Source organism: Larus michahellis, chromosome 1 (assembly GCF_964199755.1).
Source record: "Larus michahellis chromosome 1, bLarMic1.1, whole genome shotgun sequence".
In the NCBI taxonomy this organism is placed as follows: domain Eukaryota; kingdom Metazoa; phylum Chordata; class Aves; order Charadriiformes; family Laridae; genus Larus; species Larus michahellis.
This window is the reverse complement of record NC_133896.1, coordinates 64197855-64299006: the sequence shown is the minus strand read 5'-3', so window position 1 is coordinate 64299006 and position 101152 is coordinate 64197855. Positions and strand designations below refer to the sequence as shown.

The window sequence follows — 101152 nt, the reverse complement described above, 5'->3', positions numbered from 1 at the left end:
AAGGGGGCACAGGGTGATGCTGCTGCAGAATCCCGTGTTGTTCTTTCAGCTCAAAGCTCTGTTAGTCAAAGGTGAATGGTTCAAATGGAAAGAGAGGAAAGGCTTTCTGAAGAGCCTGAAACTGTGACCTTTCTGGCATATTCAGCTTGCAGGAGCTGGATGGCTGCCAGGAGAAAAGTTCCTTGCTCTGGGAAGCTGATGGAAGAAGCATTTCTTCCACAAGTCCTGCCCCGCCACCAGCAGCTCCAGAAGCTCTGAGCTCCTGGCAAATGAAAACCAGAGCTCAGGACCTAGCGACAAGCATACTGAATGTAAAAGAAAGGGAAGGTGGTGTCCATCTGGGAAGAGAAACCTGGAGGAGAGGAAACTATAGCTGATGACGAGTTGTAACCAATGCCGCTAATGGTTGTTCATCCAGTGACATAAAGGTTGGGCACATGGTTGTAAGAAAACTGCAAAGGATCTCTGGACCAAGATGGTTCCTGAGTGAATTCCTGTCTCCTGAAATACAGTGAGTCTGGTATAACTTAGGAGAAAGAGGAGCTCCTACAGCAGCTTCTGATTAAGAAATAGGGCTTGAAGACTACTGAAGAGAAACCTGGCTCTTATCTGCCATTTGGAAAGGTAACAACTGGCAAAAAAGCCAAGGAGAGAGATATTTTTCCAGCTGTAAGCTCAATTGCTGTTCCAGATGGTGGCAGAAGAAAGTCACGATATAATCAGAGAGTATTTGCACCCCTGAGTATTTTGATGATTAAATGCTACTTACAACTTGCTTCTTTCTGCAAAAACAAAAGGTGTCACAATCAAAGAGGCAAATAAGCTGAAACTTTGCTGTTACAAAAGCAGATTGCTTTCTGCAGATTTCACTTTTCATCATGTCACTGCTCCCCACCCTGCTCCTGTAACCCATAAAATATTATCTTTCTTCCTAAATATGCCAACAGTTATAATTGCACATAGGAGGGAACTAGACACCTGCATGAGAAAGTAACAAATCAGGAATGCCTCTCCAAATCTCTCCACTAAGGATTGTGTAAATGATATGAAAGGGTAAAGTAAGAAAAAGGCACTGTCCTGGTCTAGTGCCATCATCACGCAGTGAATGTCAGAATGACACCACCAGTGTAAAGATGTCCTGATCTGCTGCTGAACACTGACTTAGCAAACTTTCCAGCCACTAGGGGTTTGCATATTACATGGCAAAGATAGAAGCTCCCTTACCTTCGCTAACTCTGCAATGTGAGTTTTTAGACACAAACCAGTATTTTTATTTTAGGAATACAGCAGTCTCTTCCGCCGCCTGTTTACCAGGCAGATCCAGGCAGACAATGCAGAGGAGCAGGCCAACTGGAGCCATGGTATTAAAAGCTGTGAAGAAAAGAACATTATCATGTCTAATACAGTTATGGACAGATGGCCTGCTTGCAACACAGTAATCCTTCAATACAGTTTCAGTCTGTAAAGTAAGTCCTCTGCCTCAAAATAAAACATACCAAATAATGACTCAGGACCCTTTGCTTCCTTTCCGGGGGCAAGTCTCATTACAGAAATAAGTTTCCACTTTTCCTGGCTGCTTAAATCACCAGCTTTTCTTAGCTGCTTGTTGAATGTGACTCCCTCTACTCCCTTTTAGCTGCTTGCCCTCCTTCAATCGCAAGGTGTCTGTGAGAGCCCCTGCAGAAAGCAGTAGCTTGCAGCAAAGCCCCTACAGGAACAATTCCCCCATTCCCTCCCACCACCATTCCCCCAGCATCTGTGAAATCTCAGCAGTAAGGACTTGTCAGGCTGCACTACAGCTTTGCACAGCTCAGTCTGAAAGAAGCCAGACAAGGTGAAAAGGAGAGGAATTTTTTCCAGCTCCTCTGTTTTTTGACAAGGTGACGGTTTTATATGGGAAAAGATGAGAACACGATTTAAAAAATAATAATAATAAAAAAAGAATTAATAATTAGAGAGTATGAATGTGAGGGGGGTTAATCACGTGGTAGCTGAGAGGCAGTGAATCACTGCTGGCATGTGTCATGACAGCATCTTTGGACTGTGCTAAAATGCCTTGCATTAAAGAGCCCTGTCCGCCCCCCGTCCCCGTCCCCGTTCCCACCCCCATCTCTGAGTTGCTTGGTGGTGTGCTGGGCACACTGGCTGTTCTGAGGCAGGGCTGAGGGCAGCTTGAATGTTTTTAGAGTGCCTTTAAATCTCATTGGCTTCCTAGCAAGTGCATGCATCCACTAGAGTTTTAAATACGACCTTGGAAGGGCAAAGTGTGAGACACACTGTGGCAGGGTGCCCTCCCAGGCTGTCACAGCTCCAAGTTCCTCCATGCGCTCAAACCTAATCAGCCAGATACCAAATTCCCCGTCTTCCCTCCTCCGTCTCTACGATGATTAATAATAGCAGAAGCTTCTGTACCGTCTTTGCTTTTCTCACTCCTACAGTCTTGTATTTAGATTGTTGCTAATAGCTGTGGCTGCTGTTTCTCCAGGATCTTGGAAATCTTTGCAGTATCCAAAACTCACATTGCCCTTTCTATTCCTACTGCCAGATCCCTTTATTACTGCTTTTGTTGGCTGATATTGCACAGTGATTCAGTCATCTATTGCACGCCTACACTGGTATGGACTATAACATATCTCAGATGACCACTAAACCATCTAGCCTAGGTACTGGCAGCAATCTAGCTATTATAAACTGAGTAAATTAAACACAATAAATTAATCCATGCAGGAGGGCATCTGAAAAGCTGCATAATTCTGTGGCCAGTCCATGAGATACCATGACTAAAAGTGCCTCAGATATCCATACGATATCTGCAAAGTGCAAACTGAATACAACCATAGTTTACTGAGGAGCGCCATACACACACGTATTCGCTCCTTCCAATGGACCTTACACTGAAATGAAACAAATAGTCGGTACAGTGTTAGAGATGAAGAGCTAAAAGCATTAAATCAGAAACAGAAGATATTCATCCCTCAGCAAGTTGTGTTTGTCTATAAAGCAAAATATAGATTTTGTGTCCTGAAAAATATATGGGACTAAATTCTGTGCTGAAGTGACTCTCATTTTTCTCTTCCCACCACTTCCTGCCATGTTTTGAATTTGTGGCTGACTTCACACTGGTGTGGGGATTGTAATTGCAATGTCTTAATTTTGTGACTTCCACTCATTTAAATCCTCGTTTGTCAAGTTGCATGCAACTTCGCCACGAAAAGGTCCTCAAGTCAGAAACGCGGCCCTTGTACGCTGCCACTCAAAGCAGCCAAAGAGCAGGACGAGAGCAGCGTGAATGCAAAGCAATAGCAAAACAATAAGGACCAGCCCAGCCCTGTCAAACTGCCATGCTCGGTCAGGCTCCTGTTAACGGGGCTCTGAAAGGGCTGGCTGGAGCTGTGACTAGAAGGCAGTTCTGTCTCCTGATAAAGAAAGCAGGCATGCTATATTTCCTTGTAATCTGTGACGCTGGATTTCCCATCTTTCGCGATTCAATCAATTTTTTGTTGTAGAGAAGAGGGGGTGGAGAACAGGAGGGAAGAGCCCGGATAAAAACTCTTTCATTCTTCCCTTCTTTGGACAGTCTGGTTTGGTTTATTTTATCTTGACTGCAGGAAAGGATAAAAAAGCCTGCCTTAGGACTTGTGTAAACATTATTAGCAGAAAAGGTTTTGTTTGCTCTTCCCTTAGTGATTGAAAGCTACAAGCTATTAACATCAGCTGTCATTTTTAAAAACACAGAGTATCAACATTTCAGATACAGCTGTACCTAACAGTTGTCACTGTTCAAAAAGCCAGGCACCAATGTCAGCCTGGCAAAAGAAGTGTGTAAGAGTAACACTAAGCAGCAAATAAAATACTGCTGAGGTAACAGCACCCACACCACCCTCTTTCTTCCCTCCTCTCAGTCAGTGGAATTCACAGCGTTGCTGTCAAAACACAGACTTCCTGGTTTTGTTACTTTTAAAGTATTTGCAAAATTCACTTCTTAATGACACACAGCCTTATAACAGAAAAGTCCTACAGTACTTGCTGACCCAAATACGCTCGGCTTCTGCATGCCTGTTCTGTTCTCCTGGGCGTCATGAAGTGACGCCAGCATAAACCACCACAAAACTGGCCCACGCTGCAGCCTTCCACAGCTCTGCTGTCTTCCTCGTCCTTAACATGGCTCAGCGAGCGAGCTCTGACAGCGTTGGAGCCAGACGCTCTGCTGGTCCTGCACATGGAGCTCCTCTTCAAACCAAGTTCATTCGTGTACTTACGGCATCATGCGGCCTTCAGAGCTTGTCTGCTGCGACGGGAGCTGCCACCCCTTCTGCTCTGGCCCAGCTGGACCCAGGCTCATTTCTGTTCTCTCCCCAATAGCACTGAGTATCCTTTCCTCCCTAACAGATTCCCAATTCCTCTCCCTGCTGGGACCTCTGAGCTTCACTTTTAATTGCCGCTGTGTGCTCTTCCAGCAAGCGGGACACAGATCTGCTTGATGCCGCTCATGGTTGCTTGGCTGTGAATGACACCAGCTCTGTTTCTGCCCCCATGTCAAAATCACACGAACAGAGCTGGAAACAGAGATACAGCATTAGAATTAGAATAATCCCACTGATAGAGTATTTCTATCACTTTGATCCCAGAATATTTACTGTTTGACCAAAGCAGATTTTTCTGCAGTTGGTTTGTGCAGATGTAAACCTCTGCTCTGTTCGGGAATAGTTATTGCACAAATGCTTTTTGCTCAATAGCTATTCTTTCAATCACCCCCTGCTACCATGAGATAGAATAAAGAGAAGAAAATTCGCAGCATGAGGGAACTGTGGTCAGACCATTCCTAAGGGAAGCTGGACTAATGAAGAGGGCCTGCTCCAGTTTATGTTTTCTTTGCTACCCTTCAGAGAAAACTTCCAAATCAGAAAGTGTTTGCTGGATGGCTTTCATTGCCTTGCTGCCAGAGTAGTAACAGATTCTACCACCTCATTAGCTAATCTACTCCCAAATTAAATATGGACTGGATTCAACAGGCACATACGCAGGAAGGGGTAAAGTAGACGAGTGTAATGGAAGTGTAATTGGTTTTGATGTGATGTAATGTCAGTAAATGCTCCGCATTAATTAGCGTTCCAGGGCAATCCGTCTGGTCTCCTACCTAACTGCCCACAGAGGATGTTAGCTTACGGAGGCATATATACAGAGAAAGCTTTTTAGCTATTCCCTTGATGTAAAGGTCAGAATCAAATGACATTGGGATAAGAAAAGGACACTGAATAAAACAAAATGCCTAGGATGGCAGTGTGCTTTCTTTACTTGACTATAAGGTAAATTTGCCCTCACTTACCTAAGATTTTATAAGCACAATACAATGACTTGCAGTCATGTTTTTCACCTAACCTGTCTCAGTCCTCACTTGATTTTTCAGTAAAGATGTCAAGGAACAAGACTGTGTCAGAAGCAAAAATGGGTTGGGAGAAACCACGTTACCTGATGGCAAGTCCCACTGTGAATTCCTGGATGCCAGAAAAAATGCTGCCAGATCAGGGAGCACTGGAAGAGCCAAAAGCAAGCATGAAGGTGTCCCAGCCTTGATCAGTGACACTGCAAAGCGCTGCACCATGTGCCAGAACCCCTTTGGAAAAAAAAATAAAGGTCTTGTGCCTGCACAACAGGCACAGCCTGGCTGGCACCAAGACATCTGCTCTAGTTCACCTAGCAGATGATTTTTTTTTAAGTCTGTTCCTTGTGTGGAGGAGATGATGGTTTTGCTGGGAGAGCTGGTAGCCCTTGGGCTCCTTGCTGGACGCCTGGGAAATCACAGCAGAGCGACGTGGTGTCAGTGTGTTTGCAGAAGGAGGCCATCTCAAACAGCAGAGATGGCTAAATGCTGAAAATGGATTTTCATGGCTGTGGTAGTGAGAGGGGATAAATTCATGGAGTGCATTCTGCCTTGAAAATTGCATGACAAAGTAAAGAATGGGAGTAATGAAAAACAAAAAATCAGTAATGGTGTATTCAAGGCAGAAACAGGTGGAGTCCAAATGATTTCACTATAAGCTAGTGATGTGCCTTTTGATCAAATTCACTTCCATGATAGGCAAGCTATATTTTTTCAGCAACGACTGAAGAGAAATGCTTCAAGTTATTACTAGTCCCACTGAACCACCTGGATTTTTCCACTTTCCCGGAAAGCTCATGTTCTCTTCAGCAGTATATTGACACAGTAGTAAAATTTTACTGTTTGCTCATGAGGTCACAGTACATGCCAGCCCCTGTCAGCAATGGCTGGTTTGCATTCAGAGTATGCGCCACCACTTTATAAAATCAGCACAAGTTCAAATTGCAACTGCACTACGGGAAAAAAAAATTAGAAAAGCACATTCCCTAGGAAGAAAGTCAACTTTCCAGTTTCTATTTCAATTAAGTATACAGGGGTGTTCACCTGTTACTGAAACTTCCCAACTTACTAGAACTGAAATAAAGCATTTCATAACTGGTGAAAATGAGGGCATGATGGTTCAGTTCTGATTGTCAGGCTCCCAAGTAGCTCAGTGGAAATTTAGCCAAAAGCAAAAAGTCAGGGAGACTCAGAATAAACCGAAAACTCTTAGTGAATCCAGTGTAAAATGTCTTCCACAAATACTAATTCAGATTATAAATGGGTTCACTCCAAATGCACAGGTGCCCTTCTTATGTTTGCTTTCTGGAAAGAATCCAGCGCTGTGGTTTGCTGGCAAAAAATAGCTCATTTATGTCAATTTTTGAACCTGAAAATGTTAGTATTCCTCCCATTGAGGCAATTCTAATAGTTTTGCAGATTGACTTAGGGACAGAGATGCAGCCCATGCCATACTTTGTGTGTCCAGCTAAAAAACAACCAATGCAGCACAAGATTTCACGTAGCAAATCCCTGCAGGAAGGTGCTTGCAATTAGCTTCCAATAATGAATCCCTCCCACGTAGAACAGCATGTAGGATCTGTTCAAGAGCAACAGGGAATCAAAAGAAAAAATTAAGTGAGAATTATTTGCTCATTTAAAAAATATTAGTGAATGTGGGATATGTATGACAGCTTAAGAACAGTAACATAGGGCTGATAAGTGACATCTCAGGCTTTACCCAAGCTTGTGGCAAGGCTCTCCCTCGTGCCCAGAAGAGAGGAGGGCAGAAGACACGAAAGGGTGGCTGCAGCCCTCACCTTCATGCTCTGCAGCAGCAGGACACGCTGCCAGGCTCCCCAGGCACGTCTCTGGTGCAGGACCCTCTGGGCTGTCTGCTCTCTTTGCTCTCCTTGAGCTCTATTTCACTGTGCTCACTGACACCAGACTGCTGTAGCAGGAAAACAGGAGGAAAGCTTGTTTAATAAAGGTTGTTTAATAAAGGCTGCAGTAAGGGACACAATGGGCTTATAGTTAAACGTCAGAAACATGACAGAAAACATGAAGACAGACAACCAGGTAAGAGCCAAAGTCCAGCTAGCTCTGTGTGCTGCCTCCACACGGCCAAAATACTTTGTGCTCTCTTCCCTTTCTCTTCTTTTGGTTATTGCTCCTTGACACCTTTGGCTATTTTTTGCCTTTTTATTTTTCATGGTGGGGCTGAGTACTTTCAGAGGTCAAGCATCAGCCCAGCCCTAAGAGCTGTCAGTACAGACAGCGGCCAGTTGTACCAGGGGATAGAATAAGGTCAGGGCAAATAAAATAATCTCTCGACTCGCAATTCGCATCTACTGCCAATTCAACAGCTGCATCTTGAAGGCTTCCTAAATTACAGGTGGTAACTTTGCATTTATCAGTCCTGAATGGATTTTTCTTTCTTATGAATTTGTCCAATCACCCTTTGAACCTGTTTAAATTTTTAGCTAGCATAACAACCAGCCAGAAACACTTCCACAACTTATGCACGCACTAAGTTTTCAAGAGAGAACCCACAAAACGCACATATAGACTATGCAAAAACATATTCAGATATAGACTATGTGTCAAAATCTACGTATGTATATATGCCTTCTGTATATACATATTTATATGATTGTACATGTACATATGTAACCAAGTTGGTCTTAGACCATTTCAGTATGTCTCATGCAGTGCAAGTCATAGCACGTTGGCCAGCTTGTAGGACAGAAGACCCAGATGTCCTATGGCTCTCTTACTCCTCAAACATTAGTCTCTGTCCTGAATAAACCCTCTTCTTGCTGTTCCCCGTCTCACCGAGACTTTTATCTCCTGCTTCTATGTACACGAAAGCAGCGCTAATGATTCATGTTCCACTCCTCCATCGTGTTTTAGGTTTATCCCCTACAGGTACTCGACAGCTTCCGTGGTTGGAGCTACTGGATTATGTCTCCAGTTGGCCTCCTGGTCTAGGTGGCAGCTGCGTGTACCGGGCATTTTTGGAAACTAATAGCAGCATTCTACATTTTGTACATTAGGAAAAAAATACGGCCTGCATAAACATTACATAAAAGAGTTGTCTTCAGTGCATTCTCCACCTATGCCAGATAGCAAACGGACTCTGCAGGACACCATTAACATAAACCGTTGATAAAGAAATAAAGTAGGCTGAAAACCTCATCAGTATTTCTCTTCACTATGCCACTTCATTTCTTTACAGCCCACTCTTGGAGAGAAATGGAGAGAAAAGCTGTGCCAAATGGTGCTTGTAAACATGATGCCTCTTGCAGAGTGCCCTGCCCCTGGGATGCTACAGTTTGGTAAAGGAATATCCAGGATTAGGGCAAACCCACACATTCCCCAGAGGGCCAAGAGTCATTATGGCGGAAGCTATCTGAAGCAGGGCTCTTCCAGACCAGCTCTTTGGAAATGCAACTAGTGTTAGCTCTTCGTTCAGGGGCCATGTTTTCTCTCAGTTGCATGGAAAATGCAACTGAAAATTTTTTTTAATGCAGATTTCCTTCTAAAATTTTTCAACTTGCAAACAGCTAAAAAGGAGTATGGAAGGTTTTCATTTAAAGAAGTCACACAGGAAAAATCAAGGAGTAGAGAAAAGCCTTTAGCTTCGTCCCGTGACTGTTGAATATGTTTCATGGAGGAGGCTCTTCTGATGAGGTGAAGACTCGAAAGCAAGTAGTCTGAAGAGGCATAATGTGCTGTGACAGAGAGCAGAGTATCTGAGCAGAGGTCTCTCACCAAGGGACGGTGAGTTAAACTCCCTAAGCTCTTGGCATGGTATGAGCCTGGCCTGCTTAAGTCTTGCTGGATGTTTACAGGGACAAATGATGCTAAGGAAGTGGATTTTATTTCAGCTTTTTGTTCCCAGCCAAAAGGTATCTGTAATCCATTCTCTTCCCCATTAAAGTCTCTTGATGCGGATCTGTTAACTGTTTTGAGCAGTAGTCTGTCTAATTTTATGAGTGCTGTTTTGCAAACCTACCTGGCAGACTATGAAAACAAACTTCTCAGGAAAAGATGCTTTCTCTGGCAGGAGGCCAGGGCGTGCACTGCAAGCGCTAGATAAACGTAGGAAGAAACTGTATCCTGTCATCTCTACGATTTGCCAGGCAAAACCTCCTCGAAACTGCAGATGAGGCTTGCAAGTTTAGTTTTCTTTTGGCTCATTTTCTCTGTGTGCTTCACTGTGAATCTGTCACCTTTCTCGTCCACCATTTATTCAGAATTTATCATTTTGTCCTTTCCTCACATAATTCAAGATGGCTTTCTGGTGTAGAAAGTGGTTATCCCTTCTGTCACTGAGGTGGTATTACTGCAAATGACCAACTACATCTACAAATTGCTCAACTCTGTTACCACAACACGGATGAGGTTCAATGCCTTTTTTTGCAAATAGAAAGCTCTGACTTCTAAGAATGTCAGTTTAGTACTTCCAAAATTACATGGTGAATTATAAAAATTCAGATTTTTACACACATTCTTTTTCCATGTATACATCTAAAGTGTGTCTCAGGTTCAAAGGCAGTGTTAACTTCTGTTGTACCCATTTGTTGTGGGAATTGTTGTGGGAATTTGTGTGCAGTGTCTTTTTCCTATCCCTTTTTCCATCTCCCACGCCCATGAAAATCTGGACTGTCTGGTCCTGTCAAGAGATCCGTGGGACCTGGTGATTTCGTAGGTCAGAGGCAGGCCAGTTTTGCACTGCTTTCCAGGTGGAAGCCCCCCACTGAGAGAACAGTGACCCTATAAAGGAACTTCATTTGGTGTGTGCTAATCGTTAGGCCTGTAACCTCTGAGGAATGCAGCTCTGAAAGCCATGTTACTGTGGTGCTCCAGGTGCATTCTCTACACTTCGGATTGTGATGACAAAATTGCTTGAATAAATCAGTGTATGTAATTTGGTTTCCACTTTCCTGCTCACGTGTGCACAAAGTAAGCTCTATGCCTACCACTCCTGCTATTGCCTTTAAGGATGCAGCATGTTCCTCTCGTTTTGTCTCAGTTCTCTCCTATCACAGTTTGAAGGCTTCAGCTATGCTCACTAACAAACTTCTTCCATCACTGATTGAGCCAGACCAATTTACACAAGCTGAAAATTAGGTGCTTTTTCCAAAACACATCACTGCGATGGAAGACATGTTTGCTTTATGATTTCCCATTTCCTTTTGGCTTAACCTCTCCGTCTCACCTCCCATGTTTTATATTTCAATGAGGCATTTGCCTGCAGAATCTCCATTTCACAGTTTCTGTAAAGTCTCACCTGATTTCACTCGGAAAAATCTCTCCACAGGTGAAAGTGCTGTATCAGAAAAGCAAAAGCTGCACCAGCAGATATTATAGGAGTGCGTGAGAATTAGTGATAACGGGACTAGTAATTCACACCGGAGAATCAAAACCTTTTTACCTTAGCCCATTCCAAAGAAAGCTGACTTTAAAGGCATGAAGAAAAATGAAGGACACGCTATCAGAAGGTTTGCCAAATGCACAGACTTCCCCACCTCTCCTAACAGGTTGCATCTCCTGGAAACCACTGCTTGAGGTGGCTTGCTTTTGTCCTAGTCAGCCCTGATCTCCACATCAAATACCGTATCGTGCTTAATCAACTAACTACAGAGCTTAAATTCGTACTATTGAAAATATTATCTCTGTTCAGCTTCTTAAACACCACATCTGAGAAGTCTCAAGCACTTCTGGCACAAGTTGACAAGGCTCCTGGCAGCCAAAAGGCCTGATTCTCTCCAGCTTAGTTGTCAGATATCTGCAAAGTAAAAGGTTGGAGATGTTTGTGATGGAAGGGGGAGTTTGGTACCTTCAGTTTCATCCCATCCATAAAAAACACAAGTCTGGTCTGATTTACAGGTTTTGGCTTAGACCCTCAAAGGTTTTTTTAGGGATATAATTAAAGTCTTGCAATGTTCCAGCAGGTGATTCAGAAAAAAAGAAATATGGTTACTACAATCCTCACATCATTAGTGGAAGAAGCTAGATCTAGGAAACAGTAAACCCAGAAGTTTATCTGAGCTCCTCCCTGCTGGGAAGCTGCTGGCTGCTCAGGACTTTGTATTAAGGGTCCAGCTCATCTGGACTAGTTCCTTATTAAGGTCCCAGACCCTGAATTCCTGTTGCTTTGCTCTACACCTCCACAAGAGCCCAGACAGCAAGGAATACTGTTCTTGAGGACACAGGGAGAGTTAAGACTACCTGGACTAATCCTGGGTGCTTCAACGCACCTAGGGGATAGGGCCCTTAATTGAGCACATGCTTTAGCGCCAACAGCTGGAGGTTCAGTCCCTGGAGGCAGTAATTTTCACAGCCTGGCCTACTGTATCTGCTACAGAAAAGAATAGAAGATTAGGTTTATATTTGCCTAGATTGCTAAAACCATTCTTAAAAACTTATATTTAAAAGGAAGTTCAGCTTTTCTTCTCAGAGATGACATGATTTGGCTTTGAGGTGAAACCAGCACCAACTTGAAACGTGTTGGGAAGCGTACGGCAAATTCAGCACCCCTAACCCATGGCTTAACTCCGTTAAGACACTCTGTTCCCCGAGAGTGGCTGCCCCCCCTGGATCAACAGCACAGCCTGCCAGCCGCAGCCTCAGGTCCCCTTTCTTTGATGCACATACCTCCCACCTGGCACTGAAAGCACAGGTCTAAATATGCAGGTTTTGTCCTGGCGGAGGTTCCCGCCTGCCAGGCATTTGGCTTAGAGCTCTTGTCATTGCAGCCGCTGATATGGATGCAGGGGAAGGAGCGTCGGGCTGGCGAGAGCTCGCCTGTGCCAAACAGAGAGCATGCGAGGAACTGGGATGTGAATAAGAGGGGTCTGTGGGTACTATGATATTTTTTTTTAGGTTTACGTATCCCCTTTCAACTGAAGAATTTAGAGAGATTTTTTTGGCCAGATCAGCTTTTCACAGAGAAAAGTAGTTAAGATACCAGTTTTCTGTCGCTCAGGAGATGCTGAAAGCCTTGTGGGATGAAGTCCTAAATCTGTCAATGGGCAACGCTAGATAAGGAGTGGCCCTGCAGAGCTATTCCCAAACCATCCCCATTCTCGGCCCACGGCCCCTTCCTGTGCTCGCTTGTTTCCAGGAATTACTGGCCTGCTGTTGAGAAATGCGGCTTCGCTCTGGTTCCCAGCACGGCCATGAAAGAAGCGGAGGCATCCGCATCCACATGCGCATTCATCCGGGGAGAGGAGCTTCCCCTCACACCTGCTGCGTGGCACAAAGGACCCAGAGCCCGGCGGGGGGCACGGCCCCTCCACCGGCCTCCCTCCCTCTCTTCTTCCCTCCCTCAGCTGAGGCAAACAAGCGAACAAAAGCAGGGACTTTCTCTCCCCTCGGCCTCAATACCGACATCAGGTCCAAGGAGGAGGCAGCGAGCTCTCCTCTTCCACCTCTTTCCGGTCCCGCTCGGAGCCGTGCTACGTGGGCATTCCTCCCTCCCCTCCGACAAGAAAGATTTGTGCTGGGACTTCAGTTCTGATCGCTCACAGCCACAATCTATGGCCTTTTCCTTTTTTTGGCTCCTGTCATCAACGCTGTTAAGACCCCTTACTCTTAAAATTCCTAAGTATCTTTGAAGTGCTGGGTTTTATTGTTGCAGCTTGCTATCTTAACGGGAGGGCAAACTACCAGGCAAAACGCAGGTCAGCCTAATTCACTTCATTTCCCTAAGCTCCCTCCATAGCCAGCAAAGGGAGAGGCCCTTCATGACATCTTTCAGATTTGCTAAATTAGCCCTCCACTCTGAATCACCTTCTGAATAGACCTGTCATGCTCCATTGACTACAGAGGGAGCCTAAGGACAACCTCCGAGATTAACCTTCCACCTCACGCACGGGGATGGTGGGTATTTAGCATTGACAAATTGCATAAAAGTTTCTGAATCAAAGGTGTCATCTGAGAGTGTATTACTAAACTACAATACAATGCACAATAATGGCTGTTAAATTTTGTTGTCATTGCTAGTAATAACAACAGCAAATAATGTCTATTTCTGCTTTTAAGATTAGTGTGTTTTTCATCTCCCTCAATGAAATCCATCTACTTCAAGGGACCTGTAGCATAAATGCTGCAAAATAGGAAGGTGGCTGCCTTTTCCGTTGTTTTTATTTCCTCTAAGAGCTTGTCATTCTGCCTTTATTGTACCACTTTATTGTGACCCTTACGTTAAGGTTGCAGAGCACTTACACTTTTGGGTACACATGGCACCGAAAGAAAATTTACTGCTCTTTTTCTTCCCATGCTGGTAGACAGAGCAGTGGCTTATTTAGGCAGCTTTCCTGATAACACAGCAAGTAGGTAGCGCTGACGATACACAGGCCCAGTTCAAATTCAGCTACTTACAAAACCATCTTTATCAGAGAGAGCATATGTTTTGTCTTTGTGACACTCAGTTGTGCAGGCGGCTTGACGGACCCCTGTCATCAACAGAGGACAATAGCAAAGAGAACAAACGTTGTACTTCATTCCCAGCCAAGGATAAACGGAGACCTGGTCCTGCCACTCCGTGGGTTTTTGCACTGGGCAATGCCCTGTTGAAGACTATCTATCTGCAGCACACAAAGCACAGCGCTCATGTAAATTGTTACAGGACTGTGATACTATAGATTTTAGGCTCTTTATACATTATATCATGAGTATCAAGACATTTCTCCAGACTGAAAACGGGCTACTTCATGTTCAGAATATATCCCAAATCAGGTCCTGAATTCAATATAAATCTTTTTTAGTATATCTTGTCAGAAGACAAGAGAAGAAATCTCTGTTTTTCCTTGCAGCCAGTTCCATCAACTGCCCAGGTAATCCTATTTTTGGGATGGGGCCCTTCAGCACCTCAGTCTGGGCCCTTTTTTGTGTCTTTCTCTGGCACGTGTACCTAGTTTTTTGTTGTGTTGATCCTTACACTGGGGATTCTACTCCCACCTTCCAAAATCAGCTCTCCACCTCAACATTTCTTCCCAAAATTCCCAGCCCCAGAGAAGTTTGGAGACTATTTACAACAGTGACACATCCTTTACCAGGTAATCACTTACTCCCTGAGTTCTGGGTCAGCACTATGTGGCTTAAGCCCAAGTAGAGAGTGGAAGAAAGACAGAAAGAAAGAGAGCAAGGAAGAATGAAAAAGAAAAGGGGAAAGGCCAGTAGGGATAATATTGCCCTGTGTTACAGCTCTTTGCCCACTACCTCCACCATAAATGCATTGAGGAGAAAGTGGAAGTCAGTCCATACTTCCAGCTGGAGATTCCCTTTGCATCAAGCACATTCCCAGGCAGCCACTTTGTCCCACTGAGGCCCACTGTGCTCCCTGAAGTGACACCAACCGCACTTGACTGAGGTTGAGTACCCAAGTCCCATGTGCATCTCTAGTGCTATGTAATGAATAATAGAAAGACAAGAATTAATGTAATAAAAAATGCTAACATTTTTCAGACAGGAAAAAAATATAATAATTTGAGTGCAGAACTCTTTCATTACGAACAGCAGGTTTTTGAAGTTGTATATCAGGGTAAAAAAACCAAAACAACAGACCATATTTCAAAATGCAATAGTACACAAGTTAATCACTGTCGTAGAAAGCTCTTTTCCTTTCCTCCATCCCCAGCATATTACATTTTTCTTTTACTCTGCCTCTAGAACCTCCAGTAACAAACACTTAGCAACTGCTAAATAGCTAACAATTAACGGAAAACGTTTATCATTACATTTATTTATTTATTTGTTTATTTTTAAAGAAGGATTCTTTCTTGTGTTCTGCTCTTGAGAAGCTTTATCCTTAACACGACAAAAAATAGTTACTGACCTTTTCAGATCCAAGCTCTCATCTTTTGCTGCTGGGGTAGAAATGGGGGGATGCAGCAAATTAAAGGGTCTACAGCGTAACTAAGGAAGCAGAGGCTGAATAAATACAAATAAAAAATATTCTTTGCCAATGGACATAATAGTTTCAATGGAGATTGCATAGCAATCGAGCCTTCTATAACTCAAGGTACCTGAGTGGGATAGAGATATTTTTCTGTAAAAGACACACTGAGTGTGCGTGTACGTATTTATATTTAATGTCAAATCTCATTTTACCACAAGCCATGTGTAATGGTCTTTCTTAAGAAATGGTCTCAGTAAACAGTGAAGATTTTATAACAGACTTGTGTTTTTCTGTAAGATTACAGGGTTTTTTTATTCCATTTGGGTTTCTCTAGAGACGATTAGTATGAGCTAAGTAAAATAAAACGAGAGAGGATCTCTCTGTAGGTGACTTCCCACATCACCGTAAAAGATGACAACGGACAAAGAGCTGTATTATTACTTTATGGGAATGCTTCATCTTGAACATGAACAATTGGTTGTGCAAATTCTCTGTTCTCAGTGAAAATCAGGTGTTGCTCTGCCATCTACAAGGCAAGCGATGAAGTGAGTGTGTCTCTGTGCGTGTGCATGTTCAACTATCATCCACTGGAGCATTAATTACCATCCTACCCTGTGCAAGGCCAGAGGGATAATGAAGTACAAACAGGTTTTTAACTTCAGCATAGGTTGAGCTCTGGGGTCTTAGAGTTCTCAAAATGGCCTTTGCACTTTTGTGTGAATATCTTGTCCCACTCACCACTGGCAGTCCTCCTTGCATCCGTAGACGCACTTAATGAACCACCACTCCCAGAATTTTGGAGCACAAAGTGGTAGGAGAATGTGGGTCTCTTCTGCACGAAGTCCTCTCCATTCATATACTCCATATATAACAAAAGGAGGCTACGTAAAGACAGAGACGACCTTCTAAGACCCTATTCCATGAAGGCAACCCACCAGAAAAAAGCTGATCTTTGCCAGGCCTTGCTTAGTCAGCATCTGGGAACAGAGGTGAGGGCAGGAGAAACTGGAGACCTCTGTGCCCTGCATGATGGAGCTTTGTGAAGCTAAGCATGACTTGAGACAATCCTCAAGCGGCTCAGGCTCCCTGACGAGATCAGATATCTCCCATGGAAGAACAAGAGCATCTTAAAACTCATTACTCAGTAACCTAAAAATGTAACTAAATGCTAAGTAGCATATTAAAAAGGAATTAATTTTTTTTTCTTTTTGTAATTAAACAATAGTAAGTACTTGGTCTCCTTTTCAATGACAGGATTTAGGTTGTTGAGTCCATTAGTGGTTTGAAGAATGCTCTGTCACTTTTCATACCTTATAATGCTTTACTTTCTTCCAAACAATTTCAGAAGTCTGTATAAATCTCATAGTCTTGTAAACAGTGTGAAGCATCTCCCTCTTTTGGCAGTGAGTGATGGAATAGCTTGTATGTAATTAATTATTCTAACATTTTAACTAATAGTTGGACACAGAAACAAAGTCAGGAAAAGCAGTCGGAAAAGAAAGCAGACTTAGGTAAAAAAGATGATGAAAGAACAAAAAGAAAGGAGAAGAAATTAACATACAATGAGCGTTACCTGAATTTATGCATAATACTATTTAGTCCATTAACGTAATTTAACTTCTTTGCTCTATTCTTGTTGCTTAATCATCTCTCACCAAACACACACACTCATTGAAGTCACTGTTAAAGTAAAACAGCTGAGCATGACAGGGCTGGGAATAAGGTTTTCCCACTGCCTAGCTGATTGAGTAATTAAAAAAAAAAAAAAAATCAAACTCCTCATCTGTGTCAAAACCCATCATTGTGTCAATATTATACAGGTTGAAATAACTGTATACTAAACCAAGCTGCTTTACAGAACCAATAAGTGTCAGGAATTTGGGACTGACAGACTTCACTACACACAAACCAAAGAGCTGTTTCCTGCTAGAATCATTTTCTGGCATATTTCTTTCTACAGTCTAAAACCTCTTCTGAATTTACAAAGAAAAGTGTTTCTGTGACAAGCAACACCCATAGCTGATGGGAAATTGGTACAATAAAGAAAGACCACTAAGAATACTTGGAATTAATTTAAGAAATTTCAGAAGTCACCTACAGTTTCCGCAACCAAATGAGAACACCACTCTTCTGTGTATTAGTTTATTTAATTCTTTATCGCCACTAAGAGCAAGTAAATTATGTTGATACAATTGGTAAACATATACATTCGCTAGAGCCCCCCACAATCCCACAGAGCTAAGGGAAACATTAAGGGATGTTACAGGATTAATGCTTTCATTCTACAATACGGATATATGGCTTTCATACAAGTTTAAAAAAATCGAAAAGATAACACACTGCTAGCTTACAAAATCAATATACAAACTGAAAAAAAAAAAGGAAAAGGAACAGGAAAAAGAGAGTAACCCATGAGAAGATATCATATAGCACTGGTTTAATAGATATATACAGAATTAGAAATCCATTGAATGTGATATTCAGGTTTTAATTTGTTATTTTGACTTTCATTCTTTCTTTCCGTTTAACATCCAAACTACAAGTATCAAGATGATTTCTGTTTTGTTTTTTCCATCTTTTTTTTCCTGTTTTCCTCACTTTTTATTGGCAGAGAAAAAGCCTTTTTCTGCCTGGGTTTATATGTTCACACCTACCGGAAGCCGTTCATCCACCTTGCAGTTTTGAACAAAGCCCTTCCATGTACTTGGTGTGACAGAAGAGAACATCACTCTGATACTAAGTCCTATTGGCCATTTCATTGGCATGTGTTTTGCATTTTCCTTGGACACAGCTATCCTTAAATGATATGCTGGCGAGTGGCAAGAAACCTAGCTCGTCATCCTATATACTACTCTTGTATCCTCATGTAAATAACAACGCAGGACAAAAAGCTCTTTCACTTCTACTTTAGCTTGAAAACATGGCAGCACTAGTCATGAGACACATTTTGAGCTAAGGACACACTTTTAATAGAGTTTTGCTTCCCCATATATGGGGAGTTATGTATGCACGTATATTTAGAGAGCTGCTGTGCCTGATGCTGGCATCCTCATTAGGTGGTTTCTTGCCCCAAGCTGCAGCAGTACTAGCCTGTCTCTACTTCAGCTGCCCTCAGCAACCACAACACACTCTGGATTATCAGAGCCATTTCCTTCAGCTGTGAAAATCTAGATGAACTACATAATGATAATATGGGAAGTGTAATGAATGACCTAATGAGAAAAGTTAAATTATCTCTTGTTGCCAGGTAGATTAGGGTGAGGGAATTCAAACAGGGTAATTAATTGAATGAAATTGGTTATGGGTAAGACAGCACTGCAGATGCCATCCATTTCCCTAGCTTTACATCACAGAATTCAGGGCTAAAGCTTTTGTGCAGTCTTTAACTTTGAATGACCTTCTGAAATGGGAATACTTGGGAGCCTCTCTTTTATCTCATCAGTAAATTCATACATCAGACACATGCTTTTAGTTTTGTTGTGGGTTTTGTTTGTTACTGTGCTTTTTCTAAGAAAGGAATAAGAACTGTAGGTACAGTTTTCTCATAGGCAACTCTATGATTCTATGATAACTCCCTCAAAGCCGAGCAAGTCAAAGGCTAAGAGATACCTACTGAGTTTTTAGCCATCTGGGACGCCAAGACACTCCACATTTAAATGGCAAACTGCAAAAAGGCAAAAGGATTGCTCAGCCCCTCCAATGAGATAATGATAGCTGAATATAGTTGAATTCCCATGTTTTCCTTGAAATATCTCATTTCTGCTCAGGTCAGAGTGATGAGGCCACAAGGCAGACTGCCATTTTTGAAGAATAGCAGAGAGGGAACATAAGGAAAACAATTAGGCTTCAACATCATTTAGTTCTGGTCCAAAAGCACACGAAGTTTTCTGCTGCTATGAACAAGACTATCTAGACCTTCTTCAAATGCAAACACCCATGGGGTGGAAGAGGCTCTCTCCTTGCTCCGCTTTGCTCAGGCAAGTCTTCCACTATCCCTGAAGCTCTGTGCACCATGCCTCTTCCCTTTAATTTGGTGGTAAAAGAGGACACAGTGGGAAAGGATGCAGTTTCTTGCCACTGTTTATCTAGCTAAGGTGTTTTTCTGTTTGAAGGCAGACACTCTTTCATCACTGTCTCTAAGTTTCAATCAAATGTGATGCATTTCTGTCCCCTAGGAAGCCTTGCCCAGGCTGAGCTATGAAAAAAAGCCTTGCCTTTAGCAGCAAGCCACCTTCCCGCTGAATCCAAGGAATCTCTTTGCTCATTCTCATATTTCCTTGTTCATTGTCATCTTCTGATTAACAAGTTGCTACTATGTCTTTTAATCTTAGAAGGACACAATGAGAGGTACATGATGGTAGGGACTTGCTGGGGCTCTTTTGCAACAGTCCAGCACGAAATGGAGAATACAGAGAGAATCTTCAAGCATGAGGAAGTTTGGCTGTGAGGCCGAGTGCCTCAGCAGAATTGACAGAAAACCTACGAATACTACCACAATTAGGGATGAGTGGGGGAAGGCAGACAACAGGTATAATCTGTCCCCGCAAAGGAGAGAACACAAAAGTTCACAGAAGATGCTGTCCTAAAGAGTTTAAAAAGACCAAATATGAGGTACCTACCCCCACTAACATACTGCTTCCCCTTCCTATAAGAATTTGGGAGATGTGAAAGACTACTGTGTCATGTCAAAATGGTGTACCTCACCAGTATTTTGCTTTAGAAAAGTGGCAGGTTTGCATTGTTAATATTGTTGCAGTTCCTAGACTGAAGGAAAGTCAGGTTGGCTTTTGTCCCATCCTCACCATTCACTTTAAACTAAGGGAACTCAGATAAAGTTCATCATATGTTAAGGGATTCCATTAAACAAACAGGAATGCTATACAATATTTATCTTCAGATGCTCCCTGCTAGCAGCATGGTTAGTTTCAGGGGTTTTATAGGCCTGTTTCTATAAACAGTCTCCATAAGTATTCACTTCCCCTTGGTTCCTCATAATGCTCTGGTTTTTCACTTGAATTGTCCATTGCTACATACCAAGTGGTGAAGGATATACACCAAAGTTAAAGAAATACGTTACATTTTCTCCTATAAACATCATCATAACTTGCACTCCTAAACCAGAAAAAAAAGACATACTAGCGTCTCCTTTTGACATTGCCTCCTGTTGGACACGTTCTATTGAGGTTGGAGCAGGACTTTACTTCTCTGTAACATTCTACATTTGCTTAGTTTTCATTAAGGCACAAATCAAGCAAAGCATAAAAACAGATGTGCCAACCAGTAATCCTGCCTTACTTACTCAAGGAGCACACAAAAGAAGTTTGTATAAAATGCTCCTGACTTCATATCTGTCGCTTCTTGACAAAGTCTCCAACACTGTCGGTTGATATGTTTTATAATTATTATTAATTTCTCATAATTTTTCACCTTTGAAAAACAGTACAGTTCAGAATGTCATTATGAAATTAGATGATGAGAATCAGTAGGTTACAACTTAGTATCTACCTGCATGTACAACAAATGTTTTCCCTTCTTGGAGCCTTGCCCTATAGTTCTGCTGCACTTAATAGTCTGTTAAATATGCCAGGCTGACAAGCCATGATTCTCTTTCAATATGGACACTTCTGTCAGAAGACATGTCAAAGTCAGAAAATGCCCCAATCCACAAATACTGTTTTAAATCAAAATACAGACAGGCCTAATTGCTTAGAAGCATGGCTCAGCCTACTTGGAAGAAGGGAAGGGAGCTATACCCCAATTCCCCTAAGTTTAAACTTGCTTCTGGATGCAGATTCATCCTTAGCTGATGTTCAGCAACTCACTCCTCTCTTTTCTAAGAGATTTGAGCGCTCAGAAAAAGCTGTCACTGAGGGGATTTCTATCATCTCCCCGTAGTGTATTATAGATGTAGCAAAAGAAAATGGAAACCAGTTCTTGAGAGGGACATTCATGAAACAAGATTCAGTTGGTTAAACTAGCTAAGGAACACATCTATGCTAAGTCATTTTCCATTGTAACAGGATAGCACCAAGAGGGTAAAACACATATTTCATCTGAAGTAGCCACCCCCACAGCACTATCAGACAAGCTTGACCTCCCAAAGGAAGGAGGGTAAAAGGTCAGGAAGCAAATAAGGAGAAATTTCAGAATGACTCAAGTGGAAACTGAGCAAGATAGGGTGGGAAGAGGTTTTCTTCAGTTACTTGCCTCTTGCTTTCTTGATAATGTCACTAGTGAAGCAACTGCTCCTGTGAGGTACCAGGTACCTCCTCTCAGAGATGACCCAACTGACCTATTCTATTCAGTCTTCCTATGTGTTCTGACATGAATTGGTTTTATCATCTCCTTCACAACCAGAGTTTCCATAGAATGTTTTCTGCTGGTTTCTTGGAAATTTTCTTCGTTGTTTATAAACTATGAGATACACCTCCAAATACTGTCAACAATAAGATGCCAATACAGACCCAAACATATATGGCTAAGTAGTACAGAGGAAGTGTTCTCCTATTTCACACCCTTTGCTACCAGGACTGTTGCACTTTCTTCTGGTCCTAACATGGTATTTTTTTGTTTGTTTCTTTGTTTCCTGTAAACTCTCTCCATGGAGGCCCTACACCACCACAGGAACTTGACTGGCCTCCTTCAAAAACTATAAGGAATGTTCCTTTAACAAGCCAGATGGGCAGTAAATTATAAGGGCCATAAGGCGTCAGAGGAAACACAGGGGAATTATTTTCTTCTTACTCACAGAGGTGGAAATCAGAAGTCACATCTAAAGTTTGCTAAAGGATAGTCAAACTGTTGGTCTCAGCATCATTCCCAACCCCTGCCAGCTCCCTATGAAACATGGACTAAATTAACCAGTGTAAGACAATGGTGCAACAGTGTTTGCACTCAAAGCTGAACCACTTTAAGTGAACTGATGCAGCATTTAGACAGACAAACCTTTGGTGAGTGAAAAAGCTTCTTTCTCCCTTTGCTATCAGTCAGACCTACCAATCCATTAGTTTAAGTCTGAGGCACAAGCACAGGTAGACCCGATTAGACCATGAACACACCAAATAGCACCCAGAACCACCCAAATATGAGCCTTTATGATTTTGGATTTGGTCATTGCACATCCACCACATGTTGGGGACATTTTTAGCTATACCACCGGCTCAGGTATGTCTAACAGCATAGTCAAAATACCAAGGACATCAACACAGACTGCAAAACACACCCAAGAGGTCTGGAAAATAATTGTGTGGCTAGTCTACCTTGAGCTACATGCAGCCTTGGCTAGCTGGCTTCAAAAGGGTTTGGGAACGACTACAGAAGGACTTGTCTCACTGTGAGTTCAGATCAGCCATACCCTCCATGTGAGAAAAAAGAGGGTAAGCTCTGCAACTGTTACAATATTTTTTGCATAGAAAATGGGAGTGATGTTAGTCTGGAAAAAGACACTCTGCTTGTCTACAAGCTAATCCCAAGTGAGCAATGTGATTTACTCAGATGAACACACCCCGCTGCAGCTTTGCTGAAGTCAGTGGGTACCCGCAACAGTACAAGGGAGACTATTCCTCTTGAGCAGCAGGCAGGCCTGCAGCCTACACAAATGGCAAAGCTTATTTCTTGTTGTCGAATTTCAAGTTTTAGAATTTAAAAGCAATGATTTTGAAATTAATTTGGGCACTGAAATCCCTTATGTTTCCTCTAAGAAGTCTGGTCTGCCGGCTGTTTAGTTTGTTAAACAACCCTTTATCTGGGGACAGACCACCCCTTTGTCACATCTTTTTTCTACATTGTGACTTTTCTCAGGACTTGTTATCATTTAGAATAGGTAAAATTGAACAAACTGAAAAACAGCTGGTTATACATATTTTTTCCCCTGCAGACTATTTAAAAAAAAATTAAAAATCACAGAACTATTTTTATTTTGATTGAGCTTTTCCAAGGTCTTTCCGCTTATATAAAAATGGAAGAAAGCAAAAGGTACTGGTTTTATATTTCCCTACTGCTTTACTAACAGAGAAACAAAAATTAATTTCATTCCTATTGGTTTCAACTCCCACAAATTGTCCCTTTTTTGGTCAAAAACATGAACTATCTCAGGCAATTTCCAAACAGATTTCTTCTGTTACTTCCCACCAGACATACTATTTTTCAACCAGCTGTCATTAAAATCAACAGGAAGATTCCCAATGATACAAAAGGGAGTTGGATCAGGCTGAATCACAACAATTTCAGCTAGATTTTTCTGAAAAGGATATCCTCCCTTCTGGCAAAATAAACAAAAGAAAGCATTTTTCATCTTTTATAGGTAAAACAGAGGGTACTACCATCCACCAGCACTGATATGCTAAAAAATGAAAATTTTTGCTATCACTCCACTTGGAAAAATCATTGCTAGAAAATTGTGAAAAATTAGGACTCTTCTATGTCCAACTTTTGAAAGATCTCAGAATTTTTCCTGGCAACATACAAAATATGGCCAAGGATAAGAATGCTACTGGTTTTTACCTGGAGACGGTGGCATTTTGGAATGAACATTCACCACACATCCAAAAAAACTCTATCCCTGTAAATACGCAACAAAATGCCCTCATCCTTTCCTTAAACAAATAATTTCATACAGTTATCCAGATGTACTAAGAACTGAAGAAACAAGTCTGGCTTTTTTTTAAATATAAGATCCCAATCTTAAATATAATTGCATCCAGGGCACCACTGGCTTCAGCAGAGCTCCACACAGGTTCAGGTTCTGCTTGCATGGAGTAATTACCAGATTGAGACCTATGGCAAGACTTGAGAAAAAAATATTTTAAAAACCTCTACATTGTTCAATATACAATAGACATAATTTTCTAAATGAGTTTGGAGTCCTTTATTACAGGCCTCTAAAAATTGTTGTTAGGGTTATACATTAAAAATACTAAAGTAATAAAAAAAGGAATTTTTTTTTCTGTGTTTGCTTGTTTCCTTCTATGGTACCATTAAGCTATAAATAATTTTAGGATAAAATGCCTAGATATAAATGAAACTGTTAACTGATCGTGTTTGCTGATGTCCCTTTCTCACATTGCCCGAGTTGGCTCCATTAATCCAGCATCTTCTCTTGTTTCTTGCCTTCCTTTTTCTTCTTCTTGGACTCTGTGAAGATAACAATAACCATAAAAAAATCAGCATCTAGCAGTCATTGCAAGAAATTTAATTCAATACCCCTGAAAATTCCCCTTGTTTTCTCTATGCACATAAGAACTACTTTTGTTTCCTCATTCTGACCAAGGAAAGGCAAAACAGAAGGAAAAGAAGAAAAAAAAGGAACAGCCGAGGCGCTAGGGAAGATGGAAAGGGGGTGCATGTCTAGTTCAGAACCCTTCCTATCTGAGCGGCTGACCCTGTTTGGCATGCAAAGCATTGTCTCAGGAACTTGCTTCGAAAATAAGAAAACAGCAGGCAGCTCCTGGAGAAACCGGGTCATGGCTCAGTGGAGAGCTGGAAGAAAGCTTTGCACACACTACCCACACACAAACCCCTCCCTTGCTTCCTTTCTATTTCATTGTTAGACTTTGGCTTTCTCTGAATGTGAGAGCAACTCCAGAGCGTGGTGAGAAAGTGCGCTTGTTTCTTTAGCTTCTCCATTGCCAACCCTTCCCCCTTTGTCTGGGACAAACACCTACGCACACTTGAGAGGCAACTGAAGTTTGGCCTGGAGTCGTTAGAGCACGGTTTGTCCAGCCAGCTGGTACTGATAGGACAGGGAAGGGACGAGGGCGCATCTGCTTCCCTGATTCATTTGGGGTAAATAAAGGAATGACGTCAAGGTACAAGTGAAAGTTTATGTATGTATTATACTACCATCTGCGGGAACTTTCACTGTGCTATAGGGTAGTGGGGTGTTCTACAGGTAAAGGAAATTCACAGAGGGACCTAAAAAATGAATACGAATTGAGAGAATTAGGTACTCTTGTATCACATGTCACCTTGTAATGGGGGGAACAACAGCTCTCACTGGGAACGTGAATATATCCCTGTGGATACCACCACAAAACACAGCACAACAGGTACTACAGAGAGACAGAAACTGAGTTTCTGTGAATTTTCCCTCTGTGTCACTGAACCTCCTGGATTCTGTATTGACTGCGCTCTCTCTCGTGCTCTCTCTTCCCCTCCAGCACCACTTTCTCTGAAAGAAACAGCAGTATTTTATCAATCAGACTAGCACCTGACTGTAAAATCTATTTAGACCCTGCACAAGCAGAAAGGCACTCTGCAGAGTTCAACTAAATTTACTAAAAGCAACGAGACATAGGAATGCAGGCTGGCCATTAACAGGACTCTAGGAAGAGTATGTGCAGTTCACGGTAGGGGTGAAGTCACCACCAGGAGAAGCTTTTTGGTCTGGAGTCATGCGATCACATCAGGTCCCCATCCTCCATGACTACCTGCCTTGCACTCGACTTGAGGTACCAGATAACCCACTGTTTATTCATTTGCACTCGGACCCAGTGGGTTTATATCTGCTCCTGTTAGCAAACGCTCAGTCCTCCCTGTTGTCTACCTTGTGATACTCTGCGTATCACCCGAACTGCCAAACCCATCTACCTACAAAGACAAGTGATTCTGCTCCATGCCTCAGCAGAGTAAAGCCCTCGCGTGTGGGATGTAATTCCTCTCACATTATAGGTACTCACACCACCACAGCTTAATCTTTCAGACAGGTAAGCTGTATTGATGCAAAGCCTATTTGCTCTGTGAAATGACATGCACCCCCAGAGTTGTGGCAATATAAAAAGAGAAAAAAAGAAAACTGCTCAAATATTTCCCAGTCCTTAGGCTCTTTTAAAAATCCAACCACAGACACCAACACCCAAGTACTGACCCATGAAACTGTTGCTGTTCATACTCTCATGCTCAAGTCTGCTCACAGCTACCCTCTGCCTGTTGACTACCAGTCAGGCTACAGACTGCAGTATGTTCATGGCTAACAAAGTATAAAGTTCCTTTAAGATTTACTTTGTTCATGTTTTCTCATTGCTCAGACCTCCTCTTTGCATCTATGTTATTCAGGCTTTTATTGTCCTCATCTCTGTTCACCCTACACTACTATTTCAACTTCTATGACGTGCTATCAGGTCGGCTCACACAGCCACACTGGGATCCGTGTCACCCTCATCACTTGGTCTGCCAACACTTTCCTTTCGAGAGTAACCAGGCTTGACTGAAAGGGTCACCATGCCAGCACTGACACCACGCTCAGAAGCCCCGACCAGTTGAGAGTACAAAGCCAGTTACCTGAAAGCTCAGCAGTCCCGTGCCCCAGCGCCAGCTGTAGCCATCTACCAGTTAAGTGAGGAAAAGATCCCCTAGATACACTGTCAACAACAATCCCATTCAGATTCCTATTCAATACATGAAAATTATCAAAAATCAATTCATTTTAGCACACATTGGATGCAAGACCTTGAGTTCAGTCATTTCCTACCAGGTCTCTCTATGTGGTCCCAGCCTGCCACCAGAAATTATAGCAACCTGTCAAGCAGGGCCCACTGAAACAGCCTTTACCGTGCAGTGGAGGGAACGGATGAGGGTAGCTGTTTGCCTACCGCTCCAAATGCGCTCTGTGTGTTTGTGCCCCAGACAAACTGTCCTTCCACCTCTGGCGTGGCTCAACACACAGCCACACCAAGGAAAGTAGCATATACCTTCTCCACTCTGGACTGGGCTTCCTTCACCTCAAGGAAATACCTATCTTTACCACCCCTGTGCATCCTTGCAGCAAAACAAAAGTACCAGAAAAGCAAGCTATGTATGCTCCAGAACATTGATAAGGATGACAAAGCAGTCCTCAATTTTTGTGTCTGTTTTACAGCATACACTTTCCCCCTTCTCCCTTATCGCCCAGCAAGAGGCTGCCTAGCGGTGCCCTTGCTCAGATGGAGGACAGGATCCTGGAGGAGGGCACAGGCAAAGAGCAAATTCAGAATAACTTGCAGTCCCTGAAGAGCACAGCAACCAAATAGTGCGCAGCCATCCTGCTCCCAGAGCACTTCCAGCGAGATAAAAACACCCACATAGCGTTGTACGTACAGCCCTGCAAGAGCAAACTATGTCGATGCACACACATGGGATTATCTAATCATTCGTCACCTAAATAACCCTATGAATAGTCGAATGCCTAAGAATTATTCACAGGATTAAACGCTGTGTGGTCATGGATTAGCACTGGACCCACTTCTGTGGGTCCATGTCGATGGATAACAAAAATTTCAGCAGTGATCTTATCAAGTAAACAAATTAGCTTGATAAGCAGAATTTTCTCTATGTAATTTAGAATGGCAGCAGCCCTCTTTAAAAAGTCATCTTTATTCTGGAGCCTCATTCTTACTATGCAAGCAGGAAAGGAAAGTAATTATGTCGAACAGCAGCCACATACCATTTGAAGCCACTCTTAATGTGTAAGGCACGAAAGGGAGGTAATTAGATTTTAATGGAAGCCAAGATTTGTAAGCCAAGATTTTCAGGTACTTATTTTCATTTGTTGCGAAGAAGGTAACAATTTACTCATGGCACTGCTGAACTCCTACATATAAACGTCAAGCAGTGTCCCCAGAAGCAATCTAAATAATTCAAAATAGCAAAAGCTGTGCTGATGGAAGGTTAGGGTGAAGAATTTCAACACCAGGTGTTCAGGACACAGTTTTCCCAGGAACTAGCACTCAATACCACTGAGTACAGAGGAAGGCAGGCTTTCTAAAGGGCTCTCTACCTCTCAGTGGGGCAAATTTTCCAAACCACCCGGTTGCTATGGTGGTGCAGGGGTACTTCCAAATTTTGGGGATGAAATGTCAACCCATGTGGGAGGGAGCAGTCTTGGCTTTGACAAAGCCAAAGATTTCATCCCTCAGTGAAAAAAAAAAAAAATCACCTTAAAGAGGTTCACCGTGCTCTCTAGGAACAGAAACTGTACTATCTTGTGATTTCCATGACTGTAAAAACAAATCCCTTGATTTCTGAAATACCCTTTAAATATGGTATTTCTTCTGCTTCCAGAGAAAGAGAACATTTGATGGCCATCTAATTAGTTTTCCTCCTATTCTCCTGCCTTACACAAAGCATTTATGTATTCAAAATGAGTTTAAGAAAGAAAAACTACATTATGATAGCAATTTTGTTCTGAAATGAATTCTTCTGACAAGTCTCTTTGAGAAACACACAATTCTACTGGATGGAAAAAAAAAGCAATACTCCACTAACTAAACAGCAGTAGAAGGCAACTTTCCAATGAATCAAGGACATTGATATGACTTGATATGATACCTGGACTTGCACAAGGCATTTGACACTGTCCTGCATGACATCCTGGTCTCTAATTGAAAAGACGTGGATTTGACAGATGGACCACTCAGTGGATAAGGAATTGGCTGGATGCTTGCACTCAAAGAGTTGTGGTCAGTGGCTTGATGTCCAAGTGGTGAGCAGTAATGAGTGGCGTTCCTCAGGGGTCAGTATTGGGACTGGTGCTGTTTAACATCTTTGTTGGTGACATGGACAGTGGGACTGAGTGCACCCTCAGCAAGTTTGCTGAGGACGCCAAGCTCTGTGGTGCAGTCGATACACTTGAGGGAAAGGGTGCCATCCAGAGGGACCTGGACAGGCTTGAGAGTTGGGCCTGTGCAAACCTCATGAAATTCAACCAGGCCAAGTGCAAAGTCCTGCACATGGGTTGGGGCAATCCCAAGCACAAATAGAAGCTGGGTGGAGAATGGATTGAGAGCAGCCCTGAGGAGAAGGACTTGGGGATCTTGACTGATGAGAAGCTCAATTTGAGCTGGCAATGTGCTGCTCGCAGCCCAGAAGGCCAGCTGCATCCTGCGCTGCATCAAAAGAAGTGTGGTCAGCAGGTCAAGGGAGGTGATTTATCTCCACTCTCATGAGACCTCACCTGGAGTACTGCATCCAGCTCTGGAGCCCCCAGCATAAGGACACAGATCTGTTGGAACAAGTCCAGAGGAGGGCCATGAAAATGATCAGGGGGCTGGAGCACCTGTCCTATGAAGATAAGCTGAGAGAGTTGGGGTTGTTCAGCCTGGAAAAAAGAAGGCTCTGGGGAGACCTTACAGCAGCCTTCCAGTACCTGAAGGGGGCCTACAGAAAAGATGGGAAGGGTCTCTATCAGGGAATGTAGTGATAGGACAAGGGGTAACGGTTTTAAACTGAAACAGGGCAGATTTAGATTAGATGTTAGGAAGAAATTGTTTACTGTGAGGGTGGTGAGACACTGGAACAGGCTGCCCAGGAAAGCTGTGGATGCCCCATCCCTGGAGGTGCTCAAGGCCACGTTGGATGGCGCTTTGAGTAACCTGGTCTAGTGGGAGGTGTCCCTGGCCATGCCAGTGGAGTTGGAACTATATGATCTTTAAGGTCCTTTCCAACTCCAACCATTCTATGATTCTATGACTTTTATTTCATTAATATATTACGATTGATTATATCCCCTATACCTTAGCTCTGTTTTGTTTAATGACTTTCTCTAGTTGACTGTAAGTGTTTCTCAATTTCTCCACTCTTTCAGTCACTCCTCTCCAGCAGGTTTTTATTCTGCTTCTCACTTTGCTAAAATTCCGTTTTGTATAGACTTGGTTTGTTCCCAGTTGAACATAAGATGGACTCAATTCTAGCCTAAAGGGTGGATCTGCACCATATAAGCCAGGAAGGCAGGCTGCAATGTGTGTTATGAATGGGGAAGAGCTAGATTTATGCCTCTAAGGAACGCTAGTGTATCTGACAAAGAAATGGACCAGAGAGCCACTCATGGAGAAAGTTCCACTCATTTTCTTTCTCATTGGAATTGCAGGAAGAAATAGATGCTGGGGAAAAAAATGATCCAACTAATTCTAAAACCATCCACAAAGCTCTGAAAAGATCTTAAGACAGTCAGAAGCCGTTGCTCAAACCTGACTTTTGCATATAAGACCTAAAAAACATTTACTTTAACATTCTTACATAAAACTCATCAGGAATTACAGGAAGTGGGGGATTTTTTAGATGGTAATTTGTTGAAACCAAGAATTTTCATCAGAAAGGTTTAATTTAGGTGATTTTCTTCACTCAAAAATTTGGGAGAAAAAGTTTCAAAATTTCCTACACAGAGACACATGCATTTTCTGATTTTGCTAGATGGCGATTTGTCCAAAGACAAGGATCAGGAAAGTTTCATCTCATTTTCTTTAAGTCAGGGTCACACGTACCTAAAACATTAAGGTACCTAAGCCTTAAGAGTAAGTATTCGTAAGACTACAATGGACAAACATTTCAAGCAAAGCCTGTTTTGCAATTGGAGACTACTGAAGGAGTTCGGCTAACAGGAAAGTGATTTCCAGAAGCAGCTCACTTGTCTCTTCTTTTTGCTGCTTCTTCTCATCTGCCTCTGGTACATTTTTACTGCTGATTCTGCAGGGTATGGCCTTTCTTACTGTTCTTTGTCATGTTCTGTGCTCAGCACAAGAGGGACCCAGTCCCAGCTGGCACTTCAGCCCTCTGTCTATGCTGTACACAAGATCCCTCTTAATGCCAGCGAGACAGGTGCAGGCACAGACTGATACATTCAGAGTTTACTCTCTGCATTCACTTGCGTGCAGGAGACTGCCAAAACCAAAAAGTATTAGCAATCCATTTGGAGTTTGGCATATACCTATACAGCAAAAATCTCATACGTTGAGGCAGTTTATGTGTCAAAATGAGATCTCTATTATATATAAAAATATATCTATATTATACATAAACAGTTATTTAGCAGAAAGTTATTTGTGACATACTGTGAATAGAGATGCTATTTTATTTAGTTAGTTTTTGAAAACCAGGCACAGTATTTCTCAGTTCTGCAACTCAGCCTTCTGCATCTGCCCGAGACAGGATCTACCCTGAGGGCACAGGACACAGGCTTGGCTTTGATCAGCGCTCCACACTCCAAAAAGTCACCTGCGAAAGTTTCACGGTAAGCACAGACAGGAGAAAAGACAGAGAGATGACGACGTGGAAAATAAGATGGAGGGATAAAGAAGGGGTAAAAAAGAAAGCTTGAAAGGAAAGGAAGTGAAGAAGTAGAAACGGAAAGGAAAGTACAGAAAGGAAGGAACAGGGCTTTCTCTCTGTTTCACTGCTGGGAACAGTAACGAGTGTAAACATTTGCTGATGGCATATCTTTTATCACAGCAAATCCCACAGCTTCAGGCATTTTCACGGCTCAAGGGCACTGACTAATGCCAAGGAGTCTGGACTGCTCTTGCAAGCCAGGAAAGTGAGACAATGAGCATGTAACAGAATTGGCACACACAAGGCCATTTAAACTTTCACCCGCAAAGTTCTGTATTAAACCCTAAAAGAAACTCCTGCAGGCACAAGAGGGTTAAACAAGAACATTTGTCACATCCAGTTTTTCATCTTCTGGGGCAGCATAGAAAAAAAAATAATCTGAAATATAAACCAGGGCATATAAAACCATGGAGGTCTAGATTTCCCATGAAACTTCCCAACCTTTTTCTTTTCAAAAGTACCTGTAAAAGCTGCAGAACAACTACAAATTGAAAAAAACTTATTTAAAAAAAATATTTCTCTTTCTCCCTCTCCTACAAGCATTTCCTGCTCCCTGGAATCAGGGCTGTGTCAATCAGACTGATATGTTATGATCTGACAACGTATACAAATTATTTACCCGAACAGTATAATTTTTCAAAGGTACAAAAGCAGTCTCAAGGGTGACCACAGTGCAAAGCCTCCAAGAAACATAAGGCAATGGAAGCAGAAAAGCCACCATTAAAAGACATCCAAACTTTATTAGTTACGGGCTGCACTGGCAGCTTACTAGCAGCTTGAGTCTGGTCTACTCTGCAACCACCATTGTGTTTTATTTTTCTTATATAGCTTACTCTTGTTCACACTTAAATTGAGAAAAATTATATTTCCTCATCTCGTGGCAGCAAGGAGATACGTCTTGGAGACTGAAGTTTCCAGTGAATTTTACTTCATCTTGAAATAACAAGCCTTGTCCTCAGACTAGCAAGGGGGACAGGGAAACACAACCAAGCATTTAGTACCCAGTCTCACCCCTCCGGACCACTGCTTCTTCTCTTGGTTTTCACATTTCTCAGCTCCATAAGGCATAAATTATTCATGGCAAAACTGCCTCTCACAATGTTTATGCAGCGCTTAGTACAATGCCACTCTTTTTCAGCTGGGGCCTCTGGGCATTCATGCAATACAAATAATCACGATGATAGCAACAACAATAACAGCCAGCTAATGCTGTTCCCACCGCACATCCACTGCCAGCGTCCGCCCTGCAGAGCTCAGATCACTGTATTTCACTGCAGGCTCCTGGTCAGCACCAGAGGCCATTCTTCAATAAACCTGCCTCATCCTTTACAGCAAAAGAAAAACCTCCCAATTTTGCCTCTCAGTTTTTTGTTTAACTATCACAGCTGTTTCCTAATATGAAAAAATCCCTCATTTTTATATCTAATTAGTTTGAGCAGATCCTATTATTCTGCCTCCTGTAATACTAATTATTACGCTAGCTGCATGCCTGCACGACTAATGAGTTACATTAAAGATGGGGAATTCTGAAACCTACAGAGGGAGATACAGCACGAGTGTGATGCCAAAAAAGGAGACACCAGCATCTTTCAAATAAAAGAAAATCACAGTCCTAACAAGTAATTTCTCCCCCTTTGTCCCCTCCAGCTATTCTTTAAAAGCAGACATTTTTTTGCTGCCCAAAGGCAAAGTTGAGGGAGGGCACCCCAGAAAAAGCAGATTGTCCCAACTTGCAAAATGGAGCGGGCCACAGGTGATCGTTTTTGTCAGTGCAGCACCCCATTTGTCTGAGCAATGAATAGCTGCATTATCCGGAGAGCAATTAATTCAGACAATGTCACTGTCAGCTCCGTGCAACAACCTGCAGCGAAGTCATCCTGCCACAGCGCAGTCAGTCTGTCCTGGCACCGCGCTATGAGTAAGACGTCCTCGCTGCAGGTAGAAGTCAAGGCTGCCACGGTAGTGCTCAAAAACCACATGTTGTTTCCTGCTCTTGGCACCAAAGTAAGGATGGGGACACGCCTGCTCATTAACAGAAGGTCCAGCTGTATGTTTTGACACCAACCTCCCTAAGACGACACAAGGTAAATCAGTGTCAAACACTGTCTTAAATCCACTGAGATTACTAATGTCAAAACCAAAGACCCTAGTTAGTTCGGACACTGACCTTGAAGTAAACTGTCACATTCTGATAATTGTAATCGCAAACTAAGGGAAAAAAGGGAGCAGCAGCTACTAGTCAGATCACAGAGCCAAGAGTCAACAGCTCCTAGCTGAGTGCCTGGACCTGCCACTGATACTGTGCAAACCTGAAAAAATCACTTAGCCTTTCTGACTTTCAGTTATCACTTTTTCTTTAAATTGCGCTTCCTCATCGCCAAGGAGGATTAGCTAATTGCTACCTGTAAAGATTGCTAGATAAAAGAAACAACGTAGTGCAGATTATTTATACTGCACTAAACTCTTAAGTAAAGCTCTTCAAATGATATGAAATTATTAAATATACACAGAGCGCTGTCTTTCCTCTGCTGCAGCAGCACGCACACTGTGCCAAACACAGGGAACTGCACTGACACCTTCCTAGACTCTCAAATGCTACACCTGATCTGCATTAGAGGAAAGAGATTACAGCCATTAATGACTCGGGCAGGTCTTGCCTTCACATGAGAAACCTTTCCAAACACTACATGTGGGAAGTATTATTAATCATTGAAGACAACAGTGGTGTAAGCAGTGTTAATGTTTGCCAACCTTAGTTGGAATTGGTTTCCTACGTGGCAAGGACTGAGCTGAGCCAGGATAAAGTAACTCATAGATCAGATATATGGTAAATTGATAAAAAGTTGGGAAGGGAGATTTATTAAAAAGAACTAAATACAGCCAGGTGAAAAAGTTATCAGAAAGGAGCATAATTCAAAAAATGAAGGGTACATTGCAGAAAGAGCAGGCAGACTGCTTATTCTATTACATTTTATCTTAATCGGAAGAATAAATAGCTGAAAGTACAAGAGTTATGGGGGGGAGAGAGAGGAAGAATGAGAGTGACGGAAAGAGTGCAAAAAGACACGAAGCCTACCAGGCAACCCAGCTCAATAAAAATAAATTCCTCCTCTCTCAGCAGTTAAAGCAAAATGTTTCCTGCATCCTGACAATACCCCATTCTTTTACTTTCTGGCCGGCTGGAACCCGAAACAACCATCAATCAAGTTTGGGTGGCCGTGAAGTAGGCCAGATGGAGTATGTCGGAAGCGTTTTCTGCTCTTCAGTGCAAGTTGGCCATTAGAGCAGCCACTCGACAGAAGTGCCTGAGTCTTTCACATCTGTCAAGATAGTTTAGGGAGACCTTGAACATCCCCGGCCTTGCAGACGCTGATTAGAATATGCAATTGTGTGTGCTAGAGGAGAGGTGGCTGCCTCCGCTGGGATTTTGTGATAAAAATTATCCTTTCATCCTTTCCAGCCTTTGTGATGGGCTTTCTCATGACCTCATTTGTGTACTAAATACACAAACCATGGTGTCTGGGATATCACTGTCATGTTGCTGACAGTTTCTCTGTCCAAATGCACAATATTCAAGAACAAACAACTGTTTTCATCCTGTGTTAACTACACTTCAGCACAGCAGCCCAGGATCAAGCTATTGTCTTCCAATCTGAGAACACCTCAGCAAAGCTATGGAGAAAAGAGCTCGTCAGAAATCCAGATAAAATTCAAATTCCTGATTCATCCTCTGCTCTCCCACTTAAATCCAATATACAGTAGAGCTTCTCTAATAATTTTCCTCTTGGAAGAAGTGAGCTCCAAAATGTCCAAGTGTCGCAGACTACAATCTATACTTAGAGTCAGCTGCTAAGAAGAAAACAACACTAAGCAGAGCAGTTGCTAACAAGGAAAAAATACAGTATTTTTTTTAATTTTTTTAAGTTTCCAAAATAATGCATGTGCTTCAAAAATATTTTAATGCTTTTCCATTAATGCTGACTAATGATAAAACAAATCCATAAGAACACTCAGATCACTGGTTTATGAGGCAGGCGTTGATTCCCAAGGTTAATTAGTATCTCCTGGTTTAATTAAGCAGAAGTTTTGCCACAACTCATAGAAGTTCCTGGAAAATCAAAATATACTTTTATCAGCAAAATCTGAAAAATGATAACCCTTGGGATTTTTCTGCAGGTATAATTTTCTTTTCTGTTAAGCATAGATCAAACTCCTAAGAAATAGCAGTCATCTTTGAAATAGGTGAGAGGAGAGAGACAAAGGATCCATCCTACTGGCAAAGCTGCTGCATGTTCACGAGCTGGAAAGGTAGAATCACGGAATCTTCAGAGTTGGAAGGGACCTCTAGAGATCATCTAGTCCAACTCCCCTGCTAGAGCAGGATTGCCTAAAGCACATCCCTCAGGGCTGCATCCAGGCGGGTCTGGAAAATCTCCAGAGAAGGGGACTCCACAACCTCCCTGGGCAGCCTGTTCCAGTGCTCTGTCACCCTCACTGTAAAGAAGTTTTTCCGTGTATTTGAACGGAACTTCCTATGTTCTAGCTTGTGCCCATTGCCCCTTGTCCTGTCACCAGGAACCATTGAAAAGAGCCTGGCTCCGTCCTCCTTAAACCCACCCTTTAGATACTTGTAAACATTAATCAGGTCCCCCCTCAACCTCCTCTTCTCCAGGCTAAAGAGTCCCAGCTCTTTCAGCCTTTCCTCATAAGGGAGGTGCTCCAGTCCCATAATCATCTTGGTTGCCCTACGCTGGACTCGCTCCGGTAGTTCCCTGTCCCTCTTGAACTGGGGAGCCCAAAACTGGACACAGTACTCCAGTTGTGGCCTCACCAGTGCAGAGTAGAGGGGGAGAATGACCTCCCTCGACCTACTGGCCACACTCTTCCCTATGCAGCCCAGGATGCCATTGGCCTTCTTGGCGACAAGGGCACACTGCTGGCTCATGGATAATTTGCTGTCTACCAGGACCCCCAGGTCCTTCTCCTCAGAGCTGCTTCCCAGCATGTCCGCCCCTAACATATACTGGTGTTTGGCATTCTTCCTTCCCAGGTGCAGGACCCTACACTTGCTTTTGTTGAACCTCATTAGGTTCTTCTCTGCCCAGCTCTCCAGCCTGTCCAGGTCACGCTGGATGACAGCACGGCCCTCTGGAGTGAGAAAAGCAACAGAAGAGCAGCAGTTACAGATAACATGTTTATTTGCATTTTCCTCCAAGAACAGAGGTGGTGAGGAGGAACTTCAGACACCAAGCCACACTAAGGAAACGCATCAGGTGAAATCTGATACACAGTACTTCACTGGGTAAGCCTAGATGAAATAATCTGCCTTACTTCCTTGGGTTCTTAACTAACCACATTAATTAACTTTTTAAAAATATGTAAGAGTTAGGGAGAATTGGGAAGGGGTCTCAGATAAAGATATCAGTTCCACATGCAAGCAGTGATGAAAAGAAAAACATACTTAGATTTAGGCGGTGTAATGAACAATAAAGGAAGTATTACAATGACACTTTCTTTTTCAACAAAAATCTGTAGAGGACATGCTTGAAATAATGCGTACAGTCCAGTCTCTTCACCTCAAAAATGATTTTGCAACCACAGAATCATAGAATCATTTAGGTTGGAAAAGACCCTTGGGATCATCGAGTCCAACTATCACCTCCACTCTACAACGTTCTCCCTTACACCATATCCCTTAACACCACATCTAAACGAGCCTTAAACACATTCAGGGATGGTGACTCCACACCTCCCTGGGCAGCCTATTCCAGTGTCTGACCACTCTTTCCATGAAGAATTTTTTCCTAATGTCCTGCCTAAACCTACCCTGCTGCAGCTTGAATAATAGAAGGAATTTAGGTGAGTCCTGTAGAGAGCATTCTTATCGTGGATAAATTGTTATACAACAAAATAAATTTAAGTCTGAGGTTTTAGCTTTAAAAGATGGTAAGTGACAAAAAGTAACAGAAGATATATAAAACTACAATTGTTTGGAGAATCTACATAGGGGCTTTTACTCATCCCATTTACAATATGAAATCAAAAGGAAAAGTGATGTAATGGAGAGGTTAGAAACACAACCTCATAGAAGGAAAATTTAAGGGTGCAGGAAAGAGGGCTAGTCAGGAAAATCATGAAAACAACCCTTTTTCTGAAAATACTGGTATTTTTCTGTTACATATTCTCAGTCAGTTCACATCTGCTTTTGGTACTCCCAACCTATTGCTGTCAGAGCTGTATTCCGTGATGCAGCTCTTGAAGCAGACACCAGTCAGAAAGGTAACCGTTTAGCGGTAGAACAGGTTCCTGTAATCAATAAGTCCCTCACTTACTATTCTGCTGCCAGAGCTCCCAAATGCCAGAGAGTCACTGCCCTGCTACTCCAGGCAATCACAGTAGGAATATATAGCACTTGATCAGCATTTACAGGTCTAGCTGCGTATCGACACAGACCTCATCCCTCAGAAGAAAACTGCTGCTTCCAAATAATGTATCACACGCTTTTTCTCTTGCAGTCTTGAGCCATTGATGTGAAGCTATGGGCGAAAAGGGAGGCTAACATATCCATTCCAAGTGCTCAGACAACAATCCAGATCTTCCTTCTCGTCTCGGAAGAATTAGTCTAACTACAGATTGCATACAGTTTAATTTTTCCTTTATCTAGATGTGGGTAGGGACTTACCTCCAACCTGTAATTTCCTTCACCTCAGGAAGAACACAAATACTCTCATTCCAGCCAACGTGCCAGCACTCAGATTTTTAACTCAGAAATAAAGTTCAGTAGGGCACAATATGTCACACAGCACTCATCTGCTTGACCTAATTTCTTACTCTAGTTCCTCCTACTGCTGCCAAACACACTGTCCGGTGCAGCTCCCATGTAGTTATACCCACTGATCCGCAATATGGATTTCTTATCGTTAGCTCAGGGCCCAGGCAGGCTGCAAGCGTGACTTCACACATGCTGCTCCTACTAATGCCAACAGCAGATGAACGAGCAGGTGGCCTGCAGGAAGATGCCGTGAGATTTCTTACACAAATCAGGAGAGCAGAATTTCTGCCCACAGTTGTGATGATCACAAACCTACATTTGTATCTATTTCTCCTTTTGCGTTCTTTCAAATCAAATGAAGTTGTGTTTTCTAATTAAGTCAAACCACATCTTTGCTGCACTCAGTACCAATCTGAGTTTCAGTCTCAGCTGTAACTCACTCATACCTAGAATCCATTAAAGTTAACTCCAATCCAGCAATTTCAAAAGATCTGCTTTTTAATACCATAACTTAAAAACGACCCTGTACCACTCAACAGCACTGCTCCCACAAAACGGAGCTGCATCGATGCTCTGCTTTGTCTCCCTCTTCCCTCTTCTGACAGCCATTGATAGAATATACTGACTCAGCAGGAGCAGAACAAGGCACGGGGCTACTAGTGGCTCAAGCGGCAGCGGCCTTCTGGCCACACAATAGGAAGCTTCATTCAATAAACTCCCAAATGCCACTTGGGCATGGAAACTTACTCAAAAAAAAGCAATCAATCAAAAAAAAAAGTCCTCCCCCCCAAACTAATAAACAATAAAATCACACAGCTCAAAGCCCTTCCTGCATTCCACCCAGTCACTTCCACCCCCAAATGAAGATGTTTAATTGCTGCCAACTCAACCAAGTCAGCTGGGCTCCGACAATCTAGCTGTATCCTTTCTGCTTCATGGCTTGTCATTATCTACACAGGTTCTAGGCTCAGCGCTCAGCTGGCAACCTCACGGATGGCGTGCAGGAAGACCAGTTACAGCTGTACTGACCGCAAAGCGGATGGAGGCACGCACATGCGCAGAAAGGGTCTGCAACCTCGTCAGACGTGTCTCTGGTTGCAGAAGCAGAGCAGGCCACCTGCAGCTGCTCCTCAGATCAATGGTGCCCCACCATCCACAATTCGAAAATTGCTCGTCCCAGTTGCACCTGTCACTCCTAATCTCATTTATTTTTATAATTATCCAAGTATTCAGAGCCTGGAATGTGTTAAACCTAGCTGATTTTAAGCAAACAAATGCCAGGGTAGCATAGCTTGTATAATCCACTTAAAACACATTACTTCTGTATCTCAAACAAGATCTCACAGTTTTTGCTCCCACTATAAATCATCCTACACACATAACACCTGCTACTCCAACAAAAGAGTACATTAAAAGGCTTTAATGATTGGAAAGAAAATAAGTTTGTCTAAGGGACACCTGGAAACACAAAAGCAGGAATTATGCTATCACTTGCATTTAAATAAGACATATACATTCTGTACTTTCCCTCCTGCTATCTTTGAATAAAGAATACACAACCTCAACAGTGCAGAGCACCCACGTATTTCTGCATGCAGTGAGAAGAACATCCCTTCAATACTATCTGTTGTATCGGGTTTGCATGGCAAGGTTTTGGTAGCAGGGAGGCTACAGGGGTGGCTCCTGTGAGAAGCTGCTAGAAGCTTCCCCCACGTCCAACAGAGCCAATACCAGCCAGCTCCAAGACAGATCCGCCGGTGGCCAAGGCTGAGCCCATCAGCGATAGTGGTAGTGCCTCTGTGATAACATATTTAAGAAGGGGGAAAAAAACCCCTGTATGACAGTGCCAGAAGAGAGGGGGGAGAGTATGTGACAGTAACAACTTTGCAGATACCAAGCACAGTGAAGAAGGAGGGGGAGGAGGTGCTTCAGGCACTTCAGCCCCGTGGAGAAAGAGGAGCCCACACGGGAACTGGTTTGCTGGCAGGACTTGTGATCCTGTGGTGAACCCACCATGGAGCAGTCTGTTCCTGAAAGACTGCACCCTGTGGAAGGACTCATGTTGGAGAAGTCCATGGAGGACTGTCTCCCGTGGGAAGGACTCCACACTGGAGCCAGGGAAGAGTGTGAGGAGTCCTCCCCCTGAGGAGGAAGGAGTGGCAGAGACAACGTGTGATGAACTGACCACAACCGCCATTCCCCGTCCCCCTGTGCCGCTGTGGTGGTAGGAAGTAGAGAATCTGGGAGTAAAGTGAAGACTGGGAAGAAGGAAGGGATGAGGAGAAAGTGTTTTAAGATTTAATTTTTATTTCGCATCACCCTACTCTGATTGGACTGGTAATAAATTAAATTAATTTTCCCCAAGTCGAGTCTGTTTTGCCCATGACGGTAACCACTGAGTGATCTCCCTGTCCTTATCTCATGAACCTTTTGTTATATTTTCTCTCCCTCTGGCCGGCTGAGGAGGGGGAGTGATGGAGCAGCTTTGGTGGGCACCTGGCATCCAGCCAGGGTCAACCCATCACATCTACCCAGAAGGAAAGCAGTCCTTTTTTCAACTAGTCGTTATTCGATACCAAACAATGCCTATATAAAAGGTGTCTTTATCAAGAGACACTTTTGCATGCTATTATTGGTCTGTTCCCATGAACAGTTGAGTTATGAAAAGCGTCTGTACTCTGCCTAGTCTAGTCACATCAGGAAACTGGTAGCAGTACAGGTGGTCTAAGGTTAAAATTGGAGTTCTAATCTTCAGCTTACCTCTTGTGTGTGAGACTGCCTTGACTATACAACTCCGGAATATTGTCTGCCTGACCGCTGAGAGATAGGAGCGGTGCAGAACTGAGAAAAGGCTATGGAAGTACAATCTCCTGTACTACTGAGTTCCCCCTGAAGCATTTGGGGCATCACAAATGCAGTGATTCAAATGAACTAGTGTGCAGCTCCCAGCAAATGGAATTTACCTTGAGGTTTGGGTTTGGTAAGCTTCCCACAGGGCTTTGAGATTGTGACAGTCTTCTGGCAGTCAGCATTATGAAGGGCTCTCTTTAGGTTCCCGGTTCGAGTCTTCAAGGCAGTATTCAAGTCGCATTCTCCCCAGGCCTGGAACTGGTATTTGCACTCCGCTGCAACGAATGAACAAATGGCAATTTTTAAAACAGAATGATTGAGTGTGAAAACCAAAATGTTATGAGTCCAATAGAATACCGCGGACTGTCAGTGCTTGTAGACAAAAGGATCATGAAACTGAAGAAAGGAATCCCAACAAAATTTTAAGACAATTTGCAGTGATAATTGCAGTCTTCCCCCCCCCAAATATTTTAAAATTTAATCCTCTTGGTTTTGCATGGATATTACGTTATTCTCATATAAAGGAAAATATATTCAACTATGAAGATAAACAATAAATAAATTGAAAAAAAAAGAAAGAAACACCAGCAGTGGGAAATGTCACTCACTTCCTATATGGCTGTTCCTCCGTTTGTATGATGCGAAAGGTTACCAAACAAGGCTTTAATAGTTTCAAGAATGTATGTGCAACTATGAACTTGTCAAGTCTGAAACTACTGCACTGATTGCCTTGGTAAGGTCACAGTGATGTCAAAGCCATACAAGCTGTTTACTAGAAAAAAAGCCAAGTTTGCAGAAGTAATCAGATCTGAGTCCTGGACAGACATCTTGTTCACGGCAAATGTGACTATCCTTCTGAATTGTTACATATGAACCTCCTGAACTGAATAATAAAGATGAAATACATCGGTCTTCATTCACTCCTTTCAATAAACATGCTGGTAGCCACCCATGCTCCATGCTGCAAATCACACATCACAAGGTCACGTGAAGCCTGTGGTAACCATTGCAGAGATTCATAGCTGCGAGTGAACACACGACACATCGCTGCTTCAAATAGAGTTGTACACAGCAGATTTCACCATGCTGCTGGAAGACTGAGTTTACGGTAAGTAAGTTATATGGTCTCTCTGCAGAGGAGCTGCTTTGCTCTGAAGAAGCTGCCTTCTGATACCTTGTATGTTCTACCTCCTATGAACTTCAAATACAGGAGTAGCCCCTTCACCAAGACATTTGCAGACCTAAGCAGAAAATACAGGCTTCCTGCTCCATGCTTAAGTAAAAATCAAAGCAAATGCCTTAAGAGAGTGATACCTACCTCCAAATTGCTTCTTCCAGTTGCAGGGAATCTTACACTTCTGAGTCTTGGTGGTTTGTTTGCACTCGGCTCCAGTGCGAGTGCCCTCGCGCGTCCCCAGGCCACAGTCACCATTGGTGGGTACACAGACACTCCACTGCCATTCCCCACAGTCAGACTTCTTCGCTTTTTTCTCTGGATGAAGACACGGAACCAAACCCAAGCAAGAGAAGTGGTCAGTACCCAGAGCCTATGAAGAAGTTCCCTAAACTTTACTAAACAGTCACAGCACCTGAAAGGGTGAATACGGAAGACATCTGTAAAACAACTGCTTCAAAAGCAAAACATCTGGCATGTTCTTCACAGTGCTGCAGAGACAGGTCAGCCTCTTTGATTCCAAATCAGCGTGGATCATTCAAATTCAGACCCAATACCATGTCTACTAGTCCACTTAGATATTCTCAAGTGGATCCTCATCTTCATAATGGGGAATCATCTAGAAACCATCAGGGATCATTGACCAAAACATGCAAGAGGGCTCACTCAGAAAGGAAACTCCTCTGTCTCCAGTAGTTGATGGCATGCAAGTATTTTCAGCTCCAACGGAAGCACTACATGGTATTTGGATTAGAAATGTGTGTGTTGACATTGTGTATCAGAGGATTCGAGCACCTCCAGGAAACAGCTGTGGGATGCAAACTTTTCGTTTCGCATATCATGTCACATTTTATGTTAGAATATGACCAAAACTCCAAAGGCAAATCAAAAACTACATGGAGAAGTGTACTTGAAATTCTATTAATAGAGGTGAGTTCATTGCTCAGGGACAAAAGTAAGGATCATGATTTCATTTAAATCCTTAAACCCAAGTCTGACGAGAAAAGACAACAATGTTATCAAACCCAAGGGTTCAAAAACCCAATTAGTTAGGCCCCCAAAACATCACAACTTTAAATAACCTTACATAACATATCTTCCTTCTAACTCTTGTATATTTACGTTCACATTTTCTCATATTTCTATACAGCCACAATGGTTAGAAACAACTTTTTTTAATGGGAACACCAATCCTGACAGACTCACAGGTCACATTAACTGGTGTGTAAGTAGCCTGTTAACACTAAGACCTTAAGAAAAACACCAAAAGATGTGTTCCTTAAAAAGATGTCAAAACTGGGTTTGATAGATATGAATTTTCCTCCCCAGGCCTGTCTCTCCTATAATGAGGTCCGAGTTCATCACTGACAGAAAGCAATTACCGCTGGATGTCTTGCTGTCTATCTGCAGCAGCGAGTTAGTTCAATTCTTTGTCGGAGGATTTCCACATCACACAGCATTGGCGTAGCATTGTCACATACAACACTGAACGAGCGACATGATAACTGCTTTTTCATCACTCCTGTTTCGTTCTGCCTAAGTCAAGCATAAACCTATTCCCAGAGCAAATTTTAAACTGCCTTGCAATACCCACTCTGTGATAAAAAGAGGACTCCAGTCTCCGGGGCTGTCAAGCTGCCAGCTTTCATGGAAACTACTTTTTGTTTTCCTATTTAACACAGAAAAACATGTCACTGCCACAAATCCCTGGTCTATATGTCAAAAGGTTAACGAATGGCCTGAATTTCATAACAAAACCAGAAGCATTTGACATTCTCCCATACATACAATCTGTCTTGGGGATTAACTCTGAATGATGCTGGACCTTACCTGGTTTCTCTTTCTTGCCAGCCTCGGTGGTACCCACAGCTGCCAGAAGGAAAACAAGTGCCAGGAGGGCAGCTGTGAACATTCGACGTTGTTGTTGTTGTTGCTGTTGCATTCTGGGGATTAACAAGAGAGAGGAAAAAAAGGTTGGTTAGACTGTAAAAAGTGGGACCCCCTCTAAAGTGTTGCTACAGCATTTTCAGCAAGCTCTTCTTCAGGGCCACAAGACACAAGCAGGTCAAACATAATTAGCCATTGGCAGAATGGGTAATTATCTTCTTTCCAGAGAGAATACAAAGTTTTTTAACAATTATTTTTCAGCCTGTGTACCAAATCCCTGATCTATATCGCTGATGTTATGGATGAGTTTTGCCACAGGAAGTTTAGTAATTACTGCTCACCTTCTAGAAACCTGTCAGAGAATCAAGGCTCCTGATGGGCCTGGAACTCCTCTCTTCTTTCCTGACCTCTGGCTGTGATTTATTGTGTAAAACTAAGCAAAACATATACTTTGTGCTTCATCTTACCCTTCATATGAAGTATGGAATGCTACACTGTCCACCTTACAAGGGTTCAAGTCCTTATCAGGCTTAATTGACATCTGAAAAGACCTTCTTTCATGAAAGCTTATATAGAAAATATGTGATATATTATCTTAATTGTCATTGGCATGTTGCTACCTACCTTTTCCCTCCCCTTCAGTTACTGTCTCTTCCTAATATCAGTTAAGCTAATTGCATGAAATGCAAAATGGGTGCAGAGACAGGACTGTCACACACAGCTAACAGCTACCCATAGCATGCTAATGAACCCAAAATCTGGATTTGGGAAGCAAATATTCAAATATAACAAGGAATTAAAACCCTTAGTTGGTGGTGAAGCACCAGTTATTAGCCAACCGCCGCAAGTCATTCAGAGCTAGCTGATTTCAATGGTTTACACATATCTTTCCCTTTCACTTTGCTATAATTTGCATTGTCTCATTTTGGCATTGTTTAACCGAAAGCAGGGCCATAACAAATACATATGTTAAAAATGAGCAACTTCCCCAAAACCCAAAGACACGTCCTTAGTAGATAGCTGGGTACCAAGATGGTGGACAGGAGACTGCTTGAAAGCCCAGTCTTCTTTTTTTTTTTTTTTTTTTAAACTAGGGACCACAACATTCATGCTACGCCAGTCCTCCAAGGAAGCGTCAACAGCGCTAGCCACTAACATGATCTTAAAATCTCAAGTAAACTGATGTTACAGAGAGTTTAGAGGCAACCTGAGCTCATGAGCACAGCAACCCTAGGGAAGAAATAATTCTCACCATGAACAAAGAACAAAATGTTTTTGAAATTTAATTTGGCACTCCTCAGTATTCCCTGCTGGCTACCTCTTGTTCAAAAGCCAGATAATTGTAATTGACATGGAGAACAGGACAGGAATCCCAAACAGAGAGACTTTAAAGTATCCAGCTTCAATATCATGCTAGAAGCCAGATGAGAAAATGTAACAGTTCTCTTTAAATAAAGTTCATGTGACTATTGCAAGAGACTTGGCATTCAAATGTCTGAAAGAGCTGTCATTAGCACCAGTTTGATTTACTCCAAAAGAAAGTACGGGTTCCCACCATGAAGAAAAAGGACCACCAGCGCTTCCAGTGAACTCAAACAGCCCGGAGCAAGAGCGCACATGAGTCCTGCATGAGCTTGGGTTTGGTTTTCCCTTTCTTCTGCTACATGTTTCCACTTAGAGCCTCACATGTTTTACAGAAAATCAAATAAATAAATAAATAAAATAAGCAATAAAAAAAAAAAAATGCAATCTTCCTTTTTATTTAGCTTACTTCAAACTGGTTCTCCATAATCAAACACAGCTGCACCACTTTTAAGACACCAAACCTTCCCCCTTAGCACTTTTCCATTGGAGAAACTTCACCACCAGCAGCACTGCACCTCACATCCCATTTTCACAACGATTTATCTTCTCACTTCCTCTATTCTAAAGAACTCACCAGACTCCCTTGTTGAAGGAGTATTAATATCTTGGCTAGAAAGATATGGAAGAGACAAATACTTCCAAAAGTTGAAGACACTGTCCCAGCGTGCTGTCTGGGGGTGTCAGAAGCTGAAGTAAGGCAGCACCAGTGGGTTTGCTGCACAGGATGTTGCCTGCAGTGGGCTTGGGGGTCCCTTCTACATCCCTCATGCCCACCCCAGGGACCTTGGACATGGTCACACATACCCCAGGGGCAGCTGGCAGTCACCGAGAGCCATGGATAACTGTCTGTAGGGAAGCTGCCTTATATTAAGTTGAGAGAGACTCAAAATCAAATCTGATCAACATTATTTTCAGCAAAACGGGCCAGGAGAACAGTTGGGTTTTGGAGTCTGAAATGTTCCAGAAGCCCTATAAACAAAACCCCACGGAGCCTTAATATAGCATGTTTTCCTAAGACTCCAAGTCTCCCTACAGCCAAAACACTTGCCAAGTTGTCTAAGGCAAACACTAAACCTGCAGAGTTATATATATATCTCCCTCTGGCAGGGAGAGCCAGACTGCTTCCTGAAGTGCGTTCCTGTTAATTACCAACAAGTGAAAAGCCATGTTGTACAGATGGAGGCCTTGCCTCACACCACACCAACACCTCAAACTAGATGTAACCAGTATAACTACAGAAAATTGCATAATTTTTTTTGCAAATGATAGATCAGCAAGGGCAGGTGCTCCCACAAAATTACATATAGTACCCATTAAATATTATATATTTTTTTCAGAAGGCCAGAAAATCCCACCTATCGGTAATCTTTTGAGTTCAGTCTTCAGATTTCCTTGCAAATATTTCAGCTGGCCATTAAAAAGATGACCGAAGAGAAAAACTTGTCAGACTGGACTTGTTTATGAAAACAATATATTCTACTGAAAATAACTTTGTCTTTTTTGTTTGTTTTTTTTTTTTGAAATGCAAAGGTGACAATTTTTCCTTTTCATTAGATTCTGTGCTAATATTTCCAGTTCAACCTTTGATTTAAAGAACTGCCAAAACTGCTAATAGCAATGAAAAATCAAGTGTTTCACAATGTGCAAAACGGACTCTTCCTCAACATCTTGATTTTTGTAATAAGCCTTCTATCTACACCAATGGTAACAAGTGAATTGTGTGTTATGAAGGGAAAGTATTTCTAAAATCCTGTATGACAGCCCCTAAGCAGAGCAAGGCAGCAGCACTTAAACAAATGTCAGTGGTATTTACAGCCAACAGGAAGAGATTAAAATAAAAGTGAAGGAAGGGAAAGAGACATTTGGGGTGGGGGGAGCTCTAGGAAACTTCAGAAGAGAGAAAAGATAGAGAGAGAGTTTAGAACAGTTCAAATGATAAGCTGAAACAAGATCAGAAAAAGAGAGTGAGTAATCACGAAAAGAGCACTAAAACAGGAATGAGAGAAGAAATAAGGAGTTAAGTGATGGTTAAACGCTAAAATAGAGAGTGTTAGGAAAATATGAAGTGTGTAACGAGGTGAGAACCAAAGCCCAGCCGAGATGCACTGTAGCAAGTGACTTCTCCCAACAAAAATGAAGCACAGGAATTGCTTCAGTCTTACAGTTGATTTCACAGTCAATCTCTGTTTGGGAATAAAAAAATGAAGGGAAAATTAAAAAATGGGAGGCAAACAGAAAATTAATGAGTTCATCAACCATTTCAACTGGTTCAATTGCACGTTCAGCACCAGAAAGAGAGTCAGGAAGAAGTCACAGTATGGCTACAGTTTAAAGGACCTTCTGATTGGAGCTTGAGACTCCCACTCCAAATCCCTCAGTGCCCCCGACCTGATTTTACAATCGCACTCACCTCTCCTGAACCTGATTCATTAAATCATTCGTTTCCTGTGATGAGTACAGTCCACATGACTAAGTATACCAACTCTTTCAGGAAATACCTATCCTATGGACTGCAGCACACAAGGCCCAGCTCTACCAGAGACCCAAACCAGCATCGCCACATAGCGTTGCACATGGAGACACTTCCATTTGGGTCCAGAAGCGCTACACATGCTCTCATGCAGTGCCAGGCACTGCATGAACTGCATAACAGCCCAGGAGAAAATTTTTACTCTGTCCAACCCCAGACCCTGCAACTGTGGCTTGCTTCCTGCATACCCAAGTTGGCAGCCCAGGGTGGCCCAGGTGTTCTCATGCTGTGCTCCGTAGACCTTTGGATCTCTGTTAGTGCAAGTCAAGCTTGCTGGAGCAACTCTGTCTGCACTCAGGCAATTAATTCAGACACAGGTTCTCCATTTCTCACATCTGAACAAGTCTTCCCTGAACACAAGCCTCCAACAAACCAACTTCAGACAAAGCTCCGTCGGTGAGCAAGTGTTTATTTTTCTTAGCATTACTGAAGCTAGCATATGCAGCACATCCTAGGATCACATATGTCTTTTGCAGGTGGCTTTTTTGCTGTTAATAACTATTACCCACAAGCCCTTCCCTTCATCTGTTCTTCCCAAACCAACTGGCAGGGCCCCAGATTACAGAAGCAAGTATTTTATTATTAGTCCATATGAGTCTCATCTCCCACTCTCAACTATCAGGTTTTCTCACATGATTTAACCTGTCCATATCCAGTACAATACGCCAAACACCAGTTGTGTTGATAATGCTGTTATTCTGCAACCCTGCACGTACTGCAATACTGTATGTATTGCCATTGCTAATGACAGGCCACGGGCTTTGTAGTGAGTTTGCAAGGCCTCAGGACTGAGGCTTGTCAAGGCTTGCTCTGTCTGAGCTTTCCTTGGCCCGTCTGTAGCTTTGTCATATTTGGTTTGGCTGCAACAGCAATTTTTCTAATTGACCAGCTAGCTATGGCAAATTTAATTTACTTTTCTATGCCATTGTATGGAGCCACCAAGGTTTTATGACTCTATTATAATAATGTACTCTAGAGAAATACAGGACTGCTGTCTTAGCAAAGGCCTTGACAAGTGGAGAGAGGATGGAATGTAGAGGAGTACAGGTATGGGAGATATGAGATGGGGAATAAACTTGACAATGGAGATGCCCCAGCTATAAACAACTTACCCACGGTCAAATAAAGGAATGCAGACCTGGAGCTGGACTAAACTGGATATAGGAGTAAGAAAGAGAACACAGAAATAGTTTCCAACATACCTAAAAGGTGCCATATAATCTAAGTTTGGACATAACATGGAGCTGCAGACCAATGAAAAAAGGAAAAGGTAAAGGTGCTTTTGTATGTTAGCAAACATACAGAACCAACCCCCAAAGTGAGGAAGAAGAAACCACCCGGTTTCCTCCTGGCAAAAGACTCATGATGCTGACAAGTCACCATAACCATCCCTACCACCAACACTATACCAAAACTATCAACCTTGGGGCTGAGAGGGGCTGGGGAAGGGTCAGCATAACATTAGGAAAAGCAGCTGAACCTAAGTGTATGCATAACAATTTTAATTGTGGTGGTGGTGGTGTTATTATTATTACTATAACATCTGTATAGACATATCCCTTCTCCGTAACAATTACATCTACACTAATAATGATTCTTGGATTAGACTGTTAACATTTCAATTACGCTAACAATACATTTTTTACTTTATATAAATATATATATAAGGTATTAGTTCCTTTTTGCCCATAAACAATATTTTGAGTGTAACTATGATTTCCAGCATCGTCTTTTAGTACACTATCATTTTCATCCTATGATCATGAATAAATAAAATTCATCCCAAAAGCATACTTAAATTCCTACAGACCATTATTTCTCTTCACAACACTGCTCATTTTGAGTCCCCTTTAAGCTCCTTACCCACATTAGAACTACCTTTTGCATTAATCCCTCTATTTTTCCTGCTTGAATGAATAATTTCTCATCAAGTCCCACAACAAATACTTTAATAAATTACAGTTTGATTAGTCCCAGATTAGTCAGGTCTACAAAATCAGTTTTTAAGTGAGCCAGTTTGGGAGATCAGTCTCCTTTCAGTAAACACATGCTGTGTTTAATGAAACTTAGCATTTACCTCCACTTCTTAAATTATTCTCTTATTCAAAATGTGTTCTATTTTGAAGTCCACCGAGGGCAGATGAACATGTCTGCAGTTACCTAGATCTGTTTCTTTCCTGCTCCTTAAATATAAATATTATATTTGCTACGCTCCAGTTGTACAACAGCAGAAAGTATTTGATGCATGTTTTAACAGTTTTAATGAATCTGAAATGCCAAGTGCCATTTTCGCAGTACTCCAAGGTGGGAACACACAGTTTTCTCTGTAAAAGAGAAGCTAAGACTATTTGACTCTCAGGAGTTTGACCTCTGTAACAGCTGCAGAAACTTCTGCTTTTCCAGGTCTCTTTCTCATACATCGTTTGGCGCATGCTCCTATACCCTACCTGATCTCCCATACTGAAAACCAAGGCAAATGCATGGTTTCGGAGCCGGAGCTTTGTGAATTGTAGTCTTCCAACTGTAAAATGTTCCCCCTCCCCTTGCCCACATACACATTTTCTTTGTTGTCTTTTTTGCTGGACTAGGAAAAAAATTTTAGAAAATCTAGATTTGCTTTTAATTTCCCTTGCAAGATGTAAGTCAGCTTGTGAGTCTTGGTAATCTGACACTTCTGGACTGCCTTGAATGATCAGTAAAATTTTCTTAAATTTCTGCAAGCTCCTGACAGCGCTTTAGTGGGCTGCTCCCCAGGAAGGTTTCGAATTCCTCTCTACAAGCTTTTTTCCCCTCCCTTTTTTCGTGAGGAAACAAATTTCAATTTTTATTTTTATTTTTTTTTACTTTGATATAAAGAGATTTGAAACAATCCTTTTTTATAAATCTTGCATTGGTCCAACACACATCACTAGTTTAATTTATTTCTCAAAAATAAACTTCTAAAAATGAAAACCTTAATTAGATTTATGTTCATGATCCCGTGTGATATAAACTGAATCAGCTTGTTAACACTCGATACAAGTAGTTATTTTTAAGGATGAGCTTTAAGGATGAGCTGTAAGGTCATACTGAATTAAATTATAAAATAGCATCAACTTTTTATAGTTCTATGGTAAGTAGTGAAGAAATCACATCCACAAATAATTAGCCCCTATTATTATTAGCACCATTTACTTTCTAATCTAAATTTGGAAAGATAAACCCTGCTATAATGAGAGACCTCCTTATATTTTCTTCATGTATAACACTACAAGGTCTTCTAAATTCACATCCAACTTTGGGTTGACACAAAAACAGTAGATATTTTTGAATACTCCTCCAAAGTAGTTTTGAGTCATATGAATCCTATCTTATGCATACCAGTAGTTCCTATTTGTTTACACAGTGGCTCATTAATTTCCATTACAGCTATACCATTAGAGGTACCAACTTTTCATTAACAGCTTTCCACTCCCACTACTACAGTTTTCACCAGCAGTAATTTATTTCTTTGTCATGGCTACCCTGCCACTGTAATGTTCACAGACTCATAAAATCACCTGCACTGGAAGGGACCTTTCAGATCATCTAGTCCAACCATCAACCTAACTCTGACCAAAACCATTGCTAAACCATAGTTCTAAGCACTATGTCTACCCAGCTTTTAAATACCTCCAGGGATGGTGCCTCAACCACTTCCCTGGGCAGCCTGTTCCAATGCTTAATAACCCTTTCAGTGTAAAAATTTTTCCTAATATCCAGTCTAAACCTCCCTTGGCGCAACTTGAGGCTGTTTCCTCTTGTTTCTTTATCTAATGCTAAATCTTTATTCACCTTACTTTTTCCTTCCTGAGTACTGAAAGTAGACATAGACACCACATACATGCTTCCTTACTGGTAAAGATCCCCAAACTCTTCTCACAGCACAAAGCCTTGAGCCAACCCGCTGATCTTCATCATTTAGTTGCACCTTTATGGATCAAAGAAATGCCTTGTTCATTTCAATCAGAACTAGTACTATAGCCTTAGTGGTCTAAGCCTAAAAGTGAGCCAAGGTTTAAGGAAAGAAAGAACCTTTAATTATAACAACTGATTGCTCAACCAAATTATACTATGTCTGGCTGAAAAAACATCCCTTAATCTCATTTCTAACAATGGTTATGTTTCAGAGGATTTTCTTAAAGAAAATCTATTAGAATGAAACACCAAGTTTTCTTCTTTGGTCAAATTAAGCAATGAAGTATTTTACCCTTGGAGGGATAAGGGGGTAGGAGGGGGTGGGTGGCTTAATCAGTGTACCAAAACAAACCTCCCAGATTAATTCAGTGCCCTGCAACTACTGCAAACCTACCCAAAGCAAAAGCTGTGTGCTCGTTTCCCTTCCTCCTTTGACATTCCTGTAAAGGGAAATAGTGATATATTCATGAAATTTTGGGAGCTGCATCAGCAGCACCAAACAGTGGACGCCAGCGGTCTGAGCCTGTGTGCTAACAACTTAGTTCAAAGCGGTGTAGCAAACCCCAAACCCTACTGAAAAAAGCTCCCTGCATTTCATCCACAGGAGGACGGCTGTGTGGCAGGTCTGGCATCTCTGCATCAGTCTCCATGTCCCTGTTCCAACACACACAACACAGTGCAGCTGGCAGGTTGCTCTGTCTGGCAAAAGGGATAGAGAATCAGGGGGTTTCAACTAACAGGTGCGTCTCAGTTTTTCTTTTTTCTACTCCCTCCTTTGCTTCCATGGGGACGGTGGGGGAAGAGAAGAGCCACGCCACACGGAGGCAGCTCCAGTGATGCCAGGGGAAGCTGGCAAACAGCAGCTGGTAGGGAAGAGGCAACTGCTCCCCATGTGAGCCAGTACTGGAAGGAACTGGGTAAGTGGCAATTTATTCAGCAGCACAGTGGCAAATTTAAAAAAAAATAAATAATAATTGAGTATAACTATCTGTTTGTTGCTGCAGATCAGCAAGAGAGAAGTGAGAAAGCTCTAGAAGGCTGAAGTTATATTTGTGAATTTTATTTTTTTTTTAAACCAGCATTTATGCTCAGCTACAGCACAGGGTACCCATAATAACAAGCCAGAATCAAAGAGTAGCTAAAAAGGAAAAAAATCACAGCATGACCCTTCTGATAAGCTCAAGTCAAATACTTCACATCAAAACTTGCCGTGTGCAGTTTCGGGACTACATTTTTCAATATGTAATCAACTTCATGTTCTCTTTTATAAGTGGACATCATTAAGGGCCAGAAAAAATAAGCATTGAGACCAACAAATTATGCTAATGCCATAAAACCAAGCAGAGAACCAAGAGCTGCATGACTGAAGAGAATTATTAAAATGTAAACAACAAAAGTCAAAACCAATGATCAATTAACATTCCCCACCTAGCTTTGTTCAAGTAAAGAAGCTAAAGTAATCAGTTAAATTGTGGATAACAGTTTCCCTAGCCTTTGATATTTGCATAGTTGATTATATGTTTGTCTCTCACATCAGGCTAAGGCAAACACACACGCTGTGGATATTTTATACCTCTAGCTCCCCAGACATAAATTAAATAGTTCAAGTTGATAACAGATACACCCCTGGGTACGTGAATGCTGCCTTTTAGTGCTGAGCAGAATTTAGACTGATTCAAGACTCAGGGAAAGAGCTGGTCCAAACAAATACAGACAGAACACTTCTTCCATTTTTTCAAAATGTTTTGCCAAAATTAAAATGTTTCATGGGAGAACATAAATTTTGACAAGATGGCATTTTTTATGAATTAATTTTCTTTTTATTCTTTTTCACTAATATTAAACTGTATTCCCTTCCATTAAAAATACAATTTTACGTAAGCTCTACAAAGGATCCTACTGTTTCTCATGGGCAGAATCTCCAGATACTTCTGCAACATAACGTCAGACCTAGAAATCTGAACCTCCATTTGGACTTCTCCTTAGTCAGCTCTATCTCTCAGGGAGTGCCAAAAGCTGTGCAATTTCTTCATTGCAAGTTTTAAGCAAAATTTTGCCAACCCAGGACACTGTAAGCCTTTATCTGACCACAGAAGAAGGAATCAATTTTTTTGTGAAAGTTTAGCATTCACGCAGTAGTGTTGTGAACAAAAAAATGTAACGGTAACAAATAGTCTCTTCCTGAGAAGAGAAGTGTAGTAACTGGAAACACAAAGCTAAACAAATATAACACACAGTACAGATTGTTAGAAGGCCAGGGAACTAAAAATCTAATAGAGATGTCTAAAACCCTCCAAAGGGGATTAAAAATTTTGTGCTTCTCTCTTTCCAAATTTCCAACACAAGATTTTAGAAAAGTGATTTTACTTTCAAAAAGCCTAGGGAATACACCTAATATTTTTTAAATGTCATAATTGCAAAAAAACCCCCAAACATTCAGCATCTTAACATCATAAGCTGATGTTAAGAAATTAACTGTCAATAAAAGGGTGAAAAACACGCTGTCCTTTCCAGAGAGGCATTACATTTATTAAACATAAAGGGGTGGTTGCTATTTTCTCTGTTGGTCCCCAGCCAGCGTACAGAGATCATTTTCTTAGCCCTGGCCTTCAAAATTTCTCTTAGAAACTACATGGTTGAAATGAACATCGCTGTTGAAATCAGTTTTCTCTCCTTCTTCTCTCCCCCAGCTTTTATTTCACTCTCACCACAATGCACAAGTTTTCTTCCTCTCTTTTGCTCATGGTGGGCCTGAGTGAGTCAGGGCTCTCGAGCGATAACTAATACTGACTTCTGCAACTGCCTCTTCTATTAACCTTCCCCTCCCACAGCACTAGCTGAGACGCTGAAGAAAAAAAAACAAAAAACCCAAACCAAGGCTGATATTTCAGTTGGTTCTGCTGTATGTCCAGATCCTAACTGAAAAAGCCATTTTAAGGCAGTTCTGTTACTGTGGTTTTTTTCCCCTCCCTGCTCTTCCCTCAATGATCACAACTGCTGTGTCACTGTCTACGAAGTCACACTGTGGTTCTTTACACTTAATTTCTCCAAGACTAAAGATAAGATTAAACAGTCCTGGATTTGACCAGCCAACAAGTGACTAGGAAGACCATGGGAGACTCACCTCCATTCTCCCCAGTTATCTTCCTTTCAGTGAGAGGAAGGCCAAGCTGCTGACTCAACTCTCCTGTGCACCATCTGCATCAGTGTGTCTCTCCTAGATGGTGTGGGCATGAGTTTTCCCAGCCACTCAGGTTAATCCTCTCTCTCTCTCTATTGTCTTTTGACTCCAACTTCACCGCTCCCCCAATGTGCGAAAGATGTAATTACTTGATAATGGCAGAGGGACAAAGCATGCCAACCTGGGGGATAAAAAGCTCTTATTACAGTTATTCTCTCTGCCTCCTTTCCCACACCAAACTGCCTAGTGTCTTTGCTCTATCTAATGTTCCTCTGGTTGCCTGAGATTATCGAGACACAAAGTATTTTTTCATGGTTTTGCAATGCCTCTGACAAGTGTTTGGATCCCTACTACTCAGATACCATGACACTAGAGAACCAGAAAAGGGCAAATAAACACTGTAATACAGAGTCTTCTGGCATAAGGAGTACAGCTGACATCTATTTGGCTAGCTAATGTGTTTTCATCTACAGGAGATGAATTTTGGTACCTTCTGAAAGTGTTAGAGGAACAAGTGGCATATTCCCATCCACTTGCTAAACCGAGGGCAGCGAAGAGTCTTTCATTGTCCCTATCTGGCCTCAAGTAAATTTCCTTCACTATTGTAAATTCATTTATTGAAACAGAATAGATTTATGAAGCCTCATTTTCTTGACTGCAGCAGTTGCAACAATGTCACGGCCAGAAAAAACAGGAGCAATCAATGAATGTAACTATTTTTGTAATTAGGTCCACAGACAAAGATTATTATTACTACTACTGTGAGGAAAAAACCCGTGTGCAGATATACACTGACGTCACCACAGCCCCAATGGTCACACCATTATTGTGAATGCATCATGATTTGAGAGCCGTTTAAGCTGTGACATGATTTTCATAATGAACAGCTGTACTGTACAAGCCAGGCAGATGCCTCCACTGTAGTCTAATTTTGTTTTTCTCCCTCTGCCCCAATGAGGACATTTTCAGCTCAGTGGCAATAGGCAAATCACAGCATCTGTAACTGTTCTCACTTCTCCGTCTACGAAACAGGGATAATAGCACTTGCCTCCTTCAGAAACGCTGAGAAACCTATAATAATAATTATTACATGAAGGAGGGATAATTTTATTATCCAGCATCAGCTGCAGCTTGCTCTACATTCCTAGATCTCATGCCTCTCTAGTTCTAGGCTTTGGGCAGGGTGGACAGGCTCCCCCAAGCAGAAGAGACCAGCAGCAACACTGTGCAGCTTCCAGCAGCTCAGCATGTTGTTGAAGGAAAGCTGCAAGACACAGCAGAACCCCTTTGTCCTCGTTAACTACCTTTCCTTGAAAGTAATCAAATTTTGACAAATACTTAAGATTTTATTTGCCTGAGCTGACTATGAGGTTGGAAACTTTTTTTCCCCTCCAATCAGACCCTGGGAAATACTCTATGCTGCTAAAGAAAATGCCCCATTTTATTTCCTTTACTCATTATGACTCCATGTCACCTTTGCGGTCTGTCTATTCAGATGGCAGTCCAAAACATGCAATGCAGACAGAAACATATCTAAGCTGAAAGCAAAGGGCCTCTCACCTATGCCCCCTATTTATCTTTTCAAGGGACTACGTTTTTGGGTTTTTTTTCAGAGAAATTATCTCCTTGATTCAAGTGACAAATCTCAGGGCACTGGGACATGTATGCAAAAATGAGTGAGGAAAAAATTAATTCAGCCAAAACAAACGCAACGTGCAAATGAAATTTGTGTTTCAGCCACATCGTAACACAGGGCTAGAATGTATTTTTAAATCATTCTCCTCCAAAAGCAGTTAGTGAGAAGAGGGCAGCAGCTGTGCAGCATGTTATGCCCTGTTTGCCAGTCGGAAAGCAAACAGCACCTCCAAGGCACATATGCCCTCCAGTAAGATACCAGTCAGCAAAGAAAGAGAAGAGCCCAGACCTTATCTTCTGCAATTGACATCCATAGAATCATTTAGGCTGGAAGAGACCTTTAAGATCATCACGTCCAACCGTAAACCTAACACTGCCAAGTCCACCACTAAACCATGTCCCTCAGCGCCACATCTACACTTCTTTAAATACTTCCAGGGATGGTGACTCAACCACTTCCCTGGGCAGCCTGTTCCAATGCTTGACAACCCTTTCAGTGACGAAACACTTCCTAATATCCAACCTAAACCTCCCCTAGGCTTGAGGGAGGCTATTACTTGAGGCTATTTCTTCTTGTCCTGTCATCTGTTACTTGGGAGAAGAGACTGACACCAACCTCGCTATAACCTCCTTTCAGGTACTTCATAGCCCTTCCTACTCAGGTAGAGCCTAAAGAATTGCCTCTCTTGTTCCTGTGTAATTTAATAATCACTCAGGATGAACCCTACCTTGAATTCACAAAAAGACATTGACCATGGCAGTTAATGGTAGCAAAAAATGACTCAGGCTGCAGCTTCACTCCCTTTTCAGGTATGGGAACCTGGCCAACGTTCACCACAACCGCATTAGTGCTAGTAACGAGCAGCACCTTTCGATGGCTGTGGTGAAGCACTGTCAGGCACTGATGGTGAACAGCTGCATTCTGTGACAGCCTCTCAAAGTGGTGCCTCCATCTGTAGGAGAATGTCCTTGAAAGAAGTAAGGCAGGGGAGGAGAGGAAAGTGCAGAACAGAAACTGAGGTTTAGAGACATTAATCAACTTCCTTATAATTATCCAAAAAAGTGTGTGACAGAGAGAGAACTTTTTTTACAAAATTTTAGTCTTGCACCTTAACCAGAAAAACATCCTAGACAGAAAATCCAACTTTCAAATATGGCCAGGAAGACAGCATTGTCCCTGCTCCAGTTACTTACCTTAACCGCAGTAAGTTTCATATTTTTATCCAAGGTAAAAAATGTCAAAGGATACTGTAGCTATATCATTCGATGATGTTGTACAGTGTGCAAAACATAAGAGGTGAGAATTCAGAGCAGCCTTTTTGGCATTTAGACTGTTAAGCTCCTTTGCTATATTCCATAAAATCTTTCCATTTTGAAAGCCAATACAGAGCTGCATACTTGTGGAATTTTGGTAGCTACAGAATAAGCCTGCATGCTGCTGTAGGAGCACTATTCAAAGGACACTGTGCCGCAGCTACCTTCAAGCCATGCAAGAGGTCAAAATACATTCAATCTCGCCTGTTTTCATCTACCCAGGGAGGGCGGGAATGTGTTTTCATGATTGAATACCCTTCTCTGTTATCATCCTCATCTGCTGTAAGGTATTGGAAAAAATGAAGAAACTCCATTCAAATTAAAAATTCTTGTTATCAGAAATCCCAGCTGTAACTTCACCCTGTTCTTTCAATCACCCTTCCAAGTCTCATCTTCTCTAATTCCAGGTGATGTCTCCCCTTCTCTTCATTTCTTTATCCTTGTACACGCATTTTTAAAGAGAATCTCCTTATGAGTCATTCTGTACCTTATGGCTGCTTCAGGTCACAAAGTTCTCTTAAGACCACCAAAACAACTCTTTTTAAACAAAAAATAAAGTCCTCTCTCCAAACTGGAAGATAGCATTCATCAAACCACTGGAAGGTGAGAGTTCCTAAGGAAAGATACATCCTTCCAAAACCAGACACATATCCTATTCCACCTATGTTTCTGTAACAAAGAATAACTTCTAGCATTAGAAGAACATTAAGCAAGAAAAAAAAAAGGAAAAAAAAAATAAAAGGAGGAGTTATTTATACTAGTAAATATTTAACAGGCTCATTGGATGGGAAGATCATACACAGCAATAATGAAAGAACTGAAAATTCATTGAGTAACAGTAATGCAAAATTTGCAATGCAAAACTGAAACTCTTCTTAAAATGTGGGCAGACAAACATGTATTTCACACTGTTCCCATAGTCTTCATTTTGCATCTGCCAGAGATGTCTGTATTCATTGTGCAAGCAGGAGACAGAAATTCTCCGGGAGACAACTGGATATTTTGGCAGCTAACTAAGGGAGAATCGGACCCATTGTTATCCTGAGGGTCCAAACAGGAGAACTGGATACTCAAAGAGAAGAAAAAAAAAAGTATTAAACATGCTGGAACTTTAGACCATCATATTTGGTGTAGAGAGTTAATAAACAGCTGGGAATAACAAAATGATCCAAGGACTATTTTTCAGTTTATTCAATATTCAGATAAATAAAAATGCAACAGGTCACACATGAAGAGCTTTCCTCAGAGCTGTCTTTCCAAGCCAAATGGCTAAAAAGCTGGAGGTTTTTTATTCCTTTTTTTTAAATAAAGTCCAGATTCTGCACAGACTTGTGTGACAAGAGTCATACTTATGACATACTATATCATCACAGTATAAGCCAGTAGATGCCAGAAATATAAGACCACATTTAGGAAGGAAGAAGCTGGCATTTTTAACCTTCGAAGGGAGGCTACAGCCCTGGAAGAGGCTGGAAGGCAGGTTTTATTCAAATTGAATTCTTATTAACATATAAATAAGGTAATTTTTAAAAGCTATATTTGTACCACATATCCAAATATAATAATAACTAGAAGGAAAAAAAAAATGCAGGCTGAGAACAGCTCAGATTTGTTGTTGATCTACTGGTTGGTTGTTTCCAGGCAATACTTTTCCCACCTCTCTCCAAACTAGACTGTTTTTTATCTTTGGACCTTATATCAGAGCAACTAGGGTCTTGCCAAAGCTCTTTGAGAACCACCCCTTTGGGACTTTGAACAATCAGTTAGTCACACAAACTTGGTGCTAATTCCCTGGCAGAAATTAAAAGAAAAATTATTTATGATTATGCTTTTTTTGTTGAATTTTGTATTGAGTTCAAAATAAAAATGCTGAAAGTTTGGAAGATCCATCTTCAGATCCTGTCTGTGACCGATAGCTGAGGTTTTCATTACCATTTCCTACTCCTCAAGAGAGCCTTAGCTACATCTCAAAGATTTCTCAGGCAGGCATCTCAATCGCCCAAACAGATACTTCTAATGGCCTCAAAGGCATTTTTCTAGAAGGTAGGATTATTATGCCCTAGTGAATGTTTAAGTATTTCATACCACACGATTCGCTTCCACAGGTGATATGGAGAAACTACCACTATAAAGTGCCTTGTAGGACAGTGGTTACAGCATTCAGATATGTGAGTTTTTGGCTGAAAAGAAAAACTTTTCCAATCCAACAGAGATGCGATATGAATCAGGACTCCCTCACTAAATATCCTATCCAAAAGACTACAAGATAAGGGCAAGGCAGTATGATATAGAGCAGCCTCACTGCTCTCTTCTCCCTTGCAGGAGCAGCAGTTACTCCATAACTTTCTTAACTTAACCTGCAGTTTTGTACAGCTACATCTTATAACTGCATTTCTCAGTGAATAAAACATTTGCCAAGTGTGATTCAACAGAATTTTCTTGAGAACGTGTCTCTCAGCAGAGTTGCAAGACAGTCCTCTTTTTTTCACGTGTGAAAGAAACTGCTCATAAGCACTTCAACTATCATAAAGGCAGGATTTTTAGAACAAAGTTCCAAATTTTTTCTGTTCCCTGCACGCTGCACTCAGGGATACTTAGAGATTCAAGTGAGAGAACTCCATAGCCAAACCCATGTTTTTCAGACTATATTCCTAAAGTGGAAACCCAGGTGGTCTCTTTAGAACCTGGTGATGAGTGGAGCTCTAGGGATCACATTGTTTACACCGTTTGGGATGTACATTTTTTCTTTTCCTCATGCAAACCAACACTTCTCTTCCTCCCATTCTCCTGCACTGCTATTACGTGCAGAAATTCAGTACTGTATTTCCCCATATGAAGAAATTGGCAAGGAAAGACCGTGTGCTCTTGGCAGAAGTCTGTCCTGGGATTATGCCAATAAACAATCATTTTATGGTTGCCACAAGCATTCCATTATTTAAGTTCGGCCATTCAGTCCACTCCAGTTCAGCTCCGTTAGTGCTTCCTTAATAAACCCTTATTATCAGGGGCTTAGGCCTCAGTCATTTGAATTCATGCTCAGCTGGGACTCTGTATTCAGAGACCTAGTCTGAATGTCCTTAAAAAAAAAAAAAAATTAAAACATTTACTTTGCCACAGAGCAGAGACAATGGAATTTCACTGGCTGCAAGTTATATTTGCACTCTTAAGGACTTAAGAAAAGCTGGATTTTGAGGCTTGTTTTATAAACAACACTTGGAAGCTTTGGTTCTCGCTAGGAGAGAAATGTGACAGCAGTCTTTTGCCTTCATGCTTCTTTGCATGCATATGCCTGTTGTTTACAGCACAAATAGATTTTGTTTTCTCATCCATTTTTAATCACCTCTTTTGGGGCTAGATTTAGGGGGGTGGAGGGGACCCAAAACCCAAGAGCACCTTGAAGCTCCCACTGGGGTAGGTACCGAGCGGTGGCAGCACCTGAGACAGCTCCTCCTCCCACGCCACCACTGCCGGCCACTCCATTGACTTGGTGCCTACGGAGGAGGCAGCTCAAGCCCCTTCTCTCTACAGCATGGGCTTTACAGCTTTCATCCAAGGCACCTCAGTTCTCCTAGAAAGCACCAGGCAGCCTGTATGACTAAGGGCACCACACACACACACACACACACACACTGAATTAGCAAGGTGACCGGCTTCAGACTTTGAATTTTAAGCAACTGAAGTCAACTTCATTGCTGCACAGATCAATTAAGAAAAACAGTTTGCCCAGGGATTAGTTCTAAATCCTGGAGTGTAGGGTTTGCCACTGAAAAAGCTCACAGCCATCTCCTTCATGTACCCCACTGTCATAAATCCCTTTATATTTAACTTGTTCTTGATTTCCTATTCTTTACAAGAAAGGTGTAAAAGCCATTAATCACAGCAATTTACTGGCCCCAGGCTGGATGTCTTTATGCTTTGTAGAGAGACGTGTGCCTGTGCAGGGCAGAAGCAGTGGCATCTGTACCTCAGACACAGCAAGGATGTCATCCGCCTGCTCTTCTACAGCAAATTCTCTTTGTATGGGTTGGATTCTACTGTAGTTACGGTGACAGCCTCTGGAAATCAACATTTAAATGCAAAATGGTGTATCACCCACAGACCAAATTAGTAAGGCGTTACACTATATTTATGTTCCTTCCCTTCCAATGTATCATTCATCAATATCATGCCATCCTTACTGTCCTAGAGACAAGCACCAGTGAAACACATTCTCCTCCACTCGACCCTCTCCTCTCCTTTCCTCTCTGCAATTATATTGCAGATATGCAAACCACAGAAAATGGAGTATCTGCCTGGCATCCCAATAAGGGTGGCTGGTCCCTCAGAACAAACTGGCTTGCAAGATGTGGAAGTCACTGCTCACTTGTTTTAAAAGAACAGGAGAAAACCAAAAAAGTGTGATAAAAACACATAGTCACTTCTAAAGTGAAGTCTTTTTCCATTTGCTACTGCTAGTCACTCTGCAGGTTGCTACAGAGGGCAGGTCCAACATAGGAGGACAGGGAAAGTACAGAAGGTTTCTCAAAGAGGTGCTTCTACCCCAGACGAAATCCTTTTAGGAACACTTTTTGTCTCTGTTCCCATAAATCCAACTGAAACCTTTTACCATTATTGCTGACTGAGGAATTTTGAGAAAAGCAGGGTAAAAGCAGCTTTCCAGGGACTGCACTACCACTGTAAGGTGCCATAGTGGTAACAAAGGGGAGCTGGTATGTGGCTGAAAGACCAGTTTCACAGGCTCCTCTCTGGTCCCAGGGGCCCTTGTCAGAGCAATGAGATCTTGAAGGCTCTGGATTCTTCAGTTACACCAGAATTACACACAGATGATTTCTGAGACAACAAGAGTACAATCAATCTCAAATGAAATCAATGTCATATAAATCTGTGAGATTGCAGCTGTCTAAAAATCAAACTAGAGCACTAGACCTTGGAAGATCTCCACTGCTTTTTATACTCTTCATGAGGGAGTAGAGAGCTGAATATATTTGTAACTCTAAATGGTACTTCCCACTGGTCCTTTGTTTCAAATTTCTTCCCAGATGTTTAATGGACAGAAAAGTATTGTGGTACTTATGGTTATTACAATTTCTGTAAAACAGGAATTCAGTTTCAATGAGTCTCCCAAGAACATGGTCAATTTTAAGTACTGAGTTTTGTCATTTCTCATTTTTGTGAATTTGCAAGAAACAATGGTGGGGGAAAAAAAGCCTTAATAAAACTGCAACAGCTGAAGAAGTTAATCGGTGCGTACTGGGGGGGGGGGAGGAGAAAAGGAGAGGTGGGGGGTGTTAACTCTTGATAGTTTTGGTGGAAAGTTATGACAAGTCATGATAGTTTTGCTTCTGTGCAGCTCAAACTTGTAATGCAGTCAGTCCGTTCTTGTATCAGCAACGCACCTACCACCAACAGGAGTGATTTCCCCAGAAACACTCCAGGACTTTATTGCAAAACCCCAACTACCACAAGGTTTGTGTAATCTATCATGAATTAAATGCACAATTTCTGATTAGGGAAGATAATTCAAAGGTCCTCGAGGTAGACTCACTTGCAATATCTGTATAGGTGCAATACAGCATTGCCCTCTGCTGGATTTTAAGCTGCCTACTCGTGCAAAAATTGCCTCTGGCTGAGCTATAAAGGATGATTTTTAGACAAGCACTGTACTAATTATCATAAGGGAATATCTCGCCACCAAATAAGGAATGGAACAGTGAATTAATGCTTATTCCTAAGCCTTTCTTCTTTCACAGGACTAGCACTGCTTCAGACAGGGGCCAGTGTTGACTTATTTAGCCTTTGCCTGGTCCAGCAACAGTCACAGACTAATATGCATTCCCCAGAGTCCAAACACTGGAGAGAATCAGTGCACAATCAGATCTGCAACATCTAAATAGGCAGAAGCTGAATGTTAGGTGAACTGTGGCTAAAACCATGCCACGGTTCTGGTACCTAAAAGAGTGGTCCATCTTACATGACCGTCACATCCACATTTCCTAGCACACAGCGTTCCTGCTAGACAAAAGCCTGCTGCCACCAACTCCTTTGTCGGTACCTCCTCATGAGAAGTCAAGTGCTATTTCCAGTCAGTTCATAGGTATGAATACGGAAACCACCTCAGTGTGGACTGATGTTATGACGAGTATGAGAAGAACAAGGAAGGCCAAACTGATGCAGCACTACAATGTAAGGCAAATCTTTTTGTCTGTTCTTGCTGTTCAGCATCTCTCATTTGCTAACTCTTCCCTGGCTTATTGACATTTGGTATTACTAATCAAATGCACACACATACAGGTATGTGTGTGTACAGATACGTATAAAAACATATTTGAATACTGTTGCCTGTGATGGGTTAAATATAACCATATCATCTAGATAAAGACAAAAAATCCCATTTCTTTACTTCAGCTATTATTCTTGCCGTTCATGTAAAAGACGCAGCAGGGCATTTTGCATCCTGTAGCTTGATGCTGTGCAAAATGGGACCACATGCAGACAATCAGGACATCTGCTAATTCAGACTAATATATGGGAAACTGAGAGTTAGCAAAATACTCTTTCAGAAAAGAAGTGCAGAAAGAAAGCTCTTTTCCATTTATACTAATTTCCAACCCAGAGTCTACCCTTGCGCTTTTTAAATGGTCCTTTATTGGGTTTCTTTTAACTTTGCTTTTCTCACCATTTTTTCTCTCTTTCAGTCTCTACCTTATTCTCCCATTCCAGTTGCATTTTAGCGTTTTACTCATTTTCCCTCTTCCAACAAAAATACGTGCTGTATATTCTCTTCAAAATAGCTAGTCTGCAAAAGCAGCTGCTTATATCCCTAGTTTTCTTAGGATTCCAACTCTGTTATGTATCTGTTCTGCACTATTTGCTGTGGGAGCATCTCACTCTTCTCCATGGGTGGTGGTGTTAACAATAATAACAGCAGCAATAATAATAAACAACTCAGTTTCTAAAGATACTTTCTTGCTTTGTTGCTTGATGAGGATATCTGTACTCTAAACAGCTCTCTCTACTCTGCTTCTCCCTGCAAGGTATTCTGCAGTTCTCTGTGGGAGGCTTCTTCCTAAAAATAAATGTCACGATTTGTTTTCTCTTATGTTACAGCTAATTAAATTTTGCCACCATAACATTTCACCATTTCATTACGCTGCATTTCCAAAGTATCAAACAGCTCTTTGCCCTTTTCCTGCGTCTTTTTTCTCCCTGTACCGTCAAGCCAAGAGGAATGGCAGGGTTTTAACATGAAAATTACCAATGCCAGCCACGTGAAATGAAAATGAAAAACAAACCCCACATTGTTTGATCTCCAGAAATAAGTTAGCACCAGGAGTCAAGAAGATTTGATGATCTAGCAACTTCAGCTTACAAACTGTGGGAAGTAGGAAACTTAACTGTAATAAAAGGTCTGTGTCACTACCTATGAAAGCATTCAGACATGAAAATGTGAAGAATGTATTAAAAGGCTGACAGAGAGAAGATAAGAATTATATACATAGTAAAAAAAATAAAAAAGGTGATAAAGTTGGTATTATCCAGAACTCAATTCTTAAATACAAAGTCTACCTCGACATAAAACTAAGAGTTTTATGGACCAGGCAGGCATTAAAGAACACAATTTACAGCATCAGCTCAATTCTTCACTGCCTTGTGCTTTATTTAATTACATACACTTGTGCAAATGAGCAAGCAAAATGATCCATTAACATTTTATACTCACCTTGAACCAGTGACTGAACAACATGCAAAGCCATAAAATGGATCTTATAATGATGGCAGAAACCTAAACATGCAGTAATTCCAAAATAGTACCAATTACCAATTGTTTTGGAATTACCAGCCATTGCTATGCCCTGTGATGCGGACAATCTCTCCAGTTTAAGACTGGGAATAAGTCATAATGCAAATGGTTCATCAAAGCAGTCAGAGATGCAAGGGAACACAGATAATTCTCAACGTGTCACACTTAGGTACATTCCCTACTTTACATTCAAATGAAAAGAAACATTGCTATTTAAAATGTAAGTTGCAATGACAAACTTTACTTAAGACTATGTTCTGGAACTTTGGACACACTGTACATCATAACTGATTATATTATAGTGCATATTTTCTATGTTAGCTATTTGGGTTTTAAATTGGAAAATGCTTGGTGGTGATGATGATATATCATAATGTGAAAAATCTCCATGTGACCACTGTCCTGTCTGGAACCTATCTGCAGGTAAACATCCACAGGGAAAAAAAGGAAGAAAAAAAAAAAAAAAAAGACTTTGCAGGGCTACAGAAGGGACGGCCGCAAATAGAACAGTGACAATATATCCCTGATACTCCTTAATAGCAATGTCAGAAAGTCAATGCAAGAAAATTACCAAATTGCTCATCCTTCTTTTCTCTCCCAGGGTGTGGGTGTCCCAAAGGTCTTGGCACATTCCAAAGCGCTTTGCAGAGTCCCTGGAGGCCAGGACTGGAGTGGGAGGACTCACAACATGCAGCCTCCTTTCGAGTTAAATGTTGCCAGTGGGGTAAAGGGAAAAAATAGTTTCTTCCCTTTACAGCTATACCATACAACAGAATTTGGAAATTATTGCCAACAAGCAGGCAGAAAAATTCTAATGTGGATTTCAAAATATCTTGCCTGAAAGAAACAGTGGTATTTAAGCTTTTCCTGAGACTGTCTTTTAGTCCCTATCCAAGAAAATACCTATGATGATTTATTTCAAGTTTCAACTGCAGTAACACATGAGTAAGGTAGCACAGTCCAAGCTCTAACAGAAAAACCCTTTCATGGACTTACATGCACTCAGATCTTTTGGCACCACGACTCTTAAGGAAATTTGAAAAATGGAAGAGCAATGCTCACAGAAGGGCAAGGAACAACCTTCCACTGTTGAAACTTTCTGAAAATTATGCTATTTGTTATTGCTCGTTACATGCCAAGAGAAAGCAGAGCCAAAAGGTGCTTTGTGTACAAACAAACCCTAAAGTACTGGACAATTTCATGCACGTATATTCCCTTCACACCTCAATTTCTGCAAAAATAAAAATAATAATTAAAAAAAGCCAACAACCCAAAACAAACCCCAAAACACTCAATGGACCTGGTGTTGGATCTTCTCTCCCATACACAGCTACAGGTTCACGTGTTCATTTCTGTAAGGCTGCATGCTTTAGAAAGTAAAAACCCACATTAAGTAAACTTGCTGCCTTCAATGAAAGAGGGTAGAGATCCCACAGACTCCATGATTTTTCCTGGTAACCTGCTGTGATGACAGGTTTAACCAGGCAAGTGCTTGGATATTCAGTCCCAAGGGACTTAGGACCTTACTGGCATGCGAGATACCTAGATTCACAAAACACAGATCTTCTGCACCTCTGCTCAGTGCCCAGCTAGTGCTGACAATGTCTCAGATAGCAGTGCAGCTTAAATATAGCTAAATATAAATGTAGCTCAGCTTTATCCTGAATAGCTCGGATATTGGAAATCGCTGGCTTCATAGGGTTCATTATAAGCTAACGTAGCTTATTACCTTTTTGTATTACTGTAGCCACACAATCTTCGGCACCCAAGCTACCGCTCACTCAGCAGGCCTTTATGGATTTCAGTCAGATGCTCTTAATTCTCCCTGTACATCAATCTTAACGATTCCTGATTTCACTTCTAAACAATTAGCTCAACAAGGCTGAATGCACCTTCTGCAACGTGTGCCGGCAAGGGAGACAAGGGATCAAACACAAAATCCAGCCTAGTCATGTTAGCATTTTTCCCTCTGGAGAGTTTGCGATACACAGTGCATGCTGAAACCTGTTGGCTCTTTTCTATTTTCACTCTTCTCTACTTTTACTTTTTGCTAAGAAGAGAGAAGTTCAGCTTTTGGGTAAGACTGCCACCCTCTCTGATAAAGGGCAGCTGGCACGCAGGCATGCAGGAAGGCAGGGTTAAATTCAGACTTGCTTGAAGTTCCATTTCAAGAACTTCACTTCAATTAACTTCCTTCTCTACTGCCCCCTCCTTAGGTCACCGTATCACATTTACTTACAAGGAAATAAACGCACTGTATATCTGTTTGCCAGTTACTTTCACTTTTTTCTTCACCAACAGTAAAAAGTGCTGGCACAGAGCATACCTATATCTGTTCGCATAATGAGTGTATGTGTATGAGATTGCTTCTGAGAATATTTCTTTGTTCTAGCAATGGGAGAAACAAAACCACATAAAGCAGAACACAGAAGGAAGAAAGGTTGAGGAAAGAGGATATTTGATCCTGAAGCATTCCCCTGTCTCCATTTTGTTAATATTCCTATCTTCTTCCTTGATGGAAAGAAGGAAGAACAGCTTATATTGCCAAGGATCATAACACCAGCTTTCTCATGTGTGGGTTCAGGGAGGCAAGAGGGAGCATTCCTGCAGGTAATTAGCCTTGACTGCTAATCACATCAGCTGAAAGTGATGAGCAAATTAGAGCTTCGGTAGAGCAGCTAGTCTAATGCTCTTCCAAGATCCCTAGGGCAGCATTGCTGGTTAGCGTGACGCTCTGATGCACAGAGACCTGCAATACATCCTCACTACCATCCCAGGACTGGCCTTCACAGCAGTCTGCCCTTGAAAAGGATGGGAATAAAGACAGTGTGTCTTCTATAAGCACCTTGCTCCACTCCAAGGACCATGTTTCCTTATGGGTCAGGGCAGATATTCGACTTCTTGATTCACTCCATTGATCTGCCCTCATGCTGCAACAGTACAAACCAAAGAAGAGCAGAAATTATTTGCTTGATCTTCTCAGAGTCAATATTTGCCTGGTTTGCAGTTTTCCAGGTAAAGAGAAAAGTCATGATCCAGTCACAACAAACACAGTAAGTGGACAAGGACCTGGATTCAAATTTGTCTGTATCCCTTCTCTACCAATCCTTCTAAATTAAAAAAAAAAAAAAAGCAAAGACACTACATTTCCACATGACCTGTCACTTGAGGTCTTATTCACTCCTGAAGATACAAGGTAAAGTCTCAACACACACCTCACCTGCAATAAGGACACTTCTATTCAAAAGTTATAAATAGGAAAAAAAGCAAGCACGTAGACAGCACAGCACAGTTTACACCTACACCGTCTATACCTGGGACCTGAAAGAAGTGAGCATGCAAGCAGCCCCAGCAGCCTGTTTTTAGAGACCTCTTCCACATGTCATACGTGAAGTGTGAGGCTCAAGAGAGACTCAAGAGCATGAGACTCCAAAAGGCCTCCCAGAGCCAGCGCTGGATCTCACACAGGGCAGCTGTGATGCTCTGTAACCTTCCTCCCAGTCCTTGAGACCCCAGACCTGGACCCATTTCCCAGTGAACACTGCCTTGCTGGTGCTGACTGCACCTGGGTGCAAAGAAAGGCTCAGTTCAGCTGGGCATTGGACCCATCCTTCTTTCCCAGGGATACAATTCTAAGATGTAGCCTAGTGCCATATCCGTTACTTCATCTTGTGTCCCACATTTGCATTACTGCAGACATCTGCAGCAGAGGAAGAGCAATAGGGCCCCTGCTTCAGCAGCTTGCAGGGCCCATTCTACAGCCACCCCAAGGGAGTGAGCCAGCCCAAATGCTGCAAAGGATGCTGTCTGGTGACTCTCTACTACAGCTAGGAGGTTCCCAAGGGGAAAAAAAAAATAAAAAATAAGGCTCTACTCTTACCTCTACTTATACGGATGTTCCATATACATGTTATGTAGACATGTTACAAGACACAGTCTCCAAAAGCTGACAGGGATGCGACAAAAGCTGTATGTTCGATACACTGAACAGAGAAACAATCAGTCCCAACTCTGTCAACTCAAGGAAATGACTCTGAAAGCTTTCAGGGTAGAGGACTGTGTCACAGATGGCAAAGGCCTAAAACAGATGGGATGAAAAAGGACTTGGAAGAAGATGACAATCAGGAATGGAACAGGCCAGGAGACACAGCAACAAGCGGGCTGTGCATTGAGGAGGAAGATTGATACAGAAAGTATCTGAATATGAAGCTCAGCCCAACCAACTGTGCTGAAGACACCGGGCCTGAAGCAGTTGCTCAAACACCCTGAGAGCAGGCGACTAGTTTCTGTGTCCTGACATTTTTAGAAACTCAGCGAAGGAAGTGGAGAAAAATAAATCCTTCCAAAGATTCTCTTCTCAGTCCAAGATGATGATAGCTTAATTATGCTGCAACTTATTAAGGGCTAGACTTTAAAGAACAGCACCCTGTAAGATTTCAAAGGATGGAAACATAGAATTTAATAGATATTACTACTAAACCCTACAGAATTTAACTGAAAACAGTAACAGGTAGATGTCAGATCTCCAACCGCTAAAAGATCAGAGAAATTTGATTCCCCCTCGTATATATTTACATAAATCAGAGGCTGCTGAGGATTTAATGACGGGAGTTCTACGTCAGAAGAGTGGGATTGCCAGCACCTATTTCCAGATCTGTGATCCACGCTACCCCACCCCATTTCTTCCTCCGCCCCTGCCACAGGATAGGCTTGTTGTAAGCAGCTTTCTGCTAGAAGAAGTTTGGATGATTAAGGTAACTACCTCACAAGGCTCAAGGATTATACCTTCCTCTTTACTGACCCAGAAATAACCTTAGAAAGAAAAAGCAGAGCTCTTAGTGACAAAGGCTGGAGACTGGGGGCAGGAAGGAGTGAAACCATCTAAGAAGTTCAAGCCATTCCAACTGACAGCAGCCCATTCCCAGGACACTCCATTCCTACCAGTTTTTCCAGCAGCAATTCATCTTCATGGGTTTCAGGAAAGCCGTCTTTAAACACTTCATGGAATCAGGACCTCTGCACACCACCTAGACTGCACAAAACATCCAACCATTCCTCTGCATGTATTGGAGGTTTGGCCTCTCCTCCAAAGCAAAGACAATTCTGATTTAGACAGCTTCCCACCAAAGCTAGCCCATGGCTACTTTGGCTCCCCTGCTCCATGGCCAAAGATGACACACAGGATATCTAGAAAGTATTGCAGTCTTAAGCGCTGTATCAGTATAAACCACAACATACGACTAATTTCCCTGCAGCTCCAAGCTGTCCTACACTGCAATTAAGTCTCTTTGAAGGAGTATGAACATTGTCTCTTCAGACACAAAACTTTATCAGGATGTCAGTCTGTGCACGACTGCAACAGTAGCTGAAATGGCAATGTTTCTATTAGTTCCTCCAAGTAAAAAGCTAGTTTATTATCATTTGTCCCCTTCTCTTTTAACGTAACAGTGCATGCCCTTCTCCTCACTTCTACTAGCATACCCTGCTATTCTGTAACATACAGTTCAACTGTATGTTCAACTCTGCTATTCTGTAACATGAAGTTCAACCAGGCCAAGTGCAAGGTCCTGCACCTGGGTCATGGCAATCCCAGGCACAAATACAGGTTGGGCGGAGAATGGCTTGAGAGCAGCCCTGAGGAGAAGGACTTGGGGGTGTTGGTGGACAAGAAGCTCAACATGAGCAGGCAATGTGCACTTGCAGCCCAGAAAGCCAACCGCATCCTGGGCTGCACCAAAAGAAGCATGGCCAGCAGGTCGAGGGAGGTGATTCTGCCCCTCTACTCTGCTCTGGTGAGAACCCACCTGGAGTACTGCATCCAGCTCTGGAGTCCTCACCACAAGAAGGACATGGACCTGTTGGAACGGGTCCAGTGGAGGGCCACAAAGATGATGAGAGGGCTGGAGCACCTATGCTATGAGGACAGGCTGAGGGAGTCTGGAAAAGAGAAGGCTCCAAGGAGACCTTATAGTGGCCTTCCAGTACCTAAAGGGGGCCTACAGGAAAGATGAGGAGGCACTCTTTATCAGGGAGTGTTATGACAGGACACAGGGTAATGGTTTTAAACTGAAAGAGGGGAAATTTAGATTGGATATCAGGAAGAAATTGTTTACTGTGAGGGTGGTGAGGCACTGGAACAGGTTGCCCAGGGAGATTGTGGATGCCCCATCCCTGGAAGTGTTCAAGGCCAGGCTGGATGGGGCTTTGAGCAGCCTGGTCTAGTGGGAGGTGTCCATGGCAGTGGGGTTGGAACTAGATGATCTTTAAGGTCCCTTCCAACTTGAACCATTCCATAATTCTGTGATACAAATCGTCCAGCAGAAGGACAGAGATGATGTACAAGCCTGAATGAGACAATTGCTCAAGAGTCACAGAATTAGTCTGCACAGGAATCACAGAACAGTTAAGGTTGGAAGGGATCTCTGAGGGTCATCTTGTCCAAACCCTCTGCTCAAGCAGGGCCACCTAGAGCTGGTGGCCCAGGACCATGTCCAGACGGCTTTTGAATATCTCCAAGGATGGAGACTCCAACACCTCTCTGAGGAACCTATGCCAGTGCTCAGTCACCAGCTCTGTGCTTGGCCAGGAAGAGCCCCACAGTCTCACTAATGCCTGACACCACAAGCAGGCCAGGTTTTGTACAAGGCTGGACACCCACAGACCTGGTCAAATTCCCTTAGTGTGGCATGGGGTTTTGCTTCTTCCAACGCTGGCGCATCCACATCCCTGAATGACATCTGTGCTAACATGCAAGTTTTACAGTCAAGACTCAACCTGCTAGGGAAGCAAGAGTCCTGTGTTTTGATGTTTTGTCATGTCTGCTCTTCAGCAAGATTTATCTTTAAATGGAGGACATAATTATTACAGCTTACGCAGTGCTCTATTTCTGCATTTTAATTCTCAAAATAGCTTGACAGAGGAAGGGAAACTGCTTGTGCTTTACCCAATCAATCCTATTATGGCCTCTGCAAGGCAAAGTACTCCCACTCCTCAGATAGCACACAGATTAACGACGAGGTCAGCCTTATGATTACTCCTGGTACTGGCTTTTTTAAAGCAGAATCAACATTAACAGGTGGGTTTGCTACAGAGAGGGGAAGAATGTATTACAAGCAGGTAGGAAAATACAAAGAAACGTAGGAAGAGTAAGCAAGGCAGCACCCCTGAGGGTGAAGCTACAGGACTGTCTGATGAAGGAAAGTGTATGTGGAAAAGTAGGATCAAGCATAGCAGAACAGGTAAATCAAGTTTCCGCATTAAACCAAATCTTTATACTTCCTATTGTCTTCATTTCTTGTTTATTCTGTTTCAGGTGAAAGGATTAGAGGACTACCAGAACTGAAAGTCCTGCTGGAGAAGATTTATTTCAAACACGCATCTCACCAGCAAAAGCAGATCAAAAAAGGAGCCAGATCTCTTAAGCGGGAAAAGAGAATGGCCCCAGTTTGCTGACCAGTACACCTGGTACAAGAGCTGCTCTTGGGGCATTTCACAGCGCCCTTACATTGAGAACATTCTGCCATGAATGTTACCATCCTGCAGATACACAGAAATCGCCGATCAAGTGCCATAATTACAAACATGACAGTGGCTCCCCTCCTATTCGGGTGCCGGCAGACTGAGAGTCTGAGTGTACTAAAGTAGGCCAGCATCTTCCTTATTAACAAAAGAACTCTCCACCCTCAGTCCCTGCACTGCTTCCTTCTACCTCTCATGTAAAAAGACCTATGATGCTTTTATTCTCCATTCACTTTGTCTCTGCCCTATTTCTGAGGTCCCTTCGGCCCGAGTTTGCATACTTCTGAACCAGTGGCTGCTGTTACAGTTTTGATCCTTTCTCTGGCTGGTTTAGTTGCCTTTATCAGCTGCAGCATGTCTCCAAAATTAGAGCTGTTTCTCTCAGCAGCCTCTCCTTTAACATGGAATAATACATATTACAGCTGATTCTCTCCCTAATTAGAGGGCTTTTAAAATCTCCAGAGTTACATATGACTGATAGAGCTCTCATTCATTCAGTACCATAAGCATGCATTCCTCCTTTTCTTCTCAGTTTAGGGTATTTCTGGCTCTCAAACTATTCCTTCCCTATCTTCCCTACCCCCAGAAAACAAAAATAAGCAAACAAAAAACCCCACCCCATGCACATCAAACTTTTCTAATAACTTTCCTAATTCTTCATTTTTGTCTCCTGTGGTCACTATATACAGCCCCAGTTCTTACTTTCACTGCATCACAAAGATGCAGGATTTCTGCAAATTGGTCTTAAAAATCCAGTGTTCCTTTCGCTTCGAGTCCCTCCTTGCTGCTTTTTAAACAAGCAAAGATATGCTAAGGAGAAAAAAATAACGCATTATCTTACTAGACCAATTACTGGCTACTGTCTTAAATACCACACATGGGAGGAAAAACACCATGCAAATATGGACTTGGAAAATAAAAAAGAATCTTTCAGACTGTTATTTTATAAGATTCTGGAAATACTTTAAATAATAATAAAAAACACAAGAGCAAAACGGAGGCAAGAGTCTGCCACAGTTTAATTTCGGCAAAGAACCCTAACAGCCTCCAGCAATAAAACCTGCAATTTTCTAGCCAAAGAAAAAACTCAGCACCCTCCTCCACCTGTGGCCATTTTTTACAGGGCCACAAGGAAGCTCAGGGATGTTACTGAATGGTAAAACAGGCAGAGGAACCATAATGATGAGAAAGACCGTGGTAAGAAGTGTCAAGTACCCTGAGAGAGGAGGAACTGAGTCTTTCCAGACATCCCAACTTGACCTGGATGCTGAAGGCTTCATATCAAATGTGGTTCAGAGTACAGAGAGACTTCTATAAATCTTGGCTGCTGAGCACACAGCACAGTTTATGATAGCGGCACACTCAGGACTGGCAGGAGCAGTGTTGTCTGGTTTGGGATCTAGATAGATTTAGCAAGCTGAGAAATATAGTGCTGGGGGGAGGTTTCAACATGAGTTCCACAAGGAGTTTAGCACCAAACTTTTGCATTGCCATTTAATACAGAAAACATATGAGACCAAGGATGAAAAATTTTATACACTATAAAATTAGCACGCTTTCCTGCTAGTACACGTTAGGATCAGGTCATCATAGCAGAAGAAGTGGATAACCTTGGGGATGGAGGCATAACAAGTTCTAGAACTCAGTAGTACCAGAAGCAAGATCACGCACTTAGGAACTAACAGAAAATTCTGATTTGAACTACTGGCTCATCAGGTGGCACAAGTCAGAAAGGGGAGTTGTAACACAGACCCTGATTACCATCATGATGTGAATTCAGAGTATGTCATGCGCACAGGGCATGAGGTCCTGGTGCCTCCTTCTGATTCCTCCCCCCGTAATCAACTTGCAGAAAAAAAAACATCTGCAAATGACAAAATTCAGCAGGTTTTCGTTTGGGTTTGGTTTTTTTTTAATATAGGGATTGGCAAGTTTCCAAATTTAGTGGTTTTAGAACACTTAAATTTTGGAGGGTTGAAAACAGCTTGATACACTTTGCTCTACTTCACATGCTGTCTTCTGGGACACAGACTTTCTCTCAGTGGCTATTTGTACAATGCCAAGAAAACATCCCTCATCTTTGTTGGCTGAGTCCTCCTGGCACCTCTGTGAAAGAAAGGAAAAAATAACCTAATGAAGTCCCAAAGTGGCTAGGATACTTATATATACGCAATTCCCCCCTCCCATTTCTCGGAGGGGAAGGCTTGTTTACTCAATCGGAAGATTACATTTGTTGATCAAAGGATGAGGGGAATCCTCTCTACCTCGCGCGCCCCATCCACATGCAGATTTCGGAGCACGGCTTCACTGAAGCCCAGTGTATGGCAACACAAATGAACTACCCCTATATTAAGTCACCACATGTAATCCTGACAGCAACTCCAAGCTCCTGAGTCCCTCCTCCTCTGATCTCTCTCTTTCTCCTGCCTCCCTCTCCCTTTGCTTTGATGACTTTGACAGCCAAGTTCTTGGAGAGTTACTCCAGGTTACAACGTGTCACCTTTAATGGAATTCAAAGCTTTAATTCAGAAAAGTGGCCACTCTTGACCTCTGGCCCCACTGCCACCCACTCTGCCGCCCCCCTCCTTTCTCCATCGCCATGGAAATGAATAGCCCAGCGAAAAAATGGGAGCAGGCAAAGTCTAAAGCTTTTCACAGAGCCCCCAAAAGAAAGATGAATGAAACTCATTCATCACTGAGCAAGGGACTCGGAGAGCAACGCTGACTGAAAAGCAAGCCAGAGGGAGAGCAAGCAAGGGAGAGAGACAGACCGAGATAGAAAAGGTTACCTCATGCAGGAAGTTATGTGATTTGAAAAAGAAAAGCACAGGAGGTGTGAGGGAACATAGTCCACTTGCAAAAACTGCAGATTCCGCCAAGAAAGATGCTGTTATTTGGGGAGGAGGGGTTATTTCCTCAGCCCCTTCCTCAGATAGAATTTCTCGTCAGATTACCAGGAAAGGGTGGAAATTTGAGGGGAGAAGGGAGAAATGCCTGAAAAGAAATTGCAGTGAAAGCCTAAAGGATGCACAACTCATTGCAAGAAAAAAATATAATTAGAAACAAAGCTACGTTTGTAGTGTTTAAATTCCCTTCATCAGATCTCCTACTTTAGAGGTATTTTGCCCCCAATGCATACACCTGCCTTTCCTCACCATCAACTCTGCATCACATAGGTCGATTTGTCTTGCGATGTGATAACAACCAAGTATCAAGGCAATTTTTAGCATCAGGGAGCAAAGGCACTTAAGAGGCAATAGCTTATTCACTTAGACATAACACCAGTTTTCTGGTGTGTCCTCCGATTTCCCCATTTCTCTCAACCTCACTATAACCACATTTGCAAAGAGCTCCTTCTTTCAGGGCATCTGAAACAGATGCACAGTAAAAAAAAAAAATAAAAAAAATTAAATGATACCATGTACCCCAATATCAGATGAAGGAAAATGTAGTGCTGCACGCTGTCCTACAGAGCTGAGGGAGCTGATGCCAGTGACAGTAAGAAAGGGAGAGGGAGAGAAAGGAAAGGCTGAGATGCAGCAGCTGCAAAGAGCTTATTTGGCTGCACCACTTGAAAAAGAGATAAGCAGGACAGAAGGAAGGTAAGAAGAAGTGACAAGTGATTCCCTAAACCCAGATTCTTTTGCAAAGGTATTAGACAAGAGTGTCATAGATTATACTGGGATATTTATATCATTGACGAGTTCCCAGAATAACCAGTCAAAATTCATCTCAAGCATAGCAAAAATTAGGCAGGAGCCAGCAGGGCACTTTGGGATGCTTATGGGAGAAAAGCTATAAAAGGCACATCTCAGTAAGAAGCAAATTCTTACCTAAGACTGCCTTCCTGCCTTATCCTGACAGAGAAATGATAATGCAGTTCTCCTTTTGACTGAAGGCCAGTCCAAAGCCTACCTGTTTAGTACGACTCAGAAGAGAGCCTATCTAGAGATTAAGTGATAACTCCAGGAGATAGTCGCCCCTTGCAGAGCGATTACCATTCTGAACCACAAGATTCTTCTTCCTCCTTCCAAAAGTTAATCAGGCATGATTCTCTTTCATTCCCCCAATCCCTTTGCCACCATTTAATTCCTTTTTTTAGTGTTCTAGTGAAAAGGTATCACCCGAGAAGCAGGAATCATTAAACATTATTCATTGTTAATTCAGGGAATAAGACACTAAGCCAAGCTCCCTGGGAGTGGCATTAGCACCTCTGCCGGCCGGTGAGCTCAGACCTAGCGCTCATACTTAAGCTTCAGCTTTTTGATAATCTGTATTACCCACCAAGGTGGCTCATACTTCAGCTCTAGCCTGAGCTACCCTGCAGATTCCTCAGGGAGGAGAGTTCAGGCACACAAGGAGAGGCGCTCACTTCAGTATATATAGTATATATGACCTGTGAATCACAGTAAGAGGGGCCCAGTATATTCACAAAGCCTTTTGAAAAAAGTAAAGTAGAAGTGACAACTTGTACACAAATGAACTGAAACCAAAGCTGGCATTCTCCATTGCTCCCACATCTCTCTTCCACAGCTATCAGAACGTGTCTATCAAAAACAGAAGCAGGCACAGATAACGCTCCTTTTCACCTGCTGAATGCCTACTGCCGACGTGGAGTTTTCACCTTGCTGCTCATTTTTCTTTATTGGGGAATCATTCCCTCCAAATATCCAAAGGCTCGCTGAGACTGCAGGTATCACCTGTTAAAGCTAGTGAAGCACATTTCACTACAGAAGGATGCCAGCACTGAAGGCACAGTGCAGAATCACTGCTACTTCACTACACCTCCTCCTTCATGAGAAGCTGCTCTGCAGATGTGGAAGATCCAGAAGTAACACTACAGGTTCATAGACTGAGGACAGAAGGGAGTGCACTGCAACAGAGCAGAGATGGACAGGAAAGTGCCTAAGAAACCTTACAGTGCTGCTTCTCACACCTTGCCTCATCCTCCCCACTCCTCTGTCCTACAGACCATTTCCTCTCTCCCCACCCCCATGGACCTGTTGCTTTGCCTCTTCAAAAAGATGCCTTGCGAAGAAAAGGAAAGAGATCACGTAGGAAAGGTTTTGCTAGTTATAAAAAATGACTATTTATTCAGGGCATGGCAGAAACTAATAGGGTGATGCTATTCCACGCAGGCAGAGCAACCACACAGCTCTGGTCTAAAACAACTTTTGTTAGTGCTAAGAACAGATAACAGTAATATCTGAGTGAGGAATTACTGTCTAAATGGTTCTTCTACCTGGTGACCTCAGGCTAAGGCTTTGAATTGTCTTGAATGAAGATGTCTCTGGTTGATCCATGCTTAATTCCCACTGTAGGGAAGTTCATGTCAGCTCTGTGCTGCACATCTGTTTATGTTAAACAGCCAGACTTTGGTAGCAGTAAATTGTGTCACAAATGGCTCCACAGAGGTGGAAAGCCTCATTTGGTCTTCAAAGTAACCAACTTTCTACAGTAAATTTAAAAACTTCAGTGCTCCAAACCATGAAGGACACCTGCATGTCATTAAGTACTTAAGGCTGAGCACACAGCTTTCTGGGTCACCATCTGTTCAGCAAGAGCACCAGGTCCCGGCTGCTGTTCCCCAATTCTGTGTGCTCCAGGGTTTGAACTCCCAGCCTTGGCAGCTCACAACCACCCAAAAGGTAGCATGGATGGATGTTTGTGTCAGCAATGCAAATTGAAAAACAGTGTCCCAAGAGAGAACAATTCAACCAGGCAGAGTTCAGTAAAGTCTGTTTAAGGATTAGGAGTTAATCAGAATAGCTCATAATGTATATGCCTCTGTTTGTTGTATCTACTGCTGCCCTTCTAATCTCCTCAAGGTGCCTGCTTATCTACAGTTATCTGGCTCTGGTAATACTTATTGTCTCTGTTGTTTAAACAAAGTTTCTCTTGTGCTAGAAAGTTTGCTATCTAGGCAACTATTCACAGAAGAAAGTTCAAAATTAACATGCCCTCACCTAAACAACAAAACATGTTGAAAACACTTTTTTGTAGCAATAGGAGGAGCTGCCTCCATAAAGCTAGAGAAGAAATACCTCATCAGCTCTAGAAACACAGAATGACTTTCCCTCTGTTCCACAGGAGCCAGTTTGGCCCAATGCTGGCACTGCTAGCCAAAACTTTCAGCCTAGAGCTTCAGCCTTTTGAAGTTGAAACACCAGATGGTTCCACTACATCAACATCATCATTAAATTAGGCAGCATTAATCACAGAGATAAAACAAAAGGTAATGGGTCCTAATGGTCACTGGGGAAGCATGACCTTTGCATAAAACAAAGCAGGGAAAAGAGAGAACAGAGGTTGCTCTAAGGCCTGGGGAACTGATGTAGCTATAACCGCTTTCCACATCACAGGCTTACAACTTCTGCTTTTTGCCCCCTGTCCTCCCCACCCAAGTTGTATTACACTTGAAAACTCAATTTAAGGAAGTGTACTTTGTGGAACAGTTCCACGTCCTCAGAGAGAGGAACAAACAAGTTTTTCCCATTTGGAAAAATCCTATTTGGGATTTGATCTTTCAGAATCTTCTTAAATAAAGCCAGCAATTTATTATAACTACAGTCAGTGCTCAAATTGAACTAGAGTTCAAAGCCGCTAAGCTCCTTCATTCTTCTCAATGAGAGGAAAAACAGCATTTCTCTTGATTCTGGAAACAGAACTGGCTTATCTACATGACTAGAAAAGCCAAAATAAAGGTCCCTCAATCCCATGAGCAAAGGAAGCCAATAAAGCTGACCCCCTCCTCCTCTCTAATGTCTCTGTTTCCTCAGTCTGGCAAAATCCAAAAGACCTCCTTATCCCTGCATACCTGGCACATTTCCCAACTAAAAGTGTGCAAGAAATAGCACACAATGGTGTGGATGCTCTTCTTTGAACTAGCAACACCTAGTTTGATTTAGTTTATTTCACTCTAAAGAGATTTGTTTACATTAAAAAATTGATACAATCTACCCATCTCACAAATGCATGTTTTTCTTCATTCAGATTCGCTTTTCAGGACCTAAAGACAGTAAGACAATTGTTGGATGGAGACTTTTTGTGCTAAAGGACCAGGGTTTCAGGAATAAGAGCTATGGCCTGCCTGTCTGCTATTAAGGAAATCATTCTTGATTGAAAAGGAAAGCACACGCTTACCTTGCCTTAGTGGAATGGTAGCTAAGGCGGGGGGGAAGTAAAAAAAAAAAAAAAAAAAACCAACAAAAAAACCCAAACAACCCACACACAAAAAAACTCCACAACCAACACACATACTTAGAAAGGAAGGAGTAAGCAACTCTATACTTTGATGGTAAATGCCCTCCCAGCATGGCCCTTCTTGAGGTTGTAGAGAGATGGGGGCTGACCTCTTCTCCCTGGTGACAAGTGATAGGACGAGAGGAAACGGGTTCAAGTTACGTCAGGGGAGGTTTAGATTGGATATTAGGAAACATTTTTTCACTGAAAGGGTTATTAAACATTGGAATAGACTGACCAGGGTGGTGGTGGATTCACCATCCCTGGAGGTGTTTTAAAAAAGGGTAGATGGGGCACTTAGGGACATGGTTTAGAAGTGGCTTTTGTCAGGGTAGGTTAAAGGTTGGACTCGATGACCTTAAAGGTCCCTTCCAACCTCAGCAATTCTATGATGTACGTTTCCCCGTTCACTGTTTTTCACATGATGTCTGGCTCTATTCTACTAGGTTTATAGCAACTGAGATACAATGTGATATGATAAAAGGCAACACAAGAGGTGCGACTTGCAACATGTTACAGCCTTCATAGAAAGCAAATTGGCACCTAAATTACAGTGTTTGCATATTACAGTTAAAAAGAGAACTCCATTACTTGTTAAAGCAGGACACATTTGCTATCTTTTAAAAGAGACATCTGCTTTGCTGATGTAACCGCATTTCACCTCTGAGCAGCTGAGAAAAACTGTTCTGTCAAGACAAAATGGATGGCCTTACGCAAAAGCCCCAAGTCAGTTCCTTGTACCAATCTTCTGGAATCCACGGCTCCACATGTGCCATCTACGCTTTGTAAGATGAGGGATCCACTGCCTTCTGTGAAAGCTTTTACGAAATTATCATCCTGCCTCCCACCATCAGCACTGTAAAACAGTAAATTAGTTTGTAATTGAATTTTTCTTATCATGGCTTTCCCCAGTAAGTTATAGAGGCCTTCAGTACTTGTTATTTTTCTTCCCTAAAAGATATTTATAATGTGGTTATCTGTTCTTTTTGAGTCTGTCAGGCAGACTAAGCTCTTTAAGCTGCAGAGCAAACTTTCTCCAGCCATTAGTTTGTTGGAGAGTTTTTCCTTTCCTTTCTTTTTTGCACCTATTGAAAATGTTGACCCCCAACACAGAATGCCTTATCCTGCTCTCTGTCACCACCACCATCGACCTCGTCTGGCCATGTCTCATATATGCCTAAGAATTGGTTTTAGACATTTCTCTACAGCACTACATTCAGAGCTCATGTGCCAATGCCCATCTCCTATGACCCCCAAAATTCTTTTTAGTCACTGCTTTCCAGGTATTTCCCACTACATAAGTTTCATTCATGCATATTGAGCTAGGAAGGACTAAAACATGCTGTGCTGAGACACCTGCATCTTTATTTTCAGCCCTGACAACACAACAGGGAAAATGTCACCCATCCCTAAGACACAGGCAAAGGCACGGGAAGGAACAGGTGGAAAGAGGCTCCCTGCCTTTTCCTGGCACCCTTGCCCATTTCCAAAAAGGTCGAAAGAGGTGCTCAGCAGCTCAGGCTGCAAATAATGATGCCAATGCTCGGTTAGTAATGAGTTTTGCAAAACCTAGCGTTTTCCTTGAAGACTAAACTCTAATTCTTCATTCATTTCTAAAAGAAAAAAAAAAAAAAGTATTTTCAGTCTTCATCTTTAAAGAAAATACTTGAAAGTGTGACCAATGGGTTACATTAAAATAATAAAAACCTATGTAGAAGGCCAGACAAAGAATCCCATCGTTGTTTTGGATTTTCTTCACCTAGTGATTTTTAGGCCAATATCCTGACAGGAAAGGGGGAGGAGTGGGGTTGTCAGTACTGTATTCAATGAGTATAATTACACTGAATTAGCGCTACGGGGTTTAGAGAGAGGAAAAAAAAAATACTATTCCACAGAGTTAATATAAAGTGGGCTTTCATGTACATACAAACCCACAAGGAGCAAGCTACTGCCTGCTGAGACCTGTTTGAGAGCCAAGGGATTGATCGGAATCAGCCAGCCCTCGCTTAAGAAAAAAGCTGCAGTTGTGAATTACTGTAAAGCAGTATTCACATGATTGATGGGTTTACCCCCACCACCACATTTGTTTCAAAGATCCATTTTGTCTTCTGTGGCGACGGTGTGAATTAACCCCTCTCACAACGGCTGGCTGGATTTCGCAAGACCGTTCCAAGGCCTAGGAGCTCGAGGAAGCTTTTATCTTATGCAGCCGTGTGACTGGAAAAAATGGGAAAGAGATGCTATTTAATACCCAGGCTTCTGAGGAGCACCGTAACACCAACCTCTTCAAACAGGCTGAAAACTTTCTGCCATCAGACCAGCCAGCTCCTCGCCTGCCTGGAGAACCGTCTTTGAAGGAGCTCTGCCTCTGATCTCCCTTGCGGTCTGATACTCCACCCACTTGTCCTTACATCCAAGGGAGCACAAGGTATACTTATTTCATCCCTTGCCTTTTTAACCCAATTTGCTATCATCAGCAATAGATTTTTTTTTTCTTTTTTTTTCCCCCATGGGGAGCAAGAGGAAGGCTGAACTCTGTACGCAGTAAAGAATCCAGAGACTCCAGGTAGATTTGTGATGGGATTTCTCCTCAAGCCTCAGGCACTGTAACGTAAAAGTAGTTGTTAGAATGGGCAAGGGAATGGGGGAGAACCAGAAATGGGCCCAGATCATGACCAGCTTTTAAAAAGCTCCTGAAATCTTTTGAATTGACAGAAAGACAGATTTGCATGGAAGCCCGATCACATGCCTGCTTCGGAACAGGCCCACAGCATCTCAGAAGCAGCTTATTCAGCCAGGAATAAATCTGTTTCTGTCAACTGCGAACTGCCCTGTGCTCTTCCTAGTTCCCAGGAAGGTACTATGTACATAAAGATTTTATTTTCCTTTACGAGGTAAACACATCACTTAAAGGGGGGTAAAAAACCACAAACAAACAAACAACAGAGCGTTAAATACTATTAGCTACACCAAACTGGCTGCAGGCAAGTGAAATGCAACCTTCCCACGCACAATTCTGCAAAGGCGTTTCACGCTGTGTCTACACCATTTCATTTCTCTTGCCCCGGACTTCCATAAAACCATGTGTCTTATCCAACAGCACCTCCTCTGTATTCACAGTCCTGTTCTAACCACAAGGAGGGGGGAAAAAAAAAAAGCAAAAAAAAAAAAGCTGTATTGCCACCCCAGTTGTCTATGTCACCATACGCCCACCACCACCACACTGCTAGCGTTTCTTCACCACTACCTGCAGCATCCGCTGCGCCCCCCCGGTGTGTGAGTGCGCTTTAACCCAGCCACTCCACCTGCCATCTCAGGCCTGGCCCTGGGAAAAGGGCATGAAAGCATGGCAGCTCAGCTGGTTTTACAATGAACATTAGATGGGGAAGCTTCTCAGCCTGTTCTGCCTTGCTTTGTCATGGCATATCGTAGAAGTTCCTCGCCCTGAGGTTTAGAGCGCCTTGTAATCCTCTTCGGTCCTTTCATGGACACCATCTTCATCTGCCTTGATAATTACAGCAGATGTTGCAGGAACCCAAACACTGTGACAGGTCTCCGCCTAAAAAACCCAGCCTCCACAGGGACAGATGCTGAAGCAGCACCAAATGGGGTCAAACACATTTCAGCCGCTGTAGTCAATTCTCACTTGGAGAAACAAATTCTTAGGCCAAAACACGTCATGACTGAACGCATGCAGTTGCCAGCATAGCCCCTGTAAAAAAAAGTTATCAGTAATCCATACAGCTCAGCTGTCCTGGAGTGACTGGGTTCGCAGATGAACACTCAGCACCTCGGCACCATACAGAAACCTCTGTCAGACCTTCTGCGATCCTACAACCATGTTTCCAAATTTTAGGTGTGCACATTCCATCAACCCCAAAGGACAGGGTGTTTCATTTCTCCGTGAAAAACACTCTCAATTGCAGAGAAATGGTCTGATTTGTCAAAATCATTTTGACTTTTACTGTGCTTGTGACCTCTGTTGCTGTGATTTGCAAGTTCTTCACGCATGCTTTCTGCTCCACCATGCAAACAGGGAAGGAGGAGGATGGGATCAATGGAAGGCTACACTGGGACCCCACAGAGGTGCCAGCAGCCTGCAAACCACACCATATGACAAACCACACGTATGGCAAAAGCACACCGTAAGACAATGTCATGAGTCCTGCATTAGCCGGGGCAGGGAGGAACACCAGAGCAGCAGAGTACACTAGCGTTATTGGTGGGCTAACGTGACACTGCTGTGTTAACAGAGCCATCAAATCCCACAGAGCCACCATCCCAAGCTGAAGGCTCACTCCAGTCCCAGGAGGCCAGCGGTCTTTGTTTCTACCCATCATATGACAAAAACGTTTCCACTGAGCTCTGATCAGCACACTAAGTTATCTTCTTTCCCTCACCAAATCCCCTCACTGTGTGCTTCAGTTCAGTAGCAATAGCAGCTGGATGTGAAACATAGGTATGCTACTAAGACAGGTCAAGTTATTTCATTTCCAAAACCTATGCACAGTGGAGCACCATTAAAACCAGGCACGTTTTTCTGCTCATTCCACCTAAACAATGATTTACTTTAAACAAAAGCTACTTGTTGTCACCCCTTCATTTGCCACGCTCAGAGGCGTTGCAGGCAAGTGATCTAAAAGCACCATCGTTAGAAGCAGGAGGTTAACTGCAACCTCGGTTGGCTTCTGTTCCTCCTGATGGTGTGTGTGTCACGGCAAAAGCCGTAACGCATTTAGCCACTCACATGATGACAAGGAGCACTAAGCCCTTGTGCCCATTCACAGCACCCTACATAAAAGCCACTTGAGCTCATCAAGAATAGGAACGAGCTCTTTCTTAAGTCCAGCACAATCCAGTTAACAGGCTTATATGGAAATGCTGAGAGACAGGGCTTACAAGCGGCAATGCACCTAACTTGCACGCATTAGTTTGCTAAAAATTCAGGCAGAACAATTGTCTGCACCACCAAGCTGAGGTTCATATCTGACTCTTTCCTCCCTATATATTTTTACAGATGCTTTTCTCTAAAGACATGAATTGAAGAAAGGGCTTAAGTGACCTTTGTGATTAATAAACATTACTATAAATTTTCTTCCACTAGCAAAAAAAAAAAAAAAAAAGTCCTGTTAAATACAGAAGCCCATTTCTGTCTTCTGATCAATTAGCCTTCCCTTCCTGCTCTTGGCATATGTTTGTGTAAGTTGATTTGCTTCTGCTAAAGAGATGCCAGCATGCATCAAAATAGAAAAAAAGATGCACAAAGGGTTGGAGATTTTTTGTTATTACATTATTTGGTGATAACGCACTACTGTCGCCCGTATCCCTCGCTCCATCTGTGCACAGAGATGCAACCTGGGGAGGGGGTTGGTCCTGACCGTCTGCTGAGGAGCAAACACATACACAAGTGCCCAAACCCTGTCCTCCCACACCGCAGAGCATGAGGGATGGCTCTGAAATGAAGGATGAAACAAAACGTTCCTCCCGTTCAAAAAACACCCAAAGATTTGCTTTGGGATTCATTATTAAAAAGTAATAACCCTGAAGTACCTATAACCACAACTTACTAAGTCCTGATTTTCCATAATAGAAACTGGGGATGCATCATTTTTGTCCAGAATATGAATAATTCTAGGAGTTAAATGAAAGACATTTTAGAAGTATTACTACAAGAAGCTAATATTACACAAACATTCTCTGTAAGATGCAGGGAGACTAACTCAGCATCAAGTTAATTGAACACAGCTAGACTTAAGGGAAAATGGGTAGTTTTCACAGGATATTCCAATTCTGACAACATGCTTGTTTTCAAATAGTTGTCCATTTACCACAGCTGGAAAGCATCAGGGCATCAAATTAGACGTACGCAAGTGCAATCAGCTTGCATTTCTGGTATCACAAACAGCTTCCTGGAGCACAGTTTGCTCAAGCGTTAATCAAAAGAAGGCAGTAACACAAAAAGTGTTAATGACAAATTGTACAGCCAATCTAAATCATAATGAACTCATATTTATGTATTTATTTAGTTGCTTCGGTGGACTTTAGGTCAGGCCTTCAACTAAAATGATTAGAAGGGATTCTTCTAAAAGTAGAAAACGTACAATCTTGAGCTATACTTGCACACACACACCAAGTAAGAAAGAGGAAGAAGTTGGAAGTACAAATGTGACTTCTCAGGCTCTCTTCAAAGAGCATTTCCTCGCAGACAGGTACTTTAGGAGAGTCTTTCCAACTGCAAATTCTGAGCTACAGTCTCAAGGATGGCAGAATTCAAGACTCCAATTCAGACCAGAGATGATCAATGTAAAATACTTGGTGATCAAATGCTGACAACATTAACATTTTCTAGAAAAATGAAAATGCAATCATTTTTTATAAATGTTTTCTTGTCAACATAACCAATTCATATGGTAGCAGCTGGTTGGAAGCTAGCAGAAGGAAAGGCTACAATGAGTTAGTCCCAAACAATGGAAAAGAATTGGTTCAGGAATATGACAGAGCTACTTTTCTAGACTAATTTCCAAAGGGAAAATTGCCACAATTCGAATACATTTCCATGGAATGTAAACACAGAATTATCTCACAATCTTGTGAAATCTCCACCCCAAAGTTACTACATGATTATGGTGGATGCTACGACTAGGAGGTTGTAACCAGTCCTAAGAGAAACAGGCTTCAAGAAGCACAGTCACTTCTTTCTGTTCCCTACAAACCTTCCCTTAATAAAGCATGCAAGAAATGAGCACGGATATCCTGAAAGCATGCCAAAGTGCACTCACTGATAATACTCCTGGCCTCAAAGAAAAAAAAACAAAAAGAAAAAAGACTTCTTAAATGCAGTTTGAGAATTTATTCACTCACAAAATATCTTCAAGTGAAAGAAAATGGGAATCCAGCCCAAGTGAAACTAACGGGAGAGAACAACTTTGGCAGGTGAGATGCAAAATGAAGATTAAGAGGTCCAAGTGCAAGGCTGAGGAACAAGGAGGCAAATACATAGTGACAAGTAATACGGCATTCCTTAAGCACATGGGAAACTGGAACTCTAGAAGAGCCAGTGGGTCCTGCAGACCGTACCACAGACTATCCCGATGCAAAGAAGTCAATGAGGGCAGAAAATGAGATTGCACAGAAGTTAAATGGCTCCTCTGCTTCAGTTTTCACTGCAGAGCAGAGCGAAGAGATGCGTGCCCTAGGGCGATACAAGTAAAGAACTTGAGGCAGAACTGCCAGACAGCGTTAGGGGAAATAAAGTAAATAAAAAAAGAAACAACTCTAAAAATTCGATTGTACTAAACTGCTGCTGCTTTCCAGAGCTGAGAAAAATCAGCTAAAGGCAGGTGTAAACCAGCGAGCCTGAAACAGAAGCCCCACAAACTAGCCTAGAAAACACATTTTTCAGAATGATAAATCATGCCTTTCTGATCTACAAGAATCCTTTAAAAACTTATCTTGGCTATTTTTCACTAGATGTAAATTGTTTGGAATTTCAACGACTTTGAAGAAAGCTCTTAGGAGAGCTTGGTAATCTTGGGATAAGAGGTAAGGTCCTGTCACTCTAAATATTAGTCAAGGAACTGAGAATCCCAGGGTAAGAACAATAATCAGTTCTTCGTACGGAAGGGGGGGGTTGTGCCACCCAAGGTTCAGCCTAGGCTCAGGGCTATCGAGTGCATTTATGAACTACCTGAAAGAAAGAAAGAAAAACAAGGTAACAAAATGTGCTGCCCATACGTAATGGTGTTAATCAACAGCACGGAGGTCCTTGCCCTTGCAACTACCCAGGCAACTGGACAACACAAATATCAGATAAAATTCACCACAAACACATTGAAGTCTAATGGAATGAAAATATATATATGCTTACATACCACTGTATACCAACGATTACTGAATTAACTTCTAGATGTCAAAAAAGTTTTGGAGACTAAAGATGTCATATCCCTGTGCTTAGTGGAAGAGACATTCCAGACTAGACAAAACTTTCAAATAGCGCTTCTAAATTTTTAACCTGTAATATGAAAAAAGAAATTGACTCTGGCAATTACATTGCAATTATAGAATGCCTGGTTAAATTTCAACTAAATGTGCTCACTAAAATAAAGGCAGGAATTGTGAGCACGCTTAGAAATAAACAATCCGAAACATTTTGCTGATTTAAAACTAGGCATGGGGCTGCAAAAGGCCACTGAAAACAAGAAACATGAGAAAAAGTGTTATATTTGTGAAGAGTGACCTACTACACTACTTAAACAGAAGAGAGGTTAAAGCAAAAAGAAGCTTGTGTTATGAAAATAAGGACATTAGAGACACAGGAATTCAGAATGAAGATTAAGGAAACCTCAACTATTCAGAGTTATGGAAATACATCTTCAAAACCAGAACAGCTTGGGTGTGGATTATCTGTTTCATTCCAGATCTATGCACGTTTAAAGCTAAGGAAGATGACCGCTACATGGAAAGAGTTTTAAGCAGTCCACATAACCCTGGTTTTACAGAACTCAACCCATGCTCTTCCATCCACTTTCATACCTTGTACAATTGGACTGCTACTCACAGGGCATGACCCATGCCTTAGAAAAATCCAGACCTATTTCACAGCCTGATACATCTGCTATAGAAGCAGCAGCAGCCTTCAATGGTTTAACTCCGCAAGGCAGCAAAACCGGGACCGGACAGGAATCTGAGCAAGGAAACCAGAGAAGTAGGCAAGGCCATGCAATGTGGGCAGCTCATCTGGGATCAGCTGCCACAGCTTGGAAGTCCTGCTACTCCAAAAAGTTTTTAGACCTAGAACACTTTTCTAAACCTGGAGGAACAGAAGACAGATATAAATGAGAATCAAAAGAATATCCCTTTCATTTCACACAAATCACACGCTGCATCAGGCAGTGAAGACGATACTTGTTCCAGACTAAGGGTCTACTTAACACTGAACAAAGGCCAAAATGTTTTGCAACAGAAGCTATGATTATATAGGGACCAAAAAACAAAAATAAAAAAATCCCAAACACCATGTCCTGTAGAGTAACTGAAAAGAACATACACAAGTCTTTGGGAAAAAATTGTATCAAAATTCCATTCTTATTCAATTCTATAACTATAGCAGTAATACTTTTCATAGAATCACAGACTGGTTCAGGTTGGAAGGGACCTTAAAGATCATCTAGTTCCAACCCCCCTGCCATGGGCAGGGACACCTTCCGCTAGACCAGGCTGCTCAAAGCCCCATCCAACCTGGCCTTGAAAACTTCCAGGGATGGGGCATCCACAACTTCTCTGGGCAGCCTGTTATTTTAAATAACAATTATAAATTATTACAATTGTTTACAATTATTTTGTAACAAAATAATTTTGTAATACAAATAAATTTGTAGTAATTTACGATTATTAAAATTGCTTACAAGTGTTTACAATTACTAAAATTATATGTACAATTAAAATTTTGCATATACGTTATATTCTAACTTTCAAAGGTATATTTTGAGAAAAAAATTAAACTGATCAGGAAAGGGTAAGTTTGAGAAAATGCTCCTCATTGCCCATTGCTGTACACTATACCACTCTTTGTGAGACATCGTGATCATCAAAATGCCACAATGAACAGCATCAGCTGGACATCATAAGGCATCATGAAGAGCTTACTGTAGCCAATGTATCTATGTCATATGTAGGCTCAAGTTCTTGTTTCCATTCCCTCAATACCCAATTAAGTGCTGCAAGCGTTCAGACACAAACTACAATTTCACTGACCTGGAAAAGAAATCTTAGATGCAGTAACTCAAAAATTTCCATTTCGATAAGTCTTATGTGAAATATTTCAACCTCAATTTTTCTCGACTTTGACAGATAATTTGCACTTCACAGACATCTCCTTCTTTGGGTTTTTTGTTTGTTTCAGAGTTTCCTATTTAAATAAGACAAGAAATTCCCACCTACAATTACTTGAGAGATATCAGCTGGTAAAATCCCAACTAGAATTAGAGCCTTATTGCACATGCTGAAAGTGTCAATACAGAAAGATGCAAACTTGTCATTTATACTACGTGTCATGCAATTGGAAAGTCTAAAGTTAGGTAATACATTTTTGCTACACATCCCTACAGTTTGGAAAGTTTCTCCAAACAGACTCGCTTTTGATGTGTAAAGTGAAATGTTGGGGCAAAATGTCCACACATTTCATTTGTTTTCTCTATAAAAATGCACAGTCTCCATATTCGCTCAACCTACAGTGGTGGTTAGCACAAGAAAGGGGGGTTCTTATTTAAAGGACTACTTCCTTGTACATATAGTCATAAATAATTCAAACTAAATTATAGTACATAGCAATTAAATGAACAAAGAACATGCTGTAATATACCACCTTTGCTTTTTAGTCCTTTCCTTGTACGGCAGTATTCAATCTCCAGCCACTCTCAAGAGCTCTCACCCTTTGTGAAAATTAGCACGGAGAAGCTGTATTTGTGCACAGAGAAGCAGCCAAAGAAAGGCCAGGACCATATAGCACATTATGCTACCTAATAAGAAGAGGTGTTCGTAAATATTATCTCAGTGGCAAAATACTAAAAGGATCTATACATGTTTTTTGAAAGCAGCCTCAGAATTACTTTTCTAGATCAAAGTTATGCTTAAGAGCAAGGAGCTCACCCACTTTTCCTCCCATTCGCACCCCTTTATGAACCTCAGATTTTTGCATCGTGAAAATGTGACCAATTTTGCAGGTAGTTAGGGACAAGGAGAGAAAATGTTCCCCACTTTCCTACATTTCTGAGTCCAGACAGCTTTACAAAACCATTTCAGATGTTAAGCCATGAAGTTTTCTCCCTTCGGAGGTAAAACTGAGGGCTGATCCCAGCAGGAAGGTGGCAGCCTCCACCTCTCATCAGGATAAAGTCAGAACCTTCACAGCACCCGTCACACAGAGACTGGTTTTGGCAAGGGGTTATGCCCAGCCCACACCGTGCCTCGGAAAGGCTTCTACATTTACTTTGTCTAAATAAATCCCGCTGTTCTCAGTGAGGTAACTCACAGCCCATAAAGCTGTTCCAACGCAGGAGACGTGCAAAGACTGTAGCTCAAATTACAAGCTATTGAAAGAAGAGACTGACACCTCTTAAAACACATACACCTATAATCCCAATGGCCACTCAATACTAAGGAGTCCAAAACACCAACTAAACTCCATATCCCATTTAAAGACAGGTTCTTGAGCTAACAAACACAAAGGGAACAGAGCTTGCCTTTTCTTCTTCATCACCCCATAAACACGGTTCCCACACTATTTTCCGAGTGCAGGGAAATTCCTGAGAACTGGATTCAACGTAGATACCCCTATTTAGGCAGCCCATAATCCCTGCAGCTCTTTATAAATCTTCTGATGGTGGATTATCTATTTATGATTAGTAATAGAAGAAAAACAAGAGCAACCTTTAGGCTTCTCTGAACTCTGTAGGTCTTTGGTCAAAGTGGCCAGAAGATCACCATACCATAACAGGCTCCCCCATGGCTTTCTGTTGGTTTTCTTTTGTTGTGTTTTTTTTGTTTGGTTGCTTCCCCCCCTCCCCACTGCATAAGTATCCCTAGAAGAGGAGGAGGCCTGCAGCACGGAGCAAGTATGCTAATGTCGTATCATCCTAACTGCCATGCCAACGGCAATCACACACACGCCCGCTCACATGCATCTGCCAAATAATCACTTAAGCAAGCATCAACTACAGAGATTAGCAAAAGCATCTGACAACGCGCAAATCAGACAAGAAACATGGGCTGAAGGGACAGCTTAGGAAAGTGAGGATTTAATAAGTGAAACGACATGAAGTCCCCAAATCAAAGCTTGCTATGTTTTTGGAAGATTTCTGAAAATCCTATCTGTTGGCCTTAGATTTTCTTTTTCCACCCCTCCTCAGTCCCTACTGCGTATCAGCTGCACCCAGGCAGACTTCTAATAAAAGCAAGTGACTCTTGCGCAAACAAAAACATCTTTGTGACCTCTGAGAAGGCAGCAATCCAAGCAAACAACCAGGCAGTCAGGTGGCATAAGCTACTGGGAAGCAATCGGAGCATCTCAGGGGCCTTTCGTCAGTACCAGAAGGAAAGCTAAGCCACTACCATAGAAGACTGGGTTTCCAGGAGAAACCACCCTAGGTGGAACAAGAAGTTTAGACTACTTCCGTTCAATATAGTGGCAGTGGGGAGGCTACTTTTGAATACATAATTTATAGTGTTCAAACTAAAGGAACAGAGTGTTTTCCTACCAGAATTAAGGCAGAGTATCAGAACAATTTCTTGATTTATCTTTAATTTACTAAAAGGTGCTTCACTCCAAAAGCACTTTCAATAAAAGTAATGAAATTCTGCTGCAAGACGTGCAAGAAGAGCCACAACCATTTACCAGATTATAAGTCATTTGTGTCTTATTTTGAAGAATTTGTCACCAAAACAAATGGGTGGGCACCTTTCTAAATCTTAGGCTGAAATCTATAGTCCTTATTATGATGAAGCTCTTGCTAAAGCATCAGCTTTGCCTGAATAATGGTTGGAGGATGTGTGCTTGGTTTAGTATTAATCTCAGCTTGACAGGAAGAATATGATTCTTAGTGAGCTGAAAAAGATCTCAATATGGAAATGGAAGAAGTTCAGTTGTCCAAAAGCAAACTGTGAGTTTGCAGTGCCACAACACTACAGAGACAGCACGGTATTAGAGGTGCCATCTTTATACCAAGCCTATTTCTAAGTCCCTTCCTATACCACTTTTTTCAAAGACAGTAGACCTTTCTTAAGAGATCCATCCATTACCATCTAACAAAGTGCCTAGAGGAGCATCACAGAAATGTTAAAATGGGCATTTTGAGCCAATGTGAGTCTTTCCACTGTTGCTTGCATGCTGTAAACCTGTAAAAAAAAAAAAAAAAAAAAAGACAAAACACCTGTAAAATAGTTATTTTTAAATACAAAGTTTTTGATATGAGAACTACCTACACACAGTATTAAGTACATTTTGGATGCTCCTGTCACAGAGGGAAAGATGCTCCAGACTGTGAGCCTTCTGTTGCAGGCTACAGATGGGCGCATACATTTGCATTGCACTACTAAGGCTCTTTTGCACTTTGAGATACATGATGTGTGAGAAGTATAGCTAAAAAAAAATAAATACATACATAAATAAAGCTGCTGTACTAGTGATCCAGTCGAAACAAGGAAGCCTTAAATGCAACAATCAGAACATCTTTAGTTGGTTATGAAACTAATGCCAGTGTTCACATGGCTCTGAGAAACAAAACCCAAGAACAAAAAAGGTTTTGTGCCTGATATCCAATGGAACTGAATCTGAGAAGCCAGTTCAGTCATTTTCACTGCTTGCAATCAGACAGGGACACTCTGACTTCCACAGATAGCTATGTATTTACTGCTTGTGTCAATGCACAGGGAATTCATCCTTTCTTATATACCCGTAGAGCACAATTAACTGTTTTTTACCTTTCTAATCCTTAGGGACAGCCTAAGACAACAGGCGGATGCAGGTAGCAAAGTCAGACAGTGAATACAACAGCAGAATGGTCTATCTTCCTTAATGAGCTCAGAAGATCAAGACCAACTTTGCACTCAAGCCTGAGAAACAGGCTACCTCCACCTCATTGCCAGCATCCCTAGTGCTTTGCCTGCCTCCACTGCCACCTGGACCAGCCCCCCTAAGACAACAGACCACCAGCTAGGTGTGGAGAGAGAGGCTTGGTGAAGGAAAGAAAAGCCTACCCAGCCTCCTCTTCCCTCCCAGTTGTTCTGTCTGGTTTTAATCTTGGGAGGAGAACTTATACAGACAGCGAGTTGCTCCAAAAATATTGTTTGAAGACAGCAAAAATTCTACTTGTTTTACACTGTTAGCTAGCGGTGGGCCAGTGTCAAAACAAGCTTTTGGACTGAGATATTAGAGAAGTTCCCCTCTTTTTCTTCCCTCCCCACAGGCACTTGACAATAGTATCATCTACAACTAAGTGGGGGATGTTTACAAGGTCCAAGCTACACTGGAACTCTGTAGAAACTAATGAGGAAGGAAGATTTTTCTAACACTCGCGTGAAACATTTAATGAGCTCTGAAATAGTGCTGTCAGGCCTCAGAGGAGAAAGGTCCTGTTTAAAATTGAACTTTCCAGTTTACTAAATGGCAGTGGACTGGAGCCCCAAGCACTATTTATTTTCAGAGACTATTTTTATCAGAAAATCCCCAACTCCTGTAACATTCTTCTGCTCTAAAAGTCTTTACCCCTCTGTCAAAGCTGCCATGCAATCAATGGCACTTGCCAAGTAACATGCTCGTAGGGCCCAAATTAACATATTAATATATTTTTCTTAACGTAATGAAACCGGATTTTGCCTCGGACATAGTTTGCTCTACTCCTCACCTCCAGAGGTTATCCACATTGAAACCAGAATCTGCTCTTCTGGGAAGGCAAGGAAGGGCAGAGGCTTTTTGGAGTGGAGGGACGGAGGGGGTGGAAATCACCTGGCTGCATCAGTAATACGTCTAACTCTTTATTATATTCACATTCCCCCTTCTCATCTCCCATGAAACTGCCTACAGCTGTGTTCTCTCAACCTTCGGTCTGAAAGACATTAAAAAACAGTCTGCAAGATGACTACAGTTTTTAAAAAGTCACTCCCACATATGTAAGCAAGCAAGGAAATGAGAAAAGTTTTTTAAAAAAATAAAAAATCATCATGGTGCCACGGCAGGAGGTAGAGCCAAATATGTTAAATGGTTCAGTGATTCCATTCCTTGGAGTAAAATAAGGTGAGACTTATTGGCCAAGAGAGCGTCTAGTTTGCTAAAGCCCCACTGACCCTTTCTACCATGATGAGGTAAGCCATGGCTGAAAACTTAACAAACTGAGCTATTTTAATACCACTACATCAAACACCACCTGCAACAGGGCCTTTTAAGTCTTAAAGGTCCTTACTTTTCACTAGTGAAAAGACTGTGAGCCTGAAGAGGGTCTGATAAGTATTAATGAACTTGGCATCACAAAATCAGTTCTTCTGGCAACTCAGAGCACACAAAATTTTAAGCAGCAAATTCCAATACTGACTGCCAACTCTTATTTCATGGGTTGGATCAAGCTCATGTTAAAGGTAGTGGGATTAAAGGGTTTCTCCAGCTGATGACCAACTCCATTTGACATACGTTCAACAGTTTGCAAAGCATATTTAAATAAATAAATACATAAAAATCTACTAGTCTTTATGTAGTATCTATTACAGTTGGCACAAATAACAGGTATCAGTCCCTTGGAAGTTAATGACACACAGAAGATACGCCTTTCCTCATCTTGTTTAACTGCTGCTGTGTCAATCCACGGAGACACCGCCATACCGTTTCTTACGCAACTAAAATGCTCTGGGAGTTATTGTAGTAAAACGCAAACATCCCTATTACAGAAGACATTGCTCGCTCGTTTAATTTCATTAATTAATGAATTTCAGCTTCATAAAAGCTGAAGAAAGCTCATGTGAGACAACTGACTCAAATTTCCCCCAGCCCTCCTCAAATGCACGCTGAACACTTGACAATGCCCACTTTTCTATTTTCCTCTCCGCGGCTCCATCGGAGAGGACCCTCTATGCATTCAGAGCAGCACAATGGAGAATGATTTCCAAAGCATTAACTTGGAGCCATTGAGACTTGTATGTTTTCAAAATGACTCTATTGTGCTCAAAGGATTCTAGACTACCCCAGCTACTCTAGAAGAGAGTCTTTTTCCCTTTCTCAAAACGTCCATCCCTCGAGCCATCCCTGGAGTGCATTGTTGGGGCTCATTCCTTAGTGCAGCGAGTTCCATCAGTCAAAGCTCAACAGATACAAATAATATCAGGATATGGATATAAATTAGTGCGACAGACCCTAAATAGTTTTGACAGGTTTAGTAAGTATATATAGCGACACAGAATGCTATTCCTGCTGTCAGACATCAATATGTAGACAGAAGATTGGGGGCACCATGGAAACTCAGCGACATAAGAGTGGTATTGATTGGATAGAAAACGAGGCTGCAATTTAAGCTTAAGGCTGCCAGAGATGCCAAGAATGGAGAATGACCTCCAGCAGTGAATTTTCAGCATAAGCTCCCTGTGAACAAGCCAGTCCAAGAAGGATAAATCAGGGACAAGCTCACCAGGGATATGGGTCGACCGAATGCCGGCTACCAGATGAGAATCACCCTGTGTGCGCGCGCGTTACAGTGACCTAGTTCATTCAAAGACAGCATTTTGAATGGTTTATTATGGAGGCTTGAAACAAAGAGATTTCCTCAATTAAAGTCCTGAAATGAATCCTCTAAATGAAAATGCTTTTGATACACTGATCAGCAAGAGGTTGTAAATATCGAAGCGAAGCGTACATTGTTAAAGACCAGTTCCCACAGAAAACACCCCGGTTGGGCGTATAGGTAATGAGGGGGCCCGAACAGAGCAGGAGGTTTCGTGAGCAGTGCCAGCTCCATCCCTAACGCCCCAGTCTTACACTAAAACACTTGCTGCACTATAACACTTGATAAATCATATCCACACTGCCATGAAAACACACTAAAATAAAATAGAGTATGAGTTAAACGAGCGCATTTTCAGAGCTCCTGTAAAAGATTATTTTTAGTTGTTACCTGAGGAATCGGGAACAACCGTTCCCAGAATGACAGAGAAGAAACACAGGACGTGTCAGGGAAATACCTTGCTGGAGCCACGATTGCTGGAAGTCAGCTAAGTAATAATATTCACATTAGTGACAGAAAGATGAATCTACACAAAACATCCATCAGCTGTACAGCTGTGTCAGGAATAAGATAAGCCTCCAAAGTGTTCTCAGTGTCAATATGGGCGCTAGAGGAACACAGGCATATGGCACTGGGATAGCAGCACTATAGTTTGTAATACGATAGTAAGACCAGCCTTCTGCTGGCAAGGATGTTATCAGCCACAGGCAGCATCTCAAATAACTGGCAAAAGACACCTGAATAATTGCAGAAAGTCTTGTTTTTCTTAGGCCACTTCTACACTATAAACAAAGACTTGACATGTGTTAAAGAAAGACCTGTTGCTGGCTTCTCTTTTTTCCACCTAAGAGCCTGCTCTGGAGCACGCTTAATTCAGTAAGTTTCTGTCCTTCAATTTCATCCAAAGCTTCATAAGCAATAAGTCACCGAAGAGTTTAAGTTTAGCCTGGAGACGGGTATATTAAACCCCTGCTTTCTTTCCATTTAGGGAGGGTCACTAAACTATGCAGGAGGTTTTTTTCTTGCTGTTTTTTTGTTTGTTTGTCTTCTCCAATGAAGTACCCTCTCCATTCACTTCCAAATTTTCATTACTACAGCAAATTAGCAAATTTTGTCCCAAATATGCAGGTTCCTTTTTCCCTTCGGACCATTTCTCTTGATCGAAAGTTCAGACTTTTTTTTTTTCTTTTTCTTAATTCTTATTTCTTTGCATGGAGGAAACAGAAATACACAGAAAAAAAAACCACATAAATTTACATCAGTTCAAGCACGCTGTCCAGAAAACATAAAAGACGAGTATTTCTTTGTCACAACTTCTCCCATACCCTTCCCATCTCTCTATTTCCCTCCATCCCTTCCCTCCTCCTCCCTAATACATGCAGTTACACCCTCCGTCTATTTCTTTTCCAATAAGTTGAACTTTGCTAAAAGCTTGGAACAATCAAGCCCCAAGGGGAAAACAAGGAACAGGCAGAGAGTTCAAAAGTCGATGAGCCACAGGTAAAGCATTCTTCCACTGTCATGCAAGTCACTTGGAGCAAACAGGATCTAATTAAAACACCTACCCACTACTCATAGCTGCAGGGTTATCTCACAGAGAAAGATTTAATGCATGTCGCAAACATGTCCACAGTGCTCCGGAGACCCAACTAGTTTCTAGGGTTTACATCCTAGAATCCAGCTTCAGCGCGTACCACTAAGCTAACGCACAGTAGATATTCACCACCAAAGCAAACCACTTGCAGTGTGGAAGTGTGCAACAGCCAACTGGGACATGTAAAAGAAGCCAATGAGCTCCCACAGAATGAAGACTACCTTTCCTCTATAAAAAAACCTCTACTTTTAAAGAGGAGAAGATGAACGATGGTAAGGAGTTAGAAGCACCGATGTTGGAGACCATAACACATTTGCAGAATAGTGTGTATGCTCAACAGGAGGAAACAGTGTTTTCACTGTTAAGCCAGATTTTCTCCCAACCTATCCCTTTGGAGGAAGTCAAAGACACAAACTAACGACGGCAGTTTTAAATAGATCTATCAGCATTTGCTGGACTCAGTTTTTCCACCAAAAGTAAACTAGGGATGAGAAGGCTAAGACACAAGAAAAATAACATTTAAAGTGCTCAGTTTGAGGGTACAATTTAGCCTCGTTAACCCGAGTCTCCACCGGAACATTCCTGGCACACGGCAACTGGGACCTGCAGGAGGTTTGCCGCTACGGGGTCACTCTGCTGCCCTTTTGTCCTCTCGAAACGGATCAGCCCGAGGACTCCTGCCTCCTTTCCCCGCTGGGTCACGTCCCCCACTGCCACCTCTCTCTTCTTCACCCTGCCTCGGCTTTTTAACGCTCCCATGTACCAAACCAACGCTACCACCCCCAGCGTGGCGGCCGTCTGGCGCGGCAGCTCTCCCCACCGCCCCGAAGCGCAGCGGGGACACCCCCCCGCCACACCGTTCGTGCTCCCGGGCACCTCCAGACCTCGCTCCCCGCCTGTCCCTCGGACAGGTGTCTCCGGGGCTGCAGGTGCCCCCCCCGCCCCACCCCGCTGGGTCCGGGCTCCCACCCAACCCCACGGCCTCTTCTCCCCGGCACCCGCCGGGCGGCGAGGGCAGGCGAGATGGGGCCGGGACCGCAGAGCCCCGCTGGGGCAAGTCACTTGGGGATGGGACGAGTCCCCTGGAGCCGGGGCTAGCCCCCCGGAGCCGGGGCAGGGCGGGGGGCAGCGCTTCCCACCCTCCCCTTGGAGGAGCGGGGCGCGGGGGACACCATCCCTCGGGCAGACCCCTGGAGCCCCCGCCGCCCCCTCGGACTTACTTCGGGCGGCAAAAATCTCTTCTCCCGCAGCTGAGAGGGGCGAGCCGCGGGCGTCCCCGCTGAGCAGCGGCTGCTGCTGCTTCTCCTACTGCCGCCGCCGCCGCCGCAGCGCGTCCCTTCGCTTCCCCACGGACGGGCTCGCCGGCCGCCGCCTCACGCCCCGCTCCGCCCGCGCCCCGTCTCTCTCTCCCGCCGGAGATTTCTCGCCGAGATTTTTATACTGGAGGCAGGGAACCTGATCCGCGCTTTGACTCGGCAGAGCCCGGGCTGCGGCGAAGGCGGCGAGAGGAGGGCGGCGGGCGGGCGGCGGGGCAGAGCGAGCGGTCGCGCTGCCCCCTCATGTGATGCGGCGGGGGCGCGCCCGACGGGCGGGTCACCCGCGGGGCAGCCTCGCCCCCGCCGACGGGGACGGGGGGTGCGGAGGGTGGGGAGGGGGCGGGACGGGACCGCACCGGGGTGGCTTGCGCCGACGGAGGGGCTCGGCGGCAGCTCCCCGTGCGCCCGGGGGATCGTGCCGCCGGCAACGGGCTTGTAAACCCAGGCGACTTCCCTTCCTCTTCAACGCGGCACCCCCGGCCGCCGGCGGGGTGAGGGCACCTCACGGTACCCCCCGGCCGGCGCTCGCCAGGGCCTCAGCTGCTTTTCCAGGCACAAACATCTACAGCGTTTGCCCGGGTAGCCTTTGAGCTGTCGGAGTTTGGGGAGCTTTTAACTTTTTAGCCTCGCTGACTTCCAGCTTGCCACTTAGCCCACGGCAGTGTTGGACTGGACATACGGCTGGGGGAGAAACAAAAAATAATAATAAAAAAACCCCAGCTTTTCATTTCAATTTGGGCTGAAAGTGCCATGAGAACAACTTTTGTCATGGTGCTTCAACACTTCTGGTTGCAGCGTTTGCTGGACTTATATCAAGGCTTTCATTTAAGAGCAGGCTTTTCCAACTTTTAGGTTCATTACATCCACTGAATAAGCGTGTTCCCCAATCCGCCGTTTAATTTAAAACTAAGTGGACTTGTTCCAAACTCCAGGCAATTTTGGTGTAATTCCCCATCCCCAGAGCAAGTCTCTGCCTTGATTTGAAAGACTGGGCCCATTGACTGCTTGGGTCTCAGTTGGGGTTGCAGCTTGCAGCTCCTGCTCCAGGTTTGCACGGAAATCCAGTTCAGATTCTTCTCCTGTTTCCCGAGGAATGAGCTAAAAAAGTAATTTGTCTGGCACCGTACACATTGCATCATCTAACACCTACCATCTGTGACAATGAAAAGCACTGTGCGGCTGGTCCCAGCGTGGGCAATTGCACCCACCTGGAGTCTTTCTTAGTAAAGTAAACTACTCCCTCCCATCCACACCTTGGCATCTTCTTTTCATCACACAGTTATGTGTTTAGTCCTGGCATGACTGCTCAGGATTTGCACCACCGGCAGATTTAATGACAGTGATGTAATTTAAAACAACAACTTTGATTTGCAGTCTAAAGTGGCTGGAGCGAATATTCTTTCTAGCAGCTGGACGAGTGGAAATGAGCACT

The 101152-nt window shown here is 42.5% G+C and overlaps 1 protein-coding gene across 1 annotated transcript; it reads right to left on the bottom strand.

Annotated features, from left to right (window-relative positions):
* Nucleotides 1-20693: 20693 nt before the first annotated feature.
* On the bottom strand, nt 20694-100184 carry PTN (pleiotrophin). Its single transcript, XM_074582785.1, has 5 exons — nt 99625-100184; nt 43973-44085; nt 42287-42460; nt 41082-41243; nt 20694-24401 (listed from the first exon to the last, which is right to left on the bottom strand). Exons 2-5 carry the CDS (start codon nt 44082-44084, stop codon nt 24349-24351), a joined length of 501 nt encoding a protein of 166 aa, XP_074438886.1. The 5' UTR covers nt 44085; nt 99625-100184; the 3' UTR covers nt 20694-24348.
* Nucleotides 100185-101152: the final 968 nt, after the last annotated feature.

Bases quoted from the DNA above. Each gene is read 5' to 3' on its own strand.
- PTN (XM_074582785.1), bottom strand. From the start codon at position 44,084: ATGCAACAGCAACAACAACAACAACGTCGAATGTTCACAGCTGCCCTC. The intron at 42,461-43,972 runs GTAAGGTCCAGC...GTCTTCATCCAG, and splicing joins TGGCAAGAAAGAGAAACCAG to AGAAAAAAGCGAAGAAGTCT. The intron at 41,244-42,286 runs GTAGGTATCACT...CATTCGTTGCAG, and splicing joins CTGGAAGAAGCAATTTGGAG to CGGAGTGCAAATACCAGTTC.